Consider the following 144179-nt stretch of genomic DNA (forward strand, 5'->3'; position numbering starts at 1 on the left):
ATTACTACATGTCACTTCTGATGTTTGCTGTAGCAACCATTGCAATCTGCAACAGATTACAACATGTGCTTCATTACACACAACTTACATTCAATGAAAATATAAAAACAACCCTTAGAAGATACATTCACACTCACCCTACAATAACTATCGATTATATAACATGGCAAACATGTCTGTGGCTCCAAGCAACGTGACTGGCCATTTCCCAACTCCATCTAACATCTATTTTAAACATTACTGGTCTTGTACTGGTCAAATGTAACACACATGAACTTGCCTCTTCTTAACGTGCTCCGCCTCACGAACTTGTGGAGCCACCGCATTAATCTCCGCAGTTATGTCCTCCCAAATCTTCCATATCCTTGTGTGTGTCAACCTGTCCTGTGGACACTCGATCCAATCCCGTGCGTGGGGTACCAGGATGGCAAGCTCCTGCGGTTCGTATGCCATGTTTCTGCTGCTTGGTTCCTCCGTTGGCCTATTTCGGCCATGGCCACCTGTCGCTGTACTTGAAGTGCTGGCCAGGCTGCTCTGTTGGGAAGCCATCTGTTGTGTTCCCAATGATTCTGCTGAGGCAGAAGATGGGCCAGCTGCTGCCTGGGCTGATGTGGATGGGCCAGCAGCCTGCTCATCTGCCCCTGGCTGGTCTGTGCTAAGGGGCACATAGGAGGTGCTGGAGTCCATGCGTTGGAAAAGTTCCTGGCACTCCTGGTCTCCTTCAGATTGTGATCCAGCCATGTTTGCAACAACATTTTGGTTTTCTAGCACACCTTTATATCCTATTTCTGTAATTGGCGTACATCAGCGACACCCTGCGTTCCGTGCGGCAGCGTTCCGTACGGCAGCGTAGACCGTGCGGCGCATAGGCCACGCCCATACCAGCGAAAATTTAAAAAAAAAAAAACAGGCAAACTTGCTAAGTCTGATTTAGTAGCTATTTGCAGATTTGAACACCAATAAACACCTCAAACTGTGGCCAGACCTGAAATGTATATGTGAATGTACATTTGTACTGTGCACTTGTTTGGTATGTACTACAAATGACACTAACCCATTCCATATGTAAATCCAGTCCACCACTCATGCAATAGTAATCAGTGCTTGCATCCAAATCACATGTGAAAGGTGTCCAAATACTGGCTTGATGCTAGGTACATTTCATTCCACATCTCTAGTGTGGGCCGGTAGAAGGTAAGTGTTCACATGGCACCATGGCCTAATATTGGGAAAAGGTCTTGCACTATTTGCTATGTTTCTGCTGTATAGCTTTCACTATAATAAAGCTGTCTAGTTTAGTACCTTGTAGAGTTAGGTGTAACTGGCTAGTGATGCACACTATTTCACCTGTTGTTTTCACCCATGTTTGGTGAATGTAATAGATTATATATAATGGGTTGCAAACTTCTTTCACCCTGTCTGTTTTGGAGATACTAAGTAATGGCATGGTCTGCTCAACTATGCAAAGGTACAGCAAGTGTGGTTTGGAGATGCAATGGGTTAGCCTTCTGTTGTGGCGCATACATGCTGTTAATGACAAAATGAACAATAAAGTTAATACCAAATATCACTCTGAACAACCAATTACAGGACATGATTGCTTGAATTGTGTCATTGCTAAGATGGTGGCCTATGGTAGAGCAGCACCCTTCTCTCCCGTGGAGCTGAGGGCACTGGTCTCCGTTATGGAGACCAGGCTGGGCCATGCGGGACCGTTCATCACGAACCGGCAGAAGCGCCATTCGTATGCCGCTGCCCGCAGGCACATATTCGCGCGCACCCAGGTGCGCAGGACCATCGCCCAGCTGGAGCGGCGATGGTCTGATCTGAGGCGCAGCCATCCCCAATTGCTCCAGCAAATAAGGGCCAGCATTGCACGATGTAAGTGTTTAAACATTAAATGGCCAATTGTACATTAATGCTTCCATGACCTTTTTTTAGACAATAAGGTAACCTGGTTGATCATGAGTTAAACATGGCATACACTATGGAGGTTATTCTGATCGTAGCGGCCAAACGTGCGTACGTTCGCTATTAACGTACGCTATCCGCACGCGGCCGTTGGGGTTAAGTCCACCCACAACTCAGCCGCATACGTACGGCCAGAAACAACGTCAAAGGGGAGTGGCGTACAATTGAGCGTACGCCAACGTACACGGACGGGCCAGCCCTTACACTCCGACAACTGGCGTACAATTGCGCGTACGCCACCGTTTACGGACGTCTCTCGTCCGTCTTCCCACCGACTTCTTGCGGCTATCTGAGCGTACGCCAGCTTGCACGGACGGGTCCCTATTGTTTTCAATAGAAAACTCAGCTTATGTCACCGCTCGTGAGAGTGAGCGTACGTCCGTGTACGCTGGCATACCCTTCACATATATGGACCTGCAAATCTTGCCTTTGAACTATAATTATGAAAATTAATTAATTGATTGAATTAATTAATGTGTAAAATAGTGGCCATGGGCTTAAAACATTGCTGAAACATCCTTTGTAGGTGTTAGATGTGGTTTATGTTATTGTATCATAAATACAAAACCTATGTTTGTATTAGAGTGAACACGTTGACACATGTCGACTTGTGTAGATTGAGTGTGCTACTGTGTAAAGTCTATGAAAGCACGTAGTGAATGTGTCTAACTGTTTAACAAATACCTACCTTAGCATATATAAGCAGGTCTTAAAAAGATTCTTACCTTAAATTAAACAAACCTTTAAATGTAGAGAAGTATAGAAAGATAAGCTTCCAATGTGTTTGAGTGCTGTGTGTGGCTTGCAGGTAGTGAAATCATGGTTTGGACTTAATAGACTGCAGCATTGGTTATTACATTCAGGTGTATGTGTTTGAGTAGTAATCAGCGTAAATTAGCAAACCCAGGCGCACGCTGGCATGCGGTATCTGTAGGGGTGGTCTGAGATGGCGGTTGGCGGCCGCCTGTTTTGTGTCCGAAATGAACGGTGCTTTAGTCGATCGTGCGGTAGTAGCACCGCTCATTTTTGGTGCACACCCCCGTGTACGCCCATGTTTACGCCCATTTTCCCTCATTATTTCGGCCGCTCCCCTCAACACGCCCCTATGCCACCCCCAATGCCCGTACACTCGCGTACAGGTTTTTTTGCACGTAGCGACCCGTCCGTAAGCGTTGTGGAGTGTTCGCGCCTGCGCATTAGCGAATGTACGCATGCGTAGATTATAAAAAACCCCGGGACGTACGCGTACGGCCCGGCCGCACCAACCAGAATAAGGCCCTATATGTGTGGTACTTCATGTTTGACATGCTGTAATGTGGGTCTAATATGTCATTGTTTTTGCTGCATGATGAATGAACAAATCATGTGCCTTATTTAACACTCTGCATTTAGATTTTTCTTACAGCACGTGACCGTGCAAGACAGGCCCGTGAGCAGGGCCAGGAGGAGGTGGCCTCGGAGGAAGTGGCCCAGGAGGAGGTGGCCTCAGAGGAAGTGGCCCAGGAGGAGGTGGCCTCAGAGGAAGTGGCCCAGGAGGAGGTGGCCTCAGAGGAGATGGGCCAGGAGGAGGTGGCCTCAGAGGAAGTGGCCCAGGAGGAGGTGGCCTCAGAGGAAGTGGACGAGGAGGAGGCGTGTGAGGTGGTGGAGGTAGAAGGAATTGGTAGGTAAACATAAGGCATCATTAATAATTGGTGGTACAGGTTGAGTATCCCTTATCCAAAATGCTCGGGACCAGGAGAATTTTGGATAACGGATTATTCCGTATTTCGGAATATTTTAATATTTCAATGATGTATTTTGAAATATCTTGCATTTATGCTGTATAAACACATAATATACACACAAATATATTTTATTACCACATAAAATACACACAAATATATTTTAATTGTTCAAAAAACAAGGTTTCAAAACGTGAAACAAAATGTGTGTACTATGTCAGCACTGAATTTGAATGCCAAGCAATCATTGTCTTGCACATATATAGTGCCAGTTACATATCATGTCCCCAGTGATGCTGTTACAAATGTCCCCAGTGAGTTTTTAGCAAAAAAAAAAAATTTTTTCACTTTCTGGAATGTCCGTATTTCGGAATAATTCGGATAACGGATATTCGGATACGGGATACTCGACCTGTACTACTATTTGTTAGGTACCACTGCTGAATCTAGTGTGTTTTACTCTATTATTAATTAAAAAACAAAAGTGGGTTACAACAGACACACTTAGGGGTTATATGCAAAATCATGCACTTGGGTCTCAGAAATCCAAAGACTCAATATAGTATAAATGGCACTATAATGGAAACTACTGAGGAAGAGAGGGATCTAGGTGTCACTATTTCAGGGGACTTAAAAGCAGGAAGGCAATGTAACAAAGCAATGAAGAAGGCAAGTCAGATGCTTGGTTGCATAGGGAGAGGTATCAGCAGTAGAAAGAAAGAAGTAATAATGCCACTGTATAGGTCATTGGTACGACCTCACCTAGAGTATTGTGTTCAGTTCTGGAGGCCATATCTCCAGAAGGATATAAATACATTAGAGACTGTACAAAGAAGAGCAACTAAAATGGTGCATGGCCTACATCACAAAACGTACCAGGAAAGACTAAAAGATCTTAATATGTATACTTTAGAGCAGAGAAGGGAAAGGGGGGACATGATAGAAACTTTCAAATATATCAAGTGCTTTAACAAGGTACAGGTGGGAGACATTCTTCACAGGAAGAGGAGCAACAGAACACGAGGACATGCACTGAAACTAGAGGGAGGAAGATTCAGGGGAAATGCGAGGAAGAATTTTTTCACAGAAAGAGTAGTAGATAAGTGGAATAGCCTCCCAACAGAGGTGGTAGACGCAAATACAGTAGTACAATTTAAACATGCTTGGGATAAGCATATTGATATCCTTACAAAAAAATAAGGATCAAATATGGTTTGAGGTAACATGTTTAAAAAAAGGGGCAGACTAGATGGGCCAAGTGGTTCTTATCTGCCGTCAAATTCTATGTTTCTATGTTTCTATGTAGGCCCAAGCTGAAAACGTTGAATCTGGAGGCTCACGTAGGTGAGGAGTGTTTATTTATGGAGGGCCTTTCTATACAAGCACAAATAAAACATCAATGGAGTATGGTCAAGCGTGATTTATAATGGAGTCACAAGTGGGCAGTTCCCCTGGGCCCCCTCTAGCCAGTTGGCCCGTGTTGTTGCCATGTATTTTGCAAAGCTATTTTGTAGGATGGATTGACTTTAGAAATTGTTTGGTGTATGGAAGCGGATTAGTGCTGCAGTTTCACCTATCTGGCAATGTGACAATGATTCAGGAAGTAAGGGGTAGAGGGACTAGGCTAGCCTTTAAATGTGGTATCCATCCATCCATCCATCCATCCATGTATCCATCCATCCATGTATCTATGTATCCATCTATGTATCTATCTATCATGCAGTTTAGCTATTAAGCAGTGACATGCAGGTATATATGTATGGCAAAATGTGGCATGTTGTATTGGATGTAGCTTTCTAGTAGATTGGTGAGTGTTAAGGCAGGAGAATTGTGAGTGAGGCTCAAGTGTTGTTATGATTTTGATACATACATTGCCAATTTTATCACTCACATATTCAGTAGTGTAAGCTACTGTGTGTGTGTGTGTGTGTGGGCCTATTTTTTTTTTTACCATTACAAACAATATTGACTATGTAATTGTTTGTATGTATAAATTCTCATGCTGTAGGTACTTAGGATTGACTGTACAAGGTAAACCTGAATAGCATAATTAATGTTGATCCCCCTTTAACATGCCCACAGATCACCAGAGGCAAGAAGGCGAGGGGTTGAGAGGGGCCCTCCTCAGGCTGCGGCAGCACCTTCTGGACATGGCCGCAGAGGTGCAGAACGTTTGTGACCTCCTGCTCTGATTTTTTTGGGGGGTTAATAGTTTGTTGTATGTTAATACATTTTTGTTATAAAAGTTAGAAGTGGTGTGTGTGTTATTGTTTTATTTTACAGTATAAGTATAACTATAAGTATATAAGTATAAATAATGCTGTTTATTTATGTAAGGTGCAAAAGGTATATACATATGCATACATAACACATGGGCGTAAAGGGGCAAGAAAGAATGTTGTGAACTTAGCATGATGAAAGGGTTAATCTAAAGTGGTATTAAAGTGTTTAATTATCAATTAGATAAATAATAGATGACCATTAAAAACAATCCCTTTTTAATGAGGTTGCCTAATTGCATAAGCGGGTCATGTTACAGATTTGGGTGTTCTGATAATAGTGGTGATTTGTGCGTAAATACACCGCATCGGTGCGTACGGCCAGGTTCCCGTCCGTTCTGACGCGGTAAGACCGTGCTTACGCTGTAAGACCGTGCAGAATCTGTTCGTGTCCACCGCACACGCAAGGTTTGCATGTCGTCCATAGACACACGCCCTCTTCTTAAAGAGTGAGTCCGTCCGAATGCGGAGGCTCGGTGGGCGTTTCTACGGACGATGTCCGCACAGCGTGGCGTGTGGCCCACTACGTAAGAATTCGGGAAAGTACGCACCGATCAGAATAAGGGCCTATGTGTCTTTTGCTCCACATAGTGTAAAACAGACTTTTTATTGTAACATATACAAATAGACACTTAAAAAGGGAGAAGTACCGTAATTGGCCTTATAATCAAGGCTAGGTGTTAGTATAAAAAATGGTTGAATAGAGATCCTGGGTCTCGTGAGTCACACCTTGACAAAGCTGGCTACACAGCAAAATGTGTTGGTGGATCTTGTAAGGTGACAATTGCAACTGAACTTGTTTCCAGAGTACTATATAATTACCCAGTGACCGGACCAGCCTCTACCACTAGAATTTGGGAACATAAGATTTCCACCGGTGGACCCTTAGGCCGATTTCACACACTCCGGCTCCTGCCGGACGGTGAAATCCTGCACGGCCAGGGAGCCGTGCCACACACATTAGTTGTGAATGGACACTATTGTGTCCATTCACACGGGACGGCCACGGCCCGGCCGCAGGGCCGCAGCCGGATCCCGCCACTGGAAGGGACGGCTGCCGGGCTGTGGCCATCCCCTCCATGATAAACTACTGTGTGCGGCACGGCTCCCTGGCCGTGTGGGATTTCACCGTCCGGCAGGAGCCGGAGTGTGTGAATCCGGCCTCACTGTATACTTAGGCTACAAAGAGCAGGAGGTAAGCATCTCCATGAAGCCGCTATGAAGGGACCCTGTGGAGCACAATTGGACCCAATGAGTGAACTTCATTGTGTGAGGCAAAATAGGAACAGACACTTTCACACTCTGCTTGGCACTGTATACAAATATACGGTACCGTATGGACACCACCTGACATTGTCATCCATTTTTTTTCTGTATTTACGGGGTCAGGCTCTGAGCAACCTTACATATGCAAGCCCGCTCAGAGGCAAGTGGGCGGGCAGCTGACATCTGGTGATGTCAGCTGCCCTCGCCCCGCATGTCCATCATGCCTGTATTAGCATAAGAGTGCCCAGCATTCTTATGGGAATACCCATGAAACGCTGAGCATTCCCATATGCTAATGGAGCTGTCGGTGCCCCATGCCCCTCTTTTCGCCCCCCCACGCCCACTGTGTTGGGCGCGTGCACCCGGCGAACAGAATGGGTGCACGCACCCTACGTATGCACAACATCGGTCCCCTTGCGAATGCAGCCCTGCTGCGAAGCAACATGAATAAGGTTCGGTGAACGGTAATTGTTCAGATCAGGCTATGAACAACAGTTCTGAATGATTATCGTTCCTGCTTCCCAGCGCATAGAGTCTGTTCCCGGAGTCACTGGGTCCCTGGCATGGAGCCGCCCGGTGACAGCGGAGAGGAGAACCGCACTGCAGGGGCCCAGGCTACAGCGGGGATGACAGCCAGAAATACCCCACGCGGGTGCCAGCAGTGGAGCATTAAAAGGACCCGCAGGGCTGGAGATGCTGCGGTACTTGTGTATTATTATGGCGCCCAAGTTTCTTACGTACGGCACCGTAGGAAAATCAAAGCGTGGCGAGCGGATGCGGAATACATGTAAAGTAATTTGCGTCCCCTCGCAGGGCTCGCTGCGCTTGCCACACTTCTGACTCTGTATATAAAATCAACTCCACGCCAACGTGGATAGTAGGGGTATGAAAAGGTTGCGGGGTTCGCTGTGCTCGCCACGCTTCGGGGTGGCGTGGATCGTGGGGGGGTGCCTAAAACCTCATTGTATGTCATTATTGTATACCTAATGGCATTGTACACCCTATACAATAAAAATAAAAGAGCCCGGAATACATTACATAGGAAAATCGGATCGCATCACATCGCACGGCACTTACAATGGCCCATGCGATGCGAATTCCCTACGCAGAATAGCCCACTAAGCAAATAGCTTAGTGGGCGCCATGATAATACACAAGTACCGATGCTGCTGCTGTCTCCAGCGTCCTCCTACCGTGAGAGCGCTGCCGGGCTGCGGCTGCATAAGGAGTGACCTGGCGCATGCGCTCTGGCTGTAGGAGGAAGCTGGTAGCAGCAGCAGCGTCTTCAGCGCCAATAATACTCACTGTCACTCCTTATGCGTCCGCAGCGCTGTGCATGCCGAAGCCACAAAAAAAGGGGAGAAAAGCCGCATGCGGTACGCGAGCCGCGGGTTGGCCACCCCTGCCCTACACACTTGCTCCCGCCTTCTCCATTCAGCCAATGACTGTCGTCTCTCCTCTGCCCTGGTCACTGCATTCAATGCTCGTATCCAAGATTGTGCCCACACAGCCCCCTTCTTGGAAATGAGCTCCCTACCTTTATTATACTCTCCCAGACCTTGCAAAGCTCCAAACAGCCACTGAAAAGCCACCTGTTCTTCTGCACAACCCAGCACCAAGATCGTTTCATGTGTTGGCCATCCCCACTTCCAGCCTTCAGGCCTCCTTGCCTGCACTTCATGTCACCTGTCTGTCTCCCCCTCCCTCTGGACTGTAAAGGTGGCCATACACTGCTGCGATGTCTCACACCAGTGTACTGCCAGCCGATACCCTGCGAGCCGCCTGTGGCCTTCCCAGGCAGCAGAGACGCATGTGATCCATCAAAATTTGTTGTGATGGATCACATGCGACCATGCTCTCCACCCGGCCTGCCGCCGGGAGGGAGTCCCGAGGTTGGGTGGTCAGACGGCCAGCAGGTCCAACCACTGACTCAGGTTTGATGCGCATCGGACCATGCATCGGAACTGAGGAGACATCAATCTGACCCGATTTAACAGCCTGATTCGTTGGAATCGACCCAGTGTATAGGGGCCTTAAGCTCATTGGAGCAGGGCCCTCTTCCGTCCTGTTTTCACAGCTCTCTTCTCTTGCACTTTATTTACAGCCCTACCATCTATACCAGCCGCTCTTCACACTTGTGACAATCCATTGCTGGTAGTATGCGGACAACTCCTTTGCTTCCCTACATCCCAGCTGTACTGTGTACTGTGAATTGTGCCGCTTATTGTTACCTGTGCTCTGTTTTTCAGTTACTGTTATGTTTAGTTCTGTGTACATTGTGTTGTTCCAATGTGTGCCATATGTGTGGCACTGCCAACCACTTGTGGTGCCTTAGAAATAAAATGTTATAATAATATGAATTTGATGCCCAGCTGGATGTCATGACAGACATATCGGTTGGCCAATCAGTGTATTACCTGAGTAGCCCCTCTGTCTGTTGGCGTTACATACAGTTTGGGGACATGTTGCTGTGGATTGCACCCAGCCAAAGGCCAACAATAGTGGTGACTGTTTCAGATGCTTATACTGTATAGTTCCACTTTCCAAACCGCAAGGGCAAACTCTTTTGCAAATGTCTAACCGTTGGCCAGAGTATGAGAAGGACTTTCAGGGCTATTCAATTTTTCCTGGCGATGGGTACGCCAACATATATTCTGCTTTCCACCTCCTAAGACGGGAGGGAGCTTTTTAAATCAACGTGGTGCTAAGTAGATTTCAGTGTGCTACTGGTGGATTTCTGCTCACACCCCAGAAATCTGATAGGCGTTCTCCGATTTAGGGGTGTATTCAATGCCTCAGCGAGGGGGTTAAACAGCGAGGATTGCAGAAAACCAGCGATCCTCGCTGTTTAATCCCCGGGACGTCACAGGACGGCGAGAATTCCCCAAAACAGCGAGACCCGCGGCTAATGCAGGAAACTCGCTGTATTTAGCCGCGAGTCTCGCTGGTTCAGGAGCCGCATACGCCAATTCTCCCTCGCTCAAAAAATGGAGCGAGGGGGAATTGGCGTATGAGGGGGCTGCGTTGAATACTGTCAGGGTGAGTGGTGACAGCGAGCAGGAAGCACTGCTCACTGTCACCACTCGCCCACAGCATTGAATACCTGCCACATTGCAGCATGCCGATTTAAATAGATCCCTCTCGACGCTATTCATGGTGCACTGAATTGCATCAACCCCTATGGTGCCAACAACTTCTTGTTTATTTTGTGAATTAACACATTTAAAGAAGTACAGAGAAAAGAAGGAAAAAAGAGCTCCTGGTACAAGGTACAGTACTGTATATAATGTGGTTTGGTATTTTATTTTTTAAGAGGTGGAGGGAGAGGGGGAGCAGAGAGAGAGAGAGAGGGGGGGGGGGGCAGAGAGAGAGGGGGAGCAGAGAGAGAGAGAGGGGGGGGGAGCAGAGAGAGAGAAAGAGAGAGTGGGGAGCAGAGAGAAAGAGGGAGGGGGAGAAAGAGGGGATAGAGGAGAGAGGAAAGTGACCAGAGCACAATGAAGAGACAGCGGTGTAACAAGCATATATGGGTGCAATGTGCTAAAGCGCTGTCAATGTGTAGCTATGCCTAACACAACAAATGGAAGTGCAGCAGGCGTGCATGTAACTGTAACATATGTGTGCACTCAGTGATGGTCCCCTGCACTTCCTGGCTGAGTGACATGAGCGAGCCCCCCCGGAGCTGTGTACCCCAGCCAGCCCCATTTCCCCCCCTCCTGTGCGCCGTGTGCCTGCGCTCCCCCTCCCGCCTCCTCCCCGCAGCTGCCGCTTGTTGCTGGGGAGGGTGACGTCATCGCTTCCGCCCCGCTTCCTCTGTCTCTCTCTCTCTCCTTCTCCTCCTTGTCCCTGCGGCGGCGGTGGCGGCGGCGGGTGAGAGGCTGCGCACACCGACAGGCAGAGTGCACTGCGAGACAGGCACCGCGACAGCAGCAGAAGCAGCAGCAGGGGAGCAGCCGGCATGGAGTAACCGGAGATGGGGCTCGGACGGGGCCACCACCAGCAGTCTACGGGCGGGGCGCAGTAGCAGCAGCCGCCTGCGGGCTGTAACCCGGTCACGACACACCGGAGGAGCAGGGCTGTGTGAGGGGCACCGCTATCCATGCTAAACCTGCAGCCCCCTTCTCCCCGCACCCTCCGCAGCAAAGGAAGGATGAGCTGCACGGAGCCCCCCGAGGCGGGAGCCAGACGGTGATCAGGACAAGATGAGCGAGGAAGCCCCCCCAGAGGAGTAAGTGCCCCTCTCCCGGCGCTGCCTGTGCCCGCTGCGGGTTGCTGCTCTCCCCTGCTGGCTGCATGCATGCAGATGGTGGCATTGCACGCAGCGTGGGGCACAGTCACAGCTCGGCTGCTGGCTGCATGGGCCGCACTGCTGCATCCATACACAGGGGCATGCCTTAGTTGCATTCCCAGCATGTGGGTATCGGGTGGCAACCTGTGGCAGATGGCACAGCTGGCATTAGTAGCCTACATGCAACTGCAGTGTTAGTATGTTTATGTGCATGTATGGATCATGGGGAAATGTATGATTATGTACATACCTAGGAAATAGCATTGGAAGGTACATTTTATAGATCATGGGAAGCAATGTTTTGTATGTTAATGTGCATGTATAGATTATGGGAAGCAATGTTTATATGCATGTATAGATTATGGGAAACAATGTGTGTATGTTCATTGTCCTTTTATAGATCATAGGAAGTAATGTTTGTATCTTTATGTATCAATCATGAGAAGCAATGTGTGTATGAATCTGCATCTATAGATCATGGGAAGCAATGTTTGTATGAATCTGTGCATCTATAGATCATGGGAAGCAATGTTTGTATGTTTATGTGCATCTATAGATCATGGGAAGCAATGTTTGTATGTTTCTGTGCATCTATAGATCATGGGAAGCAATGTTTGTATGTTTCTGTGCATCTATAGATCATGGGAAGCAATGTTTGTATGTTTCTTTCCAGCTATAGATCATGGGAAGCAATGTTTGTATGTTTCTGTCCATATATAGATCATGGGAAGCAATGTTTGTATGTTTCTGTCCATCTATAGATCATGGGAAGCAATGTTTGTATGTTTTTGTCCATATATAGATCATGGGAAGCAATGTTTGTATGTTTCTGTGCACGTATAAAGGTTGTATACAGAATAATAGTACATGCCAATCTTGCAAGCCCACACAACAAGTGGCAAATAGGAAGATTTATGGAACCAGGCACAGCTGCTGCCGAAACTCTTCTTGCATATATCAATCTCTTCTTGTCATGGTATTTTAGAATAAAGCCTATCTGAGTGGTGAATGCATATATGGTGTTTCTACAGCAACTGCACAATGGCATTGAATGGCCGTGTTCATGTGTTTCACCCATCTAGTGGGCATTTGACATTTTAAACCAGTGTATTGATGTGACTGTTGGAGTCAAGGCATTAACACATTTTCAAATTTCACAGCAATGAGGGGGTTTAGCGTCAGCTAGTGCTGTGATGCTGGATAGTGTATTTTTTTTATATTGGTTCATTAATGTTCTGCAGTTGACACGTTACGTAATGAGTAAGTTCACTCTTCCCAGGCTTGCCACAGTTTGTGGTGGGAATAATGTGGCAGTGATGTTTAGCAAAAGTCACATAGGTGTCAGAAGCATATATTATACTATATCATATTTATTATATAATGGGCATATATCTGCAATCTTGCATCACAGTATATGGGTATGCTTTTACAGTTGTTTCTTGTGAGGACGGCTGCAGAACATGGAATGTTGGCGCATTGTTTTAAGGACAACTTGGCAGATTCCATTCCTCTGTAATGAAATACAAACGCAGCCATGCTATTTGTAATAATGAGACATAGGTCATGTATTTACCCACAACGTTATTGGATGTATTTATATGCAGTGCTGGCATAATTGTTGTGACTCTAGTACAATGTAAGCTTGTGTTTTTTTTACTTTTTATGCTCCCAAACACCCATTCAAAAACTGGTTTTACTGTTTACGTTCCAGAGATTTAAGCAATTATGAGAATATTTTTTTTTCCCTCAGGTTTAGTCTCAGACAGATATAAAACAGAGCAGGTGCCACCATTGATAAATATAATAATATATAGGATTACATTTGCTGTTCATGTGGACTGGAATTGATGTATTTTGTACGTTCGTCTGCTCACATAGGAAGCCTGGGTTCTGTTTTTGTTCAGACTACAGTAATATCCAGCTTTTACTATATTGCTTCTCACTGTGTACTGCTTATCCTGTCAGGCCACACTAAATGCTGCACTCTGTTTGGGTTACCTTAAGGCCTGCCATTCATTATAAGAACTCGGTTACCATGTAATTATAAACCATTCAGTAAGCTTGATGCGTTGAAGGGCCCTGAGGGGAAATTATGTATGACTTGTCATTAGATACCAGCTGTAATAAAATGTTTGTCTCTAGATGGTTACTTTGCGGAGTCCTTTTGTGTATGAGCATTCCAAATGTTTCAAAAATCTGCATCTTAAAGTGTGTAGTGGAAACAACCGAAAAGCTGTCCGCTCTAGAATTAAAGATGTTTTACATGTCCATCTTGTTATACTGTCATAAATATAGCACATATCAGTATGTTATGCAAGGGTAAGATGCACACTAGCTGTATGTTCATATATTATTTTGAGTATGCAGATATTGATGAATACAAGTTACCTTCTTTTTTTTATTTTGACTATGAGTTATATCAGTTTTCAAAAAGTATGGCAGTCGTAGTAACTTTATAGAACTAGATATACTTGCTTGGTTTAAGATAACTTCAGCTGATATGGGTTTGATTGGCCTCTATTTCAGCAGGGATGTAAATGTGTAATGCTGGATACACGCTCAACCAATGTGTACCCAGCCAACATGTCTGCCTGGCGGGCCAATGTATCGGAACCTGGGTACACCTTTTAGAGATGTGATCGGAGGACGGAACAGAATTATCACTTTTTTGTTATTCATAATCCTACATGGTGTCGCTAGCAATATTGTCAGGTTTGATGTTCAGCCTATTATTCGGCTTGCACAAACTTGGAGGTGGCTAAAATGCGCAAAAAGTGACTTTTATGAGCACTCAGACAGGAACTTTTGCATCTCGCTCATTAGCGTGGTCTAATTTAGCCGCTATTTGTAGCTAAACCCAACCATGATGAGCAAGATCAAAAAGAGATTGGTGGGGTGATAACTGAATTTCCCCCAGTGTGTACCCAGCTTTAGGGGGTCTTTCCTATGCACTAAAGAAAAATTTGTTTTGTACTGAATTGTGCCTTTGTGGTAATTGTCTTAAATAATACCATACAATATTTTTGAACCCATGTGAGATCTAGCTTATGTATCAAGGAGTGAACACCAACATGAATACATGTGTACAACCTATAGAAGGCTTATTTATTAACACATACTAGGGAAAGATTTGATTTGCCAATGATATTCTGTTGTAAGTTCACAAACATTACACTGGGCAGGAAATCCTTGTCGCAGTTGGCATCCCGCACAGGTACTAGCACACAGCAAACAACGTGTTCCGATATAATGTATGTGCAGCCACATGCTGGAACCTCGCACTTAACTGAATCTGCTCTAGAATGTGTTGGGTGATATCTATGTGTATTTTGAACACTGCTAGTAATGTCACATATGGCTACAAAACACTTAATAAAATAAAAAAAGGAAATGCAGCATTCATCACCATTCAAACATAACAATAGAGGGGAGGGGCATATTTGAAAGTACCCAGCATTTTGTAACCCTCTGTGGAATGAACATAGGCTTTTTACCTTTTACAAGCAATATGGAAATCTACTGTATATGTCACATTGCTTAGTTAACTGGGTTTTCTGCACTGCCAAAAAACGAGATAGATGTGTTCCTAGGAAGTGATTGCTTTGATAGCCATATGCTTAGGGAGGCCAATCCTGGGAAGCTGGCCATAGAGCTAAAGATTTATTGTCCATCGGGCTGGTTGGAACAAAATCTAGCAATTTATAGAAACAAATGACCGTTGACCATTTTGCTGGAAACCTGACAAACTGTCAGATATTACCAGATTTTTGTTCCAACCAGTGCCTATTGCTCGCCATCATAGCCCACCCTCAATATTCAACCCACTCGCCGTTTCCACCTCACTTTTTCTAAAAAGTGAGGTGGAAGCGGCGAATGCGGCCATCAAAACTGCGAGGCTCGCGGCTATATGCAGCGGGCTCGCTGCATTAGCAGTGAACCTCACCGTTCGGGGGAATCCTCACCAATCTCTGACTGCGAGGATTTCCCCGGAACATAATATTGAATGAGCGGCTGGCGAAGGGGTCAAACAGAGAGGTAGGCTATTTTTCGGCGATCCTCACAGAAAACAAGCCATCCTCGCCGGCCGCATTTACTATACCCCATAGTGATGTATGGCCATTTTCTGAGCGATTTTACTACATTGCGATAGCATGCTGGTTATTTATCGGTCGGGGCCAGTGTTCTCAGTGGAGAAGCTGGTCCTGACTGACAGCAATCCTGCTGAGAGTTCTGAGCAATCTAGCATAGCTCAGAACACTCAGCAGGTCGCTAAATGTGTAGGGCCCTTAAGTTAACTTGGGGTCTGCACAATCATAACCGGCATAGAGCTCAGTGGCAGTTGAATCCCTCCCATATTGTCTTGTAATTAGGACAGTATTGTACCTATTAGAAATTGTGCAATATTTCCCTAATGTGAAATATTCTATTGGCTATATACCAATGCACACGTATCATGTGCTGTGTATGCTCTCTCTGTATGCCAGTGTTATGTAAAGCCTGTCATTGCAATGCAGAGCTCTCTCCAGAGGCCATGAATGAGTCTCTGGCAGCAAAGGGGATGTCTGAGGGCCCCCTCCCTTACATTTCCATCTCTGTATATGGAAATGAAGTATGCTAAACTTCCCAGGAAGCTAGTTCTCCAGCCAGCAGGCTCTCCTCCCCCGGCCCCCAGGTCCTATAGGCGGCTGCTGTCAGGTTACCCAGACTCCACATACTGCACACAGCCCGGGGAGAATGTCCTGCGTCACCTAACACCCGCTTAGGGCGAGCCTGGGCTGCTGCTGCTGACCAGTTCTTGTGCTGTTGCTGCGTTTACTCTCCCTCCCTTCCCCGTCCGCCATCTTTCCTGTGACTTTACCCTCATTTGCATGCTGTAACTCTCATTCATAAAAAAAAAAAAAGAATGACAAAACATTGCTGGAGCGGAGCCTGGTGGTGCGAGATAACCTTGGAGGCATGAGGCACCTTTACCCCACTCTGCTGCCCTCCTGACTTTGTCACGGTAGACCTGTCCCAAGTACAAAGGGTGGGGTCGGATGTGGGGGGTGTTGTTGCAGCAGCACGCTGCAGAACGCCTCCGATTTGTGAATAGAACGCCGGAGACCCGGCCGCCGTCACGTGACCGCGGCCATTCATAAATCCGCTTCACACAGGCTCACGTTCTATCTGAGGCCGGCGGGCGGCTGCTGGCTGTTTGCGAGTGTGGCTAGTGCTGCAGCCAGTGCCTGGGCCTTGTCCCTAGCTGGGCTATTTCTACACTCCGGTTTTTGACCGGACGGCAAAAAGCCGGACAAACTTTGTCCGACTTTCTGCATGACAGCAGTGCCTGACACATACACCGGTTTAATGGTGTGTTATAAAAAAAAAGATGAAAGCAAAAAAAAATATATATATATATATATAATCTCCTACATCTTCTGTCATGTATTTCACATTAATTCTGGGGGCAGGCTTCAGTGTGATGAAAAGTTGGGGGCGGGGGAGAGCTGCAATAAATGCTGTTTCACACTCACACTTTTGAAGCTTCGTGCATCTGGCCCAGTGTGAGAGGACCAGTAAGCTGTCCCTAATGATTAAGAAGTCCTGCACGCAGTGGTGGAACTTGTAGGTTGTGGACCCAGGTGCAAGGAAGTTTACTTTACAGTGGTTAAACTCGGCAGCCGAGCCCTGACCGGCCCGTGTGAAAGGACACATTGGTTGTCCTCTATGTGCAATCTGTAAGGCACGGCTTCTGGCCATGCAAAGTTTTGCTGCCCGGCGTCAGCCGTATAGTGTGAAATAGCCCAGAGGGTGAATGGGGGGGGGGGGGGGGGGGGGGGGGGCAGGGAAATAGTGTTCATACTAGCACCCGCCATATTTGAAACCCATGCAATTCCTCTTCCCTGCCTGGAGTGTCGCTGTCTGCTGTAGGTAGTGCTTCTAGCACAGTGTGGTCTGTATATCAGTACTGATATGCAGACCAGACCTGTGATAGAAACACCACAGCAGGCAGCGAAACCTCAGCCAGGAAAGAGGAACTGCACGGGTTTTCAAATATGGCGGGTGCTAGAATGAACACTAGGGAAACACAGTGGGTCAGGGGAAGAGGGGCAGCAGTGGGCCCCTTAGTCCTTAGGGGTCCCAGTGCACTGAACCTGCTGCACCAATAGTAGTTCCACCTCTTCCTGCATGGCTTTTGCCCATCTGGCGTTTTGTCTCGGGGCTGAAATGGATAGTGTGAAATAGCCCTACTATCCCAACTTCCCACGGAGGCCTACTATCCCAACTTCCCACGGAGGCAAACAGAACAGAAATACGTTTAGTTTCCCATGCATATGTGTTCTCTGCAATGCAACATACGTAAATACACATACACCTACCTATCCTCAAATTGGGCCAAGTAGTCCCGGTTGGCATGTCACAGACTTTTTGTGACCTACTGATGCTTAAAAGTAGCACGAAAGAAGTGGGCACTATAAAATAGCACATTAAGGGCAGAATGTATTAAATGAAAACTGCATTAAAAACCCATTCTCGGGAGTTTTACCGCATGTATCAACCCGTGACTGACAAATTTTCGATACAGAGGGCAACTCTAGGTTTTTCTGGCTTTATCCTATATAAGCCGATGGGCTTCTTACTGCATCCTGTTGACCCGCACCAGCCCCCCTCACCTGCCATTCGGACGGCCTGCTGGTGTGCTCTCCTGATGCAGTGACCTCTTCCTCCCCTAGAAATACAGACTTCACCTTCTGGGTGCAGAGGAGGCTCCCAGGTGTAGTAGGTTACGTATTGACATGCGCGATTAGTATCGCTAAGGACATCTCTTGAGAAAAGAACTGCCCTTTGCGAAGCTCTTTTCTCGAGAGATGTCCTTTGCGATACTAATCGCATATGTCAATACGTATGCGATTAGCATCGGTGCGGTAATTGGCGGGACGTATTTTGTATTAATACTTCCCACCCTAAAACACGTTGTGCATTGTGTGCTTCCTCTCTTTGGCAGCCACTTACCACCACGTTCCCCTGTATTTTAGCCTTTTTAAACTTTTCTTTTGTTGGCTGCTCCTGGTTGTGTGCTGGGGAATTTCCTGAATGATATCCCTTTTACACCAGCCTATATGACCCGAGTTCTTGCACGGGAGTGTGCAAAATCCTGGGTTTGCAGGTGGTGTAAATGCTTCCATTTGAAATGACCTGGGTCATGAGTATTTTAACCCGGATAGCGACCAGGGTTGAACACAGGCTCAACTCTGCTCACTGTGCAGTGTAAATAGGTAACCCAGTCACTGCAATGCAATAGATCTCCTAGCTTTGGCTCAGGACCCGCCTCCATTGACGGGGTGCTGAGCTCATAGCTGCTACATTTGTGCAGACCACTGCAGATTTGATGATTTTCGACTAAAAATGATTTGAGGAATACAGCCATGATATTTATAAGTTATACATTTTTATAGAAAAAAAACTGCAGTATACTTGAGTTTAATCTCCGCCTACCCTAACTGTACATCACTGTTACTACCAAGACTGGGACCAGCTACTATGCTTGGAAGAGGACCGCACACACAGGCTGTACGATCATCATTCAACCGCATATGGTAACATTCGTGACCAGGATCCTGCCAATTTCAGAGACACTATCCGGTATTGTCACTGTTTTTTGGGCACACATAATATGCATTTGCCAACCTGTATTTTAGTGATCTTTTTAAACTTGTCCTGCTGGCCTTATCCTTAAACAGTAAATGCTATATTGGCCAAATAATTACACGAATCTATGTAAATTCCACATGTTGCTAGCTGCTTGCCAGCCTTCTTCCAGCATAAAAGATCGGGATACGGTCATTTGGTCTACAAAATCTAGGTCAACAAGCATTGGGTCGACATGGGTGGAAAAACCCCAGGTCGAACTATTGACGGTCAACCTAATGTGTCGACATAGACCCATGTCGACCTAGTGGTGTCGACCCAGTTGTCGTAGACCAAATGATCCACACCATAAAAGATCTACCTTTTAAGTTACAATAGCACTTTCCATCTGAAATTCCAAAAATAAATATAATTTTATTTATTAACAGTTTTCTATATCACAGAAAATTCTGTTGCCCTTTACAATTGGAAACTTTTAAGTGATGAAACAAACTCGTAAGCTTACTATTAGTTTTAATGTTTAATATTTATTTACAGTGTCTTATATAGCGCAGCAGATTCCGTTGCGCTTTACAATAGTAGACCGTGATAAAACAAACTGGGTAACAACAGACAGACTTGGAGGTAGGAGAGCCCTGCGTATCTTACACAAATCGGTACTTATGTAGTAACTGGGCTGCCGATTTTTTGATTGTATGCCTTAAGTTAAGGCATACAATCAGATGCGATGCGATATCGCATCGCATCGCATGCGACCATCGGATGCGACCATCGGATGCGATGACCCGATTTTTCCATAGGAATCAATGTTAAAATGGACTGAGTCCATTTTAACATGGAATTCAATGGGAAAAAGGGGTCCTTTTCATACCCCTACTATCCAAGTGGGCATGGAGTTGGATATAAACCTGTGGCGAGCGTAGCGAGCCACCGAGCCCGAAGCGTGGCGAGCGAACGGTATTCTGTGTCCCCTCGCGGGGCTCGCCACGCTTCGGGCTCGCTACGCTCGCCACAGGTTTATATCCAACTCCATGCCCACTTGGATAGTAGGGGTATGAAAAGGACCCCTTTTTCCCATTGAATTCCATGTTAAAATGGACTCAGTCCATTTTAACATTGATTCCTATGGAAAAATCGGGTCATCGCATCCGATGGTCGATGACCCGATTTAGAAATCGGCAGCCCAGATACTACATAAGTACCCACAAATCAAATGGTTTTAAGAGAGAAACTACTTTTTGAGTATAGCTCTGGTTGTTTTTTCTTAAAAGTAATATTTAAAAATAAAAGGTGACAAACTCCAGTAAAGCCATGTTAAGCATTGTATCCAGCTAATGTAGGTCTCTTCCCACCCACAGTGACCTCCATTAGCTAGTTTCTAATAATTGCTAAGCTTTCCCTATTTATAGTAATATACTTCTGAAATGTTCATAGCATCCCACTGTGCTCACAAAGCTATTTTTACTAATAGGTTTACAACATACGGTAGCATTGATTTTTTTTTTTTATATGTCTTCCCAGTTTATTTTCCCTGAGGCCCATTTTCACTGATTTCCACACCCATCCTCACCTTTTGACATGTTTCTTCAAGTTACGGCACTTGTTCATCGTGCATAAAACAAGATATATTTGTTTAGAGCTTAATAAATCTGCAGTGACTGGTAAGGATAATAGAGATGGGCTTAATGATACATCCTCGGTGGATTTTTGAAAACAATGCTACGAGAAGATTTTCTTTACGTAATAACGGAGCGGCAGTTACGATTTAATGAGTACTAGGGAGGAGTCAGGTGTTGAACCCTTTGGTATCCCTAGTGATAGTGTTCATTCTAGCACCGCCATCTTTGAAAACCCATGCAGTTCCTGTTCCCTACCTGGGGTATCGCTGTCTGCTGTGGTGGTTCTAGCACAGCTCTGGTTTGCATATCAGTGCTAATCTACAGACCACACTGTGCTAGAAGCACTACAGCAGACAGCGACACCCCGGGCAGGAAAGAGGAACTGCATGGATTTTCAAAGATGGCTGGTACTAGAATGAACACTAAGTGAAATAACGCTAAAACTATAGCTTCCATTTTGTGCAGTATACACATTAACCTTTTATTATAGTGTTTGAATTTAAAATGATAGGTTCATTATGTGACCACCATAGTATAAACACTGGAATTTTGCAAAATATATTGTTTTATCTTCTAACCAATCATTACGGTTGTTACTCGCCTCATATTTTTCCAATCAACTAAGGTGTAAGTCAAATTTAAAATCTGCTCGAAACCAGTATGTATTTACAGCAGGCTTAATCGAGTAATCTTGTAAAATGGGGAAATCTGTAGCAGAGATCAGGGACTCCGCCACCTACAGTCAAACTAGCAGGGATGCAGAGAAACTCTATAAACCAGGGTGCGTAACGGAGCATTGCCATTTTGGTTATTCCCGCGCACACTCTTCGATTCAGGGTCATTTTCAGTTTGATTTTGCTTCTAGAAGCAAAATCAAGATCGAATCAAAAAGGACCCTGAATAGAATTGTGTTAACTGCCATCGATACAGATACTAGCCCTATGCGCGGTACCGGGATCGAAAGCAGAAATAGACTTGGCTGGCAAGTATATTTTTGCTTCAGTCTTCCAGATCAAAGGCAGTTACATAGGAGCATGTATTCAGGGATTGGGCCTTTCATGAAAATAAGTCCTATAGGCTCTATGGTATTTGCCCAATTGCCGTATGCACTCTGCATGTTTTTCACGTCTTAAGGTTCGCCATGGTTGAGTCACTGTTAGCACAATGTGTGTTTTCCAAGTACTTGTTCCTTGTACTATGTAAATAATAAAAAAGACTGTGTACTAAAGCAGCCTCCTTTTTTTTTTTTCACAATGATACTTATGAAAGTCATTTTTGCTTTGTGTGTTTAAGAGGCCCCTGAAGTCGTTCTAACCATCTGAAAGATATTTTGAATTGTATCTGTCTGTTTTTTGGGCTGGACTAATATATTTTTTGAGAAAATGGAGGCTATAGATTCCATAGGAAGCAGTTACATCACCAAGGTGCTTTGTGAGGGCTATTCAATTCTATAGGGGTATTTTATGCCTGAGAGCCAGTCGGCGGCTGCCACTACTCGGCGCAATAGAGTTGCAATGGTGCCCAGACCCATAACCATACATAGGGGGAGATTCTCTAAACTAAAAATGCGGTAAAAACCCTGTTATCGGGTTTTTACCGCATTTTTGGGATGCTCTAAGCATCCCCTGCCTGGTTACCGGGTGGGCATCGCCAGAAAAAACTGGAGATGCTCCATAGAAGCCTATGGGCTTCTACCAAGACCCACCCCCACATGTGTTCCGGCAACACTTAGCTTTGCTCCCCGGACCTGTGACCTCCTCCTCCCTGCACTATGATCCTCTTCCGGGTTCAGGGAGGAGGAGTGCCGGGTAAGGGAGGGGGGAGCCGCCGGAACCCAGTGGGACCCGCTGACTCACCGCAAAGGACAAGCTGGGTACGCATCTTGCGAGCACGCGACTTACCATCCACAAACACCAGCCGATACGCGCACACACCCGTACAATTTTACTTACGACGTCCGATCTACTCCCATCCAAACAGTCACAAGAAAAAGATTGTACCACCGTACACACTCTCTCAATTTGGGCTATTGACACGTCATATATAAACAAAATTATCATAATGGGCTGGGTTAAGGGCATACCAAAACACAGCGTTCCAATTTTGCCAGTATAGTCGCAAGAATGGCCAACATATCTATCAAACGTGCGTACACACTGCACTTTTGTTCCGATATGGGCCCGTCCGGTTGGATGAATATTAAACAGCACTAAACCGAGTATGGACGGACAGGACCGTTTTTGGCTGTTTATCGATCGTACAGAGGGAATCGGGACAGCATACACACCTATACAATCGAACGGCCATTCGTCCCAGAACGGATGAACGGCCCGATGATTGTATATATGTGTAACCAGCTTTAACACAAGAGCTGTCCTTTGCCATAATTATCGCATATGCGATGGGGGGCGGAGCTGGGCTGCGGATGTTAGAACATCCCGCCCTTAATATTTATTTCTATCCGCACCTCGGAAGGGTGCACCCAGAAATCGGTGAATAAATGGCGCGTTGCGGCTATTTGCGGGAATTACTTTAACAGCACATAGGTTCTTCCTGTAGAACACATTAAGTAGTAGTAGTAGTAGTAGTAGTAGTACGTTTATTTATAAGGCGCCGCAATATTTCATTCTAAACCACACTGTTAGTGTCTTACTTTTGTTGCAAGAAACCAAATCACTAACAGCATTTTTGTTCTGCCATGTTACAATGCAGTGTGTACTTAAAAGGGAACCGGCATTTTGGTACTTGTTTCCTAGCACGGCCACAATCGTATGGATCGTGTACCTTTAAGTAAAGGTACACGATCCATACGATGGACCCGATTTCCTTTGAAATCAGGTCCATTTGGCCGGCTAGGACAAAATATCGGGGGCATCGCGTCGGTCGGGACCATTAACAATGGTCACGACGCGATGCCCCCGATTTCCCCATAGGCTTCAATGTTAAAAAATATTTTAACATTGAAATCGTGTCGGGAAAGGTAAAATATCGGGGGCATCGCGTCGGTCGGGACCATTAACAATGGTCCCGACGCGATGCCCCCGATTTTTCCATAGGCTTCAATGTTAAAATATTTTTTAACATTGAAAAAGTGAGAAAATGTGAAAAATGTGAAATGGGCCAATATGACCCATTTCACATTATAGATGTCCCCGTCGTCACCCCACGATAGACGCCAACCCGAAGCGTGGCGAGCGCAGCGAGCCCGCGAGGGGCGGCGGTGCGCGTCCTCCGACCTTTTCATTCCCCTACTATCCACGTCGGCATGGAGGTGAGAATAGAATAGTGTGGCGAGCGCAGCGAGCCACCGAGCCCGAAGCGTGGCGAGCGGACGCGTATAACTTCACAGGTATACGCGTCCCCTCGCGGGGCTCGCCACGCTTCGGGCTCGGTGGCTCGCTGCGCTCGCCACACTATTCTATTCTCAACTCCACGCCGACGTGGATAGTAGGGGAATGAAAAGGTCGGAGGACGCGCACCGCCGCCCCTCGCGGGCTCGCTGCGCTCGCCACGCTTCGGGTTGGCGTCTATCGTGGGGTGCGGTGTACGCCGTTAAATTTGGGGGGGTTGGGAATATTTTACATTGAATCCAATGTAAAATCGGGTCCCAGGGACCCGATTTACATTTCATTAAAAAAAAAAAATCTGGTCCAAAATCGGTCGCGTCGATCGCATCGCATGCGATGCGATCGACCCGATTTTTCCGACACGACCACCCCGATGTAAATCGGGGTGGCCGTGCTAGGAAACAAGTACCGTGTCTTACTTTTGTTGCAAGAAACCAAATCACTAACAGCGTTTTTGTTCTGCCATGTTACAATGCAGTGTGTACTTAAAAGGGAACCGGCATTTTTTTATAATCTATTCTAGTATATTGAAGAAGAAAAAAAAAAAGTAGTGTGTATGCTCAATAATGTTAACGATGCGCGCTACTGCACATCATCATTAATCTCTACCCATTTAAAACTTTCTTTCTTATGGTTTGGCAATTCAATTGTTAGCTCTAATCGGGGTGCAAATAAACTAGGTTTAGCAAATTGTGGCTAATCCCATTTTAAGTCCAGGTTAGGATGCCTAAACCATATACTTTGCATACATTTTAGTGTTCATTCTAGCACCCTGCACATTTTCTGAGGGTAATAATTTACAAGATATGGTTTTGCCTTGTAAATGATTGCCCCTTAAAAAAAAAAAATGCCCAGCATCTCACATGGACGCAGAAATCGGAGGCTATTATATCTGGCCCTATATATCTTCCAGCACCTTAGGCGGCTAAGAGAAGAAATATCACCCTGCATCTAAATGGAGCAACAATTGAATAGCTCAAAGGTTCCCAAACTGCCTAAGATACAAGTGATCCAGGACCAAATCAAATTATGTATGGTCAAAATTGTAGAAAAATCCAATGCTAGTTGCAGCCAATCATAAAACTTGGGCAATTTGGAGCACAACTGTACACTGCCATGGAACTGAACCTAAGGATGACATGTAGTAGATAATTACTACTCCATTTTTTATTGTGTTATTCACGTCTACAGTAGGTTGTATCCTTCCTCCATCACAGATCTGTATTGAACACCTATACCCCTTTTACACCAGCAAGCCGGGTCACACCCGGGATTTTAGAACCGGGTGTGACCAGGCAGGTGACTTCTCCGGAGGCGGGACCTGAGCCGGCACTGGGAGATGAGTGCATTTTCCAGTGCCGGCTTTTCCATTGCAGTGAACGGGTCCGGGGTAATATTGACCCAGGTTACCCGTTTACACTGCACTTAGATCCGGGTTATTCCCTTGTTCTACCCGGGTAGACTTCTTATGACTTTCGGCAATTTTTTTTCCAAGGGTCCTTCTCCACTTGCAAAAAACCCAGGTTGGTGCGTGTCTCCACGCAAAAACCAGGGTTATATTTGCTAGTGAAAAAGTAAAGTCAAGTCAGAAGAAAAAAAAATTCTTGTTAAGGGAAACTTTCACCCTAAATGTAGTCTGTTTACATTTACAATTTCACTTTCGTAATACATGCAGTGACATATCCTGGTGACATGCAGATGTTTATAAACATCGCTTCTGTTTAAACACTAATGACAATTTAAACTATATTCCAGTATATCAAATGTCTGGAGCCATGCTGACTGCAGTGCATCCCACCTGGAGGGGTGCGGTGGAGGTTCTATAGTGTAAACCCAACGATCAAGATGGTCTTACAGCTGGGTTCATCGGTGGTACATGGTTAAAGGTGCATAATGTATCATATCAACAGAGGATATGTGTAAAAAAAAAATGCTATCCAACCTTAATTGGTGCTTTGTATTTCTCCCCACTCAGTCAGTGAAAGTTGTCCTTAATGTTTCCTTGACACATAAGGGGGTATTCAATATCGGCTGCTATTTCCGCCGCCTATTCAATGATGGAGTTTTTGACGACATTGAAGGTGGATTCCGACAAAATAGATCTGACTGTAATACAAGTCGATCTGTTTTGTCGGAAACAGACGCAGATTGTCAAAATCAGCCATTTTTCCAAGATTCCAAGTGAAGAAACACATTGGTATTCTACAGAAAGACACACTATAGTGAGCTGTATCTCTACAGTACGAGAGTTCTAGACAACCTGTCTGATCCACATTCGGGGGTGTATTCCAAAAATATTGTATGAATAAGCTGACGAAAGAGAAAAATATAAAATTTTAAATAATGTTGTAATAAAGAATCAAATTGATGCAGTTTTTGCATACCAATTGGTAGATTATAATTATTTCATTGACAAGCTCATTTTGTTTTTGATGTTCTCAATAGGATTCCAAAGGAGTTTTTGAGTGAGACGCTTGTTCCTGGCCAGATGCATGTTGATAATGTAGTAGTTTCTAGTCACAGGCAGATGAAAGGGGTCACTTGGAGTGTGTGACGGGTACCAGCGTGTACCACGACTGCATTTTTAATGACTGTTGAAAGTGTTGTCAGATGTTGTGCCCAACTGTCCGCAGAACATTTGCCTGACACTTTGAATCCCGGCGGTTGCACTGGGCTCAGACTGTGTTCCCTTTGTCAATCTTGCAGCTTTTAATCTTTTGAAGTTTAAAATTATCTAATGGCAACCGGATGGAAAGCTTCATCCGTGATGATAAACAATCAGGTTGAAGCAAATCATTGGAATAGAAGAAGGTGGTGGTGGGGGGTGGACTGCCTTCAGCTATTGTCTGTACACGCATCTGCAACAGACTGAGACATGCCGGAGAACTTGGAGTAATTGTTTACAGTCACCGGTCACAATCTGGAAGTAGTAAAAGCTATCCTACCAACAACGGTTCATTCTTGGCTAACTTTTTTTTTATTTAATTTTTTCCTGGCCCTAAATTTTTAATAGGCAATATTAGTGTGTGTGTGTGTGTGTGTGTGTGTGTGTAGGTTTGTGATGGATATATCTGTTTCACAGCACCTGATATATTCTGTGTAAAACATTTCTCACACATCCATGGGGGATCTGTTTCTATATAAAAGGCTAACTACTCCTTACTTCTATTGAGATGAAGTACCTCCAGTGACCATTAGAGGTCATTTGATGGACCAACTTACTCCATTGTGTGCTAAAAGATGTCATAACAGAAAATGAAATAAATTTTTGCATGGATTTACTGTTGGTAAATGCAGTTACATATGGCCTTGATCGTCGAATTCACAGACGTTTTTCACCAATCCATGGACTTTCCAACACTCAACAGCCGGGACGCTGAATTCCGAGTGTTAAAAAGTCCGTGAGTCAGAGAAAATGGCGAAAAACGTCCGTTAATTCGTCAATCCGCAGCCGTTTCAGACAGAATAGAACCGACTTTAAAAAAAAAAAAAAAGCAGATCTGACAACCTTGCTGTCAGGGCTGTGGAGTCGGTAGATAAATGTTCAGACTCCGACTCTTTGTACTGCTGACCTCGACTCCGACTCCTCTGTATTAATATGCGAATGTATTTGATACATTCCTTGCACCACACTTAAAAACCTAGGATAGACCGTTTCTTCCAGAAACATGTACACATGTCTGCCCTCATACAGACAAGCAGGCATGCAGGTTTTAAAATAAATATAAACACTAACAGTTGAATCCAAGAAGCTGTTCCATCAAGTCCTTCTAAGCTCTTCTAGCTATAGAGAAGAATCTTCACTCAATAGGAAAGGTTCAGAAGTGTGGAGCATGAGTTCCGCATGCTTTGTGACGACAACAAAAATCAACGAGCCACAATCTCCGCTGGTTTGCTTGCTCGTCACCGTTCAATTCATGGACACAAGGAACGATTTCTTTACCGAATCGTTACTGGCGACGAAAAATGGTGCCTGTACATCAATATGAACCAGCGTAAGGAATGGCTTAGCCAAGGTAAACAAACGACCCTGCGCACGGTCACTTAACGTGTTCGTTTTGCGGTTACGTGAGGCACTGCATGCATTGGTCTTTATTCTTACAGTAGAGAAGTCATTAATTATAATTTTCGGAGTCGGTGCATTGTTTGCCGACTCCGACTCCAGGTACGTGAAATTTCCTTCGACTCCGACTCCACAGCCCTGCTTGCTGTCGTTCACAGCAGTATTGAATAGGTTAGTGCCAATATCTCCCGTGTCGGGAAATATCGGGCACATATTGAATACCCCCTATGTCTCCTTTTATACAAGGCTGAATGGTGAACCAAAAATGAAGAGTAATCCGTTATTATTGGATTAGGAAACATCACACCTCTTTCACATTGTTAAAGCCTGGCCGGACCTAATATTTTGATATCTGGGTTCAACCTTTACACAGTGAATCTGGGTTGCCCATTATACACAGGGTGACCCAGGCTTAACCCATTTTATAACCCGGGTTGAATTGCCAGGTTGGTCAACCCAGGTTACTCAGTTTGGTGCTTTCACACTGCACCTCGACCCGTCAACAACCCGGGTTATAGATGCAGTGTGAAAGGGGGATCAGTCTGCACGGTTCTTCGGTCAATGATTTTAGGATGTCTTCAGTGAAATGGCTTTTTGTATACAGGCAAAACAATATATGCACAAAGTCATTTTCCTCAATCAAATGTAAGTAAACACTTTTTTGTTTTTTTGTTAGTAAAGATTCAGGCAAATGTGCTCTTTTGCCCAATTAACAGGGCTGGTTCTGATAGTTTTGTTGCAGTAATGACATCTGGGCAGAATTAAATATACTTATCCATAGTATTTAATTTCTGCCAGAGGTTAGAATCTGCTCTCTCAGACGCCATAATTAAAGTGGTACAAGAGAAACACGGGAAATGAAAAGCACTTAAAATATCCAGCATTTCTTTTTGTTTTAAAAAAAAGCCGTTTTTTTGGGCCTCCTGGGGATCATGTGTAATTATCTTGTGATCGATAGATAAACCCTATTGCTTCCTGTCAGACTCCTTTTCTTTGTCCTGCTTGAAAACTCAGGATGCTGTTTAAAGTATGGCGACACAAGGCCTACGCATTTGTTTTGGTTTGTTTTCTGTTAACTTGTTTTGCAAGATTTCATTCAGCTTTGGGCAACCTATAGCTGTTAGTCTGCAGCTCCCAGTACATTCATCCACGCATTAGACACCCCAAAATCCAACATCATCGATGTGCACAAGGCGTGTACAGCCTTTTATGGATGTCTGTCGAGACATTTCAGGTTTTAAAGTTTGTTCCAATTATATGATGAGACCAAATTAGATGCTTTCATTGCAAGAATTCTCTACAGTCTCAGACAGAAGCATCTGCAGTATATGTTCCTAATAATATAGTTTTTTTTTTTTTTTTTACTTCAGTTCAGTGGTGCTTTACTGTTACTTTAAATAAGCTCCAGAAAAATTATGTATTTGTTCTAGCAACATGCTTTTTTTAGTCTAAAGAAAATGAAGATTTATTGTATTCATCACGGTTACCGTATAGATGGTAGACAATGAGTTGTTTTCAATGCCTCCATCAAGGGGGTTTGTATGGCGAGGATGGCTTGTTTTTCAGTGAGGATCGCAGAAAACAAGCCATCCTTGCCATCAAACTCTCTCACCGGCCGCTCGCGCTATTCAATGTTCCGGCAAAATCGACGATGAGGATTCCATTAAACGGCGAGGTTGGCCTCATTTTGTGGTGAGCCTCGTCGTTTTAATGGGCACACTCACCGTTTCCACCTCGCTGAAAAGAACCAGTGAGGTGGAAATGGCGAGTGAAGGGGAGGGAGGCCGTCATAGCTTGAATACCACCCAATATCTATGTTGACACAAGCTTTAGGTCGACATGGACATGATTATATTCTCAATAAATTCTCTATGCTCACTTGGATAGTAAAGAATGAAAAACCTACTTTTATAAAATTTAAAAAAACAATAAACTCGTGTCTACCTAGGGTATGTAGACCATTCTTATTTCTTTAATTTTTAACCGTTTATTCTATAGCGCACACATATTCCGCAGCGCTTTACAGAGTATACCCTACCCCATTGGAGCTTACAATCTATATTCCCTACCACATGTACACGCACACACAGACATTCTAGGGTATGTTTTTGAATTGTGGGAGGAAACCAGAGTAAACCGACGCAAACACGGGGAGAATATAGAAACTCCGCACAATTAGGGCACAATTAGGGCCATGGTGGGTATCGAACCCATGACCTCAGCGCTGTGAACTAGGTCCCTGGGTTGACCATCATTGTCGACCCAGGGACCGCATAACTTGCATCACTGGGTGTCAAAATTGTATAAGTGTACAAAGTGTGAAATTTATTTTTTACAATTTTATAATAGGATAGCTTCCCAGTCTAAGTGTATGCAGAGTTAAAATGTTGTACCTAGAGCATATAGATTGCTGCGGATTGACAATATTTGACCGTGAATGCGACAATTCATGGCTGTTAATGTCAAAACGGTCCCAACGGGCCTGTCCTTTCGAACAAAACAGCATGGAATCGGCGCCCGCCACTATTTCCCCTGTCAGAAATAGGATCAGGGATTGAATGCTCGCACCCTCCGGAGATGGCTAGCAGAAATATGCCCAAAAGCAGTGCACCAGGACTTTACATGGGTATAATCACTGGTGGATTACGTAATCACTAATTGCTGTTGGCATAAGAAAGGTCATCCGTTACTAACAGGTGCCCAAAAACTATTAAATCCCCTTCCTTCTTAATTTGTTTTGACGTGCAAATGGTTATTCCTGACCAAAGTGCTGGGAGCGACCAAATGGGTCCTTTTTCGCACATTTCCGCTTGCCAACATGGGAGACTGAGCTGCAATTTATTCCCACGGCTCAGCGTGCCTGAATGGAGTAACAATTGAATTGGTCGCCATCTAGTGGCGGATACATGGAGAAACAATTGAGTGCCTCCGGTTGTGCTGTTCACTGCAATAATGTAGACTCCACCTGTATGTTCAATGCTCGAAATAGCTGCAACCAGCAGTACTTTGTCCATTCCAACGGCCTGTATCGGACATGAGGTTGTTAAAAATTATTTGTGGGATGAATCTAGTTTTATTGCTGTTTGAGCAGTTTTGGATTTATCAGTGATTTAATGTAAAACACACACACTTCTTTTGGAATGATCATTTGCCATGAATTTCATATTGCAGTCAATAAATTACAAGACTCTGGCCATGCACAGGAACACATTTTTTTATTTTTTTGTTCTTTTCTGTATCCTGTTGGTTTTTGTATTTTCTTACCACAAAAGAAAATAGCCTTGCAAAAGCCTGGTTTAGATAAAACTTACCACAACAAAATGTATGGGGCTTCTGGATGAGTTGCTAGCTGATGATAAAACAAGTATATGTTTTTGATTAAATGGCCTCAAAAGATATGCCTTTGAAGTAAGGAAATGTACAAGCCCTTTCATTATTATTGTATGTGGTATACAACCTTGAATGCAGATTAATCTCTACTCCTATTGTACAATTGGCCTCTTTTTAGAATGCTAAATACTGAAGGTAAAACGTCTTGGGAACGCAAACCATTAGGAAGGCTTCATCCTAATAAAGTATCATTGTATGTGTGCAGTAATAGTTTTACTCTAGGTAACTTGTAGATATAAAGCCATAAGAAAATGGACAGGTTAGTAAATGATGCCCCACCCAGTTTTACTTTGGGGTGTATTCAAATGTTTAATCACTCTCAATCTCCTGTCTAAAGTGACGGGAGATCAATAAGCGATTGTGATCGCTTTTATCTAGCATATCGCACTCCTAAAACTAATGGGCGTAGCAGAAACCGTTCTGTCTGAGCACTGAAACGGGGGACCTTTTGTACATATCCGCTCGTCGCCCCTGGAAATAATTGATTACTGCCAATATGTGCGGGGACAGGCGGTAACAATTGAATACTGCTCACTGTGCAGAGGTTCTTAAACGCAGTCCTCAAGGCACCCTAATGGTCCAGGTGTTAAAGATGCTTGTGCCCAGATGGTTAAATCAAATTGACTGAGGTATTAAGTCATCTGTGGCCGAGCATTTATATACTTAAAACCTGGACTGCTAGGGTGCCTTGAGGACCACTTTTGGGACCGTCTGCTTTAGACCATTACAGTAAATAAGGATACGATAGGTGATTGCATATTCTGTATGCACATGGGTGTCCTCATACATTTCCTGCAGTTGCACCAAATTTATTGGAGCAACAGTTAAATAGCTCCGATAGCAGGGGGCATGTGGCACAGTTGATCCAACCTCCTTCTGTGCGGCTAAACCCAGCACTGCAGGGTGCGATAAGAGCATAAGCCTTCGCCTTCAAATTTCATATTGCCGGAAAGTCCCCAAATGCTAGGAACACTCCATCGTTTTGCAGTACTGGACATACAGGTGAAACTCAAAAACTTAGAATATCGTGCAAAAGTTAATTTCAGTAATTCAACTTAAAATGTGAAACATATATAATATATAGACTCATTACATGCAAAGCGAGATATTTCAAGCCTTTATTTGTTATAATTTTGTTGATTACAGGTTTTGAAAACCCCCCAAATCGAAAATCTCAGAAAAGTAGAATATTACATAAAATCAATAATAAAAAAAAATAATAATAATTGAAATACAGAAATGTCAGCCTTCAGAAAAGCATAATTATGTATATGCACTCCAGTACTTGGTTTGGGCCCATTTTGCATGAATTGCTGCCTCAGTGTGGCATGGATTCTGTCAGCCTGTGGCACTGCTGAGGTGTTATGGAAGATAATTGTGGCCTTCGGCTCTTCTGCATTGTTTGGTTTCATGTGTCTCCTCTTTCTCTTGGCAATGCCCCATAGATTCTCTATGGCAGGCATGTCCAAACTGTGGCCCTCCAGCTGTAGTGAAACTATACATCCCAGCATGCCTTGCCATAGTTTCAGCATTCCCTAAAAGCAAAACTGTGGCAAGGCATGATGAGACTTGTAGTTCTTCACAACAGCTGGAGGGCCGTAGTTTTGACATGCCTGCTCTATGGATGGTATTCAGGTCAGGTGACTTTGCTGACCAATCCAGCGCAATAATCCCATGGTTATTGAACCAGGTTTTGGTACTTTTTGGCAGTGTGGGCAGGTGCAAAGTCATGCTGGAAAATGATGTCCGCATCTTCATAAAGCTTTTCTGCTGAAGGATGCATGAAGCGCTCTAAAATGTCCTGGTAGACGGCTGCATTGACTCTGGACTTAATAAATCAAATCAACACAGACTGTGGAAACTTCACACTGGACTTCAAGCATCTTGGATTGTGTGCCTCTCCATTCTGGGACTTTGGTTTCCAAATGAGATGCAAAATTTGCTCTCCTCAGAAAAGAGGACTTTGGACCACTGAGCAACAGACCAGTTATTTTTTTTCTTTAGCCCAGGTAAGATGCTTCTGACGTTGGTTGTTGTCTAGGAGTGGCTTGACAAGAGGAATACAAAATTTGAAGCCCATGTTCAAGATCTTTCTGTTTGTGGTGACTCTTGAAGCACTAAATCCAGCCTCAGTCCACTCCTTGTGAAGCTCCTCCACACTTCTGAATGGTCTTTTCCTGACAATCCTATCCCAGACTGTTTTCATCCCTGCTGCTTGTGCACCTTTTTCTTCCACACTTTCCCCTTCCACTCCTTGGCCCTTATTCAGATCTGATCACAATACAAATTTGTTCTCTAAATGGGCAAAACCATGTGCACTGCAGGTGGGGCAGATGTAACATGTACAGAGAGAGTTATGGGCCCCATACATCAGCAATCACAATTTATGGATTTTTTGGCCAGATAAATGGATTTTACAATCTATCTGACTTTGCCCACACATTACAGATTTATTTCAGTGATCGGCAGATTTTTCGGTACTCTTTACTTAGAAGGGCGCCCATCATGGCCATCTCGGGCATTGAATGCACTAAAAAATCGGGTGCGATGCGACCGACGAGATGCCCGAGATTTCCCATAGGGAACAATGTTAAATGTCTGAATTGACCCGTTTTTCCTGTTCAATGCCTCAATTGACCCAATTTTTCCATAGGAAACAATGTTAAATGGGCCACAGAGGCCAAATAGGCACCCTGAAGTGTATAATGGCCACCCGAATTGTTAACGCCACCCCACGATCAACGTCAACCCGAAGCGTGGCGAGCGGCGGCGGTACGCGTCCTACGACCTTTTCATACCCCCACTATCCACGTCGGCGTGGAGTTGAGAATAGAAAGTGTGGCGAGCGGACGCGGATACCTTCACAGGTATCCGCGTCCCCTCGCGGGCTTCGCAGCTGTCCGCGGCCCCTCGCGGGGCTCGCTGCGCTCGCCACGCTTCGGGCTCGGTGGCTCGCTGCGCTCGCCACACTTTCTATTCTCAACTCCACGCCGACGTGGATAGTGGTGGTATGAAAAGGTCGTAGGACGCGTACCGCTGCGCTCGCCACGCTTCGGGTTGACGTTGATCGTGGGGTGGCGTTAACAATTCGGGTGGCCATTCTACACTTCAGGGTGCCTATTTGGCCTCTGTGGCCCATTTAACATTGTTTCCTATGGAAAAATCGGGTCAATTGAGGCATTGAACAGGAAAATTGGGTCAATTGAGACATTTAACATTGTTCCCTATGGGAAATCGCGGGCATCTCGTCGGTCGCATCGCACCCGATTTTTTAGTGCATTCATTGCCCGAGATGCCCGAGATTTTTTACTAACGATGCCCACGATCAAAATCGTGGGCGCCGTTCTAAGTAAAGAGTACCGATTTTTCCATCTAAAGATTGCATCTTCATATCTGCAAATTGCCCAATCGATTGTCATTTCAGCTGTTCATAATGTAAATAGATGAAGACGACGAATTGGGAATGCCCACACATATAAAAAAGATCTGCGGATAATAGCAGATTATTAAACATGTTTAAAAACCTGATTAAGCAATCGATTGGCGATTTTTGATTGGGATTGCCAAAAGGGAAGCCCACACATCTAAAATTAATTGTGGCAATCCTCTCCATATCTGAAAATTGTCACAATTAATTGATGATGTATGGGGCCCTTTAGATTTGTGTGAGTTATTTTGTTTCTGTGCAGGATAAATACTGGCTGCATTATTTTTACACTGCAAATTAGATTTCAGTTTCAACACACCCCACCGAAATGTAACTCTCTCTGCACAAGTTACATCTGCCCCACCTGCAGTGCACATGGCTTTTCTCATTTTGAGAACAAATTTGTACTGCGATCAGATCTGAATAAGGGCCCTAGTGTGAGGCTTTCCCTCCTTGTGTAGAGTGTCCATTATGGTTTTCTTCAGAACTGTCAGGTCTTCCTCATAATTGTGAATTCGGGTGCCGGATGGCTGACAGTCGGGTTTCCGACAGTCATACCGACGTCGGAATCCCGACTGTTAAAACTCCGACACTCGGGATCCCGACGGCCACCGTCTATTCTCCCTCGTGGGGATCCTCGACCCCCATAGAGGGAGAATAGAATAGGTGGGAGTGCAGCAAGCTTGCAAGGGGCTTCCTTGTGCTCCCCCCGCTGTCTGAGTCTGATACGGACTGACTGGGTCCTGTACCACCCCCGTGAATTCTACTGAACCAGACGGAGACCATTTGAAGGCTTGGCGACCCTTTGTTGGTGTTTTGGATTCATTAGCTGATTAGTGTGACACTTTTCACAATATTCAAATTTTCTGAGATTTTGGAATTGGGGGGTTTTCGTAAGCTGTAAGCCCTAATCATCAAAATTATAACAAAGGCTGGAAATATCTCACTTTGCATGTACTGAGTCTAATATAATATATTGGTTTCACATTTTAAGTTGAATTAAATTAACTTTTGCACAATATTAAAATTTTTCAAGTTTCACCTGTACTTGGCTTGTATTGTAAATCATTGTTTTCTTGTGTGCTTATTTGTTTTTGTTATGCACTGAGGCACCATATAAACGGGATAATAATAATGATGATAATGTTCCAATATACATACAGATCATGTGAATGAAATAGAATACAAATAATACACCATATGGGTTTGTGATATGCGTTTCTTCTCTGAACTCTTTAAATGTCAAATATGTCTGAAACCGCCACAACCAGCATAATTGTAAACTGTACATAAATGACTTCAGGTGATAATGTGACTCAGTAATAAAGAACAAGCACTGCAAGTTATGTGGGACTGTACCACAATGGTAATACAAGTGGTTATATGCACACCATAACAAATATGTGCAAAATGTAACAGAATGCAATGTCACATCATATTCTACGGAGGACAAACTCCTATAGAGTTCCATTCAGTTATATAGAAAATAAAAACCGGTTCAACGGCTGTTTTTGTAGTATGTGTAAAAAAGAGTCAGTGATACATTGTTTTAAGAACAGCCAGTGATACAACATTCCAACTTTGACATTATGTTCAATATGCATCAGAGCGGCCCTTCCATATCCCTCTCAGTCAAGCCTAGTATCATGAACAATTTGCGTTCTTATTTTATTTCTTCTAACAATTCTGTCATTGTAACATTCATCCTAAACCAAATTTAGCTTGATCAGTTTCAAACCAAATTTTGGGGTCAGTTCAATTCCACACAATGGGAATAGCACATTGTACTGTTCAATTCAACCACACTGTTATATCAGAGACTGTCAATCTTCTCGCCTTAAACTGGGTGTTTATTCGTGAGAACCGTCATTCTCCGACTTAAGTGCTGCCGCGAACCTGTTTGCACCACACTAAAGCAAAATAAGCGTAGCGGCACTAGTTTAGTTGAATTTTGTGCTCGCACCTATGGAAGGGTGCGAAAAGAGATCCTCTGGCCCTGTTTACCGCGCACTTAATTGCATAGCTCCAGGACCACCTTTCCAGTGATACGGACATTGGGGGTTATTCTGATTCACTCGGAAAGGCACAATCACTCTCTAATGGACAAAACCATATGCACTGCAGGTGGGGCAGATGTAAGGTGTGCAGAGAGTTAGATTTGGTTGTTTTATTATTTCTGTGCACGGTAAATAATCACTGCTTTATATTTACACTTTAATATGGATCCCAATTTGAAGTACACCCCACCCCAAATCTAACTCTCTCTGCACATGTTACATCAGCCCCACCTGCAGTGCATATGGTTTTGTCCATTAGAGAGTGATTGTGCCTTTCCGAGTGAATCAGAATAACCCCCATTGTGCTGAATTGAATTGACCTCCCCCTTCGGGATACTTTCCATCTTGTCTGTTTTCATCATAAGAGCTGGTCTGAGAAATAGTGATATCTTTGGTATAAAGGACAAAAAAAAAAATGTTTTTGACAATTTTTTAAAAATCTATAATGACACCCAATGTAATCCCACAATAATTACCTGCAGTACTTGTCATGTTCTTGTGCTTTTGCTGTTTGAGTACAGTGTTGTGGGAATGGCACAATGCAATTAATCTTCTAACATGAAAAACTGTCCATGACTTGCACTGGGCCAGTGATCTGACCATCCATTCAGTATCGCCACGTCTAGAAAAGTCAGGTCTGTCTGATGCGAGTGTGGTCACCAAAACAATTGAATCTCCTCAATGGAAATCACTGCGTTTTTAGCAGGGACATTTTTTTTCCGTCTGGCCTTTTATTTCAGTTTAATCTCCTTTTTTATGATTCTTTGTGCAGTGATCACTTTATTGGGATGAAGCCTTTGCAGAGCACAATATATAATCCACCCAGAATTGTAAAAGTAAACATCCAGCTCTTCCTGTTTTCATAGCTTGCCTATTTCCTCGACATTACGTATTTGTGTCAGTATTGCTCCATTTTGTAGACAATAAGGACACGAGAAGTGTTTCCTGCAGATGTTATTCTTTAAATATCTCCTATTGAGCCTGCTGCTCCGATTTTCCACAGCCTTATGTTGCCCAGATAACTGCACATTGTGGAACAGATATTTGTGTATAGTTGCATTTCTGTGTGCCCTGCAGGTGTGACACAAGACCCCACAGCACCCAGCTTGGGAACCAATGAGGTAAATTATCATATAATACTACAGCCCTAAAGATTTCATGAAGTGTCATTTCTAAGTATAGGCTGTTTTTGTCTTCTGTTCCCATTATAATGGCTGCATGCAGCGAGTTTATTTCATCCTACCATAAAGGCACGCAAGACATTCTAAATATTGTCACAGTTCTTAGTTGTGCTAATCACCAAGTCCTCTGTATACAAGCACTCTCCTGATTTCTGTTGACCTTGGTGTATTCAGTTACAAAACCCCCATTATTTTTTTTACACAATTGGTTTGTGTGAAATTTCAGCACTTTGGGTGGTTATTATTGTTACGAATACATGAGTGGTGGGTATCTCTGTATAAACAGCTGGTAGAGCTATTCTTATCTTTTGACAGTTTCTGACATCACAAGTCATCAAAAAAAATAGTTTTTCTGTATAAACTCATGTAAATAATCGGAGTCAACAGTGAGGGCTGCTATAATACAAGTACAATCAGTGCGTTCAAATGTCATCGGTGTTCATTAGGAAGCTCTGTTATACAGGTATTAGGAAGAATAATGCACCTTCTATATCAATACAAGTTGAGTATCCCTTATCCAAATATTCGTTATCCAAATTATTCCGAAAACCATACATTCCAGAAAGTGAAAAAAAAAAAAAAAAAAGCTAAAAGCACTACTGGGGACATCTGTAACCGCACATCTGAACACTATGATATATAACTGGCACTAAATATGTGCAAGAACCTTGTTTTTATGCACAAATAAAATACACTTGTGTGTATTTCATGTGTTTGATGAGTTTGTACAACATAAATGCAAGATACCTCAATGAAATATAAAAATATTCTGAAATACAGAATAAACCATTATCCAAAATTCTTCTGGTCCCGAGCATTTTGGATAAGGGATACTCAACCTGTATTTTAGTTCCAGAACTCATCATAAAATCCATATAGTTTACAGTACGGTGTGCATTATCCCATGTATCCTTGGCTATGGTAACCAAGGCAGGACATTCCTTGTTCGCTCCAGCCGACATTACAGATAATTCATGTCACATTTGTTTAGAAACTGTGTTTTTAAACTATTTTTTTAATTTTCATTTATGTGTTTAGCCTCCAAATGTATCCACATTATTTGCAGATAATGACTTGAAATGAATTATCATCACTTTAATATATTGTCAGTGAAAATAAATATTACCGTATATACTCGAGTATAAGTCGACCCAAATATAAGCCGAGGCACCTAATTTTACCACAAAAAAAACCTGGGAAAACTTATTGACTCAAGTGGGACCCTCACTGGAGTATAAGCCGAGGGGGGCTTTTTCAGCATAAAAAATGTTCTGAAAAAGTAGGCTTATACTCGAGTATATATGGTACTTTTCATGCAATGCAGGCCCAATATTGCAATGAACTTGGAATGGAAAACAATCTGATATTGAACTCTATCTGATATATTGGTACACCACAAGCATTGGCTGTTTCCCAAATGTGCTATATTGCGGAATTTCATTCAAGGGGGGACTTCCATAATTTTCACCACCAGCTGCTTGTGTAGACCTGCCCAACGGACCAATTCAATTGTTGCTTCGTTTGCGGGCACAAACAGCTGCTGTTGCTGGTATATCAACTTGCAGCCCCAGGAGGCGATTGTAAAAATTTGTTTTGGGTGCCCAAATAGCTCTCTTCACATTGTGCCCATTAGTTTAGCTTTTTTTTTTTTTTTTTTTTTATAGTCCTCTTCCATCTCTCTGGACAGAAATCAGCAAACAAAAACAATTGACTTATGCCCAAGGTGGCCAAATTGGACAAGGTTCCCATGGTGCCAGGCTGCACAACTGTGACTAGTTTTACAAGAAAATTGTAAAATCGTGTGAACATCGTATGATTTCAGAAAGTTGTTTCAGGATCGTCGCACGTTAATGGTCCTTCTGGTGTTTATCCTACCTAAGCACCAAATTAGTTCTTACACTTCTTCTAGCGGCTTTCTCTTACCTGTATTGTATGTTTTTCTGTTTAAACATGAATTATATTTCTTTGATTATGCCTAATGGGGCCTACACACACGGGGCGACACTGCTGAGCGATCTGTCAGGGCCAGTGTTCTCCGGTGAGATCGCTATGGCCCCTACATACGTAAATCACCCCCTGTGTAGGCCCCTTTTAGCTTTCAGATCAAAGGACATTGTCCCGTTTAAATAAAAATAAAAAATTGTGGTAGTGGTATCTTAAGGCTTTTATCTGCTGGCATCAAAATAACCGCTTGAAAGCGGAGCTGGGCTTACAAAACGCAAAGGAAGCATTTGTCGCCAACCGGCTTTTGTGGGGGTGGCACAGAGCAGGGCGGATCCAGCTTCTTCAGAGCTAAGCTATTTGCACCACATTACTTAGCCACCCTTTGTGACCGTCCTCACCCCATTGGTGATCTCTTTCTGCGCACCGTGAGCGAGCTCATACCACTGCTTTTAAAAACCCACTAATATTAGTGGCAGTATAATTAATTCAGCAGTTCTTATTCAATTGTTGGTTGTCCCGACTGCCATTAGATGGCGCCCAATTGTGTAATGAATTTGTTGTCCGTTCAGTCGCACATGCTGTCTAGGGTACACATCTAAGTGCAGCCTCCTGAGGTGCGAGCTGAAATTTGCTAAAACAGTCATTTGTGCGCCCTAACCGGGACTTTAGTTGGGTTTAGCTGCTTTGCTTACTAATTGGTGCCCGCACGGGGCATGCCTGTCCTTCAGGGGTAAAAATAAATGAGGGAGGGGAAATTGAATAGCTTTTTTCGGCCCCAACCTGTATTGCAAAGTGTTTACGGCAAAACAAGTTAACATTAGGATAATGACGTGCCCTCCGTGGAGTCGCCCCACTCTTTGCACACCCTGCTCATGTTCTGTTTTCTGCAGAGAAGATTCTGGAAGTCGTTTCGGGGAGATGCAGATTTAGCGCTGTGGCTGAGTTATCCCATCCGTTATTTGTACATGAGGTACCATCCCTTCCACTTCCTAGCACAGAAGACAGTGAAGGCAGGATACACGTGCAGGAAAGAATGAACTTGTATATGCACCCGATTTTGCTAGTGCAGCAAGCGGATAAGGATTAAGTTGCTAAGAGACCAACTCAACATAATAGAAGCCTAAAAACACACGGCTTACCATTTAACACACAGAGAGTGCGATTCAGTTCAACATGAATAGCGTGGTCCACCACATGGATGTTCTACTTGGCACCTCATATAAGGTAGCAGGAAAATGTAACATTGCAGTACTGTAATGGGCAAATATGTATACAACCAGACATTTCAATGTTATTTTACTGAGCATTGCTATGAATTTGATCTGTCTCAATCATTTTATTTTTGTCTTATGTTTTTATTGGAATTCAGAAGAACATTCCTAAGCAACAAAACTGTGTATAGCCATTAGTGGGGTCCAGATTGTGCCAGGTAGCAGGGGTAGTCAAACTTAAGGTGTGAGGTGACATAAAGCACCGAGGGGCAGATTTATTAAGCACGGTGAAGTGATAAAGTGGCTGGTACTTTATCACCAGCCAATTAGCTCCTAACTGTCAAGTTACATGCTGAGTTTGAAAAATGACAGTTGCTGATTGTCTGATGATGAAGTACCAGCCACATTATCACTTCAGCAGGATCAAGGCCCCCATCCACTAGGGCAAGGTATCGCACGCAATACCCCACCAACTCACATGGCAGAAGGATCACATCTGATATATTGTATGTGGTCCTTTTGCATTCTGCCTTATGGGCTGCCATGAATATTCATGGCAGCCCATAGGATCTGCAATGCAAGGCGCGTGGGATCACCCCTCACATCGCAATCGCAGGAAAATGACATGCGATGTGCCAATTTTCATGCGATCCGTCGCAACAATGTGTCGGAATCACATAAAAAGTGGCCGTATCGCACTAGGGGATGGCAGCCTTCCATAAATCTGTTCCTGAGAGTAGTGTGGTCAGGCTACTTAGGGCATAGGAGCCATCTCTGTGGGTTTCGGTTTATTTGTACTGCTGCATGCCTGTGCTGGGTATTTTATTCAGTCCTATGAAAGAAAAAATCAGCTGTAGGGTAGAAACTAAGCACTCCTATGTATTTTTCAAATTTGGTTCCTATGGCTCAGGTTTCTCACACAGCAAAAATTGACATTTTCCATCTACATTGACCTTGTTCACTCAAGCGGCTCAGTGAAGACCCAGCACGACCTTATTGTCAAAAACATTCATCTTCACAGAAAACATGAGAAAAAGGGCAGAGTGCGATATTGTGCCATGTGATGTAAGTGCCGTGAAATGGCCTCCTTTTATGTTTCCGATAGTCTTAAGTCAAAGATTTAGGCATGCTTACGTTAGTCAGAAATTGGCACTCAGTACCTCTCATTTTTGTGTTCTGGTCACCAGCTGACTACGCTGTTAGATCATTCTGTTCTCTTGAGGTCGAAGGGATACCCACTCGCCTTCACGCTAACCACATATGGGTGAGTCCTTAAAAATCAGGCTAAGAAGAGGGAAAAAGCCACATTCATGTGAAAGGCATTAGATGTACGGAAAACAGTATGCCCTTTTTATGTGATTTTCAAAGACTAATGCTTAAACGCTCCAGTTCTGATAAACAGTGTCTACAATCCATGTGCAAGCATTTTACCTTTTGTATTTAAATGTTCCTCAACCATTAATATTTGGACCCAATGCTGCACTAATCATGACGGATGCCAATATATGTCATTTTATTGTAGCTAGTAAACTTTCTCTCTACAATCCTGGTAAACAATGGCCAGCATTTTAAGTATACTTTCCATGGTTTAATTATTTATTACAGTTATTTATATAGTGCACACATATTCCGCAGCGCTTTACAGAGAATAGTTGAACCTTCCCCAGTGGAGCTTACAATCTACTACCACGTGTACACGCACACACACACAGACATTCTAGGGTTAATTTTGTTGGGAGCCAATTAACCTGCCAGTATATATTTGGAGTGCGGGAAGAAACCGGCGTACTCGGAGGAGAACATGCAAACTCCGCACAATAAGGGCCATGGTGGGAATCGAACCCATGACCTCAGTGCCGAGTTTTAGCCACATTTATCCAGTCTCATAGGTATGGGCGACATATATGTACAGATTTGCTCTGAGTCAACCCCAAAATGCTCAATGAGTGACTGGTTTCAGGATGCTGGAAATTCACTACTCACATTTTAAATGGCTAAATTGGCACAAATCGTTCCCAGCGTCGGTTCTGCCATCTTTCTCTACACATTGCTGACATGTGAGCAGATGCTGTGTGCAAAAGCAAGCCATACTTGAGTTTACAAGGGTTGAAACAAGTAAAATAATAATTTATAATGCCGTCCATACACCGTGCGATGTGATTCGTGCTCCCGAGCACATCACATAGCACTTGAAGTATCTGCTGCCTGTACTTTTTGAACTAGATGCAAAGCGATCTACTGTAAAACGTATTGTGTATGAGCAACTTAAGAAAACAAATATACATTTACTGAGCGCCTTAACACCGCCACTCCGAACGGCTGCGTCCCCGGCGCCCAAATCGCCCAAACACATCCCCTTGCATTCGGCCACTTTTAAGAGTAATCATTCGATGGTCGCCGACCATCAAATAATTTCTCCTGCCTTCGGCTGGTGTCTGCCCCCGCCCGTCCCTCTCCCTTCCCTACCCATGTGAACGCATCGACAAGTGTGATGCGAAGGCATTCGCACAGGCCACCACCACCGGAACAGGGCTAAACTATAAAAGAACACTTAAGGTCCATACACACTGGGCGACTATGCCCAGCGTGTATGGACAGCGATGATAGTGTTTATCGCTGGGGGGAATGACGGACGGAGAGGAGAGGACGGCTAGAGGATCTATGCAAAGCCGTCCTGAAAGCCGCTCATCTGCTGGTATTACCAGCAGATGAGCAGCTTTCCCGGCGATGTTGCGGAGCGCACAGCAGCGCTCACCGCTCATCGTCGGGGCATACACACTGGGCGGCTTTGAGCTGAAAGCCGCTCAAACATGCTGTTTTGAATGGCTTTCATCTCAGTCGCCCGGTTTGTATGGGCCATTAGTGCATTTTTATTTACCATTGTATAGCTCCAGAATCTTTTATTGCACCATACAATTGGGAATAGAACTATAATGAAACCGTAGAGAGGTGGTAGGGCCCTGCTCACAAGCGTACACTCTATAGGGACTCCCTTGGTAAATGACCAAAAGAGAAAACAATATTTATCTTTAATCATAGCCCATTGTTGCAGCAAAGTGTTGCTCAGCCTCTTGAGCCATAGTCGGCAAGGTTCTCTCCGAGGAAGGACAGTGCTGGGTTTTGTAAACAATCCTCTTGGCCATGGTAACAAAATACAGTCTAGAAGAGATTCTGTCCAAATCAATTTTCCTTTTGTTGTGGAGATTCAACTGTGAGCTTTGTCTGTCTTGTACTTATTCAGTGTCCCAGGCAGGCATGATGGTAATTGCTGCCGATCTACAAAGTAGCTTAATGAATTGCTGAATAAGAATATAATGTAGATGTTTTATGAATCATCAGCATAGCACTCCTTGTTGCCTGAGGATGTAGAATTGCACGTAGGAAGGAAGATATATTCTGATACATGTTTTATGGCTACTGCTTCAATACTTCTGAAACATTGTGATAGGTAGATATAGTAGGTTGATACAGTAGGTAGATACATACACTTGTGTTGTAGTTTTCCTTTGCCTGGTGTTTGTATTATGTATTATTAATTATTTGTATTATGTATTTTATATAGGTCTTATGTATTTGTACTGCTCTGCAGCAAACTCCTTTAATGAACAAAACCATGTGCACTGCAGGTGGGGCAGATGTAACGTGCAGAGAGAGTTACATTTGGGTGGGGGTATGTTCAATCTGAAATCTAAATTGCAGTGTAAAAATAAAGCAACCAGTATTTACCCTGCACAGAAACAAAATAACTCACCCAAATGTAACTCTCTCTGCACATGTTACATCAGCCCCACCTGCAGCGCAGCATAGGTTTGGCCATTAAAGAAGGAGGTTACTTTTGCAAACCAACCTGAATCACTGCACAGTCCGATGCAGACTTTGCTGTGCGCCTGCTGCCAGGGAATACCTTGCTCGTTTCCGCACTGCGTGGGCAGGGTTGCCAAGCGTCCAAAGGTATGGGCAGTGTATAGTCCTATGCATCTCTGGCTTATCTACATTTGCAGCTGAAGAGGTATAACGGGGGTTATGCTGAGCTTGGCAGAAATATAAATGTGTTCTGCTCACCACAACTTATAATAGTGCACACTGATGAAGATGAGGAGTACAGGATCTGTCTCCCATATCCAAAGTGCTTGGGACCAGAAGAATTTTGGATTTACAATTTTTCTCGTATTTTGGAATATCTGCATACCGCAATGAGATCTTGGGATGGGGCCAAATTCAAATGTCTAGAGCGATAAGAGATTGTGGGGCGATATGCAATTGATATATTATTTCAGGTTAGTATGGTCGGGTTTAGCTGAACACAGCGCTGTTACAGAGAATATTTGAACATTCACATCAGTCCCTGCCCCAGGGGAGCTTACAATCTATATTCCCTACCACATGTACACGTACACACATTCAAGGGGTTAATTTTTGTTGGAAGCCAGTTAGCCTACCAGTATATTTTGGGATTGTGGGAGATAACCAGAGTACCTGGAGGAAACCCACGCAAGTACAGGGAGAATATACAAACTCCACACAGTTAGGGCCATGGTGGGAATCGAACCCAAGACCTCAGCGCTGTGAGGCAGTAATGCTATCTAATAAACCGTCTGTGCTGCCCCATGCCTTATAAACACAGCCTATAGGTGATTTTATAGAATAATATTTTTTTCAAATGAAACCAACTCGTTTACATTAAACCATCAGAAAGCAACGGGGTCTCCGTCGCATCCCACATTTCTTTTAGATCTTGCACTTAGACACTTGCTTCAATGTTTATGGGTAACTGTTTCCACCAGACAGCACACTCTCTCTATATTATTCAGTGGAGTGTTCTTTGGCTGAGTGAGTGAGTTCTTGTGCGAGCCAGCAGAGGGGTTTTACCACCTGCCAAATAAAGACTGGGGAGAACACTTATACTGCTTTCAGACAGCGGCTGCCGAATAACCCGGCATTTGAGGCGCCGGGTTATTTGGCCTCCTCTGTCAGACCCCCTTCACACAGGAGAGCAAATCTCCAGGTCTATAATTTAGACCCGGTAATTTGCTCTATTACACTGGGTTTTCGCCTGTGTGACAGGGTCAACCAGGATCTTAGACTCTGGGTCTCCGACCCTGGTCACTTGCAGGGTCGGAGACAATGAGTTTAAGATCCGGAGTGACCCTTTCACACAGAAAAAGGATCCATGTATTTCATTAAATTCCCTGGTGGAAATGCTTCAACCTGGAATTTCATTCTCTGTGTGAAAGGGGTATGATTCAGTTGTCCGCATTGCACTCAGCAATCTGGAAATTAAGTTTACCGCAACTAATGGCCATCGCTTAGTTGCGGTAAACTGCAGTTTCTGGCTTAAGTTCCCGCGTGATGCTGTGAGAATGCACATTAAGCCCTCAGCATTGCAGCACTTTCAGCTGGATTTCTGCTAACACCTTTGGAGCAGGCAGATACAGTATCCTCTAGTTTCTGGATTGTTGCACAGACAATTGAATAGCTCGGGGCACTTATTCCCAGAGCTAAACAGCATTTCGTTGAATTCTCCACACTGTTCATATGGAATGTCAAACAAATCTTGTCTGATTTTTCATTGTTATGTAAATAATAAAATTTTTGGCATCCCAGTACATTGGAAGATATCTTCATTTTGCTGGGAGGATTTTTGTGATGGGAGTAGTGAAGTTGCAGCCATAACACCTTTTTTATTTTATTTATTTATTTTTTTTCACCTCCTCTCCGATTCACTGAAATAGTTTTAAGGCGCTTTTGTATTCACTTTTCAAACACTACCATATTCATAATCCTTTTAATCCCCTGGATTCATTGATATCTGTCTGTTGCAAGCTATGTCATGCAGCCTGGCATGCAGGAACCTGAATGTTGTACAAACTGTAAAATAACTTCTTCTGTCTTTTCTGTAGCTGTGATTTAGTGTTTTGTGTTCTAAAGAGTGTTATTCAGTCTAGTGATGTACATCTATCAGAAACATGCATGGCACGCCTCAAAAAGAAGGATAGATAAATGCTAAGGACTGAATTTTCTCCCTCTGCTCTACAGAACTTGTGGTTGGGATTACAACAACACCTCTACACCACCTATGGCTACAGCATGATCCTGGCTTTGCTAAATAAAATGCAGTAAATATTGTCATCACAAATACGCAATGATGCAAACATTGTCTATACAATGTGTACCAAGAGACTATTATAGGTCATTTGCCCCAATCAAAATCCTTGAAAGGGGTTAATCAATTGTCCTACCCTGCAGCTGCCACTAGATGGGACCCAAATGAGCAGTTCAATTGTTGCTCCGTTAAGACACAAATTGCCCATTGGGTGTGTGCATATGTGTTTTTTTTTTTTTTTGCGGGGGGGAGGGGAGGGAATGGGTTCATTTTAGCACTTAGCCTTCTAAGGTAGCGAGCTGAAATGTGTGATAAGTCAATACTTTGGAAGAGCAGTGCAGACGTATTTAGCCACTTTGCACAACTATACCAAGTACACCTGGGCGCACCCACATGACATGCGTACCCAAGGGGAAAGGGGCAATTGAATTTCTCTGATGGCCGTCCATTATGTTTGGACGTCAGCAAAACTATTTAATTCCCCCCCAGTGGGTTCAAGAATTTAGTACAGGTTGAGTATCCCCTATCTGAATATCTTTTTTTTTTTGCTAAAAACTCACTGGGGACATTTGTAACAGCACTACTGGGGACATGATATGTAACTGGCAGTACTGAGGACATGATATGTAACTGGTACTATATATGTACAAGAAATTGATTGCTTGGCATTCAAATTCAGTATCTGAGATAGTACACAAATTTTGTTTCATGTTTTGAAACCTTGTTTTTTGAACAAATAAAATATATTTGTGTGCATTTTATGTGGTTGATGTGTTTATACAGAATAAATGCAAGATACTTCAAAATACATCATTGAAATATTAAAATATTCCGAAATACGGAATAATCCATTATCCAAAATTCTCCTGGTCCCAAGCATTTTGGATAAGGGATACTCAACCTGTAATTGTCAAGATAACCCAAACACATTTGTTGGCCTCAGGCTTTGGTTTCTGAAAAATAGCCCATTAAACCTTTATGACTATACCAAGAAGGATTAAGCTGTAATTTTATTTGATTTCCCCTTTAAAAGATGCACCCACGGACGGGTTGGGTATTTTTGCCATTTGTCCCAAGGCTCAAGGTTTTGTTATAGACGAATACATTTCCTAGTGTACGGTACCATAGTTGCTTAGTCCTTTATAATTGAAATGTGTAAAGGTTGATATAGAAATGTAATTATGGTATCAAATCAAATACTTTATAGATGTGATACCTTCCAGCGTTAACTGTCATTTATGGAGCTCTGGAGATTCACCTTTTTTTTAATTTTTATGGACATAGACATCAATTAGTTTATATCAGCACACCAAACAGAACTTTTCCCATTGCTGTTGATTAGTCTGTTTTGCTATTGTACTCTTCTAAACCCTTTCTATTGGGTGTGATTAATTAAGGGGCAGCCCAAGACCATTCAATTGCAAATACTGTCTGCGGCATAAAATACAACCAATCTGTTGTCAGCGGATTTGAGCCCTAACCCCTATACTAATGGCAGTCTAACCCTAAAATGGACAGTTGACGTTTTGGGGAGATTCAATTGCACTACCCCATGACACCACATGACAGAGAGGTTAAATTGATGTGAAAAGAGTTGCGGGTAGGGGGCACCAGCTCCTGGGATGTCGAGCGGAAATGTGCCCACAACAGGACTTTTTGTGCTGCAGGCAGTATTTTTAGTCAAGTTTAGCCACAGCTAAGCAAAGTGGGGTAAATTTACTAAGATGAGAGTTAAATTGAAGATGTGAGGTTGCCCATAGCAACCTATCAGATTCTAGTAATTTATTTAGCACCTAGAAGATAGTAGATAAAATCTGATTGTTTGTTACGGGTAACCTCCCATCTTCACTAGAACTCCCGCCTTAGTCATTTTAACCCAGTGTTTTTTTATTTTGCTCAGGCTTGCGCCCATTCCTTGGCGTGCCCTAAATAACAATTGAATCGCCCCATATGGTTTTTGTCATGTTCTCTAACTTAAGTACATTTGTTTTGTTGCTACAGGTGAATGGTTTAGTTTGCAATGGTTAAAACGTATTATGTCCATACACTAAAGCAATAGTGCGCGATAAATCAAAGTATGTGTGTGTGTGTATATATATATATATATATATATATATATGCATGTCGAAAGGGTCATCCAATGCGATGCACAGGCCCGCCAGTCTAATGTCACGTTGATAGATCTTATGCGCCTGTTTCCTGACTGAAAGGAAACAGGCGGTGAAAGCAGGCGCATTCATTTCAAACACATGCACAATTAGCACCGGTGCCCCTCAAGGATGTGTCCTCTCCCCCCTGCTCTTCTCCCTCTACACAAACGACTGCACCTCAGCAGAACAGTCAGTAAAAATTATAAAATTTGCAGACGACACAACGGTTATCGGCCTTATCATGGATGGAAACGAGTCGGCATACAGACGGGAGGTGGATCGGCTAACTAAATGGTGTAGCGGAAACAACCTCGACCTCAACCCCCTCAAAACGGTGGAGATGGTGGTGGACTTCAGAAGGAAACCAAATGCCATGCACCCACTCATAATATCTGACAGAGTAGTGTCGAGGGTCGACTCCTTCAAATTCCTAGGAACAAAGATTTCCTGCGACCTCAAATGGGGTCCCAACATCATTACAACTGTCAAGAAGGCTCAGCAGCGGTTGTTCTTCCTGAGGCAACTCAAGAGATTCAACATCCCGCAGGAGCTGCTGCTCATCTTCTACACTGCCATAGTAGAGTCTGTCCTTTGCTCCTCGATCACAATCTGGTTCGGAGGAGCAAACGAGAATGACAGACGAAAGTTGCAAAGAGTGGTGAGGATGGCAGAAAAGATCATTGGGGCGGAGCTCCCCACTGTCCAAGAACTATACCTAGCCAGGGTCAATAAGCGTGCAGGAAAGATCTTGGCGGACAAGCTACACCCTGGCCACAACCTGTTTGAACCCCTTCCGTCAGGCAGACGTTTTAGGTCCATCCCAGCAAAGACGACAAGAACTACAAAAGGCTTCTTCCCAATAGCTGTCCACCAACTAAACCGTATTGAACATACCAAATACTAACTCGAACTTTTCTAGATACATGTGAAATGTATGTGATGTATGTTTATGCCTCTCTTCCCACCCCCTTTGTGTTCCCTGATTGATGCTGCACTGTTACCACAAAAAATTCCAAGCATACGCAAGTATACCTGGCCAATAAAGATGATTCTGATTCTGATAATATTTCTCGAATTGCATGAGCGATCGCAAGTGGTTTAAATAATATTAACTATATACTTTTTTTTTTTTCCTGCCGCTGCCGTCCTCCGCCAGCCCTCCTGCACAGCACTGCATTACACCAACTCCTGCTACCAGCCCTCTTCCAGCACCCAATGATGGCATGCGACATCAGGTGCTGGAAAACAGCACTTGGGCATGTCCCATCGCATCTGATCACACAAATGTATGGGCTACATAGCTGTTGTGCTAGAGCAGTGGTAGCCAACCCTAGCCCTCGAGAGCTACCAACAGTTCACATTTTCCAGACAACCTAGCTGCTGCACAGCTGCACTCATTAATCACTGACACATTTTAAAAGATCCACAGATGGAGCTAATTTGCTCACTTGTGATTCTGTGAGGAGACCTGCAAAACATGCACTGTTGGTAGCTCTCGAGGACTAGGGTTGGCTACCCCAGTGCTAGAGCAATGAATCCTGCTTTGATTGTGTATAGTAGGTTCTGCTAAAGTCTTCAAAGGAGCTTTTTTTTTTTTGTCACTCAAACTGTCACTTTTGAAAATCCCGCCCCCTTCCCCCTACATTCTGTCCCGCTCTGTCTAATACAGTGTAAGGTAGCAAGGGGTTCACCAGGTGTGGGGACTGTGTTATTAGTGTATTTGTATTTGTGATTGCAATGCTGAGATGGGAATGAGAATGGGCGATGCAAGGGAATGGTGAAGCTGGCCCAGTGCTATTCTGTGCAATCCTTGGTGCTTCATTGAACCATTTCCTGACCTTTTGGCCCACATCAGCCTTTTTTTCAGGCTGTAAACATTGTGCTTACAGAAAGGTTCTGATTGCCAAGGTATTTCCCTCCTTTTATTGTCTGAGCACGCCTGTCCTTTCAGCTCTGGCAGATACCTGTTTATTTGGCTAATCCTTTTAGACAAGTTATTTTAACCCAGCCACTGCTGGGTGTTCCTTGTGTGACTGTATATGTGTGTGTGTGTGTGTGCCCATTCTTCCTGCACACATACTCCTGAGGTCGCAACCAGAAATATGCAAAAAAGTCTGGATTTCGGGTGCATTTTGGAAGCATGCCCAATAGTTTAGATGGGTTTAACCACTTTTCAAGGCTGAAGCGCTGTCTATTTGGGCCACACTTGCAAAATGGGCACTCGGTTACTTACACCTGTCTGCACAATTATCATGTGGAGAAAAAAATAATGTAATATCCCCCAAAACTTTTTTTTCAGAATATTTCTTTTAAATCGGTGCCTTGCTGTATGTATGCTGTAGTGTTCCTTCTAGGAACTAGGGCAGGTAGTGCACCACTGTACGGGGGCAGAGTAAGGGGGGCGGACCGGCCGCTGCCGTCAAGAAAAGGGGTGGGTACAGCTGCCGGCATCACTAAAGGGGGGCGTTCCCTGCCACCCCGAATGCTCTACACTGCTGGGGAAGCGCCGGGCATCGCTATCTACAGCGGCGCCAGGCTTCCGCGGTCACACCAGAGGGGTCGGAGGCAGACTGTTTTAGCTGGGTGCTGCCAGAGGGGCAGGTCGTATTTTGCCCTTTAAAAATCAGACAGGGCGCAGCGCCCCACTAAAACAGCCTAGCGGGAACACTAAGCTGCTGATTTATAGTATTACAATGATAAATGGCCTGTATGGCAGGCCAGTGTAGTAATATGTTTATTTGTTTGGGAAGATTTCCTTCTATAGGAAAATGTTAACATGAATTTAGGACCTATTTACCCATTGTGTACTTTGGCAGCAATGATGTTTCTGTTCAGCTTCATAAACCAAACACCACAAGTTTAATGTCTCATGTGAACACTGTGGCGTCCAATGCAAGATACGTTAATTTCAGGGGAGATTATATGGTCTGTACAGGGGGAGGGACGGTGTGATTCAGTTGCTTTTTGGCACGCCTATATGAGCAATTCAACTGTTGCTCCAGACTGGCACTTATTTCCACTAGGCCCAAAAGCACTGGTGCATATTTCAGCTCTCATCTCAGGACTCGGTGGGCTGAAATGCGCACACATTGCGCAGCTATTCATGTCTGAACAGAGCAACAATTGATTTGCTTAGTCTAGCACAATCTAGTAAGAGCTGCTGTTAAAGCTATTGAATTGCCCAAATATTGCCACATTATCAATTCTAATGGGATTTTAATCGGATGGAACCAGCTTTTGCAGCCACTTGGTCATCTGCACTTTTGCATGTTTGGATTATTTTTATTATTTTATTCAACAATGTGAACAGACACATTGGGAATGGTTTGTTATTACATTTTAAATGAAGAAAATATATGTAGTTACAGAATATATGCCTTACATTGGAGGCAATTAAACTACAGGTGATTGTTATGCTGCTGAACAATAAGATGTACCTCAATATATTGTGCGAGGACATTGGACTTCACGTAATTCTAATTGATTTGCGTCTCCTCTTTGGAAGTCTGAAAATGAATAGGATGATCCTAGATACAAGATAAATATCTTCCCGTTCGGGACATTCAGCCTAGCTAGAATATTATTGTGATGGTTATCCCTGATGTTTTGTCATATCGTTCAAGGGTTAAGCAGATGTGTAATGGTTAGCACTGAGGTCATGGGTTCAAATCCCACCATGGTCCTAACCGGCGGAATTTGTATGTTTTCCCTGTGCTTGTGTGGGTTTCCTCCACGTACTCAGATTTCCCCCCACAATGTAAAATATACTGGTAGGTTAATTGGTTCCCAACAAAAATGAACCATAGTGTGATTGTATGTGCACGTACATGAGGTGCCGGATGGCCTCCCGACAGTCAGGATCCCGACTTACAGTGCTATTCTTGCTCATGGGGGTCTAATTTCTAACTGTCAGTAGACTAATGTCAGAATCCTGACTGTTAAAAGCCCGACAGTCGGGATCATCACTTAATGGGCTATTTTCCCTTGTGGGGGTCCAGGACCCCCATAGAGGGAGAATAGAAGTTGTGTGATCCACCAATTCTACAGCGTGACGTGCACAGAGCGCCCTCAAGTGGATTCATAGTGCAAGCCCCCTGTCGGAGTCCCGGCAGTCGGGATTCCGATGTCTGTCTAATGTCGATCAGAATACTGACATATCACCCTGTACATGTGGTAGGAAAGATCACGATATCTGCAGAATCCTGGGATTGAGTGTCACAGTAAAACACTCCTGAGTATGTCACATTTCTCTGCTATTTTCTATTTGAATACAGGATATTGAAGAGTAGTTAGGAAGAACAAGCATACTGCTGCTGCTGCTTCTTCGATCCGCACTGTAATGGATTGTACCATTGGTTGTCACATTGCTAGGCTATCTCAGCAGTCCCACCTCAAGGCCCAGCGGCCTAGTCCCGAGGAAAACCTTTTTTTAGTCTTAAGCTATGTACACACGCTTCGTTTTGCTTTAGATTCGATGTTAGATTTGATTTTTCTTTTAGATCTTCCCATTTAATTTGGCATTAGATCTGTACTTTTGCATTCAATTTCACAGTGTAGGCACAATGTAATCATTCGATTTACTGGATCGAATTTGAGACTTCCTTGGCTGCACAGTGTATTTTTTTTTTCTATTTTGAGAAAACGGGAGCGCGCATCGAATCGAATGCAGATCGAAAGTGTCCTAAAAGCCAATCGATGTGGATTCGATTTTGCTCCTATAAGCAAAATCGAATCGAAAACAGAAAAATCGAATCGTGTGTACACAGCTTACGGTATATCACTAGCATCCTATAGTGTCCTGGAGTCCTTGCTCTCAAGGATCACCCATGTTTCTGTTTATTTTATTGGTGCTTAGTTCTTCACGGTGGCCCGTTTATAGATGAGAAGCCCTAGGACAAATTATAAAAAATTCTCTTGGCCTCAGCCAGAGAGAGCAATCCTCTTGGAAAAAACACCATTCAAGAGGATAGAATACACTTTGTTGTATATACATCATGGAGGACTCCTGTGTGTCCTCCGTAAGAGGTGGCTTAGTGATTTCCTAAGTTCTCTGCAGCAGAAATGCACTTCTATGTCGTTGGTATGTTCCGTGCGGCCCTGTAACCCTGTCAGGCTGGGTGACATTTCTGAGCACGCCTTCGGCAATGTTGTTAAGCAGCTGCTTTTACAAAACCCCTTTTGGTTTTCTGTAATCCTTAATTTCCTGTCGTTCTGAATGGGTAGTGTTCTAATGTACAAAGAAAAAGAATGCTTAATGCAGGGTGTCCATTGTATGTTGATGATACAACACTGTGGTGGCTGGCCATGGGGTCCTTATTCATTTTGCTAATATTTTATATATATATATATTTTTTGGTGGTCTGTGCACTCATGAAGTCTTATCTGCAAATACTTGTTTTTTCAGGATTGCATGATAAAAGGACAGTTTGTTTATAACATAGGTTCTCTGACAGCTTTTAATGCTGTCATTGACGAAAGCATTGAATAGGTGAGTGCACAGAATTAGGTATATTCAATGCCGGGGGCGAGCTGTGACAGCGAGCAGGGCTGCCTGCTTGTTGTCACAGCTCGCCCTGTCAGTATTCAACTTGCTCTGTTTCTGGAGTGAGGGGGAATCTGTGTATGCGGCCGCAGTAACAGCAAGACTCGCGGCTAAATGCAGCGGGCTCCCTGAATTAGCCACGTGCCTCGCTGTTAAGGGGGGAGGATTTCCCCATAATGTAGAATAGAGTGAGCAGCCGTAGCGGGGGTAAAACAGCGAGGATCGCTGGTTTGCTGCGATCCCCGCCGCTTAACCCCCTCACCAGGCACTCGCCCCCGCATTGAATACTGCTGATTGAATACCCCCCATATCTCTAGAGAAACTCGTTCGGTCTCTGAATACAAATCCCAGTCACGTCATATTATTGTTGTCTGAATGTGTCACGTTACAGGTGGAATAATGTACATTGGAGGACTTTAGCATACATCTAAAGCTGGCCATACATCAGAAAGATATTGTACCCAATCACACAATCTCAATTGATTGTAAGATGGATTGTATGCAGATTGTGTGCACATCTTGTGTACACAATCATACAATCAATCAGCAGATGGATTGTATGACTGATTGTATGATGGATTGTATGCAGATTGTGTGCACATCTTGTGTACAAAATCATGCAGCAGATGGATTGTATGACTGATTGTATGATGGATTGTGTGTAGATTGTGTGTCCAAAAACCACCAAGGACTGCTGGGGATTTCAAGGGAAATTGTACACAATCATGAGTGCAATCGATCTTAAGATCGATCTTTCTGATGTATGGCCAGCTTAAATCTTCTGCTACATTCTGATGATTAGAGCTTATTTTAATTCTGTCGTCTTTTCCCTGCTTTTTTTATAGTGACAACTACATAGTGCGTGTGAAGGCTGTGGTTATGAGCAGGGATGACTCCAGTGGAGGTTGGTTACCACATGAAGGCGGAGGAATCAGTCGGGTTGGAGTCTCCAAAGTTTACCCTGAGGGCTGCGGGAGAAGTGACTTTCTCATTCATGGAGAACGAATAAAAGATAAGCTGGTAAAGATTGGTTTATATCCATTTTAAAGGGGCTTTCCACATTTTTAGGCTGGCTGGTTTTTTACTGCAATGTTTACCAAATTATTATACATTGCTATTTCCTTTTAGTTTTTTTTTACTCTTCGGGGGTGGGGGGGGGCTGTCTTTTTAAGTTCATTTTCGTTTTTGGCTGCATTATGTTGTTAGGGGAAACTCTGGATACACTTGTGAGGACCAAACCACCTCCCTGTAAAAGGTGTATGATTTCTCGTTGCTCATCTTCTCATATTGCGGATAAACCAGACATTACAGTAGTTCTGGGTAAACCGGATTGGGGCAGGAGAAAAAGTTTCCGGCAGAATACTGTATGATGTGCTGTTTCCAGAGGAGCATGTCTCATTGATGTGGAGGATAAAACTCACTCCAAAGAAATGTCAAGTCCTGAAGCTGGCCATATACCAGAACAGCCTGATCGTATGCAGGTCGTAAGAGCGATTGTATGTTCTTGCACACATACGAGCTGCTTAGAACCCCCCAGCAAAGCCGATGGATCATATGTGCAAGCACATATGATCTGAGGATCGAACTCTATAGACCAGACTGACCACGCATCGGGCCAATATACCGCACGATGTGCACACACTTGATCGCACGACCCATCGAAATTGTGCGTTCGGGGCCTGAAATCGTTATAGTGTATGGCTACCTTAAGGGTTCCAATATCACTATTATACATATATAATGTGTAGGGCAGGCATGTCCAAACTGTGGCCCTCCAGCTGTTGTGAAACTACACATCCTAGCATGCCTTGCCATAGTTTTAGCATTCCCTAATAGCAAAACTGGGGCAAGGCATGATGGGATGTGTAGTTTCACAACAGCTGGAGGGCTATAGTTTGGACATGCCTGGTGTAGGGTATCTATGTGATCAAGTGTTGTATAAATGTATGTAAAGTGTGTGTATATATGTATGTATGGGTGGATCAATAATTACATGTGTTAAGAATGAAGACAAAAAAATTTCACAAACATTTCAGGGGAATACGCATGTCCCAATGTCCCTGCCATTTCTTAAAACCCTCTAAAATATATATATATATATATATATATATATATATATATATATATATATATATATATATATATATATATATATATATATATATATATATATATATATATATATATATATATATGAGAGAAAAGGGGTTTTCAGGGTGCGCTAGGACCTTTCAATTATTTAAGACAGTATGGTTTAAAAATAGGAAAAATTTAATAAACATTTGCTCACAGAGCATAGCAGTATAAACAAAGGTCGAATTGATACACTTTACAATGTATAAAATGACATAAACACAATTCAGGTCAACAGTCGAAATGCGCCCAATAGGCCCAACGCGTTTCGTCGTGAACACGACTTCCTCAGGGGCACAATACAACAGTAGGCAACGATGGTCACACAGTCAATGGTTTAGGGTTTGGACACCAACCAAATATAGAAATTTCACAAAGAGGAGATGTCCTTAGGTGATTATAACATAATGTCCACCAGCTTGTTTACAGATGGATAAACAAATAGAGAAACCATTCAAAGTTATACGGCTATAATGACCACTTTCAATTGTAGATAGATAAGGGGAATTAGTAGCCCAATGGAAAGATGTGTACTGCTCAGCTCCAAAAGTGAGAGTGCTCTCACTTTTGGAGCTGAGCAGTACACATCTTTCCATTGGGCTACTAATTCCCCTTATCTATCTACAATTGAAAGTGGTCATTATAGCCGTATAACTTTGAATGGTTTCTCTATTTGTTTATCCATCTGTAAACAAGCTGGTGGACATCTCTTATATATTTGGCTACATCTGTCACTCAAAGTGGGTGTCTGTGTCTATAACGCTCTGTTCCTGGACTTTCCTCTTAATGTGTGATTGCCTTCATCTGTGCTGAACACCTTTCTGAGCAATTAACCTGTTTAAAACAGGTGATGGCAATCATACATTAAGGGGAAGTCTAGAAACAGAGCATTGTGTCCCTCCTGGAGAGGGTCATGTTGGGAGGTATGGAACAGAGAACCAGCCCAGTGAGCCCACAGACAGTGCCAGACACCCACTGCCTTCCCATGTTGCCCAGCACTGCTACTCCACAGCCACCAGGTGAGCGCCCCCCTACCGCGATTTGCGGCAAAACCTCCCCCCCCGCGCCCCCCCCCTCCCGCGATTCGCGGCAAAAACACCCGCTCCCCCGCGACCCCCCCTACCGCGGTTCGCAGCAAAAACACCCCCCGCGACCCCCCCTCCCGCGATTCGCTGCAAAAAGAACCCCCCCACGACCCCTCCCGCAATTCGGGGCGGCACCCCCCTGCGACCCCCCTCCCGCGATTCGCGGCACCCCCCCCCCCCCCCCCCCCGCAATTCGCAGCAGCCCCAGGATTAAATGGCACATGCAAAACACTGACATGGCTATGGTCGACAATGAAAAAGGTTGACATGAGTTTTTGAAGATTTATTTTTAATTTTTTTAATTTTTTCATATTCATTGTCATGTGTCGACATGGACACCAATGAAGTGGCACACTTATGTCAACATTTACATGTGTTGACCTTTCTGTGTTGATTTTTTCTTGTGGCGATTCGCGTCACACCCCCCCGCAACCCCCCCTCCCGCGATTCGCGGCAACCCCCGTGACCCCACACCTCCCGCAATTCGCGGCAACCCCCCACCGGAACCCCTGTGAACCCCGCCCTCCCGCGATTCGCGGCACCCACCCCCGCGACCCCCCCTCCCGCAATTCGCGGCACCCCCCCGTGATTCGCGGCAGCTCCAGAATTAAATTGCACATGGAAAACACTGACATGGCTATGGTCGACAATGAAAAAGGTTGACATGAGTTTTTGAAGTTTTTTTTTTTCATTTTTTGAATATTTTCATATTCATTCTCATGTGTCGACATGGATACCAATGAAGTGCCACACTTATGTCAACATTTACATGTGTTGACCTTTCTGTGTTGATTTTTTCTTGTGGCGATTTGCGTCACACCCCCCCACAACCCCCACTCCCGCGATTCACGGCACACACACACACACACCTCCACCGCGATTCTCAGCACCCCACCCCGTGACCCCCCCTCCCGTGATTCACGGCACACCCCCGCGACCCCCCCTCCCGCGATTCGCGGCACCCACCCCCGCGACCCCCCCTCCCGCAATTCGCGGCACCCCCCCCCCCCCCCCCCCCCGCGATTCGCGGCAGCTCCAGAATTAAATTGCACATGGAAAACACTGACATGGCTATGGTCGACAATGAAAAAGGTTGACATGAGTTTTTGAAGTTTTTTTTTTCATTTTTTGAATGTTTTTATATTCATTCTCATGTGTCGACATGGACACCAATGAAGTGCCACACTTTGTCAACATTTACATGTGTTGACCTTTCTGTGTTGATTTTTTCTTGTGGCGATTCGCGTCACACCCCCCCTGAACCCCCACTCCCGCGATTCACGGCACACACACCCCCCGCGATTCTCGGCACCCCACCCCGTGACCCCCCCTCCCGTGATTCACGGCACACCCCCCGCGACCCCCCCTACCATGATTCGCCGCAACCCCCGCCCCCGTAACCCCCCTCCCGCGATTCTCTGCAATCCCTCCCGCGATTCGCAGCATCCACCCCCCCATAACCCCCCCTCCTGCAATTCGCGGCACCCCCCGCGACCCCCCCTCCTGCAATTCGCGGCACCCTCCGCGACCCCCTCTCCCGCGATTCGTGGACACCTAAGTTGCAATACAGGGCATCTTTCATACAATTCTAACCATATTTCTCATATACAAACGTTCACAAATTAAGGGGGCGCAGCCCCTTACGACGGTGTGAAGAGCGCCCGTAGGGCGCGATGAATCACCTAGTAAGTATATATATGTATGTATATATATATATATATATATATATATATATATATATATATATATATATATATATATATATATATATATATACACACACGATTTTGTCAAACTCGCGTAGGCTTCTGTCTCAAGGATGACCTCCTCGTTTGAGCTGAATTTTTTTCCCCGCAAACCACGTTTTCAGGTTAGGGAACAGAAAGAAGTCGCAGGGAGCCAAGTCAGACGAGTACTGTGGATGTGGCAACAATTCATAGCGGCGCAAATTATGCAATTTGGCCACAACAATTCTGGATGAGGGAGCTTGGTTCATTGTTGTGGAGGAAAAAAAACTAACCTATGAATCAATCTGAAATTTGAATATGGGGTTGTTTGAAAGATGGTAGTACACGATGGTAATAGCAACTTTCCTCAGCAAAGCCACCTGTCTTCAAACGCAGGTACTTATTGATCCACCCTTCCTTGTGTGTGTGTGTGTGTGTATGTATGTATGTGTGTGTATGTATATATATATATATATATATATATATATATATATATATATATATATATATATATATATATATATATATATATATATCTCATGTGTATGTGTGTGTATATAATAATATTTACACACCCTCCATGTATATGTATAAAACACATTTGTCATATATTTGACGCCGACTTCATTATGAGGTTAACCGAGGTTACAGCCTTGGGAAGTGCAGATAGCTGGGTAATGACTTCTCTTTACTTCGGTTTCATGGGGCAGGTTGAGACACTGAGCAAATCCCTGCTGTAATAATTTTATATATTTTTTACACCTCTAGTTCTCAAGTTTAGACAGCGTTTGGAGTGTTATATAACCGGATGTCACATATGTTCTGTTTTCTTTGCTTTTACTACGGGATCAGTTCATACACCTGGTTTTGTGCTGAAAGTAATTCTAAAACAAACTGCAAAGTTGATGAGCTAATGTATTTTTGCCGCAGGATTCTGCATGTGTCTAGGTGTAATCAGAATATAGTCCACACCCAAGGTGTAGGCTGCTGCTCAACCCTAAGGGTGAGGGATTTTTAGCTTGACACGTCCCCACCTATAATTTCCTTTATTTAGTAACCTAACCTACAGCTTAAGTAACTAACTATTTTTCTTGCCTGAGGCAATGGGTAGCTGCTCCTTTTTTTTTGCTCTTTCTTTTTTGAGGTCCTTCGTTTGTGCTGGTCATGGGTCCTGTCCTTGTACCTCTCAGGCTGTTGGATTACAAGTTATGGTGACCTATTGTATTGCACTAGGCCGATTTGTCCTTAAGACCAGTCGGACCTGATTTCCCTGGCAGCACCCAGCCCCCCCCCCCCCCCCCCCGGAGGGCTCACATACGATTGGGCGCTTGATGTGCCATTTTTTTACATGTGATAAATAGCATGCCTATTTTATCTGGTGTAACTCCCTGGGAGGGAGCCGGGTGGGGGGGACGCAGAGAGCCGGGACCCAGGCTGCAGGAGAATACAAAAAACTCATGCAAATGGGCTGCCACTGATAGGCTGAGCTCTTTCAGCAGCCACCTATTCATTTGTATGTAGAGATTATTGTAAGGGCCAGGGAATGCTGCACGATGTACAGTAGACCATTTAACTGCAGATATAACAAAGGATATGGAGGGCCCATCTCATGAGACAAGGGGAAGATGATTCATACTATAAGCAAATAAAGACTGTTTGGTCTGTATGTATATGTGTATATATATATATATATATATATATATATATATATATATATATAATTTGAAGTGAAGCAAGCAGGAGGAGGAGTTTGCAGGTGCACACTAAATATAAATGCTAGACCTTTTAATTTCTTTGCTATATTGCATTGGAGGTTATTAGCATAATGATGGCCATTATTATGGGCTTGTCCAACGCGTCCAGGTTACCTCAATAGGACAAGTCCCTAACACTACTCTGAGACGGGTCCAAGGCGCAGGGCCCCCCAGGCCAGCCCAGCAGAACCACCCCATGGCATCACATTAGTGTGAAATTGAAGTGAAAGTAAAAGGGATAGGGGAAATTATGTGATACGACTTACCTAAGTAAGAAGTAATAATAAATGTGAAGGGTGCTACATATATATTAAACAAACTAAAGGGGTGATGGAAAGTGTACGATATGATGCCATGGCATATCGTACACTTTCCATCACCCTTTTAGTTTGTTTAATATATATGTAGCACCCTTCACATTTATTGTTACCTCTTACCTAGGTAAGTCCTATCACATATAATTTCCCCTATCCCTTTTACTTTCACTTCAATTTCACACTAATGTGATGCCATGGGGTGGCTCTGCTGGGCTGGCCTGGGGGGCCCTGTGCCCTGGACCCGTCTCAGAGTAGTGTTAGGGACTTGTCCTATTGAGGTAACCTGGACGCGGTGGACAAGCCCATAATAATGGCCATCATTATGCTAATAACCTCCAATGCAATATAGCAAAGACTTTAAAAGGTCTAGCATTTATATTTAGTGTGCACCTGCAAACTCCTCCTCCTGCTTGCTGCAATACAGGTCTCAGCAGGTAGCACCTCATATGTCCAGGGTGTGCAGTTTAGGGCCCCTCCCATTAGGTACAATTTGAAGTGAAGCAAGGTTGTAGAGCATTGGTTCCCCAACCTGGAGTACGTGTACCCCTGAGTGTACACAGCAGACCTGTTGGTGGTACTTGAAAATTCTATTGTTATAAGTCTCCAGATTACAGAGGAAGTCTCCCATTGCCGTGGAGAGGAACAACGTTGCATCACTTTCGGTTCAGTCAGCAGCGTATTCAGAGCCTCCACGTGCTTTTGCCTGACCAGCAATCCACTGGGAAATACCCTCGCTGTCCTCAGACATGGGCATTCATCTGCCTCATGCAGACACCGGTGGAGGAAGCAGCAGCTTTTAATCCTACAGGCATTAGCAGGAACCCCAGAGACTGTATACAGCCAGCGGCCAGACACGGAGGGACTCCATTCCTGAACGCACACTACTTCTCCTCTACTCCTTAATATAAGGACACGCACACCGCTCACTTCCACTCCACTCATAAGTACTGTGGATATTTCAAATTGAGAGTAGGGGGAATTCATAAATGAAATACCTAGTCAAGGGGTACGGAAGAGAAAAAAGTTTGGGAACCGCTGTTGTAGAGTATCGCCCATGCTCTTCCAACATGGACTGGATATTCGGAAAAACTTTCCTAAATGAAATAACCACCATTACTGGCCAACATGCAGCCCTCACAGATCTAGTCTATGTCAATTAAATTGTGTTGCTAGCCGAAAACATAGAAGTTGCCCAAGACCATCTTAAAAAAAGCTGCGCAGAAATGTAGGAAAGCTTGGTTTACATATAATTGCGGGAAACCTAGATGGAGTCCTCGTTGAAGAAGTAGATGCCCTTTTAAATATCTAGGTTCAACTATCAATGGTCAACTGATAGTGTAGGTTTTGCTATAGCTGTCTTTGAATTTCTGTAACCAACAGGGCATTACCAGTGCCACAAATATTAATGTGTTCCGTGCATCAGTAGTACTTTACTACATTAACCAGCCTGTCAAAATAACGGAACAACATAACCATATTGTCAGCACCGGCGACTCTGCGCTCATGAACAGGCTGGTTCCCATAGATGGCCGCCTGCATGCAAACCACTTGAATATTCCCATAGAGGTGAGGTTCAGCATTAGCTGTTTATTATACAGGATGGTTCAGAAATCATGGACAATCCTTAGAAATGATCTAACAATGTTTGTAATTTTTTTTATTTTTTTTTTACATCCTAAAAATGTACGACTTAGTAATTAGAAAGGGTTTCTGATTTCCTCCTGTTTTGTTCTTAGGTACATTTCCTTTCATATATTTTAAATCATGATGAAACTATTTTGTATTTTGCATCATTAATTTTTATTAGACAAAACATTGGTTTACATTTGTTGCTAAATAGACTGCAGCTCGATTTTTTTGGTTTCAGTCCCAGTTAAAGTTAAGTCGTGGTTAAGACTTTAATATTTGTTTACTAAATTGCATTTTCCTATATCGATATTAAACAAGAGCGTAAAACGTTTATTAGTGACTCAGTGGTGGCAGCAGTTTGTGTAGTTTATATGTCCAGGAGGTGAAATCAGGTTAATTGCATGCAGTCACATGACTCTGGGCAAAGTAACTGCCAATTAAAGGATTGGCTGTATTAACTCTTTACACACATCACAGATAAATGAGTAGTCACCATTTTTTCATTGTTTTAGACTATCTTATGTAATGCATATGCTTTATTAGTGATTTCCTTTTTGTTTTATTTGTGATGACTATTCTTTAATCCCAATATATAAATGTTAATAACACCCCTTTTAGACTGAGGCAAAAACCCGGGTTTTTTCCTTGTTGACCCGGGTCAGCATCGGTAGCTGAAAAAAACAAAACACGTGTCCATTTTCCTGTTAAAGACTACCCTGGTACTGACCAGGGTGTAACACGGGAAGGACCCGGTTGAGGGGCAGTATAAACTGGTATGCCGGGTCATCAGACCCAGCTCCCGTTTACAGGAATGAGGGAGCCCAACCTCCAGACCGCAGTGTCCTGTGGTCAGTATTGAGGTTGTGCGGGGGGTGCACACAGCCTCCGCTGCCCTCTGCTGTACAGTGCAGACCACAGCGGAGCCAGGGAGGAGGTGAATGGATGCCTGTGTGCATACATGTTAGAGCTACTGACAATAGTTTAATACCATAGGTGTGTTCCTGATGCATCTGTCTCTCTCAGCCTTGGCAGCAACATATAAAACACTAGTATGTCAGCTCCCCACTCGAAGCAAAAGCTTCGAAAGCTAGTCTGCTACCTTCTGTGTTTGTGCATGTGTGAGAAAGAGATGTAGTTTTACTCTGCCAGCAGATAGTAGTGTTTCAGAGACTCACTGACCCTAGACCAGTGATGGCTAACCTTGACACTCCAGCTGTTGTTGAACTACACATCCCAGCATGCCCTGCATCAGTTTTAGCATGGCCAAATAGTAAAGCTGTAGCAAGGCATGCTGGGATGTGTAGTTTGACAATAGCTCTACATGTGAAGCGGGGGGCGGGTCGCTAGTACACTATATTAGTGGTATGGTTTAATTGACTGTAATGGCTCAGTAACAGGGCTGGCTATACCGTGGGTATCAGTGACAGAATAGGGCACAACAGCCACCACCCCCCTTTTAACTTAAAAGCCTGGTATCCGAGATATACGCCCATGCTGCCCAGGAAGGGGAGTCACTCTCCGGCCTCTCACTCCCCGCTGACACAGTTGGCACCGCCATCCACTCCGCCCATAGCCATGCTCCTCTGCTTAGGCCCCTTCTCTTTCCCTCATTGGCTCCTGGCTGCTCTCCATCCCGACTACTACTACTGCTGCTGCTGACCCCCCAAGCGCCCAGAGGCACCATCACCACTAGGGTGGCCAATCCCGGGATCGGCGGGATCCCGGGATTTGGCCCCCAAAACGCCGGGATTTCAATCCCGGGATTGGAATTTCCAATCCCGGGATTTCGGGATTAAACTGCGCATGCGCAGTTTAATGCCGGGCAGCGTCTGAGCACTCAGACGCTGCCCGGCTTCTCCGAATCCCCGCAGTGCGCAGCGTGACGAGGTCACGCTGCGAGGTCACGCTGCGCAGGGCACAGCCGCACGTCCACGGCTGCCCGCCCGCCCAGCGCTCCCGGCCACCTGCCCGCCCACCCACCCAGCGCTGACGGCCGGCAGCACTCACGGCCGGCCACCCGCCCGCTCACCCACCCAGCGCTCACGGGGACCCAGCGGCAGCGGTCCCTGTCCCTGCCACCCACCCGCCCACCCAGCGGTACCTGCCACCCACCCGCCCACCTAGCAGTCCCTGCCACACACCAGCCCTCCCACCAAGCGCACCGTGCCACCCACCCTCCCGCCCACCCAGCGGTCCCTGCCACCCACCTGCCCTCCCACCCAGCGGTCCCTGCCACCCACCCGCCCAGCGCTTGGGCGGCCAGGGTGTTTTTTTATTATTAGGGAAGCCAATCCCGGGATTGAGCATTTTTCAATCCCGAATCCCGGGATTGAAAAAATGCCCCGGGATTGGCATCCCTAATCACCACCGCGTCATGTCACCCGCGCCGGGCAATCGGCCCCCTCCCAGTTCGTTCCCAGCAGCACAGCCTCCCTTCCCAGAGACTGTGTACTGGCAGCAGCCAGAGAGGGAGAGTCCGGCTTGCAGCTGTTACCAGGTGCTGGCATCACCCCACCACCCCTCGTTGACAGGGGTTAAATTGAGGGGGAACGAGGTGGAACTGAGTTCCAGCACCTCTAATGGTGAGGTAAAACAGTTTAACCTCCACATTGGCCCTGCACAGTAATTCTAAGAGAAAAGCATTCTAGTTTGCAGGGGGATGCTAAAAACCGTACCACTGGCCCTGTCTCTGCCTAATGGGGGGAGGGGGGAAATTAGGTGGCATAGAGAAATGAGTTCCCCCACCTCTGCATGACCACTTTCAGCCCTGCTCGTTGAGCTTCTCACTCTCTCTACCTGGCCCCGCCACTGTGATTTTTCTTTAACTTCACTCAATAAAATCGTTAATGCTCTGCTACCATAAGCGATTGGCCGATGGTTAATATACCTGAACCTTCCTTGAGAACTGCACTACATAATAGTGACTGCACAAAAATGTGTCCAGTGGTTTTCAAGATTAAGACAGACAGACTCCTTTCTTGGACTTTCTTTTATACTATGTAAGGATAATATTTCATTTTTTTATTTTAAACATTCTAGGTGTTATTGGAATGCTACTTAAAGAGAGACTTGGTGTACCAGAAGGCAACTCCAACGTTCCATCACTGGTCTGTGGACGAGAGGAGATTCGGCCTCACCTTTCAGAGTCCCGCCGATGCACGAGCCTTTGACAGAGGAGTGCGCAAAGCAATTGAAGACCTCACAGAAGGTAATGAAACTTAAGACCCGCATTCCAACTATTCTTTTGCTCTGGGGTGTGTAGCGTGTGCGATCCGTCACATTCCACAGGCTCCTTTTCATGCTAGTGATACCAGAAGATCCCTGAAGCTGGATGACTGTTGGCAGGAAAATTTGGTCTCAGGTTGTCTGTGTGTATGAGGAAAAGATAAAGTAAACGCGTATCCCTGTAGGCAGGGGGATGAGCAGGGTGTTCCAGTGCCAAGTAATCACTGCTTCTTGCCAATCACGAATCCTACGTAGGACTGTCGTACGCAGAACACACTATCTTCACAATAATCACTTGAGACTTTGGATAGTAAGAACATTTAACCTTACTCTGTTTTTTATTATGCCTCAACGTATACACAGATCGATAGATTCCTATTACTTGGCAGGAATACATCTCTGTGCTTACATGTTGCCATAGCATTGTAAAGCATGAGGCGTGTGTTCTCTGCTCTTTATACACTTACTATATTTTACCTTGTCTTTCCTATGCCGGCCCATGTAATGAACTACTGTAATTCAGCAATTGTCCCCAACACTTAAGCCCCATACACGCTACTGTAGATAAAAAATTAAAAAAACATTTTAAAAAAATAGATTGTACACTCAAATATCTTTAACAATGTGCGCGCCAATGATGGTGCTTCCCCATGTTTAACAAGCCTCCAGGCTGGTGACACTGATCGCTTGGTATTAATGGTGAAGCCTATTTAAAAAGTAGTGATTTTGTCTAACGCTATTGGTCTCTTAGGATGACAATAGCTGTACAGTATTTTAGTTTTTAATTTTTTTTTGTTTTTTGTTTTTGTTTATTTTGTATCTGCCATTGGAGGCCCAAGTCCGGGCAATCCAGTGCGGAGTGCATGTATCGGTCTTATAAGCAGAGGGGATCTGGGCTGGACTTGTTGGCCTCTTACTGCGACCAGTCAATTGTCACTGGGGCACAGAATGTCATTCCGCTGCCCCTGAGAAGTTTCTTTATAAATTGTGGCAATAGATTTTATCGAAACAATTTTGAGCTTACCCTCATTTTACCTCATGGACCTATTAACACCAATAATACAATTGTTTTTTATTCTGTGGCATCTTCAACAATGTGGCTCATACAAAGGGTGAGATGCATGAAAGTAAACAATATGGCCAAACGTCAGAAAATGCAGTTTTCTGAGGTTTGGGTGTCGGACGGGGTCCCGACAGTCGGGATCCCAACGTCCGGTAAATGCCTGTCGGGATCCCGACTGTCAAAACACTGACAGCCGGGTTCCCAACGACCACCTGCTATTTTTCCCTCGTGGGGGTCCACGACCCCCATAGAGGGAGAATAGAAGAGGTGGCTCGCTTAGCGAGCCACCGTGCCTGCAAGGGGCTTAGTTGCGCTCACCATGCTGTCTGGGCCTGGCCAGTCGGGATCCCGACTGTCGGACCCCTGAGGTTTGGCCACGGTCAGCATGTGCACCAAGGCCGTGAATGCGATACTTTCCAGGCCTTCGATGAGGTGGGCAGCTCCATCATTAAATTGGTGTTGCCCAACAGGATCTCTCCCAGTATCCCTGGCAGTCAATGGACGCATGCGCAGAAAGGTCTCCAGGTCTACAATCTGGAAGTCCTATCAACATCCTTTGCCAAATTTTGTATGCATACGGCATTACAAGACGCCGGTAAGCATGGCAAGTTGCTTAAGATGCTTGCTGCGCTCTGCCCAAAGAGCACAAAATACGATACTCATGTATGCCCCCCTTATTTTGTGGCAAATCATCCGATTTTGGGGGGAATCTGGATTGTTGTTTTTTTGTTTTTTCTTATAGAAATAAAATGTTTTTCTTTTCTTTCATCGGCTCATTCTTTTGTCTTTGAAAGCAAACCAGTGTCATATTTTGGTTCAGGATTTAGAAGGAAAAGGGGCATTTGACATTTTATGTTAACTGAAGAAAACGAGACACAGCTCAGCCCTGAACAGAGATTTCTGACTTTCAGAAGTGTGTGCAGCGTTTTAATTTCTGTTCTCCAGCACCTGGCAGCGATGCAAGTGGTATGCAGGATCAGCAGACGATGGAACTCCACAGGGCACAGCAAGAACTCTGTACAAAAATGCTCCCTTTTAGAGCTTAATATAAGCAAACGTGTTTGCTACACAGGACTTTACACTTTAATTATTTTGTTTGCGTGTGAAATACCTTCAAAACCTGCATTTCTGAGCATCGTGTACCCATAAATAGACAAAAAGAACATGGTTAAATTGTGTTTCCATTCAAGCTTCCTGCATATCAGATTGCTTTTTTAAACCACCTAGTCTACCTGGAAGAAAGGTAGGGCTTGTTCAGCTAGAGAAGGGCAGGTCGCCTAGGAAAACTGGCACGCACTTTTTCATTCCATTTTCATTACCGTACTAGAACATATACTCCTTACCTCTTACTAAGAAGTTGCCCCACTAAAAAAAATGCACTGTCAAAAGGTAACATTGCTTAAGGATGTTTGATTTTAATATTGTTCTTCATCCTATACTTTACTTGCTTTCCACTATTTCTGTATATTCCTGTTTTACAAATTCAAGTGTAGTTAACATGCGATAAATCTCCGTAGCATTTGCCTCAAAATATAATTTCACAATCTCCTTGAGCAGGTGTAATGTTGGGGAAAATCCCTATTTTAAGGCAAAGATGTCCGCTGAAATCAGAACCACTGGGACAACGTCCCTAATGATTAATTAGCCACTTTAAATTAATTTGACTAATAATGACATGCCTTTTTTGGGGGGTGAAAATGCGCAAAAAAGCAGGAAAATGGTTTAATTGATGTTGGACAGGTGGCTTAGAATTACACAAATGTATACTTACAGGTGTTCTTAAGCACCCTCAATTGAAGTAGAACATTTGTTTTGTAGAAAAACACATGCTTTTGTAAATATATATATATAATTTTTTTTTTTTTTTTTGTATGACTGACTTCTATACTGTGTTTTTTTTTTGTCATTGTTTTTTTGGTGGAGGGAATTACAATACAACCATTTTCTAACTGGGTTCAAGCTTCCCATTTTAGCAATTGAATTTCCTCCCTAGGGGCCCATTCAATTACACATGGAAGCCACTGAAATCCGTCCAATTCCAATGATTATTCATCTAGTACATTCTGACAGGGGTTGACCTTTTACGTCAAATCTTTTACTGTGCACTTAAATAAAAGAGAGCATGCTTTCTAATACCAGCTGATAACGGACGTTTTTATCAATAGTCTTTCATCCAATTCGTTTTAAGACTTCATATAAAGCTATTAATCACCTTCACTTAGTCATTAAGGAAGCAATTCCATTAATCATTGTGTCCAAATAGTATTTTTTTTTAATATACCAAGTTACTAAAAAAAAATAATTGAAGGTGGTTTTCATAGTATTGTACCTATTTAGAAACCACCATTGGCCATCATTCTGATTGGTCAATTTAAATGTCCATCTCGGACACTGTTCGTTACGATTAGAGATATCTTGTGATAAAAGACAGATACTAACAATAACTAAAGAGCTGTCCAAGTGAACAAGCCCTGTGGGTGAAACGTGCATGATGTCTTGGGGGGCACTTTTAGTGCTAAAGAGCATTCTCCTCACCATGCCACCACCTGCTCCTAGCGAGGTACACTGCGTTTTCAGCAGCACTCTCATCAAGAGCTTCTGTGTTTTTATCCAGTAGTACTTGGTGTCCTTCTAAGAAACACCTGGAACCACAAATATACAACAAGCGCAAAGACACAGCGCTTGCATGTCTCACAAGTGCCCATTAAGTCGGTGTTGCCAGGTTCAGGGCATGTATATCTCAAACTTTAAGAATACGGTTCTTGACAACGATTGAAATATGGTCCACGGGAAGTCTATTTATCAATAAGGTACTACATTTTGACCGTATTTAACAGTGTGCCCCATAAAAAAGTACTGAATGCGCTTTTTTAAGATTTCAATAAGCCTATGTAGAAAAATTGGTCCGTTTGCTTGTATTGATCTGACTTTTTTTTTTAATATATAAAACCTGATATATAAAACCTGAACTAATTTCCCGTTTTTTTTTTTTTTCTGTAAAGGATCCACTACATCATCTTCTACGATTCACAACGAGGCTGAACTTGGGGATGATGACGTTTTTGCAGTAAGTAGTAGTCACGGCTGGCAACAGCTGACCACGAGATTCTTTTTATCATAAAAAATGTAATCTTAAATAGCAATGACGTATCATTTAAGCCCCTAGCGGGCTCGGAGGCTCACTGCGCTCGCCACCTATTCTATTCTCCCCCCAAGGGAAAATAGCCTGTGCAAGTCGGGATCCCAACTGTCGAGCTTGTAACGGTTGGGATTCCGGTGTTGGATGTCCGTCGCAATCCCAACTGTTGGTGAGTCATCCAGCACCCGACATTGTGTTGTGGTCCTAAAATCACAATTAATAGCAGGTCACCCGTACAAGCAGACATGACGATTTACCTTTAAGATATATATCGATCAGCTGTGCTGCAAGGCTAACATAGAACGTGAACAGTGTTGCTCACAGACATATTGGGTGTATACAGATGCAATACAGATATATCGCCTGTTCGATGGAACGGCCGATATATTTATCAGTATGCTTTAGACTTGCATCATGTGAATTGCTAGTTATCAAAACATTGAATTGATCAGTGCATGTGATTAGTTGGTGGCATGTTTCCTTCAGGATTGTATAGCTTGGCATGTGTTGCCGTACCCTTACTATTTCCTTGTTTGTACAAAGATTGCATTTCTAAGCACGTTCAGATTTGATTCCAGTAGCAAAGCACCAGTTATATAATTTGCACATTATTTACCATATAACATCCATAGGTTTATTATAGTTGTGTTTTATTCTAACCATCATACTGATAACTCCTACAGCTACACAAATATCTGATCTATAAGCATGCCAAAGATAGTTAAATGGAACTTGATAATCATACATGCATTATTTAATTAGCCGCAGCAAAAGTTTCCTGCCAAAAAAAAAAAAAAACAGTATTTTTTCTATTTTTTTTTTTTATTTTTTTTTTATTTTTTTTTTATGAATTCAATAATTGACCATTTTTTTCATGGAAAGATTTACCCAGATCTTGAATAAGTCAGTGGAGCCGTGTATTTTTTTTTTTTCGTTTGTGGCGATGAAAAAACACAAGTTATTGCGGATCTTTTTTCTTCTGCCCCTGGTGAAACAAAATCCCCAATAATGTCTATCAGCATCAATCAAAATTTGGCTGTCATTTTCTGCAGCTAATTGAATTTCCCCTTAATCTACTGGTTTGTTTTGTGTTGTGTGAACTGTTCATAATTTCAGGTGAAACTTGTGAGGTTTTTTAGAACCACAGCAATGTCTAGCTTGCAAGGTAATTAATGAAGAAACCTTTATCTAGTAAAGAAACCATTATTGCTGTGTGTGTAACGTGGACAGTTAATGACCATGTGATGTAGTTCAAACTATTGTTCACACAGATGGCCAAGTTTGACCACTTTTATCAACAGAAACTTCAATGCAGTTATCTATGACCAGCTATAAGCTGTCAGTCTTATCTGATAATCTGATAAAGGTTTCAGAATATAATTATTTTGGTCTGCGTGCAAGTTATAGAAAAAGCTTATACTTAATAATTAGGCCTCGATTCATTACAATTCGTCAACTGTGTGGGCAGCCTTTTTAAAGTTGCTCATGGTAGCTGACCAGCACATCATGTTCTGGAGTTGGGGTTCTTCATTCTGTGGTTCCCCCCCACACACACTATTTGTTTTCTACTTTGTACCTGCTAATTAGGTGCTTAAACATGTGTAATGATAACACAGTTTTATAGAAACACTTGAGATTTTGGCCATGAAACCTAAAAATGTTCCGAAGTACTCTGTGTAAAACTGGTTTGTGACCTTTCCCATCCCTCTGTCCCCCACCGGTGCACGGTCCAGCTCCTCATTATTAGGGTTTATTTGTAAGGAGCAACAGGGCTCCGTAATGCTGGACAGCGGGGTAAGAAGGACATGTAAAGTTTAGAGAGGACCTTGCTCACGTGAGATTACATTCTAGTCGGAAAAGGCTACAGTGACAGTTGGATTGGGGCTCATCGTGGAGATTAGTGTGGGGTTAGAGTCATGTATGCTGTGATTACCAGAGGCAAGATACAAGTCAGTGGTATATTTAATAAAGCATATGTGTTAAGGCCCCCACACGCTAGAACGATTTTTTGTCCAATTTCCGATAGATCATCCGATATATCGGCTGAATTTTTAGCAATAATCGGTAAAAATTTCAGCCGATATATTGGACGATCGGTCGGAAATTGGACAAATAATCGTTCTAGTGTGTGGGGGTCTTTAGAGTATTCTGAAATGGGATTACTTCATACAAGTCTATACGCTATCATAACTATCCAGTGCCTCTGACTGTCCACCTGCCCTCTCTTCCAGTTCTCCCTCCATTTTACTGCAACCTTATTGATCGTAATCCCTTGTAGGCAGGGCTGTCTTCCCTCGTTCTACATTCCCTGTCACTAGTGTGCTTCAGTTCCCCTGTCTTTTTTCCCTCCCGTGAAGCTGTTCCTGTCTTTTCACCTATTGAATTTGTTTTTCTTCCTACTCTACCTTGCAACTCGTTTTTGCTTCTCAAGCTTTTGTGAGTCTTTCCACCTTTCCTCTCTATGAGTTAACCTTTGTTTTCATTGCACGGCACTGCAGACTCCTTGTAGCATCCTATAAATAAGTTAATAATAATAAGATTTGGAATCTATGAAGGGTTGAGAACGTTTTGGGTGGTGGTAGGGACTTGGCGATGTGGAGTGGTGAAAGTAAGAAATCGGTCTTGCTGTGGCATTTACATTGATTTAAGCCGTGAAAGATGAGTGGCAGAGGTGACAGTATGGATAAGATAAGGGCATAATCTGGTAATATTTCTAATGTGTCGGTGCCAGGACTGGGGAGATAGACTAGACGTGAAGGCAAGGTACAGTCAGATGAGTGTTGACATTTCGTCCTCTGTTGCTATAGAATGGACAGAGTGAGGGTGGATTTGGGAATGTAGAAGAGGATTGTGGAATTTGGCATGAGAAAATACCTTTATAAATGCTGCCTATATTTGAAGGAGGTAGCAAAATAATGGGCTAAGAAGAAGGAAGGGTTTGGAGGTGTAGGTGGGCAGAGAAGGGAGTTGAATGCATTGCTTGAAGACTGGATGCACGTTAGAGCAGTGAGGCATATTAGCAAGAAAAGGCTACTGGTGTCAAGTGAATAGATACATTTATACTGAGTAAAGTCTGGTTTAGAGCAAGAGTTCCGCCATCTAACCCATCTGTCCCTCTCTTCCATGATAGTTTCCTGACCCACTCTCTTCCCCTGTTCACAGCCAGACCACTCTTTCCCATTGCTTTCAATCTCCTATTCTGCGTATGAGGCCGCTGCATTCTAATGCTTATTGGCATACACATTCCTAGATAGTCCTTATATGAGAGTGTTAGAAGAATGGCCATCCGCCGCACCACCGGGTGTTCCAGAGAGCAAAGCAAACACTTTACTGTCATGTGTTGAAATATTGCTACAGGCAACCTAATAGCCAGGTACCACATGTCCCACCTCCGACTACCACAATCCTTTGTGGAACTCCGGAGCAGTTTTATTAGGCCTGGTGAAGTGATAAAGTGGCCAGTGGTAACGCACCAGCCAATGGGCTCCTGGCATTTTTCAAACCCAGCTTGTAATGTGACCGTTTTGAGCTGATTGACTGGTGCATTGTCAGGACAACTTTATCACTTCACCAGGCTTAATAAATCTGCCCCTGTGTGTATAAAAACATTAAGCTCATGAGATGAACAGTTAAAGTGAAACTGGATTGTGTGTGTAAAGTAACAATTGCTGCAGCAAGCATCCGATTGCAGTGCAGGGTGGCTGGCCTGGCACATCTAGCTGTCAGCTCAGTGGTGGAGCTTAAGGTCAGAGTACAGTCCTTTTGACACATTTGGAAGCTATGTAAGGAAGCATCACTTCCACTCTGCCGTAGTAGATGAGTCATGTAAAAAACTGACACGAACATGATCTTGGTGGTCAGATCAACCAAGGTCAAGGCAGAACAAGGGAGGAGCAATACTATCCATTCTGTTGACACAGTGAGTCATCTGCTTCCCTTTTTGTCAAAATGTAGCACCCTCTCTTCCTCAGCGGCAATATCAAGTGCATTTGAAAGGCTATTGATCGACAAACGTCATAGCTAGCCCAGAATTTCATCAGAGGACCTGCCCCCTGTTGTGCGTTGCATCAGCAAGAACTTCTGTACAGTCTGCGAAATAATGTAATCGCTGCAAAAACACCGGGGGGGCGTCGGTGCAGGGGTGATGAGGTGTGTTGGAGGGTCCTTTCAGGTTTGTAGCCTTTGCTGACCAGATACTTTCAACAGTTGGCATTCTATTCCCATCTGTTCTTTTGTCCCGGTTTTAAAAGACAAACAACAGCAGGCTGGGTTAAAAGGTGACTTCCTCTGCTCCAGAGTTAAGCTATCATTAGCAGCTGCTTCCCAGCTACCTGCCAGATTGATTTATGGAACAAGATAAGGGAGGGGAAGGAGCACAAGTCTTCTATGAATTAAATGGCTTTGCTGTCTCCACTCCACGTTCACTCTGGACTCTGCCACTCCCGGCTTGGAGGCCTGCTTTTAGGGCAGTCTGTAAATACTTTATTGGGCTATTCACACTGACCCCAATAAGAATAGCCTTTTATCTTTATGTAGTTTAATGTATTACAGAGTATGTCCTTATTCTAAACTTAATGATCACCAATAGAATAGAAAAAAAGAATTACCCTGAATATGGAATGTGCTGGTCGCCAGCCAAACTGTATCCCAGAAATAGACCAAATTAATTATGATTTAGAATGTTAGTGCTTAATTATTTGAAGCTTTTAGTAAATACCTACCAAAAAAAAATAATTAAATAGTTAAATGGGAGGTCTAAACAATAGTTGTTTGATGTTGCCTGTGGCAAGTCTCTCATTTCTGCTTCTTAGTGCACACATATTCCACAGTGCTTTACGGAGTATTTCTGTCTGGTTCCATTCTGGAACAGGTCCTGAATGTCTGTACAGGTTGAGTATCACTTATCCGAAATGCTCGGAAGCATGAGCATTTTGGGTAAGGGATTTTTCAGATTTTTTTCATGCTTGCCCGGTCCCCTGGCGTCCACGGGGGCCATCTGAATCGTCTTCAGCGGCATACCCGGTCCCATGGGTGCACCGGCCATCGGAACCCTCTTCAATGGCATCCCCGTTCCCAAGGATGCATTGTGCCAGTGACGTCACCAGTGCACCTGTGCAAAGCATCCTTGGGACCGGTGATGCAGCTGAAGAGGATTCCGATGGCCGCTGAGGATACCAGGGAACGAGGTAAGTATAAAAAAGGTGCTCTCTGCACATGTTACATCTGCCCCCACTGCACATGGTTTTGTCCATTTGAGAAGGAATTTGCCTTTGCGAGTGAACCAGAATAATGGCCTTTATTTGGACAAGACGACTATGGAAAGTTTATTCCCAAAACCATAACAGAAAGTCCTTCACATCTCCCAGCTTTATCCCTGAGTTTGTGATAATTCAGCCCTATTGTCTTTCTGTTCTGGAGCTGATGAAGCAAACTGACTGTTCCGTGGAGCCTTTGAAGCACGAAGCTGAATGAATAGAGCAGTGTGCCCTTATGCAAACACTGTGAAAAGTAAACTTGCACTGGGGCAGATCTGGGCTTTTTGGGATTTTTTGTTTTTTGTCACGCATTGGATTTTCAATTAAAAGTGTCAACTTTAGGTTTAATGTATGTACTGCTTAACCCATTTGTTGCCCAACTTGCTTCATTAACGCTGAGCGCTTCCAGAAGCTGCTATACAGTGTCGTTTTAGTACATTTTGTTATCCTCTAAATGTCTATATTGTAAGCACCGTAAGTCGTACCACCTACTCACATTGGGGGGGGGGTATTCAATATGTGCCATGAAAATGGCCATGAATTTCCGCATTCATGGCCATTTTCAGACAATCTGCAGCCATTTTCACCAATCCAAGGACAGTGTCTGTCGATTTACTGTCGGATCAAATTAAAACGGCCCAGGATTCTGACTGTCGGGATATTCCAACATTCGGGATCCCATATTAAATACCCCCCCTTTGTATCCGTATGTACCATCCATCTTTTTTTTACGGCCTTACCTTAATGGTATTTTGATCTCGCTCGTTCTGCCAAAACTTTTTTTTCCTTATTTTTTTTTTTTTTTTGTCATGTAATCCTATTATTGTACCTGAATACACTTGTCAGTAGAAACAGAGGGGAATTGAGTTCATCGAGATGTGCAGACGGGCATCGATGTGAACTTGGTCTGCCATTTACAATCGTGCCAACATAGCAAGATTTACTGCAGACAAAAGCAACAAATGTCAGTTGCTTTAAAAGATTGTTCCGATCTTTTGGAACAACCTTTTTGCGCAATGCTCTGTATGGTGCTATGAGGTAATGTGCTGCTATAGTCTATTGCACCTAATGTATATATGCTCTTGTCTATCATATTATTTTCCTCGCACATTTATGGGGGCCTGAGGGAGAACATGTGCTGATCCACAATGTGCCATTCCGGGTCAGCACATCGCATCAGTGTCTGCAATTGAATTCCACCCTTGATGTGTCTGTTATGTCACTATCTGGTCTGTTTACCATTGCGTAACAATGACATAATTTCTGTTGCTGCCAACATCTATTATTGCCACATTATATCCTTTAAAAATATTACTAGAACAGCAAGGTGAGTGGTCTTCCCGGGGTTGGAGCAGGAAACCCTGGCCGCGTGGAACCCTGTTCTGAAGCATGGCAAGCGGTACACTAATTGGGGTTCCACGTGCTCTGGCGAAAACACAGATACATTGTTTGTGTCAGTGTTGACACCTGAGAGGCTTTGTTTTTTCCTTTCTACGTTTTGCAGCGGGCAAGGCGTCGGGTGGCGGACCGGGCCCGCCGACGTCACAGCTGGAGGCGGTCCCGGGCCGCCGCCGTCATTAAAGGGGGCGGGCCCGGCCGCCGCAGTCACCAAAGGGGGCGGGCCCGGCCCCTCCGAAGTCACTATGCTGCCGGGGAAGCGCCGGGCATCGGCATCTACGGCGACGCTGGGCTTCCCCTTGAAGCTGTTTTAGCTAAAACAGCCGAGCGGGAACACTAATAATAATAATTATTATTATTATTATTATTATTATTTGCTTCCTCTAATAAATAGTCCTTTATGATTATAGACTTTTATAGCTACAAAAATATTATTAAAATCCTGAATATTGGTCCAGGTGCCCCCATAGTTGTAATGTCGCTGGTTTATAGCGTTCTTATTCTTTACATTTTCATCACTATTTGTTCATCCCTTACAATAGCTCCCACCATCGCGACAAGTGCATATACATTGACAATTGTTGGGGGGGGGGGGGGGGGGGATTAGGGGCTGGGGCTGGGATACTGCTTTTTGCAGTATGGCCCTCGATGCAAATCCACTCCCTCGTCTGTACATGACAACAGCGAGGGTTGTTAACAACCCACAAGAGCATGCATCGCCCGTCTGGTGCATAGACACTTGGCGATTTCTACTTAGCGATATCGCTCAGAAAGCCTAAAATGAGTGAAATTGCTTATTATATCGCCCAGTGTGTACGAGGCTTAACATTTCATAGCTAGCGGTCTTCATGCACACGGTAGAAGAAGGGAAGGCACCTGCAAATAAATGACACGGGGCTCCATTTTCTATAAATGAGTAATTGGTCTCACTCCAAGCACAGGTTTATTTGTAGCCTGTGCAGAAGGATTTCCTGAAGGTGCAGGAAATTATACAGGATTTAACAGTCATGTGAAGCAGGAAAGGGTGTCATCCAATTCCATTTTACAGCAAGAGCTGGTTAGGTTGGTGGATTCCGAGAAGAGACAATGTAATCTGCTGTCAGGATTATGTTTCCATCAAGCTTATTTTATTTACACAGTTCTAACTGCACGCAGCTCTTTACAGATTTACAATACAACTGTAATATGGTACAGCAAAGAAAACAAAGGTAGGACTGCGCAGCTAGGTAATAATGAGGAGCGACTTGTGCCACATCTTAAATGCAACAGGACACCTGTTCCCAGAGGCCAAATAGCGTCTAATGACCACTCCTGCCTCCTGCAAGTACAAAGCCGGCACACAGTGTAAGTCGGTGTGTGCTGGTTTTTACTGTACCGGCTAATGGCTGGTTAAGGAGAGTCAGTGGGCAGAAATGTGTTGTCTATCAGATGTTCCTTTCATTAAAGTGATCTTGCATAAGGCAATCTACACATAGATTATTTTGTGTGTTGTTACTGCACACTTAACCGTATTAATGTCCACATACAGTACTCAGCCATTGGAAATAATTGGTTTGGAAAGTACCTTTTAAAAAAAAACATATATATTTGATCAATTTAGTTTTGAAATTTTAAATGCTTTATGTTCACAACTGAAGTCAACTTAAAAGTCTGCCTTTTCCTATGGTGAAAATGAAGCGGGCAGTTTTGCCGTTTAAGCTGTGAGTATGGCCCGGCGATGAGTGGTGAGCACTTATGCGCGCTCCAGCACCTGCTGCCGCTGCCGCTCATCTGCTGGTATTGCGTCCTGCTATTGGAAACCATCCACCCATGGGAAAATCGATTTTACGGGCGAAAATCGCTCCGTGTGTATTTTTTCCAATACAAAAAATCATTAATATAAAGACAACGATGACAAGAAAAACAAAACAAAAAATGAATAATGGGATACAGAAGGAAAAGGGGAAAAAGGTATAGGGAAGGTGGGAGGGGTATATTCCAGGGGATACATTATAGGATAGTACGATATCTTTTAAATTATATTCTAGGGCCAAATGTATCAAGCTTTAAAAAGTGATCAAATGGAGAGTGATAAACAACCAGACAATCGGCTCCTAACTGCCATGTTACAGGCTAGGTTTGAATAATGACAAGTAGGAGTTGATTGGCTGGTTGTTTATCACTCCCCACTTTATCACTTTTGGAAGCTTGATATATCTGGCACTGGATTGCCAGATGGATTCCGGCTGGGTTTATGTGTTACTACTCATTATTATCTGCTTGGAAAACCTGATTGGAGGAGCCAGTTTATAGTCTTGATTGCAGGTGCTGGGGACTACAAGGCAACAGTCATGGCTGCTTCATGTATGGGCGGTTCCACACACTCTGGCTGACGCCGTGTGGCAAAACCCCGCACTGCCAAGTAGCCGTGCACAGAAGTTTACAATGGTCGGGATGGCCGGCAGCCGTCGTTTCCAGTGGTGACAACCTGCTGGAACCGGGCGGCTGGGCCGTGACCGCCCCGTGTGAATGGACATAATCCTGTCCATTATTAACTAATGTGTACAGCACGGCTTTTGCCCGTACGGTGCTTCGCCACCCGGTGTGTGTGTGAAACAGCCCAGAGAGTCCTTTCATTTACAATACAGCTGGAATTGCCTAGTAATTCAAATGTTTAATGTCGTGTCTAGTGTCTTTTCCCTGGACACTATCAGGCCAGCAGAATCCACAGGCTCTCACACTACATTGTACTATGAAACATTATTATTATTCCTATATAACTTATACAAAGACCAGTCCCATCTCTAAGCAGTTTAAATGCTGAATGTTAGCAATGCATGATATGAATATAAAATACAGTTGCTCATATGTCAGAATACACTGCTGCATAAAGGAAAAAGCACCACTAACAGTAAAGGAGTGATATTTATTTAGTATAATTATATGCCTTGGGTACTGCAGTAGATACACCAACAGGATGTGTGAAAAATCACATGTAACATTATACAACACATTCATTGTTTGTTGTATTTATCAAGTTGCATTTGTATTCGCTGCTACAGCAAGAAAAGGGAGACGCTGTCCCAGCGAATCTCCGTAGGCTGGCAGCATTCGTTGAATTGTACTTTTGTAGGATCCACCGCTCATTCCCATGTCACAGGTGGAAAACAGCCTTCCCAGTGGCAGGAAGCCGCTCCTGTTATGTTCCATTCTTTGTGTTTCTCTTTGCAAACATCCTGTTTTGTACAAGAACTTTTTTTCCATTATTATAATTTTTGGGGTGTGTTTTTTTTTTCCCTGGTGGATGTATTTTGTTTTATTGAACTATGCGCTGCGGTGCTCTTATGCTGGGTACACACTTGTCCAATCCCCGTGGAGCCAACTCCAGACATGCGTCACAGATACAACACCTAGGCATACACACCTGGCCTAATTAGCAGCAGATATTTCTCGGCTGAATGGATTTTGCTACCCTACATACTCTTCAAATCTTTGGCCACTTGCACAAATTTACATAATAATGGGAAGAACTACATGTGATACAGTATGTGCTGTCTTAAACATTAAAGGAAAGGTTAAGTTAAAAGAGAGAACATTTTTAATAATCAGCTGGGGGTGGGGCAGTCGTGAGACACACACACATCATGGCCTCTGCACCCGGGAAACGCACGTAGCGTGTGCTCCTTCTGCCATTAATGTAACCAGCCGCAAACTGGTCATTAGGTCCCAGCCCAATGGGATCTTCCTTCCCAAGAGACATCCAGCCCGGGCCTTTGGTTACGACGTTAATGGTGATAAGTAATGTTCTTTACAAGGTTGTGCTGGCTATTCCACTTGACATGTTCGGTTTGGCTAGAGAGAACTGTTGATGACAACACCAATAGATTTTTATCGCCATCACCCCTTGGTAAAAATGGCAGCCACCATACATGCCATGTCCTTATGGGGGACAACAGAGTAGTAAAAATATCCTAATGGACACCGATATTACATATGGGACTGTTTGGGCTATATTACCTATGGATACAAATTCCTCTAGTCATTTTTTGATTTTTTTTTTTAACTTATTTATTATATATTTAGTTTCTTCTATAGCGCCGCATATTCCATTGCACTTTTTAATTGAAAACAACACAGATAAAGCAAACTGGGTAGTAACAGACCGATATAGAGGTAGGAGGGCCCTGCTTACAACCCAGATTAGCCTTATTATTATTTGTATATTACTAGTTATTTGTATAGCGCATACATATTCCGCAGCGCTTTACAGAGAATATTTGAACATTCACATCAGTCCCTGCCCCAGAGGAGCTTACAATCTATATTCCCTATTACATGTACACGCACACGCATTCATTCTAGGGTTATTTTTGTTTTTGAGACAAATACTTACCAGTATATTAGATTGTGGGTGAAAACGTGAGTACCTAGATGAAATCCCACGCAATCACAGAGAGAGTATAAAAACTCCACACAGTGGGAGTTGGAAAAGGGTGGGAATCTGACCCATGGGCTCAGTGTTGAGGCAGTAATCTTTACTAATACACTGTCCCTGCTGCCTGATCTACACAAACATGTAATGAGTGGAGGACTATGCTGATGAGCGATAGTCTCCTCCACCTCTGCCCTCCTGATATTGATATTCAATCTAGTCAAAAGAGAAGAGCAGTTAATGAGTTTCCTGACATTTGGCTGGATGTTCTTAGCTCTTAAATACAAGGTGGGCTTTGGAACAAGATTTGGTTCTGTAGCCTTGACTGTGTGATACTTGGGTCAGGCTGTGTGTACAGGCGCCGAGGAGTAGAGGTGGATGCTGGCCCAGTGACAGGAAGATGACTGACTGCTTCCTGTTTGCACAATGCAGAAGATTAGAGCTGCTTTTCAGTGTACAAAGGAGTAATGACCAGACAGGGAGCAGAATTCTAGAATCCTTCTTAGAAGTACATATATTGCATTGTTTCAAGTATTAGTATGCACTTTGCCACGGGTGCCGGACGGGGTCCCGACAGTCGGGATCCCAACAGTCATTTACCCGACGCCGGGATCCCGACTGTTAAAACACCGACATATGGGTTCCCGATGGCCACCGGCTATTCTCCCTCTGTGTGGGTCCACGACCCCCATAGAGGCAGAATAGAATAGGTTGCGAGCCTAGCGGGCCACCGTGCAAGGGGCTTTGTTGCGCTCGCCATGCGGTCTGAGTCTGGTCAGTTGGGATTCCGATGTCGGGCTAATGACTGTCGGAACCCTATACCACACCCCTTTGCCCCCACAAAACCAAAAACTTTGCTCCCCTGGATTTTCCAGATTCAGTATAACGGCAGACTGTCAAATCCCCTGGAGGAGAGAATTTCACATTCACTTCTCAGGAAAGTGACGGCACCTCCCATGAGTAAAGTGTTCCACTAATATGTCCATTCAATTAAATAGGGATATGGTCATTAGGTCGACACTAGCATTAGGTTGACAATGGGGATGTCGACAGTGAACAAACTGTAAATAATAAAAGGACAACATCAGTTTTTTCACTTTTTTTTCTTTTTGAGCCGACAAGGTATCTCTTACCGTACCATCCACTACGGCGTGGTGGGAGAATAAAAGTGTGCCAAGCGCAGCACTACAAGTGTACTCAGCACACTTAGATGGTGCCCATGTTGAATATGTAAAAAATTGGGACAAAGTGAAAAACTAGAACTCCTCACTGCCCAACATTTTACAAAGGAAAGGGTGCTTTTTTCCCCCCCCTTCACGCAGACATCTGGTGCAGACTAATATAGCATACAAAACATAAGCACACATCATAGAGTACTATATACAGCAGTGTGAACAGGCAGCCTGTAAGGGGGTTTGTTTCCAATGAGAGATATTCGGTATGTAAGAATTCCCATTGGGCCAGCGCTCATTAATTCCTGGTCACAGGCGATGTGAATATGGTTGCAGCAGTATAAAAAATATTTTACGTGCTCTCTACCATTGTTCGATGAGCTATTTCCTCTGGTTTCTGTGCAAGTATGTTCAAGGCATGTTGGTTGCATCAGCTGTTGAGTTCTATATTAAGGTCTGATTGCAGTGAAAATACAGGGTGGTGATCTCAGCGGCCTGTGAGTGACCACTGCTAGACCTTAAAATACCACTTGCAGTGTGGGAAATGCGTGTGTTGAATAGCCTTCAGAATACACCACAGATATGTATATAGCTTTGATGGATGTCAAATTCACAGTTGTGATACAGTGTAACAAAATTCTAATTTGCAGTTTAATAACTAGGCCATATGAACTAAGCTTCAAAAGTGATCAACTGGAGAGTGATAAACAATCAGCCAATCAGCTCCTGCCTCACATTTTTCCAACACAGCCTGTGACATGGCAGGTAGGAGCTGATTGGCTGGCTGTTTATCACTTCATTTTATCACTTTTGAAGCTTAGTGCATCTGGCCCTTGGTCTTTTTGACATTGGTATTTTGTATGTGGTAATGAGTAATGCCTTAGTAATGAGTACAGCTTTCAATGAGCCACATATATGCAAGGCCTTTTCCCCTAGCCAGAGCTGTCATGCAGAAAGTCAAAGATATGCACTATATTAATAGCACCAGTGCATTACACAGTATCTGTAGTGATCTGGGTCTGTCCAAGTGGACACAATAGGGCCGGTTTTGACTTGTTAACCTTCCATTGTGTTTTAATTTATGGAAGCAGACCACCATTCAAGGAAAGCATGCACACTCCACATTTTATAACGCAGCCTTGAAAAGTTCTAAAATGGAGCGTGATAAGCCACCATTGGCTGGTGGTTTATCAGTCCATTTTATAACTTTTCTCGCCCTGAGTTATCTATGTGGCGATAGCATGTTTACCTTGAACGGTGGTCTCCTTCCATAAATTAAAACACAATGAAAGGTTAAGCTTAGAACATCTAGCCCTCAAAGAGTATAAAGCTGGTCATACATCCGAATGACCTTCATACAACCTGATCGTATGCAGGTCGAGCGATCGTATGTGCTTTAAAAGCACATACGATCTGTTTACGATCACAATGAAAGCTGACAGATCATATGTGCAGCACGTATGATATGACGGCCGACCTCTTGGCCTACCGGACCACGCATCATACCGGCATTACTCACGATGTGCACCCAACCCGTCAAAATTGTGCGTAGTGTTCACTCTAGATATTTTCTAGGGCAGGGTACTGACCACGGGGAGGGCACGTTTTTCAATCGTGAGGGCACATTTCAGTCAGTTCACTGCTGGCCACAGGTGGTACCTGGGCAGCAGGGTCCGAGAAGCACGGGCGGGCAGGGGTTCCCTGCGGCATATAGACAATCAGCGGCGGCTTCCCTGAGGCGGATGGGAACTGAACTAGTTCCCATACGCTGCAGGGACCCCACAGATGATTGTCCATATGCCACAGGGACCCCGCTCATTGGAGACCACACTACTAGGCGGACACCGTGTTCCCAGACACCACTGGTTATCTACATCTACACCGGTGAGACCATCTCTGGGTCACGGAAGCCTACTCCCCAACTCCTGGACATTGCATTGGTCATATCGCCACAACAAACATCCCTCTGGTGTTGGAGACATATTCCATCTGTCTCACACCTCATCATAGAGGACTGATTCCATCCAGCGATCTCTGACCCCTCCAGCGGCACGACAAAATAGCCGCGTTTATCGTGAGGACCCAACCAGCCCTGTATCTTCATTTGTTCCACAAGGATCCAATTGGTAAAGTGCACTTACCTGTTTCTTCCACAAATCAAGTGATCACATTGTTGCTCACAAATACATGTCCTTTGAGGCGGGATATTCCCATATTAACTTTATTTCCGTTAATTCCAGTTTACTTTTTATTCCCCACCTTCTCGATTTTAATTAGTTACATTATGTTTTTTTGTTCATTATTGTATTAATATATATTGTGTATATATGCATTTTTAACTAGTAAAAAATTTGTTCCTTTTATAAACAAATTTTGTTTCCATTCATTGACCTAAGCGCTGCCTAAACTCGCCTTGTGCGAGTATTTCCTTCTTTTTTGTACCAGTGAGGAGTGACTACCCTCACACTCAGGCAGCAGCTTATATTGTAGAAACAGCTCATTGTCTAAGCGCCTGAATATTCCCAGCGAATATTTCTTTCTACCCCGCTAAGATTGTCTATATGCCGCAGGGACGCGCTGCCCGGACCCTGGTCCCCAGGTACCACCTGCCTCCCAGGGCCCTCACAGACCTTAGTTTGTCAGCGGCTGCTATTTACTGTGCAGGGCGGCAAAAACCGGGCAGGGCGGCTTTCCAAGGGGCAGGGCACAGCGCCCTTTGAAATAAGCCTAGCAGGAACACTATGTGCGGATCGGCCAGACATTGTTCAGGAGTATGGCCGGCTTTACCCATAGCTCCAAGCCCTACTTTATTTGTAAATAAACAAAACCTGATGGGTTCCTAAATGTTATCGTGCCATTGTTTTTTAAATTCAAAAGGATTTCATATCTTAGAGATTGGGTACCCCAAAAGAGACCCAATACTTAATTGGGATACTGCACTATAGGTTACAAAGTTCTGACTTTATCTCAGGTCTGAGTAGGATCTTGCAGGTCACATGGTGCCCACACACGGCGAGATCTGTACTATGTGCGATTTGAGCTATGCAATGAGGAGTAGACTAAACTGTGCAATTTGAACTACATAAGATTCGGACTAGACTGCAATATGCACATACTGTTTTTGCGTACCACAAGGCAAAATAAACATAGTGTGATATGAACTAGAAGTGATGCAATTTGAACAAATAAGTTCAAATCGTATGAGAAAATCGCACTGTGTGGGCACATTCAGACCTTCATACTGAAGACCATAGCACTTTGCAGCTGGTCTTTTCCGTCCCCTGCAAAAACCATTATCATTCCATGAAAGCTAGGGCTTCTCTTGGTTGGGAGGCAGAAATACTCCATTACACGTTGTATAACCGCAGCTGTGGGAAAGATTTAAAGATTTGATTTTTAATCAGTGCTTTTAAATGTATGTGTCCATATTGGAAATACATTTTCTCAGGGAGACCTATTCAAAGCTGGAAAGAGAAAAAGGGACCAATCAGTTCTAGCTGGTTGAAAATCGCAGGAGCTGATTGGTTGATGCTTCATCTTTCCACTTTATCTCACTCTCCAAGCTTTGACAATTCTCCCCCTGGAACATAAGTGTGTCTCGCAGTTGTCTCATCGCTACTAAAATGCATTCTACTGGCACACATTGACGAATGTGAGAAATTGTTTTTGCTACAAATATCTCAAGAGTTCAAGCATATGGAACTCCTTACAGATGTTTGTGCATGTTAGTGTTCTGTCCCTAGTAGGTACTAGTTCCCTTCCGCTGAGTACTTTAATTAACCATAAAACACTGCACACTTCCTGTCTGTTCCAGTCAGAAGATCAGTTACATTCTAATGCTGCTTTCACATTGCCTAAACGTTTTAGACCCGGTATTTTGAAACGGTATTTAAAACGGCATATTACCGTTTTAAACCCCTTTCACACTGCACATAAATACCGGGTCTCAAGCAGGTTTGCACTGTGAAAGCAGGACAGACCGTAGCTATAAGACAGCGTAATGCATATATAATAAGCCACTCATTACATATGCACATATGTAATGAGCACAGTGTATATGAATGAGCCGCTCATTACATATGCGTATATGTAATGAGCGGCTCATTACAAATGCACTGCACTCATTACATATGCGCATATGTAATGAGCAGCTAATTACATATGCTTTGCGCTCTCATAGCTACTGCCTGAGTCCTATATACAGGTTCAGAGCCGTTCACACTGCATAAAAAATGGCTCTGAACCGTGTAGGACTCTGCTTTTTACCCGTTTGCAAAATACCAGTTATTTGTAAAAGGTAAATGCAGACTGGTGCTTTCACACTGCAGCTCTAACCTTTTTAAAAGGCTAAAAATCTGCAATATACCAGTGAAGAGCTGCAGTGTGAAAGGGGTATCAATCTTTACCATGTTTTGGTAAATTCTATTAGTAAATCGGCAATACACACACCGTACTTCTGTCCAATTACGGATGGGCATAAAATAGTTTAGAGAATACTTTTAAGGTCCATCTGGTTCTCAAAAATAAGATGCACAGGTTATTACCTTCCAGACAATGTAGCAGCTTGTAGCTTTTTAGTTTTATAGTTTCAAAGTTTATTTTGAATGTGTGATTTAAAGGGCATTTACAGATAGAGCCTGTCTGCGGCATTTGGCGTATGTTTTTACCGGGTGGGTGCAATGCCAGCGATCATCCACCAGATGTCGCATTTTAAAATCAACTATGTGTATGCGTCAGATGTATAGTACTCTGCTGTAGCGAAATAAGTGTCCATTGAAATGCACTGTATCTGTTCAGTATGTTAGACACTTTTTTTCCAAAAATACTATTGAATAGACATGCGTCTCATTTGTAGTAGGCTATGGGGATAAGTGAGTCATCTTCGTCTGCATACTCATCTCCATCATTGGCCTCAAGCCTCTAGTTGTATGTTGATTGAGTCCTCACTACTTATATATAAGCTGTAATGTGTATTGATCTGTGGCGCTCTTTATTTGTACTGTATTTTTGTTATTTATTCAATGTTATGCCAAGTTCTGTCTCCCTGTACTGTTCCTTTGTACGGCGCTGCGAAACACTTGTGGCGCCTTATAAATAAAATTATAATAATAAAGTGAGTGAGTATAAAGTACTTTCACTTGTACCTTCCATTCTCGGCAAACGGCGCGCTTAGAAGGTTTGCTGTGGTGCAAAAGCAGCAAAGACAACTGCTGATCTATACTGTAGACTTGTATACTTGTGTAATTATGCTACATTGGTTAAACACAGATTTACTCTACAGTAGAAATGAGCGGACCAGACTCGAGCGCTGAGGGGGTTAACAAAATGGCTACTAAGTGTCAGCCAGGGCTTCATGGGAGCCCACGCCTATGGAGCTATTGACGGCATAGGTTACACTTGTGTAAGGGCACTGCTGCACGTGCGAGTCATTACACTACACTGGTTAACCACAGAATTACGTTACAGTATGAATGACATACAGTACGGCAGGCTAGACTCCTGCACTGCATCACTGAGCGGATTTACAAAATGGCTACTGAGTGTGAAGTGTGAGATGTGTTATGGAGCGAGCATCAACAACAGCATGGCGAGCGCATCGGTGAACCTGTAGCCATGTCGACTGTGTCGACATGTAGGCTAAAAAAAAAAACCTGTAAAAAAAATGTCAACCTTTTGACTGTCGACCTTGCCCATGTTGACTTAGACCTGTGTCCACCTTGCTGCATGTCGACCTAGTGGTGTCTACCCAATGCTTGTCAACCTAGTTGTTGTAGACCTAATGATCCACACACCCCTTCCCAGGATCACATTAACTAGTCTATTCTGCCAAGCCAAGAGTCTCCTCTTTCATATGGTACCAGTCTCGAGTCTCTAGCACACATAGAACCGGAGATATCAAGGTGCAAAATGGGCACATTTTCCCCCATACACTGTAATGGACTCGTTAAGTCAGACCCACCATGGGTTCTAATGCTTGCCGTTAGCCCCGCGGGGGTCTCACAAACTCATATCCTAAAGGATTTGCCAATTCTCCTTTATAAACCAAATTGGTTTCCTGAAAGGGTTTAAACGGTTCATAGCGAGAGAGCCTTAGTTCTTATTGACTACTTTACCTAAATCTACACGGGTGCCGGACGGCTCCCAACAGTCGGGATTCCGACAGTCAATACTCCGACGTTGGAATCCAGACTGCTCCCTCGTGGGGGTCCACGACCCCCATAGAGGGAGAATAAAATAGGTGGCGAGTGCAGCGAGCCCGCAAGGGGCTTCATTGCCCTCCCCACGCTGTGCAGTCGGGATTCCGACATCCGACTAATGACTGTCGGAATCCTGACTGTCGGGTAATTATACCACACTCATCTACACTGCTTAACCCTTTGAGTGCCAACACCTGTGAGAGCTGTGCTAAATATCCACTTATAAATGCCAGCGTCGCTCACAGTTGTTATATAAATTCAAATAAAAATGTTGTGTAAAAAAGATGAGGTACTTATGTATTATCTGGGCGCCCAATTTTTTCATTGCATTGCATCGCATCGCATGCAATATAGTGGCATACAATGCAATGCAATGTGATTTTTCATTGTAAAGACCCAATTTTTAATTGTATAATCACCCATGGGTGATTTCATATCCCCACTATCCAACTACGCATGGAGTTGATTTTATATAGTGTGGCGAACCCGAAGCGTGGCGAGCGGATGCGGAATACATGTAAAGTTATCCACGTTCCCTCGTGGGGCTCGCTGCGCTCGCCACGCTTCGGGTTCGCCACACTATATAAAATCAGCTCCATGCGTAGTTGGATAGTGGGGGTATGAAATCACCCATGGGTGACTATACAATTAAAAATCAGGTCTTTACAATTAAAAATCGCATTGCATTGCATGCCTTAAGTAGTGGCATGCAATGAAAAAATTGGGAGCCCAGATAATACGTAAGTACCAAAGATGATTATATTTCCTATATAAGGATAACATAACAGGTCATTATGATGAATAAAAATGTTTACTTGACAATTTTCACCCTTTTTTTTTTTTTTGTCACCTTTCACTCAAAGGGTTAATAGTAAAAGCGATTTCCCTTTAAATTCCCGATGGTATGCAACAGGTTGCAGACATGTGGGAAGCAATAACATTGAGAGTTTTTCCAACCAAATGCTTTATTATATTCTAGCACAAGAATTCTTCCAGCTAAAAGTACTTTTGACTTACCCAGGTTATTTTAGATAATACCATTTCTAGTTTTGTCAGGACCGCTGCTATCTTCATATACAGAGGGGAGGGGGTTTCCTGTCTGCTGGTGGCCTGACCCTCCAATGTTCCTATGAGATTATTGTGCTTCTCAATGGACCAGGCTGTGATTCATGCTTCACATTTAAGCCCTCTTTCCTCTTAGGACTATTTTCTATGTTTATTCCATAAAAATGACAAACTGTCAAATTTACCCTTTAAACCGACCTAGTTCTATAGTTGAATATTTATCCCAGTTTAAAAAAAAAAATGTTTTGGACTTGCCAATAAGTTAATAGAGAACTATTGTATATTCATACAGCCCCAGGATATTGCAAGAAACTCTCTCCACTTATTTTTAACCTTATTTTCGAGGTCCGGCTTAGTTATACAGTATGCAATGTATTGTCTCCCCGTTTTGGTCAATCGCTGATGAATGGAGTTTCGGTCAATCGCTGATGAATGTTTGGAACTGTGTAAGCGTTTATATAATGGTAATCTCTACAAAGATAAATGGCTATGGGGAGTATTAAATTTGTGCCTTGCGGCACTTGTGGCCTATTCAATGCTGTCGTTTCCAACCGCATTGAATGCTTTCAGATTTGGCGTTCTTTAAAGTCTAATCTGAATTGTCGGAAACGGACGCTGATTGTGAAATTCGCATCCATTGCTGACTAAACGTGGCCATTCTGACAGTTGACAGTTGGAACATTTATTGCCGACAGTCGGAATGGGTCAATCGGCCGTGAATCCGGCTGTCGGGAACTTCCCGACAGACAGATTTGGGATTGAATACCCCCCTTAACTGTAGATACATGGCTACTTTTCAGAGTTGGTCATACCAAAGCAGATTTTTGGATACTTAGTTGGTGTTGTAGTGGCAGCATGGACGGTATGAATTACTGCCTTACAGCACTGAGCTCATTGGTTCTATTCCCAATATGGTCCTAATTTGAGTGGAGTTTGTATATTCTCTTCGTACTTGCGTGGGTTTCCTCCCACAATTCAAATATATACTGGTAGGTTAATTGCCTCCCAACAAGAAATTAACCCTACAATGTATGTGCGTGTACATGTGGTAGGGAATATAGATTGTAAGCTCCATTGGGGCAGGGACCGATGTGAAAGGCCAAATATTGTCTTTAAAGCGCTGCGGAATATTTGTGCGCTATATAAATAACTGGTAATAATTGTACAGGAAAAATCGTCAACTTGAAGATAGTGGCACCTTGATATGAAACTGTTCTCTCTTTCTACTTTCAGACGGGCACCGACAGCTCTTCGAACTCCTCACAAAAGAGGGAGGCGCCAGTGAGGACGACTGCTGGCACCGATAGCTCTTTGAACTCCTCGCAAAAGAGAGATGCCCCAGTGAGGACGATTTCCTCTCCCCTGATGGGCGGGCATTGTCGATACAGCACTCTGAGCCATATTGATCCCTATATCCTGGAACACTATTCTCCAGAACAAGTAGGTAGCTTGAATGTGATGTTTCCAATAGAACATTTAGCCTTCTGGTGTGACTTCCAAAAGTTAGGCACCAACATAATTTGCTATTGGCTTTCTGCTGCCCGTTCTGCCTTGTTCCTAATTTATCCATTAGTAACGTAAAAGATCTGTACACACCAAGAGCATTTCCAATAACTCTTTTTGGAAGTTAAACCTATTATATATATTTTTCCCCTTTTATCTTAAAATCCGCACTTATACCCCTTTTCACATTGCAATGCCTGACCCGCGATCTCGAGCCGAGGTCCAACCCAGTGCCAGCGCTTTCACATTAAACCCGGGTCACCCATTAAACAGAGTTTTTAAACTTTCTTATAACCAAGGTTGGATTGCCGGGTTATAAGCTTTGATGCTTTCACACCGCACATGAAACCCTCACTATAGCTGAGTGGCCGATGGGCAAAGCCTGAGGGGGGGGTTGCCTTTATTTGAAGGGGTCTCCACTACAGGGACCCCGTCCAGGGCTGACAAGCCAGTGGGTGATGTGTTGGTTGGGGGAGCTTATGTAAACCTTGCTGGCTGTTGGCGCCTGGTGCTGGTTCCAAACTATGGGGGCCCCTATTCTTTCTTTTCTTGTCACCTGCATTTTTGGAACCAGGACCGGCCCGGTGCTGGGGGTTTTTAATACAGGGGGGGGGGGGGGCGGGGTGTTACTTTTTTTTTTTTTGACTTATGAACCATGCACAGATCTCACTGTACTGCATGGTTCTGTCAAACTGGCCTGTCATAAGCAGGTCTATTTTTCTTGCAATTTGTGGTCATGTTTAGGGTGCACCTTATTACATGTGCAATTTTTATGTTTTCAATGAGAGAAAACCTTTATTTTTTGGTCACGCAAGCACGAATCGCACACTACTACATGTGCGATTTTGAGTTTTTGACCAAAAAATCACACCCTATTACATTTGGCCCCTAGTGATGAATAATGTCCTTTGTTTTCGGAGAGTAACTCATGGCTCAAATGATATTTATATGTTACAGTACGATGTACAAAATTCTCAAGAGTTAGATTAAAGTAATACAGGAGTATAGTCTACAAATCTCACCGATTTCCTTGTTTCTTTCCAAGTTCTTGCCAGACTTGTGGTTCTGTATCTCGCTCCACACTGCTGGCCCCTTACACACTGCTGGCCCCTTACACACTGCTGGCCCCTTACACAGGCATTCACACAAATATATTTTTTGTCAATACTGCAAGCTACATGTTTTGAAAAGTTTTACTCCAGTTTACTTTTAATACACAATTTAATCCCATTCTTTTGAGGGGGTGAGTTCTGCTCCTCAACTTTGCGTTTAACTGTGTAAGTTATTGACCAAGTTATGTCTGTATTTCAGTCATTACCAAGACCACCTCGACATGTCAGCTTTCCAGATGACGACGACGAAATTGTCCGCATTAACCCGAGGGAAAGAAACTGGCTCACTGGTTATGAGGATTACCGCCAGGCACCAATTTACCCTAAATACCCAGATACTGAGAATGCCGACTCCTACGTTCGGTTTGCCAAAAGTGAATCTTCAAAACATGACTACAACTACCCTTACGTAGACCACACAGACTTTGGCACTTGCAAAGACTTAAAGGGCCCAGTCATAAACACGCAACCTAGCCGGTGCAAGCCCAGAAGGAAAGAGGGGGAAAGATCCAGATGTGTATATTGCAGGGACATGTTTAACCATGATGAGAACAGTCGGGGACAATGCCAGGATGCCCCAGATTCAGTCCGAACCTGCATCCGCCGGGTCAGCTGTATGGGATTTGCGGACTGTGTTCTTTACCATTGCATGTCTGACTCCGAGGGAGAATACACAGATGCTTGTTCTTGTGACACAAGCGATGAAAAGTTTTGCCTCCGGTGGATGCTGCTTGTACCTTTGTCAATCATTGCTCCTGGCATGTGCTGTTACCTCCCACTACGGGCTTGCTATAACTGTGGCGTCATGTGCAGGTGCTGCGGCGGGAAGCATAAAGCAGTGGGGTGACCATGCACAAGTGCCGTCTGTATGTTTCTTGTAACGGTTTGCCGGGAAGCGTTTTGACTTGGGTGACCTTGTGCCTAAGTCCACTCTGTGCCACAGGCGCAGCAATTTCACTGAACGACTTTTTTGGCTTCGGAGGGATGTAGTTACTAAAAAGTAGCAAGCAGGCATGTAAGCAAATTGAAGCTGTATGATTGGGGAGGTGGAGATGGCAGTGTATGTAACGTCACCTGTAAATAGTCTTGGCACTTCCAGAAATGTGTTATGCAAGCTCTGTATTTAAAGGGGAGTCTGGTTATGGGACCTCGCAGGGCTCCTAAATGAAAAGGGTTCATGTGGAACTGATGCGAATATTAATCTGCAACCAGGTATTCTGTGCTTATAACATAGGGTAAAAACAGCCCCATAATGCAGTATTGCTATTTCTCTATTATGCCAAAACCAATTTATTTATGCATATGTAGTATTTGATGTCCATTACCATTTCTTTCTCTCTCCCCCCCTCCCTTTCTTTTCTGTTTTTTTGTCTGTTTCTGTTCTGAATAAGTAGAGTTTGGTATTCCAGCGTTTTCTACATTTATATGAAAAGCATTAAGTATATCCTGTATACACTCCTAAGTTACAGAAACCAAATGTGCACAGTACTTTTAATTCTAGGGATTTTCTATAGATTTGATCTCATGCTGTCATACCCTACAGTAAGGCACTCCTATCATTCAGAATTCTGCAGTGATTGTATAGCCTCCAGCAGGCGTAAGGCGCCTTATAATCATAGTAGCTACAGCGTGGCGCGGCCCCCCCCCCCTACAGCCACTTTGTTGATATTGCTTGAACCTTATTGGAAATGGTATGGGATGCCCAATTCTCTTTCTAAATAAGTTATTTGTGCTTTATTTCAACTTTGTCCTGAAACTCGCATTTATTTGCTCCTTGTTTTTATTGTTCATTTATGTTTCAGGTTTGTGTGAATCCTAATTGTTGTTTTTTTTATATAGTAAAACACTAACATTTTGATATAGGAGGATGTCGGGCGGACACAATGTACAGTGGCAGTTGCAGAATCTGTTGTAGATAGCTTCTCAGCCCTTTCATGCAGACGTACCAGGTGGAATGTAGATACAATTCAAGAACGTGTACAGCCAAAATACTTTGTTCTTACATTGAAGAGAACTTTGTAACATTCACAGTTCCTTGTGTAAACCAATACCTATTCCCAGCTTCCGAGACTAGAAACTGGAGCGACTATGTTCTCCAGAGTCGGGAGACCCGTTCCTTTGTACTGCTGACTTTTGTAGGTGTTCAAATCAGAATGTTCTGCCTCAAACGTTACATATTATAAGAGATGCAGATACTACATTTGCGGTCACTTTTCCTTTCTATCCTGGCCCGCTTTGCAGACAGTCTTAGTGTACTGTAAGACATTACTATACTCTTGTAATATTTCTCACCCACCAATCAAAGAGAGCCGATTGCTCTGCACTGGTACTGGGTTATTACTTAGTTACTGGGTTATGGCCTACTTGCTGCTAATCCGAGCTTTAATGCAATCCACATTTTAATCCTATATAATAAAAAAGCTAGCACTGCCCCTCACCTCTATGGGGGGGAATTGAAGTGGTTTTGTTTTTGCACACTGGTGGCCACAGTGGAACAGTTCAATTGTTGCTCCGTTTGGCTGCGTACGGCAACCGATGCTGGCGCCACTGTTAACACACTTCCCAACTTGATATGCGGGACTCCCATGCGCCGTGAAACATTGCGCTCCCAGTAAGGAGGCGTGGCATTGTAGGATAATGCTCCTGTGAGGCCACACCCCTTTTTCGCCACCTTTGGGGTATGTCCAGAGCTCTGTGAGCTGCTGGCCAGACCCCCTGTCCCCCTACCCGCTGTGAATAGAGGCTGTGCACATGTGCACAGCATTTATTTCCTGCTGCTCTGCTAAACAGCAGGGGGAACTCTCAACTCCCCCCACCACCGCGGGACATGGGACCATCCCACAATAATAACGAGGAGGAATGCTGTTATGATGATCCGTCATATTGACGGGCTGGTAACTAGTACACCATATTATAGTATGGTGCCATTAGATAGCAAGTTTTTATCAATTATAGAGGGCTCGGAAGCTCAAAGCCAAGCGATCAATTTAACATCAGAGGAAGCGGTCAAGGCTGTACTGCAGCAACGTGGCATTGCCTTAGGGTACAATCTACTAGTCTGGCAATTGTGCAGGGGCTGCAATTTACTGGGTGCATGACCCTTTTTCTAGTACATATTGATTTTTGTTGTTAACGACGATTATGTAGGACAAAAGCTCATTTATGAATGAAAACTGTAGCCTAGTGCCAGTAGAACCATTGGGAAGGGAACTTAATAAAACATATTATACAAAGCAGTGCGGTTATGTCACTTGAAATCTGGGGGGTTGGATGGCATATTCACTGTCTATGACAACTCTCTACCACAGGAATCACAGCTGCTGGGACCAGTGGCGTAGCTACGTTTTGGGCGCCCCCCCCCCCTCCGTTAGGGGGGGGGGGCACCCCCCCTCCCCGCTAAGCACCCCTACCCCTGCCCCGCCACCGCCGCCCATGCAAACCCCCCCTCAATCCCCCACAATCTTACCTATCGCGCTGGTCCCGGCGGCTCCGTTCTTCTGCTGAGGACCACCAGAAAATGGCCGCCCCCATACAGCAGACAGTTTCAGAGAACTGTGTGCTATATGGGGGCGGCCATTTTCTGGTGGTCCTCAGCAGAAGAACGGAGCCGCCGGGACCAGCGCGATAGGTAAGTCTGCGGGGGATTGGGGGGTTAACTATAGCACCGCAGCCCCCGGCGCCCCCACATGCACAGCGCCCCCCCGCGGTGGCAGGGGCTGCGGTGCTATAGTTACACCGCTGGCTGGGACCCAGGGCTCTGTCATGCTTAGGCGTGTGCGTGCGCGCCCTTCACGGTGCTTCATTGGGTGCCATCTAGTGGTCGCCGGAGCACTATAGAGGTGAGGACCAGCATTACATTTTATGTAGGATTTTCTCAGCCGCACATCAACAATAATTGAATGTAAACACTGTAAGATCTGGTGTTGCCTGATAGACCTATTCCCACCTTACATAAAAGAAAAAGAAACTTAATGTTATTTGTCCTGAATTAGCAATGTCCTTTAAGTTCACACAAGTGCTATGCCACTCTGCAGTAATTGGAGTACTACAAGTACCTGGAATGACTTGCTCAACGCAAATTGTACTCTCCTAATACAGACTGACAGATGCATTGTCTACATTACTGGCCCACAGCCACTGACCGGTAGTAAGAGGCATGTCTGCATAACCTGTCATTGCGGGAGGGTAACTGGCTCAACAGATTTCCGGTGAGTGCTACATAACACACAGCCAATGCTGGAGGTCGTATTTGTGGATAATTCAAATAGCAATTTGTAGGTACCACAGTCATCTAAATTTACTACAGATGTCGTCTGCAAGGGGCTTAGATACGTTTAGATAAAACCATTTTAGTTACTACAAATATAATTTAGATTTAGGATTTGGTTTGTTTTTAAGCCTTGGTCTGTACAGTATTGTGACACGTTGTTCTGCTTCTCCTGTTTAAACATTAATGTTCGTTCTTCACCCAATATGGCCTGTTGTGCATCACGCTGTACTATCTAAGGAACAGGGGTATGTGGAATGGTTTCTAAAGCATTCTCATTTCCAAACGTCTATGTGAAATGGAATGGAACAGATTGGCGCCCTGTGTCTAGCTATTAAGGAACTACAGGTCCCAGCATGTCCTGCCAGCCTGCTATAGCACTTGAGAGTCAGCCACATGTTCCGTACGCATGTTATATACTGTCTATCTGCGAACACTGCTGTAATAACACTGCACTTTTAGCATCAGAACCGTGTCATTTGCAGCATTGGTCCCCATAGACAAAACCTAACGCCTATTGCGCTCATCGACATCCCTCTGCGCTCTCCGAGGCCTGTAAATAATGGGGATGTGGAAAGCTTACTTTTTGGGTGTGTTTTTTGTTTTAACAAAAAAAATATATATTGCGAGAGTAGCCAAATAATTTTTGTATCTTAAAAATAAAATATAATTATAATTCTATATATCTTGACATAGCTCTAGCTTACTAGCATAGTACAATCTGAATAATACGAGGCAATTGGGGACTGGCTTCCTAAAGTTGGCATTTCTGTTCCTGCCATATCTTCTCCTTGCAGTAAATCGCCAGCAGGTGCGCGCCTTTCCCCTTCCTCTAATTGCACATTGACACTAGTCTTAAGTCAATTTTTTTACGCCAAGTAGATTTGATTTGAATCATGATTTCCCATTAATAAAGTAAATGCATAGAGAAGTTCCTTTTTGACTCGTGTATTGCCGAAGTGTTTTATTTTTATTTTTTTAGCTGCGCATCGCAGGACCTTTAATATAAAATTGGGTTCTTCGTGTGGATGAGCTCACACTGGTGTTTAAACGTTTAACCTATGTTTAGGTAGCATATGCATCTCCAGCTGTTCACCTACATCATCCCGCTTGTTTTTCCAGTGGGCGATGCACATGTTGCCTGCTTCTGCATTAACACTTTAGCTGCCAAAGTCAAGCATTTTTCTTTTCTCCTATGACTTTGGTCACTGAAGGTATGCATATTCTGTACTGTGTGTAGACTTCAATAGTCCCTCTCACCACTGTACCAAATACAGGTAAAGGTACAGTGCACGTTTAAGGTGCACTTTCTATTCTTGGTGCATGTCCTACAGGGGTGGGGGGGGGGGGGGGGGGATTAGAACAGCAGGACAGACAAAACTTACTTTTCAAGTGTGAGAGGGTAAAATCTCCCTATACGTAATATCGTATAATATTCTGCTTTTAAAAACGATGGGATTGATTTGTCACATGGAAAGAACTAGGCTTTGCCCAAAGCTACCAAAACTAGCAACCATCTCCCTAATTTGTTCTGCAAAATAAAAGCCTTATTGGATGCTGGGAGTAACACCTCCGCTTTTCCAGTTTTGTTTGGAAGCTTTTCTGAATCCTGTTTAGTGTTTTGAACTATATAAAAAAAAAATGTTATGCGCCATCAAACCGTTCATTAAAAAAAAAAAAAAAGTGAAAGGAGGACACAAAATGGGTTAGATTGTTTTGGATATTCGTCGGCATTTGTACCAGAATGTTCTCTTCAGTATCCCAATATGTGTTAGAGACCTTGAGGGGTATTCAATATGTGCGGATCTCACTGATTCAAAGCTGCCCCTAATGACAGCGTTTAAGGGTGTCAGAGCTGACTTTTTTTTTTTAGGATCTGTTTCGTCGGAAACATTGAATTCTACTGTAGAGTTGCTGTTGGATCAAAAGAAAGCAGCCCTGACAGTCGGAATCCCATATTGAATACTCCCCATTACTGGTCAGTCACCAATGATGGCGTTACCTGACTGAAGGGCATCTTTTGTTGGCATCTGCCAAGGAGCTCAGCCAGCCACTTAAGTTAGTTTATAAAAGGCCATACTTTAAAAATTAAACCTTTTCTTGTAATGGAGGAAATCAGGTGTCAAGGACAATCAAATTTTGTGAGATACACCCTATCGCCTAAATAGCTGTCATTTAGACCTGGAATGTTAATGCTGCTGACACTCATGCCCATAGCTTATGCTTCGGCCTTCCTATTGCTGCTCTCAACACGAAAGTAATCGGACCGTTTAGAGTTGAGTATTTGCCGGGTGGAAGTGATCGGATGCTTGGCATTCTGCTAGCCGAAGGGGGAGGTTTTTTTGTTTTTTTTTTTTATAAATATTGACCTGAGTAGAGTTCTTTAACTTTCATGTGGGCTTTAAGTTGACCAAATGCTTTGTGTTCCACAGAAAGAGCATTGAATATTCGATTCCTTTGAAACACTTTGTCCGGTCCTCACTCTGCTCAGAGACATTTTTTTATTTTATTTCTTTCTATCTGTGGTAAGGGATTAACCAGTTTTGTTCACGGTTAGTGTCTTGAACATGTGTTTTTTTGTTTTGTTTTTATTTTTCTTTCTTGCAGCTATTGCTCACATTAACAAATGAAAGTGCCTAAACAGTATATTCATTATGTATCTGTATACTAAAAAGTAAAACATGTTGTAGTAATTTTTTATAAGCATTTTTACTTCTATGTAAAAAAACAAAACAAAAAAGCCTATACATACAAGTGTAATGATGTACATTTTTAGTTAACTTTTTTAATTGTTTCTAATATGTATGATCAACGTAGTTACTGCTTTACCATGTAAATACAAATACATAATATGAAAAATGTTTGTCTTAAGTTACTTTTTATTGACAAATCGCAAACGTTTGGTGACTATTAAGTTTATGTACAAATGTATAGTAATTTTAGGTGCCTCTTCTATTGGCAACATGTATTGAAGTTGCAATAAAGTGTAAGCACTCCGACTTAAAATATGTTCTCGTGATTTCCCATGCATGCATATGACACCGTATAATAACAAGCAATATAAATAGAAGTAGGAACATTTTATAGGACTCTTAACAGCTTAATGTTTAAGCGGGCTTGCAGTCTGAACAAGTCATGAAAGTTTACTCAAGGTGGAATGGAAATCTATCTCATGCAGAGAAGTTCCTTTACCTTTTTGCAGTCCAAATATTAATTTTTTTTCTGGTTTAATTTTCTTTTTCTGGTTTCAATTAATTGTAATTTTTTTTTTTATTCAATAATGGTCTACAGTGAATGTTGAGTGATTTAAATGTTATTTTAAAGTGGCTTAACATTGGATCTGCTACTAGCACCAGGACTGTTGAGCCTGACTAGACATTGAACTTGAAAGGGTTAAAATAGTTCTACAGTACATTGGACTTCTGTGTGACCTTAATCAGGTGGGTTTGGGTCATTAGGTCCACCAAATGAAGGTCGACATGGCTTTTTTTTTTGTCCCGAATGTCGACAGTCGACATGCTTCCAGCATGGTGACTCTGCACACTATTCTATTCTCCCTCCACGCCCCAGTGGATGGTAGGGCATGAAATACCGCCTGTCTGCTCAATTCATGTTGACCAAATGAATGTGTCAGCCTTTTGACCCTGTCAACCTTAGGCATGTCGTCATTTTGACTGTCGACCTACAGTGGTAGACCTAATGGATGTCGACCTTAATTGTGTCTACCTAACGACCATGTCCCATCAAGGTTATAATTAAAAAAAAACAAGTTGAATTCTGTTTGAATTACCCAAATGAAGATTTTTATACAAGACAATACCTTCAGACGATTTGCACAGACCATAAACTAAGCAATTATATGAAGTGAACTTTCATCTGCAGTTACCGTATATACTCGAGTATAAGCCGAGGCGCCTAATTTTACCACAAAAAAACTGGGAAAACGTATTGACTCGACTACTGGTAAAATTTCCCTGTATAAATAATACCAGGACACCACAGGCTGCTCCCCCTGCATAATCACAGGATACCACAGGGTGCTCCACCTGCAAAAGACACCACAGGCTGCTCCCCCAGTGACTGTTCTTTTAGTATGAATAAATACAAATACAGCCAAGTCAATTCATTGACGTGTCATCAAATATTGCACCCAAAATGAGAACAGTCGATGTAAGCGACGCTGGTATTTCTAACTGACATTCTGAGGATCTCTCACAGCAATTTTGGCACTCAAAGGGTTAATAAAAAAAAGGCTTGCCTGGCAATTTTCACACCTATTTCGACAAATTCCCTTGGAACTCTAACAGTTAAAACACTTTTGTTTTACAGATATATCTAAACATGTAACCTACTATTCTTATACCGTCCTTTGGTTCTTTATAACCATTACAAAATGAATGTCATCTATATGATCTGCTTAAGCCAGTCACCCTCCAATATAAATGTACAGAGGGACCTCTGGTCCCAAGCTGCCCCTTTAACTGCTCCCACTGCCGCGAGCGTTGTTCCCATTCTAGACCTTGATGGAGAACCACTATGTGCTGAGACGGGGTAAGTATATTCAGTAAGGATGGGGCAGGTCAGAGCCGCAGGCAGACCAAGGTGACCTTACGATGCTGGGTCCAAAATACTGGTATGAAATAATGATTTTAAGTAAAATATTCTCAAGGCAATTGGGGGTACTTATGTCATTAAAAAAAAAGAAAATACCTTCTGACTGAAGCATCTCCATTTAATTGGACAATTAATATTTCACGGTCAGTAGTATTTTTGTTACATTCTAATCATATTTTTACATTAACTGGATTATTCTAACATCCTTACTTGGCTTTATCCAAGTGTGAAAATATAGTTTTTTTTTAAGCACAGTGAAATTAATATTTTACTAACCATTCAAAGTTGAGTTTTTATATTATATCGTAGTAGCCCGAAATGTTAGCTCAACACTTATGTACTCTAGAGCAACGCTGTGCCACTTCTGCATTTATCTTAGTGATGGAATCCTGGGTTTGATCGCTCGGTCCAGAATTAAATCCGATAGTGTTTATACTCCTACCTGAACTGAGTAGAAAATACTTTTCGTATCGATATATAGATCCTGTTTTCTCAAGTGTCCATTATCCTTCAGAATTTATTTTGATTATAGAAATAGAAACATTTGTAAAGTACAGACCTTCCTATCTGAAATGTTCAAATTAATGGGATTATATACAAAAGGAGTCTTGGTTCTTGTTTCCTAGCACGGCGCCCATCGCATCGTATACCATTACACTAAATCAGGTATACGATGGTATGTGATGCGACGCGATATTGTACAATTAAATATTGCAACGCATCGTATGCCATACAATGGCATACAATGCGATGTATATGAGTTTTGATTGTACAAGCACCCTGATGGGTCCTTACAATGTTAAATGGCCCCCATTGTCAACGCCACCCCCAGGATCAACGCCAACCCGAAGCGTGGCGAGCGCAGCGCTACGCGTCCTCCGACCTTTTCATACCCCCCACTATCTACGTTGGTGTGGAGTTGTTTTTAGATAGTGTGGCGAGCCACCGACCCTGAAGCGTGGCGAGCGCAGCGGAATACATGTAAAGTAATACGCTTCCCCTCGCGGGGCTCGCTGCACTCGCCACACTATCTAAAAATAAACTCCACACCAACGTGGATAGTGGGGGAATGAAAAGGTCGGAGGACGCGTACCGCTGCACTCGCCACGGTTCGGGTTTGCGCATAGGCTTTGCGTTGATAGTGGGGGTGCATTTAACATTGTAAGCACCCATCAAGGTGCTTGTACAATTAAAAAAACGCATCGTATGCGGCTATATGGCATGCAATGCGATCCGATGCCCTAAGATGGACATCGGGGGGCGCCGTGCTAGGATACAAGTACCGGAGTCTTATTGTTAGAGTTGGGAGTAACATTTGTGAAATGCGTTTCCCTTTCCTTTATAATGATTAGTTGATGAGTCGCACTGCCAAACCATCTGAAGTAGAATGTAGTTCCACTAGGGATGGAGCTTGTTGCAGGTGGAGTCTTTAAGTGACCTCCCTTCTGTGTTACTGTTGAGAATTTTTACAATAGGATGCTTGGATTAAGTTGTCTAGAAACTAATTACAGCTAATGGTGTACTCAGTAGAACCTGGAATCATCCTTCCTATTTTAAGGTTTAAGGCTCCGTTCATGATTAACTATTTTATGTAGACCATATCCCCAGGTTTTAGAAGATGTTAGTTTTCATCAGAAGGATTATTGAGTCTCTCTTCTTTTAGTGTAAATTGGGGAATGATGTTTCTATAAAACAGAAATAATGGTAAGGTATTCAGACATGATCTCACTGCTTCAACTTGTATTTGATTTAGCCCATTACATCTTTGTGAATAGAAGGTGGATGCATGCCTGCTGTATGATCTGCAATACTTCCCACATTTGTTTTCTATTGGATGAAATGTGTGTTTTTGTCAGTAGACAGGAGGTGCACATACAATCACCGATCCCGGCGTGTGTTCTGGGCTAAACTAGCATCCATCGCATCGCATGCCTAGTGCATGCGATGCGATAAAAAGACAGTACAAAAAGTATGTGCAGCACATACTTTTTGTACTGTGCGATGAGATGCCGCGGGAGCGCGCATCTCATCGCATAGCATCGCACCGCCGGGATCGGTGCGTGTATGTGCACCTTTAGATACATAAAAATGAATTAAATCATTTATTTGCTGTTACCTGTGTAGGCCGTTTAGCACGAGGCTAACCAGCTACATTTTATGATTTTGGATACATTGTTCTTCCAGTTGCACCTAAGCAGATCCACTTCAACATGTGTGTAAGTTGTGATGTGATAAATGACACAAAAAACACAATGACTGCTGAGTTTGAATCCATGTTAATTTGTCAGCTATGACATTACCTTTGTAGTTTTTACATTTAGTGTTGGAAGAATGTGCTTGTCATTTAAGTCCTAATATATGTGTGATAATTACAATAGACTAACAGCCGAGCTACTCTCTGTACAATGTGAAAATGTGCTTACTGTTATAGAATTTCACGATATCTTCTCATATAAGGCCCCAAAGTCATGAATTAACCCAAAATGATTAGTTTGACCTTTCATTAATATAGCAGACTTGCAAGGTTGTTTTATCACAGAGAATAGAATCTACAAACCTGACATCGGCATTACGGTGGTGTCAATAAGGTTCCCTGGCTTGCTTGTGGTTGTGCAATGCCAATCATATCAGAATCCACCCATACTCTGGTCCGGATTCTGATATTGTTGGTTTTGCACAGCAACACAGATGCCTTCAGCCAGCATGTGCAATCCTAGTGCTGCAATTGAATCAGCATCAAAACCATTTGCAATGGTTTCAGCCCTCAGCCGCAGCTTGATTGACATTGGCTAATATAGGACTGTGAGCGATCATGCACAGTCATCTGATTTGTACATAAATCATCAGGTTTGTATGCTAACCCGATTCATGCCCAGTGGTTCGAGATATAGATACTGAAGAAGTAAAGGTCTTTGTCTGCTATAAAGAGTCTCTCAGACATGGATAGAGGAAGTCTTAATTCATTTCAGTTCCAATTATCAAGGAATATACAATAAAACCTACTAATTATAAAGCTCAAACAGAATATTATTTGATCCTGGACATTTATCACCACCCACCCCACCTTCATCCACACACCCAACTTAAGGGAAGCATCTAACGTCTGCAGAGATATATTGTGTATTGGCAGCAAACACAAGTTTATGGCTAGTGTTATCCAGATGGTAGATGGTAAGTCCATATCTAGGCCAAAAGGCAAACCACTTTGTAGAAGTGCCAATTTACCAAAGGTTCTACACTGAGCTTCTAGTTCTACCTCCTGGGCCCTTGGAAAAAAACTTAAATTCCATATTTATTTTTTATTAAAGCACCCTTTCAAAAAGGTCTTCAGGGGTCTACACACGGGGTGAGACTGCAGAGCGTTCTAAGCATTGTAGACCGCTCACATTGCTCGGCAAGATCGTTCTGCACACACTGTGTGCTGAGAGATCTGTCAGGGCCAGTGTTCTCCAGTGAGAATGGAGTAATAAAAAAAAACACAGAATAGCAGCGCTCTATGCATATTATATGTGGACAATTAAATGGATTTAAATATACTCATTTAATAACACATAAAAGCATGAATAACTGAAACCATATTATTAAAAATATAGAAATGGGACCAAGAGATGATGATATTGTAAGAAACCTGCACTGGAACAACGATTCGGAATCCCTCAAGGCGAAGTCCAGGTAAGTTGAAAACTGGGTGCCGTTGGAGGTTTGTAATCCAAGTGAAGGTGGTTTTGATGTGGATAGGTGCAGATTGCATCCAGATATATTAGGTTCTCCAAATTCGGAAGTGCGTCTGAAGTCCAGAAGAAGTAGCAGGTAAGTGTCCAAGTCATTGGCAATGGTCCCAAACGAAACACAGATTAAAGTGAGACGAGGGGCCAAATGTAATAGGGTGAGAATTTCAGAAAGTGAGAGATTTTGGGAGAGTTTTCCCATGTTTTTTAAAGCAGCAATCAATTAGGATCCGATACGTAATCCCGGCGGTCGGGATCCCGACACTGGAATCCCGACCGCCGAAATCCCGACATGGGGGGGGGGCGTGGATCGCCACGCAGCGGGCCTGGTGCCTCGCTACGCTCGGCAAGCTATTTTATTCTCCCTCTATGGGTGTCGTGGACACCCACGGAGGGAGAAAGTTTCGGGATTTCGGCGGTCGGGATTCTGAACGCCGGGATCCCGACCGCCGGCAAATTGACCGCATCCCATCAATTACATGGCAAAATCAAACTGGTTTTGCAGTGTAATTGATTGCTGCTTTAAAAAAAAGGGGAAAACTCTCCCAAAATCTCTCACTTTCTGAAACTCTCACCCTATTACATTTGGCCCTTGGTATCTGTGTGAATACTGACGCCAGCACAATAGATAGCTCTAGGATGGGAGTTCTTGGTGCAGCTGGGCGGGGGGGGGAATGGGGGGGATGCAATTCTGTCAGGCCCTGGGTGATAGCATTAGTGCTATTGCCCTTTATGGGGATTAAACACTGTTTGCAAAAGAAAAATACATTTGTAAGCTTGGAGGCCAGTGTTCCCAAAATCACTTTGCCGAACATTGCAACCTATTACATTCTCCAAGGATATTTACAAGGGAAAACTTACCATTATATACAGTAACTTCATATAATGCACCATCTACTTTGCACAAAGCCAGATATTTTGTTTTATCTTTTTTTGCATAGAGTATTTTTTCTTGTAAAACCAATTGGGAGAGGAAGGGAATACAGAAATAAGGCTGCAAGGAGGATGGGGTGCATATCACATATTCAACAAATGGTATACAGTATATAAAAGAGGAAATCATGGTTCAGAAAAATACAAATTATTAGCAAGAGTAACAGAAACTACAAAGCACTGTCCAGAAAGTGTGCTACAAAGCTAGGAATGGAAGTGGGGGACCAGGTTAACCGGAATGAAATAGGAGGGGGTGGGGAAGGTCCATGGCAGCCAATCAGATTTGAGATATTATTTCTCTATTGCATTCTAGAAAATGATATTGAGAATCTGATTGATTCAGTGGGCATTGCCACAAGTTGTACTCTTTTTTTTGTTTTTTTTGCTTTATTGAATATAACCCATGGTGATCACATCAGATTCAAGGGACAAACTATAGAAAGGAAATGGATTTAGCTATGAGCAGGAATTTAGATTCCAATATGGGCCAGCTACGTGTACCACACTTGAGAAAAATTAAAAATGGTTGTTGGTGATACTAGTAATATGTTCAAACATAAATATCTGCCAATATTTTGTTTATTAAGTCAGGGTATGAGTTCCGGTTGTGTCCAGTAAACTGTTATGAGATGCCTAGATGGAAGGAGGATATGCCCGATGAGCTTCTGAGTATGCTTGGGGAAATCGGGTGAGAGAGTAAAACATAGGAGAGTTCGGACAGGAGAGTGACTTGTGTTATGGAAAATATTACATTGAAAATGTTATGCACACACCACTGTAATTTGGGTGCTGGTCCAGTCACAATTCTGGACTTTTCATAGAGATACAGTGGAGCGAGTTATAATCGGGGTCTTGGTACTAAGCCCTGGAAAGTGATCAAGTGGTTGCAGATAAAGAACCAAACAACCATCCAGCTTCTGACATTTTTCAAACCCAGGCTGTGACACAAAAAACAAGGTGTTGCTGCTCTGTGGAATATAAATAAACATAGAAGTGGTCTAAATAATATGACAGATTTAATAAAATAAGTAAATTACAAAATGCTAAACTATGCAGCAAATGTCCAAATGAAAACCACAAATCATGAAAGTACCAATTGGCTTGTTCCTAGTTAGTCACTGGGTAGAGAATGCATTAAGGCACAATGATTTCCACATGGACAATCAGATATTTCACAGTGAGAATTACCAACAACCTTGACGGTTGGAGAAAGAGGAGGATACCGGGAACTCCTGTAACTGTCCTCTGGATAAACTGTTTCATACAATAGCACAGTGGTCCCTATGGAAAAGGCAGTTGGTGCTGAACGAGTAGATCCAGAGTAAACGTCAGGGTGGTTCAAGCCGAGCAGAGTTTTGATTGTGGGTGAACCATCTTTTTGTTTTGCTGCTATATGCGTCTTTTTACTGGGCAGTGATATAAGCTACCCAGTAGGACCTCTAGCATCTATCTCTCGTTCTGTCTCCTGCAAGGTGACAGACCCATTGGATTCTGCAGAGACCATGTGCTCCCACAGCGCCGGCTCCCCAAGCCAATGCTTGGGCTGCTGTGCCGTTGTTACGCCACTGGTTAGGGTTAGGCACTAAGAGGGGGTTATGTCAAGGCTGCGTGTGGGGGGGTTCGGCTGCAGGTAGGGAGGGTTAGGGCAGTAGGGGGAGATGGTAAGTATACTTACCCAATCATTTTCAGGATTCTGTATAGTGGGATGCCGTTGTTGATCTTTTGACTGCCGGGCACACACGTTGTCCCTATGTCCTTCTGGGATTCCTCTGTGTGATTTAATCGTTTCCTACAGCGTGAAAATAAGCGGTAGATAAGTCATGTTGTACACTCCATTGGGGAAGTGGCTGATGTTCATGAGTACACATCGTCTATAGCAGGCACTGATGTTAATGAGTACACATCGTCTATAGCAGACATGTCCAAACTATGGCCCTTCAGCAGTTGTGAAACTACAAGTCCCATGAGGCCTTGCCACAGTTTTTCTATTAGGGAATGCTAAAACTGGCAAGGCATGCTGGGATGTGTAGTTTCACAACAGCTTGGAGGGCCATAGTTTGGACACACCTGGTCTATAGAGATCTATGTCATAATGAAAGTGGTATTCACTGTTGACAAGTTGAGGGCTTTTTTTTTTCCAAAAAAATTCTGTAGCAGAAAAAAGGGTACTTGTTTCCTAGCACGGCACCATCGATTTGAATTGTATACAATCGGGTTGCAAAAATCGGGCCCATCGCATGCAACCGGTACGCGTCCTCCGACCTCTTCATACCCACTATCCACGTCGGCGTGGAGTTGATTTTATATAGTGTGGCGAGCGCAGCGAGGCGAGCGCACGCGCATTACTTCACAGGTATTACGCGTCCCCTCGCCACGCTTCGGGCTCGCTGCGCTCGCCACACTATATAAAATCAACTCCACGTGGATAGTGGGGGTATTAAAAGGTCGGAGGACGCGTACCGCCGCCCCTCGCGGGCTCGCAGCGCTCGCAACACTTCTGGTTGGCGTACATCATGGGGTGGCGTTAACAATGGGGGGGGGGATTTGACATAGAAATTACCCATCAGGGTGGGTATACAATCAAAAATTGGGTATGGGGGGCCATTTAACATTGGTTCCTATGTAAAATCGGGTCCATCGCATTGGTCGCATTGTATGCCATTATATTGGCATACAATGGACCCGATTTTACATAGGAATTTAACATTACATACAATGCTTACAATGTAAAATCGGGTCGGTCGCATCGCATGCCATTATAATGGCATGCGATGGACCCGATTTTACATTTGTCGGGAAACCTCAAAAAAAGCCCAAATTCGAGTCAGTCGGGTCCCATCGCATACCTTAAGTTAAGGTATGCGATGGGACCTGATGGGCGCCGTGCTAGGAAACAAGTACCGAAAAAAGATGAAAAGGTTTTTTTTTTGGAAGGTACATGGTGTTATCATGGAATTTCACTTTTACAGGCTTTTCACAACATTTGCTGTTACTTTTACAAAAAAAAGTGTTAGCGCTTTTATTAAATTCTTTTTCTCACTCTCTGACTCATAGTGACAGCCCCCACTATATTACCCTGTAAGACAATAGGCAGCCTGTGGTACAAGGGTCTATTTATATGAATTGAAGAGATGATGAGTATTTGAAATCTAAAGTCATTAACATCTGTTACCCATATACACAATCTCAACCCTCAAAAACCTATTTATGTAGCGGTTGATGTAAGCCTCCAAGACAAAACTCTATAACAAAACAACCACCCCACTTCAAATGAGTTGTTTACATGTCAGATAATTGCATATTCCTACAACCATCATAATTCAGATCCCCAGCATGCTGCTTACATAATTAGGATTTCTATTTCCTTTCTAGTGGTCAAGTGTGAGCACCAGCTGTCTGTACCATCTTTTATCTTGTCCATATATAGATCTAGGTTGTTTTCAGTCTCCACTGTCGCATGACTGTAATATTTATATTTAAGTAGTTTCATTGAGACAATTCTGTACAAGACAGAAGTATCTTGGAAACCCTAAATCCTTTTTTTAATAAAAGACTAGGGGGTTATTCAATCTGTGCTGATATTTCTTGACAGGGGACATATCTGCACTCACCTATTCAATGCTGCCATTACCAACAGCATTGAAGGGTGTCAGATCCGACTTTTATTAAAGTCAAATCTGTTTTGTCAGAAACAACCACGGATTTTGAATTCACAGCCAACTTCAGACAATTCACGTCCATTTCCGACAATTTACGGACTTTTCGACAGTCTGTACTGTTGGAAGCCATCAGAAATGGCCAGCATTCCGACTGTTGGGATGTCCCGACAGTCGTAATATGGGATTGAATAACCCCGTAACACTGATCCTTACTTTTTAGGGGGAATTTATGTGTTGGGCAAGCTGGCACTGGCATTACTGTAATGCTGATAACTTATTTAAATTATTTGGTAAAAGACAATGTAATAGCTACTAAAATACTTTTGAGCCAAGTTTCCCACAAAAGAGAACTGTTAAGATGCCAACTCATGGAACGATGTGAAGGACAATGTGGGTGTTCCAGATCACTCGGAAAGACCAATCATTCAAATTGTTCCATGCATCGTTAATGAAGCACGTGCGTACCGGACGATTGCTCAGAATGCTCTATGATCTTCCATGCATGCAAGAAGATCATAGATCAATCTTTTGTGAAGTGTATCAAATCGTTCCATGTGTACGCGCAATGGACAATTTGATACACTCGTGAATGATGTCGGATCACTTCCGGCATCATTCCTTGTGTATGCACCTTTAGACCAACACACTCTCTTCTTATATTAAGTTATCTATTAGATGTTGGTAAACACATATTCAGTACTCTGCTGATCGGCTTAAAGATCATCTGAGCGGTATATATCCAGTCGGGACTCCCTGCAATTCCCTTTGAGGCTGCAGCAACATTGAGATAAGCTGCGTACACACCTGTACAATCATCAGCCGGCTCTCCTGATGTTAAGTGCTGGGCTGATGACTGTAAAATCTAAAACATGCATAAGTGGACAGACACTGTCCACCTACTTCTGTGACATCACAAGTTGGAGAGAAGTTGGCTAGTCTGATAAAAAGTTGATTAAGTTTGTGGAGCACTATTTTTTTTTTTTAATTCAGACATTGTTATTGAAAGTTATTTTTCAAGAGAACAAAAAGAACAAACTATAGAAGCAAAAATTTTAATATAAAAGTACAATAATAATGAACACTAGTAGTACATTAGCAGAATAATGGTATATAGCAACGAGTATATATGGTGCAGTAATGGGGGACATACACACAGGGACAAAGATAGTTATGCATGGTAGTGCACAGAATTCACAAACATATTGGTCAGACTGAATTTAGGGGATTGCTGTAAGGAACACAAAATCAGCACCCAAAAACATTTTAAAGAGGGTGCATACAGTAACAATAAAGCACTGCTAAAGGTCTGCAGCTGGACCCATAAAGGGCACATTAATGCCAGCTCTCGGGTGTGCAGGATGATAATGTCTTCTCCCTTGTCCATGGAGCTGATGTAGAAATACAAGGTCCGCTTTTTGCCCATCTGCATAGATGACGAAGTGCAGGTGGTTTCTAGACACCACAAAGGTCAGCAAATTGGCAAAGTCCAGGTATACAGAAAGAATTACATTATCTACTTTGAATTTGTGCAGAATGAGAAGGCCAATGGTATCACTGTTCATGTTGGTATTCCCAACAGCATAGTGGTAATCATCAGACATTTTTGACAAGGATCAAAAGTAGATCTTAGAACGTAAGGCCAAGTAACGCTAAGTTAGCAAAGAGAAGGGAAAATAAGGAAGAAACCACCGTGGAGATGCAGAAATAACCCTAATAAAAGAAGGTTTTTGCACCAGTTTAAATTAAGACACCACTGTGGGCCCATGAAGACTTAATACGTTTTTATGGCTCACCACCACCACCACCCAAAAAAATGATGTGCATGCCTTTTTCAGCTCATCTTTTATTTTTCTTTATTGTAAAAATAAATACATTAAATAACATATATAATAAAAACTTGATTCACATGTGCTAGAATAAGACTTTCCCTTGCGGCTGGTTCATGTTTGTGGCAGCAAGCTGTGTTCCCGGGTGCAGCAACATGGGATTGCCGGTGTAAGTGGGGAAAGGTAAAGTCATGTCTTATGGAAATTGCAGCTATTTCAGTAAGAGTGAAATCACAATTTTTCATTGAAATGGAAAGTTGACGTAAGAAATATAAATCAAGTGAGTTGCAAGTAAAATAAACTCAGTTTATAAGAAGGCTAACTGTCCAACAAACATAAAGGCAGAAGTATGTTAGCACAGAGAACTTGGACTCTAATTATATTGGAACATGCCATGCTACTAGTAGAAGTGAAATTAACTATGAGTCATTGCAGATCATTTATAAAACTCAAATGGTTCCATGCCCTGTTGGAGGGCAGCCTTGGACATCTCTGTCCTGTGCCTCAGTGTGTCTGGACAAACTGCTACTGCAATAAATGGGTCTTTTGAAGAGAAGGAGGGGAAGACTAGACATGGCCTGAGGTGTGGTCTTAAGCCTACTATGTTTCCTCTTTCTGTATCAACAGTATGTACACACCTCAGAGGGCTGGGGTTCAATCTCTACTCACCCAGATGCACTTTTACATTGTGGAGGTGTCTCACATGAGCGGAGGGTAGGCATACACCTTAGAATGTGCTTTGTGTACCTGCTGGACATATAGTGGCTGAATCCATCCATAATGTGGTGCCTTTGAGCATCACTGTGGTGTTCAGCTGTGCACATTTTTGCCTATTATGGTCCACCCAACATGACTACTTTTCCTGCGCGCCTCTATGGGGAGCAAGGGAAGAGTAGTGATGTTCCTGGCTGCAATGTGCCATTGTGGAACAGCACCTTGTGATTCATTAAATCACCCTAATAAAGCACTAAGACCATATATCAATAGCTGATTTAGAAGGCAACATTGTGCTCTGTGAGTGTCTTTGTTGTCCTCTTACTATCATACTGATAGTACTCATGAGAAAACTGCAGAGATCCTGATGCTTGCATCCCTAGGACTAAGGACAATAACAGAGACCAGGGTGAATATGGATTCCTCCAGTTCCTATTAGCTGGATGCCATGACCATTCTTAACCCCTTCGCTGCAAAGGCTTTTTTCTCCTACCTCTGTTCTTAGGCGATTTTGGCACTTTTTGGGCTGGTCACTTTCCAACATCAATGTTAGTCATTTCTCTGAGCTGTGCCCACACACATCATACCTTATATTTATTTTAGAAGACTTTGTATTTTCCAAAAATATGTTCTGTTTCTTTACCACCCAAGAGTGGTAAAAAAAAAAAAAAAATAAAGAGTTTTTTTTTTTACCACCCACAGTATTTTCCAAAATGTGGCAAAGCAGTGGAGAAAAAACTTGGTTTAAATACATCTACCGACGAAAGGTTTGGGAAATGATGACATATAACGGATTACCATGCTGAATGTCTCAAGGTGCTCCGTTCAAATGTGGCATCATTTTTCTTTCTTGTTTGTGTACTATTATGTATACTAGGTTGTACACTAGGTTTTTTATGTGCTGGGAGTGGTTTTACTAGTGGTCAGAGGGATAATGAGGGAATATCTAGTAAAGAGAAGCACGGATTCAAAAAGGAAATTACATGGGTACATAAAACAATGCAGGTGTCCACTCACACGCAGCTTAGATCTGTTTGGTTGGAATGCGAGAAACCACTGATTGGTAGTTTGCGTGCAGGTACCATGTGGGGTAAGAAGAACGTCCGTGTATTCATTAAGTTCTTTCATATATAATAGTACAATGAATTCATTAATTCCCCATATGTGTTTTTATTCAGAACTTATTTACCTTAGGCTTAGGTAAATTCTCTTTTATAGATAATCGCTGTTGGAGTTTTTATCTTAAGATTCTTCATAGAATTTTTATTTTCCCTTAAATTACACCTATTGGGGGTAATTTGAAACACATACTACATCAGTATTTAGCTGCACTGTTTATTATATCAGGGGTAAGGGTCTCCTTTGCCAACCCCCAACCCTTCCCCTGTCCCAAAGCTTTAGGCCTATGCTGAGTTGGTGGAAATACATTTAATTTGAAAAGCAAAAAAAATAAAAAAAAAACATTTTTGCTACCTTTAATGTGAGATGCATTCAGCTCAGGATACTTTGCAAAATGCATGTCCTTACTCCAGCAGAAGATCACAACAGAGCACTTTCCAGTAAGATGGGAGGTGTGACAGAGTATTGGGGAAAAAAGTGCATATACATTAAAGTAAATGGCTGGACAGCGTAACTCATAGGTAATGAAGTCTCGGGGAGCCCATTCAAATAAAAATGGATCATGACCCAAACGATGAGCATATTAATAGCCTTTTTATTTTAAAGCTGATTAGTAAACATGTTTTATTATTGGTCATTTCACAGTAATCATGCAAATCGATCACATTAGTGTCATTATTAGAATATTAGTATTTGGGAGAAATTTAGATGTGTTTAGCCAATCAGATATGTGTGCCAGTCGGCCTCATGATGCATTTTCAACTTGCATCTTGTAGGTTTGAAGACCAACAAGTGATCCACCTTCAAACAGATGCACGTGAAAAGGAGATTCTACTGCTCAAAACGCTTTGGCTGCTTTTGAAATTTTTTACGGATGATCAGTGTTGGACTGGGGCATAAAGGGTCCAGCGGGGGAATGCAGTGTTTGTGGTCCATGTGTAGGGGTGTGGCCAGTCTCCAGTGGTGGTATTGCCAGCCAACACAAAGGCTTGGCTAATCATTAGACAGTGCATAAATAGGTAAATTCTGCCTGTGCATGCTGATTATGTACTCTATTTATAACAGGAATGCTCCATGTAAACAATACACCATAGTCTTGTGCAATACAATGTAACATATGTAGCTTGTATAACACAAGCGCACCGTCGGAATTCTGATCCCTAGAGGAATTGGTGGGTCGTCTGGCTTTAGGGCTGACTGGAGCCTCCCCCATTACCATGTGGGCCAGACCGACCGCGTGAGCGATCTCAGGAGACACACATCAAGCACTACAGCAATAAATAGCCAAGAAAAGGGAAGATCAAGAACCTTTCTAAAGATGGCCATACATCAGGACTATTTCAGTCCCAAACACACGATTTTGACGTGTCATGCGATGCATTGTGTGTGTTTTTAGTGCACATCGTGAGGTGTTTTTGTACGATGCATGACCCAGCGAGTCCTGAGGTCGATCCTCAGATCTTATGTGCTGCATGTAAAGGCCCCCATACATTAGGCTGACTTGTCTTTAGGACAAGTCGGACCCAATTCTCCTGTGAGCCGACCGGCAGCTCCCCGGGAGGCTCACATACAATTTGGCACTTCATGAGCCAAATTTTACATGTGATAAATCGCTTGCGATTCATCACATGTTGTGGAGCAGGGGGCGGGCGGTGTTCCTCATCTGGGGGAGCAGCGGGGCGGGCAGCGGGTCCCTGAGCGCTTAGCTGGCGGCGCCGGTGAGTGCTGACCTGGCCGGACGGTGTGATCACAGATGGCTGAGAGCTCTCAGAATGGCCAGTCATTTGACAGGTATTTTAAAAATCTAATACCCGCCACTGCCCGTCCCGCAGTGCTGCTGATATCTGTGATCACACCGCCCGGCCAGGTCAGCAGCCTGTCAGGTGGGCAGGCATATGCATACAGGGAGGTCGGACGTGATCTTATGTGCTGACCTTCTGGCCTCCCTGATCCGGTTCGATGCCTTTAGATCTGAAGATGCTGCTAACGACCAGTATGCTGGAGTTGCAGATCTTACAATAAATCTTATGTGAAATTACACACAGAAGATCTATCGTGTGTCTGGGGAGCTGCCGGGGAAATCTCTAGACGACTCGGATCTGATGCAGGTCAGACTGATGTATGGCCAGCTTAAATCCTCCTGCCATGCAATGTGAAGCTGCTCTCTGTATTAATTGTGTGGAATCATGCAATGGATCCCTAATGAATGAAGACACATAAAGGGGTGTGGATTATTAGATAGACAGTGTCTATATAGACAGGCACAGGTCTACCCCAAAATGTCAACAGAGTGAAATCCTGCTCCGCGCACAAACATTGTCTGGTACTTATGTAATATCTGGGCTCCCGTTTTTCTTATACAGGTCGAGTATCCCGTATCCGAATATCCGTTATCCGAATTATTCCGAAATACGGACATTCCAGAAAGTGAAAAAAAAATTTTTTTTTGCTAAAAACTCACTGGGACATATGTAACAGCATCACTGGGGACATGATATGTAACTGGCACTATATATGTGCAAGACAATGATTGCTTGGCATTCAAATTCAGTGCTGAGATAGTACATACATTTTGTTTCATGTTTTGAAACCTTGTTTTTTTAACAATTAAAATATGTTTGTGTGTATTTTATGTGGTGATAAAATATATTTGTGTGTATATTATGTGTTTATACAGCATAAATGCAAGATACTTCAAAATACATCATTGAAATATTAAAATATTCCGAAATACGGAATAATCCGTTATCCAAAATTCTCCTGGTCCCGAGCATTTTGGATACGGGATACTCAACCTGTAATAATAATCCGCACTTTCTCCAATAGGACTCAAGGCGCATAACAGATAGAATGAATGTAATACAGTACAGAAAAGCTTTTCATAAACAATACTTAAGGGACTGGAGGAAACGCTTGAGTAAATAGGAAGGTCTTGAGTCTGTTTTTGAAGCATTATGAGACCGCGTCCGCTCGCCACGCTTCGGGCGCGGTGGCTCGCTGCGCTCGCCACACTATATAAAATCAACTCCATGCCTAGTTGGATAGTAGGGGTATGAAAAAATGGGGTGCATTTAACATGGGAGCCCAGATAATACATAAGTACCCATTGTCTTTCTGTCAATCAACTTGTGTACAGCCAGCGATCAAAGAAGTAGCCAGATTTTATCGCAGGACGGCCTCTCGCATGCGCACTAGGACCCATACACATTCTATCGATACTCACCCAGCCTGCAAATTTGCAGCCATGCGATCAGGTCTGAATAAGTCTCAGTATCTCTTACTTCCAGAGTCTTTGCCTCAGTGCCTAAGAAGTAGTCTCCAGCTACCCAACTCTCCATGTTGCCTTGGCGGTCTAGTACTAGATGATACCAGTGCCAGATTAAGCCTTCGGGGGGCCCGGGGTACTTTAGCCAGGGGGGCCCTTTACACTTGTCATTACTGCCCGCACACTGCATGGGAGAATATTACACTGTCAAAACACAAAGTAAAGGCAGTATAAACTTGGTCAATGGGTAACTGCATATATATATATATATATATATATATATATATATACAGTATATATATATATATATATATATATATACACACACACACACACATACATACACATAAATACATACCATATGAAAAGCCTGTATTTGTCCTTCTGCCCCCCCATCTCTGTAGGAGACCTCACAGTCCTAGTGCTGCTTTTGATTAAAACCCCTCCCATGACTAAGCTGCTGCTGCTGTTCTCCATGGGCATGTAATGAGCTCCACCAATTAGAGCTCAGCACAAACCTCTCAGCCTCTGCCCTCTGGTTTAAAGTGTCATGGGACTTATTCAACTCCCAGTAATGCACTTCACACTTGTGCAATTGTCACATTGGCAGATAGGTGAAGCTGCAGCACTACCCTACTCCCATGCAGAAAATCTTTAGCTAAAAAAAAAAAAATGTTTAAATACATGCCAACCACAGGGGGCCCCTAGTAAGTGGGGGGCCCAGGGGCACTGACCCCTTGTGCCTCCATTATAATCCGGCCCTGCTCTGCACTAGTTAAATAAGGTTTATATAGATCTTCCTCTCATGTGGGTTTCTCATCTCCTGGCTGTACTATCTTCCATATGCAGTATACTTCTTGCCTCTGTCATACATGTCCTGTCCCCTGTGTCTCTCACGTGTAATATCCATGCTCTCCCTTACCGCCTTATGAAAATGTTTATTTTTTCCATAGACACATTTTTGCTATTTTTCTATTAAGTTGTTTTTAATACCTTTCATCCTTTATTCTTTCTTCTTTCATTAGGCCATATGCCCCTACTACTCACTCTTGCATGCTTTTATCTTACTGAAAGGGCCTAGCAGCTGTCTCTCGTAGGTGTACTTGGCTGAGGTTACCTCTGTCTGTAGGATCTCTGTGGGCTGACTGTGTTTCATGCGAACATGTTTTCCATGAAATGCAGAGGTGGAGTGTCATATGCTTTAATTGGTGTCCTTAACTCTTTGTGCGCCATATAATGCAGTGCCCTAAAAAATGCAGTTCTGCAAAAAGCCAAAATCACAACTTGGGTTCCAATAGTACAGAAGTGGTGACTTTTATACTATTAGTATAGTACTGTATTTTTCAGTTGATATCTTATAACGGAGCAATATCAGAGACAGATCCTGATTGAAACTGTTGCTGGTCCGGGAGAAGCAGCTTTAGGAACGTGTTTATAATCCATCTCTTTCAGATTTCACAGTCCCATGCTAAAGTAAGGGTTTTATAGGCCTGGACTTATATGTATACATATATAGTCCTCAAATTACCCAACAGGCCATGTTTTCTGGGTTTCTGGGTAGTGTATTATGCACTGCTCAGTGTTATGTTCACTATCTCTAGTATTCCGGTTATAATGCAGCTTGCTTGTACTGAATTTCCGTGCTCCACTCCATAGTTTGTTCCTGACTAGGATTCCATTACCCTACTTAGTTCTGTGCTGCATGGCTTTTCAATCCTGTTCCTGGCCTGTCCTGAGTCCTCCTTCAGTCCCTAGTGTCTTCTGATTTACAACTAGCCCCCCCCCAACCTTCTGCTTCCTACCAGTGAGCAAAATTAACAGAGAGGTCAGGGGGCCATGGCTTCTGGGCCTTCCACACCAAAATGCAAACCTCCTTGCAGGGGATAACTAGTAAATACCAGGCTCTGCTCCTCTGATTGGCAGTGGATACATAGCTACTACAACCCTCAATAAGCCATGATTAACTACAAGATGATTGATTAAAAAATAATTAAAGGGAAGCTTACTGATCCCTCAGACACGAGACAAATAACACCTCTGTGGTGTCCCTCTATTTATATGCTATATAAAAACTGCAGCTCCCCCTCATTAATTCTTCCATCTAAGTATACTTACCCTCCCCCTGCCCCCCTTCAACTCTAACCCTCCCTTGTCCTCTACTGCCGAACCCTGCCTCCCATTCTCTGGGCTGTCACGAGCACTCCCCTGTTACCAGTCGGTCCTAGCATTTATGCCCATGCGCGACAAGAAGTCGCGCGCGTGCACATGCCGCGCACGCACATGCCACTGATCCCAGCTTGCAGGAGTAAGGGGAATATTTGTATGTGATGCCCCCCTCTCTCCTGGACCTGATCAGTGCAAAGAGAGAGCTGCCGAACCAGCCACAAGTCCAGCGGCTCCCTCTATGCGCCGATCAGGAGGCGCTGCTTCCTCCCTGGATTAACAAATCGGCCCACCTGACCACCTGTCATTTGCCAGAAGAGCCAGATGGCCAGTCTGGCCCTGCCGGTTACTCACCATTCGGCATCTCAGCAGTTGGAATTCCAGCACTGGCATCCTCATTGTTGTCGGGATTCCGGTGCCGGTTTCTTGGTAGTAGTCGGGAAGCTATCATCAGTATTATGAACGACCGTATCTATGACCACTGGGATGCTGAATGCAGCCCCTTTCTAGGTTTGTAGTTCTTAATTATTTTTGTATGTTTTTCAATTAGATGTCATTCTATTGCCTAATTCAGCATTGTTTGTTAATCTGAGAAGTTGCAGTTGACTGAGCAGAAAGCCGCCACCCAGACTGAAAAAAAATAAACACCGGGGACAAATTTGCGAATGCATCACAGATTGCTACTCATTCGCAGATCCATCTGCAAATCCTGGAACATCAAAGCATCTTTTGCCATCGGTGCAAATCTGAGTAGGCCTAAACTGCCACTAGCCTGTAACTGAAATGGTCTGGAAGTGGCCAGCGTTGATGTTAAATACATACCTTATTGGTGCAATCTAATTAATTGCCCAGTGAGTTTTTATTACTGCCGGAGCCTTGGGACTGTAACGCCATGTTTCCACACCCAAACGCTGGCTTCCTGACATTGAAATTGCAGGTACGTTGCAAGTGCTAACCAACTGCATTTTCAGTTATTAATTTCACTCACACCCACGCAATGCAAATGATGCGCCTGCACAGTGGTTTGATAATCGCTTGATTTGCAAATTCTCTCATTAGCGATCCATGCTGAATCCATGCCCCATGTACCATGTTGTTGATGTTTATAAAGTGACTTTGAGTCCTGTGGGAGAAAATCTCTATATAAATAAATAAAGGTACTTCTTTACTTTCACGGCGCCAGCATGGCGCCGCGCTACTTCCGGGTTACACTCGCCACAAACTAAGTAAAATAAACGAAGTTAACGCCATGCCAACATGGATAGTTCATACCTCCACTATCCATGTTGGCATGGAGTTGATTTTAATTAGCGTGGCGAGCGTAGAGAGCCACCGAGCCCGCAGCGCAGGCGAGCGAAGCGAGCCCCGCAAGGGGACTCTGACGCGCGGCGCCATGCTGGCGCCGTGAAAGTAAAGAAGTACCTAAATAAATTATTATTATCATCATATTTAAACATTAAGATTTCATTAAGGATTACAGATATGTACAGCTAGTGTTAAAAACACCACTGAATAACTTAGCGGTGGACCTTAATACAATCTTGTAGCAAATAAATTACTCCAATTCTGGAATATATGAGAAATGTCAGGGCAAAGGCAGATTGGCCATAGCACTCACCGGGAAGATTCATGGTGGCTTGAGGGTTCAATTGACAGCAAGTTAACTTTTTTTATATACATGTGGCCAGTGCCGTCTTTCCCATTGGGCTTAATGGGCAGTTGCCCAGGGGCCCAAGGATTCTAGGTGCCCACCCCAATGCCCATGGGAGCTGCAGTGGTGGGTAGTGGTGACTGGTAGCTTGTAGCACTATTTGCTGAGTGGCGGGACGGGAAGCGCTGCTGATTTTGAAAAGACTGGCTGGACGCTGAATGGCCGGATGCTCAGCCAATCAGTGTCCAGCCAGTCTTTTCAAAATGAGCATCGCTTCCCACCTGTGGGGTCCAGGCAGCGGGGATCCAGCCAGTGGTGGCTGGGAGATTGTAGCACTATTTGCCAGGCAGGAAGTGATGGTGATTTTGAAAAGACTGGACAGATGCTGATTGGCTGAGCTTCTGGCCCCCGCTCCCAGCTCCTACTGTCTGGATTGTTTTGCCCAGGGCCCGCTGTAATGTTAAGACAGCCCTGCATGTGGCCTCTGTTTAGAGTATCTGCCCAACTGCCTCAATGCTGCGTTCGAGCACTGTCCAGACTGGGTCAGAGTTGGTGGTAGCAGCAGATACAGAACTCCTGTAACACAGAAATTATCCACACATGTGTGTTTATGCCATATCAGGCTTATGTAGAGGGGGAAAGGTAATATAAGAATGAAATTACGGTACTTATGTAGTATCTGGGCTGCCGATTTCTAAATCGGGTACATCGCATCGCATCGCATGCGACCATCGGATGCGATGCGATGACCCGATTTTTCCATAGGAATCAATGTTAAAATGGACTGAGTCCATTTTAACATGGAATTCAATGGTAAAAAGGGGTCCTTTTCATACCCCTACTATCCAAGTGGGCATGGAGTTGGATATAAACCTGTGGCGAGCGTAGCGAGCCACCGAGCCCGAAGCGTGGCGAGCCCCGCGAGGGGACACAGAATACCGTCCCCTCGCGGGGCTCGCTTCGCTCGCCACGCTTCGGGCTCGGTGGCTCGCTACGCTCGCCACAGGTTTATATCCAACTCCATGCCCACTTGGATAGTAGGGGTATAAAAAGGACCCCTTTTTCCCATTGAATTCCATGTTAAAATGGACTCAGTCCATTTTAACATTGATTCCTATGGAAAAATCGGGTCATCGCATCCGATGGTCGCATGCGATGCGATGCGATATCGCATCGCATCGCATCTGATTGTATGCCTTAACTTAAGGCATACAATCAAAAAATCGGCAGCCCAGATACTACATAAGTACCGAAACTACTAACCATTTGTTGTTCTTTAGTTGTTGAATTGTAAAGCTGTTGATGCCACACCCTCCCCCCCCTCCCCCCCCCACCCTTTGCACCTAAGCCTATTGTCAATTTGGGTCACTTTTGTGTGACATAATTGGAATAAGGCTCTACTGTGTGGCATAACATGTGTAAGGGGTACTACTATGTGGCATAATGTGTATAAGGAATTCTACTGTGTGGAACAATCTGCATAATTGGCTCTACTGTGTGGCATGATATTAATACTACTGTGTGGCATTGCATGAAAAAATGGGTGTTCAGGTCCGGCTCTGCCATTAGGCTGCTTTTGGCAGTTTTTTAAGGTGCCAATATCTGGGTGGGGTTACTGTTGTGTAGCCATGACCCTAAAAGTAGGAGGTATTCAGTCATCAGGTCAACAGTGTCTAGGTCAACAGTGTCTAGGTCAACAGTCAGTAGGTCGACCACTATTGGTTGACAGGCAAAACACATAAAAAAGTCGAATTTGACAAAAGATTGACATGCCAATGGTCAACACGGAAAAAAGGATGACAAGTTTTTCATGTTTTTTTTATACCGACTTTTTTTTACTTCACAATCCAAGTGGGCACAGAGGGAGAATATAATGTGCAAGCAGTACACCAATATGATGTCCAATATGATGACACCAAAAATGTGTGAAAACATATGTCAACCTCCTCCATGTCGACATTTTGCTTGTGTTGAACTTTTGCCTATGTCAACCTAGACACACATAGTAATATTAGTAATTAAGGCTGAAGAAAGACGTTAGTCCATCGAGTTCAACCTATCTAACTTTTAACTACTGACTTGCATCCAGTTTTGATTTAAATTCATTACAGTAGTTTCTGTGATCACCCCCACCGGCAATGAGTTCCAGAATTTTACTGCTCTAATGGTGAAGAATCCTCTTCTTAATTCAGTTTGGAATTTCTTTTCCTCGAGCCTCAGTACATGTCCTAAGCAGTGGTGTAACAACAAATATAGCGCCCCCCCCCCCCCCAGAAAAGTTAACACCCCCCTCCTTACCCCCATTTCCGCTTGCCGCCACCTCTGTAACCAGGACACGCAGCGGTGACCGGTCCCGGCACTTCTCCTGGCTCAGCTCCTGCTATTATGAAAAATCTCCCAGACAAAATGTCCGCCGCAGCGGCCTCCTCTAGCTAAAAAAAATGGTCTGCTATAAGGGGCGGACATGTTGTGAGGGAGATTTTTCACAGTAGCAGGAGCTGAGCCAGTAGAAGCGCCGGGACTGGTCATCGGAGAGAAGTAGATCTGTGTGTCCCGATTAGAGGCGGCGACGTCAATCTGCAACTGGGGTAAGGCAGGAGTGGAACAATTGCCCCGCAGTCCCCCTTGCCCACACTTTACTCAGCGCCTCCCCGCCGCCGCGAGGTCTGCGGGGCTATTGTTACACCACCGGTCCTAAGTATAGGCCTGTTAGTGATCAAATCATCTCCCAGTTCCATATGAATACTGTACTTGAACATACTAATTATATCACCTCTCTACCTCCGTTTCTCCAGTGAAAACATATTCAGCCTGGTGAACCCATCTTTGTATTCTAGTGATTCGAGACCTTTTACTAGCTTAGTTGCCCTGTTCTGTACCTGTTCCAATTCATATATGTCCTTATTAAGGTGCGGTGCCCAGAATTGAACACAATATTCCAAGTGTGGTCTCACCAATGCCTTGTAAAGAGGCACTATCACATTGGCATCCCTTGAATCCATTCCCCATTAAATGCACGCCAGTGTCCGGTTTGCTTTTGCTGCTGCACTTGAGCAGTGTGCACTATTACCCAATTTCTCATCTATGATGACCCGCAAGTCCTTCTCTACAGCAGAATTCCCTATAATAACTCCATTTAGCCTATAAGAAGCTTGTTAATTTTTGTTCTCATAGTTAATTACTTTACATTTATCAATGTTAAACTGCATTTTACACCTTTCCACCCAGCTTTTCAGTTTAAGTCACTTTGTAGTGTTTCCACATCCTCTCCTGAGTTAATTTCCTTACTCAATTTCATGTTGTCTGCAAATATTGCAATTTTACTCACTATGTCACTTCCAATATCATTCATGAATATATTATACAAGGTGGGTTCAATATTGAACCTTGCGGGACTCCAATTTGGACCTTATCCCCGCTGGAATGTATGCCATTTACCACCACTCTCTGTCCCCTATTGTGCAACCAGTTTTTAATCCAATTACACATGTTATCTCCTAACCCTAAATTACCTAGTTTCATTAATAACCTTTTATGAGGCATCGTGTCAAAAGCTTTAGCTAAATCAAGCAGTATTACATCAACAGATTTCCCTAAGTCCAGCCCCCTACTGACTTCCTCATAGAAGCTAATTAAATTAGTCTGACATGATCTATTTTTGACAAACCCATGCTGAGCCTTACTTATCACTTTCTCCTGTTCTAAGAAATTTTGGATACTATTTCTTATTATTCCTTCTAATATAGACCATGTTGACCTTTTTAATGTGCCAACCTATTGCCTGTCGACCAAAAGTGGTTGACCTGTTGACTGTCAACCTAGACATTGTCAAATTAATAATCCACACCTAAATATGGGGGGGGGGGGGGCAGTGCACTGTCTGGTGCAGGGTACCAAAATGTCTTGTTACGGCTCTGGTTTTTGCACTTTTACACTATAGTGATGTCAGTTGGTTTTGGTTTAGGAACAAAACCCGACTGTTTGTAAATGTAACCCTTTATTTCTTTCTGCTCTGGCCTTCCTTCCTCTTCCTTGGTCTCAATTCTCTGGTTGCCCTTCCACCTCCCTGATTACCACTACTAAAGACCTCCTTCCTCCAGTTTCTTACTACTTTGTTCCTCTTTCGTCCTCCCCATTTCTCTCTGACCTGGCCTTCCATCCTCTTCCCTGGTTCTCTCCGCTCCAGCTCGCCACTATGGGAAAGATGTCACGATGTCTTTTCTTTCACACACTTCAGGAACCAAAAGGAAGGTCAGGAATGAGCTCCAGCCTCCAGCCTCCATCCTCCAGCTGCAGAGAAAGAGACGCTGCTATCGGGCTTCACTTTGATGGTGTCCTACACCATGAAAAGTGAAAAGGATGAAAAGGGCCAAAATCGCACTTGTGTATGGGCACCTTAAGGGCCAGCAAGGGGAGGCAACAAAGCTTTGTGAGGGTGTCGATATGGCATTGGGTGAGTGTGATCCGAATAACGCAGGTGTGCAGGGCCGGTGAGAGGCACCGGAGCGCCCCAGGCGAGTCGGGGTGGGGGCGCCCCGGTGCCGGGGGAGGGGGGGTACCTGTCCTGCGGCGCTGTGTATTTAAAGCTGGCGGCGGAGGCAGCGGGGGTCCCTGCAGTCCATTAGAAATAACAAGCGCTATCTGCCGGGCTATGCGGAAGCGCTTCTGTTGTGAAAACACTGGCAGCACGCTGATTGGCTGAGATCAGCGTGCGCCGTGCTGCTAGTGTTTTCACAACAGAAGCACTTCCGCATAGCCCGGCGGATAGCGCTCGTTATTTCTAATGGACTGCAGGGACCCCCGCTGCCTCTGCCACCAGCTTTAAATACACAGCGCCGCAGGACAGGTACCCGGGCGGCACGGGGGGGGGGGGGGGCAAAATGCCGCCCTCCAGTGGCCGGCGCCCTAGGCAAATGCCTAGATTTGCCTAGTGGTGGCGCCGGCCCTGCAGGTGTGTCTTCACTATTTGCGGAGTGGGGCACAGTGGCAGCACCCAACCACTGCAACCCAAAACATGGGGGCCCTGTGCCTGCCTTTGCAGCTAGCTTGCACAGGCAGGGGGCTACCATTAATATTAGGGCAATTCCCCATTCTGCAAATGCAAAATGTTGCCGCTGAATCATTTCTCGGTTGACCAATTTAGGATTTTTACAAAAATTATTTTTATATCTATATAGTGATCTCTAACTCTAAGATTATAGAATGCTACAGAAAACACAAGTGAAAAGTATAGGAGCAGCATTTAACCTCTCCGGTGACACAGCCATCGTCTTGCTGGCCACTCAGGCAGACTAGGGCGCAGTGATCAAATTCCAGCCCTCTCACATAATGACATCTGCATCCTTTGGATGGGAGTACGGCATCTGGATCTGTCATGTGCAGGATCTTGTTTTAAATCGAAACAATCCTCTCAATATGTTCTTCTGCCAGACAAGTCAGGACAGCACATTTACACAGCTTGGGGAGTTGGTTCTCCCCTTTCAGATGTTTGCAATAACATGCTCAGAGAAGCCCCTCCAGACTCAACTCCACTTTCTGTATTTGCTAATTGTTTTTTCAGACTGTTTGGGACAAGGGGCCAAGTCTTGGAGGAACCGGGGGCCGAAGAGAGTCAAACCGTTTTCTGTAAACGGACATTCTTTTGTTGATGTTCTTTTGTATAAGATACATTTAAATCCCTTTATTGCAAACTGTCTGCCAAAGACACTTTAATGCCAGGTCAATGATCTGAATCTATTTCTATCAGAGAGGTTAGGCAACGCTGCGTAGGCCAAATTTTACGCCTTCAAAGTTTCTAATCCCTTCAGAAGAACAAGCAATTTTTACTCCTAAAATGAGCCCGATATAACCTTGTAAATAAAAATAAGCAGCGCTCGGTAACATCAGATTTCAGGAGCAGTTCCCACAATGCACTTCGCCCTTGACATTGTTGTGTATTATTAGCCCTGTTTTGCCTTAAGAAGCAAAAACTCCAGCATGACCGCCAAAATAGCTTAACAGCGAATGCCACGAGGAACCAGAGAATGTCTAGCGCCGAAGTCCTAGACATATTTATATTTGCCATGAACAGATCCAAGAAATAGAAGGTTAAATTGATGCTACTCTTCTGTGCATTTCTTATGGGAGTTGCTGTACATCCAAAATCCTGTAGTGAAACTGATACACAGCAGCTGCAGCTTACTTAATAAGCAGTTAATGTAGCTAGCAGAACTCGAGGATGTTTCCCAGATCAGCGAAACAATGAGGAGCTCTGTTGTTCAACATTAACGTTACTGCTCACATCTTGACAAACGTGGAATCAGAGGGAGGGCGCTTTTATCTGTCTTTTTGCAGCAGTACTATATATATGATTTGTGGCTAGTACATCATACAAACCCCAAAAACCTCCAGGGAGCAGAGGGGACTGAAGCTGGAGGAAGGAAGGAAGGAAATACTTTGAGAAGGATAAACAGAGCCTCAGGAACGCTCTACAGATGGACGAGGATCGGTAAACTCAGACATATGGGACATGGTTTCCTCTGAAATACTTATAAATAGGACAAGGCTAATTGTGGCACCACTCGCTAATCCTTAGAATGCCATCACAAGCCACAAATAGAGTGCACCACTTGACCTCCAATAACCGCTTTGTTTTGGTAGTCAGCTGCCAGTCTGGTATGAATGTACAGTGTTTTCTGCTGTGGATGACGACCGCTCTTCACCAAACTATGGCAAAACCAGTGAACGGCCATATTGGGGCTGGCTCATTTACAAACCGCAGAACCTGTAATGGTTCTTTGTGTGCCCAAATGCAACAATTTATCATCTTAGTGCCAATCTTAGGGCTAGGCGGTCAGTGGGTAGAATATGTCTAGGTCGACGGTCACTAGGTTGACTACTTATGGTCAACAGTGACTAGGTCGACACCTAAAAAGAGGCTAAATACCTTAGTTCGACACTGCCAAAAAGTCAACACAAGCTTATGGTCAACATAGGCAAGGTTGACAATCAAACGGTCGACATGAGTTTTTTGTGATTTTTTTTTTTAAAGAAGGTGTTTTTTTCATACTTTATTATCCAAGTGGGCATAGACTGGGAATATAATAGTGCCCAGATGCAGCGAGGCCCTGTGACCAATGTATGGTGAGCATAGCGAGGCATCGTGCCCGAAGCATGGCAAGGCATTGTTCCCGAAGCATGACGAGCCATGCAAGGAGACACGGCAGGGCCGGACTGGCCATCTGGCACTTCTGGCAAATGTCAGAAGGGCCTATAGCCAGGTGGGCCGGTTTGTCCATCCAGGGCTAATTGAGACTGGCAGTGGCAGCACCACCTTCCGATTGGTGCACAGAGAGAGAGTGGCGAGTCCAGCCTCTCACTCGTGCATGCCAGGATCAGCAGCGCATTTGAGTATGCCTGGCATGAGGGAACATACAACTTTAGTGTGCGCGTGCATAAATGGCAGGTTCGATGCCAAGGCCCAGTCCCTCTCTGGGACATGGTACATATATATACAGTGTGCATGCTTATGTACGATTACAATGACACCCAAAAATCTTGAAAAACTAATGTTGACCTTTTGACTGTCGACTTTGCCTATGTCAACTGTTCTCGACTTTGCCTATGTGTCGACCTTTTGGCAGTTTCGACCTAAGGTATGTCAACCCTTTTTTGGTGTATCGACATAGTCACTGTTGATAATTAGTGATCGACCTAGACATTGTCGGAAATTTACTAAGATGTGTATTCTACTTCACATGTGATGTTGCTATGGGCAACCAATCAGATCCTGTCTACTATCTTCTAGAGGGTGCTAAATAAATAAGAAGTAGATTCTGATTGGTTGCCCATAGCAACATCACATGTGAAGTAGAATACACATCTTAGTAAATTTCCACCATTGTCTTTATTCTATACAGTAACCCTATTCAAGATACACTTTACAGTATTTGTAAATTCGTAATTTTCAAACGCGTTTCGTCAGTATGACTTCATCAAGTCTTCATTAAGTCATACTGATAAAACGCGTTGGTCTTTTGCCTGTTGCAGCCTCCTCTAAACAAGTTAAGCAAACCTTTTATTCTTTATCATGCCTGTCATTTTTTTATATTTTTTATTACTTGTAAAAGAAACTTACTAATGTCATGTCAAATAAATAATTTGTTATTTATATATAGTCTCGTGTGTATGATTTAGTCGCTGAACCCCTATTCATTATGTATATATATATTTATATATATATATAGTCTAAGGCATGGGTCTTCAAACTGCGGCCCTCCAGATGTTGTGAAACTACAAATCCCAGCATGCCTTGCCACAGTTTTGCTCTAAGGGAGTGTTAAAACTGTTAACGACCGACCAACCCGCGGGACCGCGCATCCGATCGGAATCGGATCACAACAGGACAGAAAAGGGCCCAATCACCACACAATCTACATCCAATCGGTCGGAATTGGATCTAGATTGATGTGAACGGACCCTTGTCGTCCTGGTGTGTACCCAGCATAACCCACCGTCCCTTGCCTGACCCTAACCGACCAATCATACTGATCGGGATGACGGCAGTATTCTGGAATCGGCATACTCATTTTGTTTCCCTCTTCTGACGCCAGTTGGGATGCTGGCAACGGTATACAGAACACCGGCATTCTGGCCGCCGTTTAAAGCCAGGATTCACAGTATTTGACGACAGGAGGCATGTTGACAAGTATGCAGTACTGTGATTAAGGAAGGCCTTTCCAAGAGTTGTCCATTGAATCTTTATCTAGACATTTTGTGAAAGCCATCAGGGTACCGACTAATAACACTGTTATACAGCCCTTTGGGGCTGATCCAGACTTGAACACATACAAGCGTATCTTGCATGATTTCGCACATCATAATAGCATACCCTCCAACATGACCCATTCCATTAGGTACAAAATGCTCTGTTCCTGGACTTCCCTACCAGTGGCAGTTGCAGAGGTTCGACTCCAGCACAGTCCAATATTCAAAAAGGGGAGCCACACCTAATGCCACCCCAAACATCACTGTTCTGGACTCACTGGCAGTTGATGTTTGAATTTTGGACTGTGCTGCAGCACAACCTCTGTAACTGCCACTGGCAGGGAAGTCCAGGAACAGAGCATTTTGTACCTAATGGAATGGGTCATGTTGGAGGGTATGCTATTATGATGTGCGAAATCATGCAAGATACGTAATAGAGTAGGTCACCAAGGTTGTGATATATACGATAACAATCCCAATGAGATAACTGCAGAACTAAGAAAGCTGGAATCTGTATGCAGACTGAAATGGCACAAACATGCATAAGCTGAGTGTACACCAGACACCCCGACCCTCCTATAATAGTGACCCCAACTTTAATCGATGGATATATGTTGCAGTTCATTAGAGCCCATCGTTGTATTATGTTATGCTTTGTCCCTCTGCGATCTTTGATTTCACGGTGTGGGGTTCTTTTTTCTTTCATTTGAGTATTTATTTATATAGGCAGCAATTCCCAGATCACAATCATATCAGGCTGCATTTGTTAATGAGCAATTCAGGAAATAGCCATGAAAACAATGGGCAATTGAGGAAATTGCTGGAATGGTCCCAGCAGCAGCAGCAGCACACAGAGGCGAAGGCGAGCAGGAGTGATCATCCAAATGTACAAGGACCGTTCCCTGTATAAAGGGCCTGATTCAGGCCTGTTCTCTAGGTTGTGTACATTCGCAGCCCAGCGAAGAGGTTAGTGCCGCCCGCCACCCAGCGTTTTCGTGAGGATGTCCCAAAAATGTGGGGCGTGCCCCTGCACCAGCCCCCTGTCCTCCCCCTTCCCTCCCCTGACTGTGCGAACGCCTCGCCATTCTCCCATGCGCATGTACAGACCCAAGCAATCAGAATTCGACCGATTGAGCCTGAATCGGGCTCAAAGTTCTGTGCTGTTGTGAAACTATACGTCCCAGCATGCCCTGCCACAGTTTTATCAATCCATTATATAAAATCTGTGGCAGGGCATGCTGGGATATGTAGTTCCACAACAGCTGCAGGGCCATGACTATAACACCACTGACTTACAGAGTGAAGCAAAGAAACAGAAAAAAATAGGTGTGGGTCATTAGGTCGACATTCAAAAGAGCAACCTCTATTGGTCAACAGGCAGAAGGTTGACACATGGAAAAGGTTGACATGCATTAAGTCAACATGGTCAAAACCTTGACACAAGCAGAAGGTGGACACTTCTCACTTTTTTGTGTCTATGTCGACATAAGTCAACATGGACACCATATCAGGGTAACTCTGCGCACCCCATGCTTCTGGCACTGTTATAGTCTTCACTGGGATGGTAATGTATGCACAAGTCGGGTTAAAAAACAACTCACGAAAAACTCATGTCAACCTTTTGCTTGTGTCAACATTTCCACCATGTCACCCTAATGCATGTCAACGTTTTTCATGTGTTGACCTTCTGCCTGTTGACCAATAGTGGTCGACCCTTTGACGGTCAACCTAGACACTGTCGACCTAATGACCGCATAGGGAAAGAAGCACAGGTGCAAATCCGCACCTAGGCCCCAAATAAGAAAGAAAAATAATATTATGCACATTAAGCTCAAGTCCTCAGTGGTAGCTTATGTGCCAGGTTACATCTCAGATATATGATTATTATACAGTAGGATCTATGTATAATTACATCTGTGGCCTAGCCAAGTTTTAGGGTTAAATGAAATCAGGAACCATTTGTCATAGGCTTGCGTATAGAGTGTGGAGTGCCCATAGACCCCCATTGCAGCTTATTATATAATGACACTCATACTCTACCTGGGAATAGGGCTGTGAAACACAGACATTGGTGTGAACTCCAATCCAGCTCCGGCATGTCACCAGGAAGTAGAGGTGGCCACAGGTGGGCTAATCATCGTAGGTCACCATCAATGATGCCATTGTGACCTCCATGGTATGCAACCAATGGCCGGTCATCCCTGCTCTATTACCTACTGGGCAGCAGGCCAATGTGAGCTGAGCGCCAACTTTGGGTAATACTTCTTTAGCTGACGTGCGCCGATAGGCGATATTTCATGCCCTACCATCCACTAGGGCGTGGAGGGAGAATAGAATAGTGTGCCAAGCACAGCGACCCATGCGAGGGGACGCGGTGCACCATTAGGGTGTCCATGTTGACTGTAAATAAATAAGTAAATATGTTGACATTTGGGACAAAAATGTGTAAACCTCATGACCTTTTGACTGTCGACCTTCCCATTGTCGACATAATGTTTGTGTCGACCTTTTGATACTGTTGACCTTGGCCATGTAGACCTTTTGCATTTGTCGACCTAAGGCCTGTTGACCTTCAGTGCTCGACCCAATGCATGTTGACCCATACCTCCCAACTGTCCCGCTTTCCGCTGGAACATCACGATTTTTGGGGATGTTCCCGCGTCTCGCCTGGGTCCGGCAGTGTCCCGCGGCGTAGGGGGGAGTTGGGTGTCAACCCCGTCATCCTCTGAATAGACGCTGTGCACATGCGTACAGCGTCTATTCCCGCAGCAGAGAGGCTGGGGCTGGCCAGCAGCTTACAGAGCCACTGGTCAGGCCCCCACAGTGGAGAAAACGCGGTCGGGGCTTCGCGGGATTGACGCTATTTGTAGGCCATGCCCTCTTGCCACTAAGCCACTCCCCCTAATTTTGGGTGGCTGTCCTTCTTTCCTAGTTTGAAAAGTTGGGAGGTATGGACAACCCAATGACCCATGCCCAATACACCAGGCTGGGCTTTTTTATGACATGGTTGCATCTAAAGAGACCAGTACGAAAGCCCCCTGTGTGGCTCACAGATTGACCTCCTGCACTCTGCTTCCTGGTACCCTCCCCCAGTGTCAATCACTTGACAGCCCCACCATCACTGGGGAAATGCAATAGAACTCCCCCTTACCTTGTAGGTTCCACGTGGTTTTATTTTTATAAAATCATGTTTTAAATAGATATTCTTAAGTCAATCATAAAAAAAAAAAAACTATTTCTTGGAGGTTTTTGGAAAAAATATTTACCAGTTAAGAGGTTAAATGGAATTCACATTTACAAGGTAAAGGGCCCCATACATCAGCAATTAATTGTGACAATTTTCAGATATGGAGATGATTGCCACAATTAATTTTAGATGTGTGGGCTCCCCCTTTTGGCAATCACAATCAAAATCGCCAATCGATTGCTTAATCAGATTTTTAAACATGTTTAATAATCTGGTATTATCTGCAGATCTTTTTTATATGTGTGGGCATTCCCAATTCGTCTTCTTTATCTATTTACATTATGAACAGCTGAAATGACAATCGATTGGGCAATTTCCAGATATGAAGATGCAATCTTTAGATGGAAAAATCTGCCGATCACTGAAATAAATCTGTAATGTGTGGGCAAAGTCAGATAGATTGTAAAATCCATTTATCTGGCCAAAAAATCCCTGTATCTGGAAATCCATAAATTGTGATTGCTGATGTATGGGGCCCATTATTCAGCTTCAACGTCTCCTCAGAGGTTAATTCACATACCATGTTTCCTGAATTTTACAGAGGAATCCAGAGCAGTTGACATTTTTACTGACCAGAAGAGGAAATGTTAAAAGTAAAAAAAAAGTTTCTGAAACTCAGTAAGCTGCAGACACTAATTATATTCTGCTGTCATATATCACGTAACATGGAGGACATAGCTGGTTTACCGAATTTGTAGAACAGTAGAGGCAGCCCATTCCATTGCTGTTACAGAGATAAAGCATATTAACTACAGCATTTGTTTCCCAGGCTTTTCTTTTACTTACTGTAAGTGATATACAAATGTGAAAGTATTACAATGGCAGTGGTATGCGGTGAGGTCACCAACTGGGGAGGCACTGGGAGGGGACACTTTGGGTTAGGGCGGGTGGGTCCTCCGCGCCGAAGTGTGGAGAGACCCTCAGTAGGCTTCCCTCCACCTTGCGGCTTGGGGTTGCCCTAGGGGACCACAGCTCTTCCCCGAAGGAGAGAGCTTTGGTAAGGGGGAGTGGGTCGTATACACAGCCCATAAAAACATGACCAAACTAGCGAAAAACACAAAACGTGAAAAAATGACAGATGTGGCAAAAGGCCGGGGTGCGAGTGTGAAAAATTGTCCTACCCCAGCCAAAAAGCCAAGGGTAAGGACATGCAGTGCTAACCTAAAGGGAGAGTGTGCAGTGCACGTGCCATACTAGTGCATGGTGTACAAGCTCCCCAGTGCAGGTTGCATGCACCCCCGAGTTTCCCGTGGGAACAGTGCTTGCTCAAGCTCCAGGCAGCCAGCCAATTAGCGTCCAACCAAGTGTTTCTCTGCTCCATCTAGGGTGTTTTCCAACCCCTGGCATGGGAATGGATACTCCACTGGGCTTTTCCATTGACTCCATTGAGGGCCGGAGCCCCCTTGGAAGAGCAATCTACTCGCATTCCAAGGTTAAGGTACTAAGCTGGGCTTTTTAATGACTCTCCGACTGGGAGCGTTCACTCTCCCGGAACAGAAAGCAATCTACTCGGTCCCAGTGTTTCTCCGTTCCTTGGGAATGGATACTAGACTGGGCTTTTTCGTTGTCTCATCCTTCAGGGGCCATGAACCCCATTAAGAGAGCCACCTACCGAGCCCAGTGTTTCTCCCCTCCCTTAACAGTGGAATTATGGCATCAACCTCACCCACCACTGGCACTCATCCAGACTTTTCCCTGCCCCGGGCATGAGGGGTCCCATACTCTCCGCCCAATGGAGGAGTTACTCAGTCCAGCCTTTCTCTATTCTTCTGACAGGGGAGGGGACACTGAGGAAACCAACTGGCTGGATGGGAGGACAGTGCGATGGGGTTAGGGGGTGGGAAGCACTGGCATTGATGGGAATGAGGGTCATTAAAAAAAAAAGGGGGGAAGGAACTCTAGGCTTAAGAAGGGGACATTGAGCTGAATGGGGGAGTACACTGTGACTAGGCAAAGTGGGGTGTTCTAGGTTGGGGGGGCATATGCAATGAGGTGGGCAACAGTGCTGGTTAGGGAGGGAAGATGGAGGCATCGGAATGGGAGGGGGTCAGTGAGATGGTTGGAGACAAAGGGATGGTGGGGTCAGAGAAATGGGGGTCAGTGAGATGGTGGGCAGGGGAGAGGGGAGCAGTGGCATATTATTGCTACTAAGGTAAACAGCATTCCTCATGATCAGGCTGGCGTTGTGCACAGGACTTCGGCAGCCAGCGTCAGTGAGAAGAGCTGTGAGGACTGGAGTCTGATTGCTGCCTCTCCTGGTCCTTTTTTTTCTGCTGTGTTATTGGCTGTGGCGCTGACCTGTCCCTACTCCAGCCAGGCAGTCAGTCTGACCATTGCAAGCATAACTGCCTTTATTACTAATCTACTTGATTGTAAGCTCCTCCGAGCAGGGCCCTCTTCCCTCCTGTTGTCAAAGCCCTCTTCTCTTCACATTTCACTCACAGCTCTCCCATACTCACACACTCAGTGACCATCTTCGTCTGCATACTCCTCTCCATCATTGGCCTCAAGCCTCTAGTTGTATGTGAATTGAGTCCTCACTATTTATATTTAAGCTGTAATGTGTATTGAACTGTGGCGCTCTTTATTTGTACTCTATTTCTGTTATTTATGCCAAGTTTTGTCTCCCTGTACTGTTCCTTTGTATGGCGCTGCGAAACACTTGTGGCGCCTTATAAATAAAATATAATAATAATATTAATGATGTATGTTTTAAGAGAATCTGAATGTGTGGTACCTTACTGTGTATATCTGCAATATAGAGATTCCTATGTTGTGGTCTCAAAGAATCCATTTTCTTTAACATCTAATGTAAGGCACAGTTTATTATAACATGTTTCTCATTAAGGGTGAAGGGTGCACTTATTTAATATGTAAACATCCTTGTAAGCATTACTACACATTGGATGTCCATTCTGTTTTATTATTCGGTTTCTGTGACACACAAATGTCTCTGAGGCACTACAAACAGTAAATCAAGAACGCAGATACATTCATGCTGATTTGAAAATAAATCGAGATGGGAGTGAACATCGGTTCTATACTGTAAGTCGAGTACGCTCAGCTTTATTCACACTATCTAAAGAAACCTCTATATGTGTCTCCCACTCATTTTATGTAGTGAATGAGGTATACACCTACATTCCTTCTGATTTAAAAATAAATTGCTATACATTTGTCTGATATTCAATATTGTGTAAGTAAGGTACGCCCATCTATATTAGGTGCTATCTTACACATACAAGGTGGAAAGATTTTGTTTTCGCTCAGTTACACTGAATGGTCAACAAAACTACACAATGCTTGTTTATATATTTTTTGGTATTGTGATATATGAGACATTGCGAGTTTTCTCACTACTGGTTGATTGATGGTCGCCAACCTCAAAGAAACCTCTATATGATTCAAATCACTTGTCACTGTGAGTTGGGGTACGCCCACTTATCGTTGTCCACTGTTTTAAAGAAACCTTAATATGCTTCTTAGTACATTACTCTTGGTGAGTGAGGTAAGCAATTTGAATCCCACTTTCTCTTTCATTTGGGTGATTTATTGAAATGAAATAATTCTATGCAAGTGATATTATCTTACTCTTCACATATACAAATTCATTGATTGAGTCCACAATAACCTGAGAAACAGGAGAAGACAACAAAAGAAGCCGCTAGGTGCCTGTACGCTGCGATACTTACCGTGAGTTGGGTACGCCCACAAATCATCTGATTGTCTATGACAGCACAATCGTAATACACAGCACATCTGATAATAATTTTCTGTGTCTGTTCTACATACTGTATATTAAGGGGTACATTATCAAGAAAGTTCAATTGACAGGAACTAAGATCATTGAAATACTACATTACCTGAATCGGAAAAATCACATAACCTTTGTCACCTTTATTGATTTGGTTTCACCTGCGCCTTATGGTTTGCGACTCCCACAAGCTGTATTTTGTATGTATATTTTGAGATGTTGGTGACATCTTTAGGGGTGTTATTATAACATGAGTGCTGCATTGTGCCATCAGAGGTCATCTTCTGCAAATTTGTATTGGTTCATATCTATTTTTATTTTTCATTTATTCTATACTTTAACGACAGAGCACATTGAGGTATTACATTGCGCATATTTCAATAAAAACTAGAAATGTGGGCGTGATTTATAACTTTTGACGGGTAGAGTGCGTAAATACACATGTGAGATGCTTGTTTAAATTATTATTTTAACCATAATAGATTCATATGACCACAAATATGTTAAGTTAGCATAGCGAATGAGACATTAGCAATTACAGCGTAAACGTCACCTCTATTAATGTCAAAGGAGAATCACATGATGCTCTCATGGCCGAAATAACAGACTAATCATAATTTTAGTCTTGTATCGCTCATTACAGCAGTGTTATGTCTACACAGGAAAATAATGAACAAATATACATAGCAAAACTTTTATATTAGATTAAATTAAAGGGCTGATTCTGAATCAGACACAACCCCAGCTCTGTCCTTAGCTGCAGCCACGCCTACTTTTGTAATGATGCAGCCAATTTTCACACAACTGAAACAACCACTTTCAACGCCTTGAGAAATTGCGTTTCAGCCACTGTGCATCTGCAGACAAACCATCTGTAGCATCAGTGGCGTAAGTTCATCCCAGTTGTCCGGAGGCAAAGTAAGTACTGGTGCCCCCCCCAAATAGCTCATTCAGTAAGGTGTCTGTCTCCAGTAAGGTCATGGGTCTAATACAGGGTGTGACACTTACAAAAATGATGTTAGAAGGGGGAGTCAGCCACATTAGCAATATCAACTGCTTTCAATTAACTGATTCAGACTCAAAGGAAGGGAGAGGTGCCACCCTGGGAGCAGGAGCCCGGCAGCAGATGACTCCATTGCCTCCCAGAGTTCTGCCGCTGTGTAGACTTACACAGAGCCATATGGTAGGTGCATATTGTCTGCCCCAGTATGGCCTCCTCTATGACTGTGGTTTGCGGATGCATGCTCTTTCAGCCACAAACCCCTGTGGCTAGGCCAACAACCTGGTTTCCTCCCAGGACCACCAGCTAAAATTTAAAGTCCTCTGGGACACATGTGCTGTGTGACTGAGGTGTATACACCGACTTACATTGGCCAACTGAACCCAACTCAGACTCTAATGCTGGGTACACACCAGGATGACAAGGGTCCGATCCCATCAATCTAGATCCAATTCCGACCGATTGGATGTAGATTGTGTGGTGGTTGGGCCCTTTTCTGTCTTGATACCGATCCGATGTGCGGTCCCGCGGGTCGGTCATTATTCAGATCCTACCTGCAGCAGGTAGGAACTGGAAACAACCATAGTCCTGGGTGCGGGTCGCCATCGTATCCGACCCGCTCACAGTGCACATCGTGAGCGGGACATGGCCCCTGTGTCATTGTGAGCGGGTTAGAAGAAACCCTGCCGAGGGTCGTGCCCCCTGTGTCATTGTGAGCGGGTCAGAAGAAACACTGACGACCCGCTCACGATGTGCATCGTGAGCGGCTCGTCCTGGTGTGTACCCCGCATGAATGTCTGATATTTATTGATGCTATACTGTACATACTTTTATATAATTACCAAAAACATGTGGGCTACATGCAAAAGTAACCAGTATTTACCCTGCACAGAAAAAATATAAACCACCCAAATCTAAACTCTCTGCCCCACCTGCAGTGAACATGGTTTTGCCCAGGTAATTGGTTTTTATTTGTTGCCAATTTACAAACATGAGTTAGGCCTATTGTTAGTGACTGAGTCTATATACAGGGCAGAACAGAACTTGTATTGGAAAAAGCTATGTTTAAAGCCTCACACCAGGGATTAAAGTGAGGGGGAACGGAGTGGAACTGAGTATCACCACCTCTAATGATAGCTGGAACTGAGTTCCACCTCTACCACAGCCCTGAACAGTAAATACAACAGAAAATACTGTCCCAGCAGCTTCTTCTTCTGGCACGACATGTGATGTCATGCCATCACCACCGCTGAAGTGATCAAGATACACTAAGATGAGCAGGGATGCATTATTTCCCTATCACTGTTCCGTTTTGAAGAAAGTTTTCTTTTTATTTTCGAAGCCGTGACCAGTACTCAACGCATTTTGTCTGTTAGAGACTTCATCAGGGGTTCATAGATCATGAACCCTTGATGAAGTCTCTAACCGAGATGAAATGCATTGGTACTGGTAACGGATTTGAAAATAAAAAGAAAACTTTCTTCAAAACGGAAAAACTACAAGTGAATTTTTATTCATATTTGAATTGTTATATGGACATTACATGCTAAAGGCGCAGGAGACACTATTGTTGATCTATATATATATATATATATATATATATATATATATATATATATACCTGAGTTGGCACTCCCAAAGATGCATACAAATAAGAAAATAAGTAGGTGCCCTCCAGGGTTTGTAGCAGTGGCACTGCTCCCATACACACACTGCCTTATTATATATAATAATTACAGACTGGGGCTAGCACTCCACTGGTTCAATATTGTACGCTGCCCTGGGTGCATTCTGTGGTGTAGCACACTGTATAGCACGGGGCATGACCGACAGTCTGATCTGACATTTTTTATGCTGAGTAAGCCCTTGGAGTGCTTCCGCCATCCCCTGTGCTATATATATCTATATATATATATATATATATATATATATCTATATATAGAAATATATAGATTCAGGGAGACGGGCAGGGATCAGGGGCAGCTGGGGGAACCTGCGGCGGAGAGCTCCGTCGGAATGGGTCGCACGAGCATCTTGTGCGCCCATGCTCCCTTCCGGCAAATGGTGATTCTATTGCCAGAAGCAGCTCCGACGGGAGCTGCTCCATCTGTAAGTGCCATTTCCCCGTCCAGTGCCTCCAGCATCTGACTTCCGAGTCCTGACGCCAGCACGCACGCACCGTCAGTCCCATCCTCTACACTCCGCCCACATATCATCATATCACCTATATATATGCCTAGTGTCCATTTGTGTGTCTCTGAAACACTGCCATCTGTTGGGTGAAACTACATCTCTTTCTCACACACATGCACAAACACAGAGGCAATCACAAGGTAGCAGACTAGCTTTCGAAGCAAGATGCTTCGAGTGGGCTTACTAGTGTGTGTGTGTGTGTGTGTGTATATATATATGTGTATATATATATGTGTATATATATATATATATATATATATATATATATATATATAAATCATAGACTGATTACAACTAGAAGCTTCTGTTTCCATATCAGAAGTGCAAGTGTTAAAAGCTCAACTGATCCTGAATGTCAGAAAATTGCACACAGCGATTCGATTCAGGCAACGTAATTATCAAATTAGCCCATAATTTATTCTTTGTGATCACAAATATCTGGTTAGCATTACAGGATAATGAGGTTGATTAAAACCAACATGCTGTTCTCCCATTGATCTTGGTATTTGAAGATTTAAAACATCAAACTATTTACAACTAATGGCAAATGTTAGCAGCAGTGATCTGCGCCTGGGGGCAGAATAATGTACTGTAAACAGAGGGGATAATACGGCTCAGGATCCTGGAAGAGCTAAACTAGGGAAAGTATTACACTTGAAAGGCCCCACATTGTTGTGTTTATTTTCCTATGCTGTCCTTACATTGTCCTAGGAATGTCATAGAGCCTGGGATTTAGGGACCAATGTTATTGTCAAAAGAAAATGTTTAGGATCTCAGAAATCCATGATGGAGCTTATTCAAAACAAGCAAAACCTCCACCATGTTTTATGTGAGTGTTATGTCAGAAAGTTGGGTGCAAAAAAAAAAAACTTCCAGGACAGGGCTATATATATATACACCCTAAGCCCCTCTTCCAACCTGGCTAGCCACTCCGAAAAAGACCCTTTCCACCCACCCCCACTCAGCAATCATTACTTTCATATCCTCCTGCCAGCTCATTGGCTCTAAGGGAGGAAGCAGCCTCATTTTGAATCCAAGATGTCACTCTAGATCTGACCACCTGCACCGCTGCTGAATGATCAGCGGTTTACACTTGGATTGTCAGGATGATGCTGTCATCAGTATTTGTCCTGGCACCCGACTCTTCCAGTGTTGTGTGTGCAAGTCTTGATCCGTGGTCCTCTTTTTAAAGTGAACTATTGTTTGTACATGTGTGTATGTTTCTCCTGAAGATGGGTTTAGTGCCCCAAAACATTTATTCTATTAAAGATCATATTTATGCCGTGCTTGTTTACCTATTCTTTTAAAAGCTGCTGTACCTTGGACTATCTTAGCGAAGGACCGCTGCTTAGCAAGAGGTGGCCAATGCAGAAGGATCTTTAAAAGCAGGCACCAAATCCAAGAGTTAATTTTTAATATGTCTACATGACCTTTTTTGATTCCTGAACAAAGCATACTGAACAAGGGGCATTTATTCCAACCAATGGCCATAATGCATTTGACTAGCAAGGCATCGTATTGGTAGGCTACTGGAACATTTCCAGGATAAACTGACAACGTCAAATACTAATATCATTGATTGATTGATTTATTCATTCAATATCAACCTCTATCTACTTTTGACCTTCCTAATCAAAATGTTGATTGATCTAAGGCAGGGCTGGGCAACAGTGGCCCTCCAGATTTTGATGAACTCAACATCCCAGGATGCTTTGCATTAGTTTTGCTATGTGGCCATGCTGAAACTGATGCAAGGCATGCTGGGATGTGTAGTTCATCAACATCTGGAGGGCCACTGTTGCCCATCCCTGAATAAGGTGTAGTACTGCATTAAAAGTTTGTCACCTATTGCTCCGGTGTTATACACCTTACCAAAGCTACATGAAGATTAATTGAACTTCCCTGGCAGACTGATCATCTTTGCCAGGGGTTGTATCAACCTATATCCCAACTACAGAATATGTTGTTACAGCTTAATATTACCATACAACCCTCATATCTTAAAGATATGACCGGATTTGTTAATTGTCTTAGGCAGGTTAGTGACATTGAGGAACACACAATTGTGTGTGTCATGGATGTCACTAGCCTCTCTATTGCTATCCTGCATGACCAAGGTTTGTAATCTATGCGCAATCTGTTACAGTATGTAATCGAGTTGAACATTTTGAGTTAAGCAATGATCTTTTCCGCTATTAAACTAAGTGCTTACTCAAAATTACTTTTGATGGCAACATGCACCTGCAGACATCCAGATGTGCAATGGGTGCGGCAGTCACACCGCCTTATGCAAATGTATTTATGTGATGACCTATTCATGATTTGGAGCAGAGATGTGGAGCTATTTGAGGTTATGATGAAAGAAATTAAGAAGTTACCTACACCCATTAAATTTACCTTTAAATTCAGTGCTTGAGTCTTTTCTAACACCACTGATCGGAACACTTTGCCATCTGCAAGCTGCAACCACTCCTCCTTTAAAGAGGTTCTACACTATTCCCAGAGGATTAGGGTAGCCAGACTTTGTAGTGATTGGATGTTGTTGCCTCAAGAACTTGATAAAATCATTGCTAAATTTTATGAGAGGTGCTATAATTTTAAAGCTTTACGGGCCTATAAAAATAAGATTTTGAACCTTAAAAGGAAGGATTTATCTTTAGTGATCAACCATTTTTTATCTTTCATATGGACTGGCTGGAATCCTCTCTTCAAATGGAAGCTTGCACCAAAAAGATCTTTGATACTTGGGGCAGCTACATAGAGACATTACCATTGTCAACCAAACAAACCATCCATCAGTGCTTTCGAGGAACTCTCTGGTATTAAGAACCTCCTCAATGACTCTCCAATAATCTTTGAATAATTTCCTTCTGCATATATTACGTTATTACAAGTGTTTTTCTTTGGATTTGTAGATCTTTATACTTTGTCATAGATATATGATATATTGTATTGTATTTGCCATTTTGTACCATCTTGAAGCTTTGACCAAATAAAAAAGTTTCAAAATGAAAAAAAGGGAGGATTTGTTACAGCCCTCTACCAGGAAATGAGAAAAAGAGGTTTCCATTAATCACCACTTACAACACCTCCATTGCCATTCTTCCAAAAGCCTCTGGATCTCTTTGGGCAGTAGTATCTTCAGAAAACGTATCTTTTTTATTCTTATGTTTTAAAGACCTCTTGTCTGTTATAGGAGAGGCAAAAATTGAAGGGACCATTTGCTCCATCTAGATATAACTAGTTATGATGGCTCAGAATGATCCGGTGGTGTATGAGAAACCAGGATGCTACCACTGTCTGAATTGCGTGACCTGTAATTACCGGATTACAGGAAATTATTTTAAACATCCCCATTGTTACAAACAATTTCAAATGAAACATGTTCTTACATGTGACCCGAGACACGTAGTTTATATTTTTATCTGTCTGTGTGGATTTTAAAGTGTAGGTATGACCTCTAGGACGTTCAATGAGAGAATGGTTCTTTACAGGTCTGCAATTCGATCTGCGTTAGCAGGCATGTCTATAGAGAAACCTGTAGCTCTGCATCTTAAAGAGCGGAACCGTAAATGATGTTCTCTTAGGTACCAAATAATCGATCATGTACCTGTTTCTATGAGAGATGGTTAAAAAAAATGACTGCGCCTTGAGTCATTTTGGATTTTCAGGCTAAATACCGCAGCCCCAAAGGGCCTTAATGAAAGGATTATTTGCAATGCGTTTATATGATAGGTTGTTTATTAATTGGTGATTTTTATTTAGGCAATAATCATGTAACCATCCAATTTTTGGGGGGTTAATTGGCATGGCCTTGTAGCTACCCCCAATGCCCCCTTAGCGCATGTATCCTACAGGGATACATGTATGCAGCTTTGCCGTTGTGAATCTGTGTTTTAAACCCTGTGGTATCCAGCCCACAGCTGAAGTA

General features: G+C 43.6%; 1 protein-coding gene across 1 annotated transcript; it reads left to right on the top strand.

Moving 5' to 3' along the window:
* Positions 1–11003: 11003 nt before the first annotated feature.
* SPRED2 (sprouty related EVH1 domain containing 2) lies at positions 11004–96821 on the top strand. The gene is made up of 6 exons (XM_083175753.1): positions 11004–11462; positions 56031–56205; positions 66870–67038; positions 71121–71185; positions 91989–92195; positions 93570–96821. The coding sequence occupies exons 1-6, from the start codon at positions 11437–11439 to the stop codon at positions 94215–94217; spliced, it is 1290 nt and encodes a 429-aa protein (XP_083031879.1). The 5' UTR covers positions 11004–11436; the 3' UTR covers positions 94218–96821.
* Positions 96822–144179: the final 47358 nt, after the last annotated feature.

This window comes from Crinia signifera, chromosome 3, assembly GCF_055691185.1.
Source record: "Crinia signifera chromosome 3, ASM5569118v1, whole genome shotgun sequence".
In the NCBI taxonomy this organism is placed as follows: domain Eukaryota; kingdom Metazoa; phylum Chordata; class Amphibia; order Anura; family Myobatrachidae; genus Crinia; species Crinia signifera.

What these genes read in the sequence shown, in the direction of transcription:
- SPRED2 (XM_083175753.1), top strand. Translation starts at nt 11,437, where the DNA reads ATGAGCGAGGAAGCCCCCCCAGAGGA. An exon ending in GAGGAAGCCCCCCCAGAGGA is followed by an intron (nt 11,463 to 56,030) that starts GTAAGTGCCCCT and finishes CTTTTTTTATAG; the next exon opens with TGACAACTACATAGTGCGTG. An exon ending in AACACTATTCTCCAGAACAA is followed by an intron (nt 92,196 to 93,569) that starts GTAGGTAGCTTG and finishes TCTGTATTTCAG; the next exon opens with TCATTACCAAGACCACCTCG.